This window comes from Brienomyrus brachyistius, chromosome 17, assembly GCF_023856365.1.
Source record: "Brienomyrus brachyistius isolate T26 chromosome 17, BBRACH_0.4, whole genome shotgun sequence".
Classification (NCBI taxonomy): Eukaryota; Metazoa; Chordata; class Actinopteri; order Osteoglossiformes; family Mormyridae; genus Brienomyrus; species Brienomyrus brachyistius.
In genome coordinates, this window is record NC_064549.1 from 8513409 (window position 1) to 8630669 (window position 117261).

The window sequence follows — 117261 nt, forward strand, 5'->3', positions numbered from 1 at the left end:
GGTGCTTTGGTTGTAGTTAGTCTATAAAGAAAACCTCTCTTTGATGGGAAGTAACATGCAGGGTGGTAGTGGGGGGTAGTGTCGGTTATACTGTGTGCCTTTTCTATGTGAGAGGCTCCCGTAAGTTAAAAGCTGAAAGAAGGAATTATGACTAAGAGACCGATTCTCTTTGTAAGGTTCTTGGTGCTAAAAGGTGGTACTTAAACACTTGAACAAGACAGGAAAGCACATAGAAAACATGGCACAGCAAGGGCCAGCATTAATGCTACCCTGTTATAAAAAAAAAGTACCAATTTGTATCCTTTAGGGTGCCGTTATTAGGGTGCAATTATGCAATTGTCACTGAGGCCGTACCCTCAAGGGTCTGCCAACAACACTAGCGGTAGGTACTTGTACCTTTTAGTCTACTTTAAGGCACAGAAATGGACTCTGAGGAACATCGTCAAGGTACAAACAACACTTATGCTTACACTTAACACTTATGCACTTATTCGCATTTTAAAAGGTTTATTTAACCTAGAGGGTACAGTCCCAGTGACAAGCAAAGGTACAAATTGGTACTCTTTATTCTGACAGTAGGTTTGTGGGCATCTATAAATCAATGTTTTTTTTTTTTTAAGATTTGACATACCATTATGGTTATCTTCTATGCTTATGTTTTTTTCCATTATAAAATATATGTACACTATTAATTTGCAGTTGGTCGCCTAGTTAGACCTAACAAACAAAATGTCACAGGTTTATGTTCTAACACTGTAAATAGTAGAAAATAGGGGAAAATTATAAAGGGTAAATCCAAACCAATGTAAGGAAGAGCTTATAAATAGCACAACAACAACAACAACAACATATACTATTACTATTACTACTAAGGAGCACCGTAAGTGGTGGTGGTGGTGGTGGTGGTGGTGGGGGGGGGGGGGTGTTGGACTCGGGGGCTCAATATGATATGCTTTCATGGGGCGCAAAATCTCTAGCAACGCCCCTATTACTACTACTTCTACTACTACTGCTGCTACTACTACTAATAATAATTATATAAATGTTGTATTGTGTGAAACACATAACACAAAGTGTTGGTCTGTAAAATTAGTTGCAGAACACGCAGCTTGAATATAACACGGGCATGGGCATCAAAGTGAATTCGCCACGCGGGTAAGCAGTCCGGTGAGTGAGAGCGAGCGCAGCCCTGAGTTCCCCTGATAACCGCCCTCCTTCCCTCGGCCACGCGCCTCACCCGAGTATAACGCGAGCGCGGCTGAGCGCGTGTGAACTGTTTGTGTTTGTGAGTGAGAGAGAGAGCGCGAGACAGCGCGTGAGAGTCAAGCCCGTACCCGGGGAGCGCCGAGAAATTATCGGAAACAATTTCAATGAATACCACAGCAATATGTTAATTGCGACCACTTCTGCAGTGAGCGACTCGACAAACTAGCAAATAAGGTAAGACAGCAAAAGTGTGACTGTTAGCGTTGATGCAGGAATAATATTAAAATAATAGGATGTGCGTGCTGGTTAATAAACTGGTTTGCCGATAATAACAAATAGTTGTAAGTAAACTACGCAGAATACCTAAATCCACTGCAATGTGAATCATCAGGCGTTTTATCGAGTACCACTGCTGTTATATTACTATACATCTATTTCTACGGAGCAGCATATGGAATAAACATTATTTAACGCTCATTTTCATCTACTCAAGAAATCGTTTAATTTATAATAAATTCCAAAGGAAAAGAGTAAGCGTCACAGTAATTTATCCGCTCGGTGTTAGAAATACACTGAACTGGGTTTTTATTATTTTTATGTTTTTAGTCTTAATGAATAATTCCTCTTATTGATGGTTGACACCGTGCACTTTCAGAACCAGCTGAAATGGTGGTGGAGAAGTTATCAGACAGCCGAATTACCAGACTGCAGTAATTCAAGTTTTCGAGTTTTCAGTGTTTAATGTGTAAAGCAGGGGCGTTTGGACGGGCAGGGGAGGAAAAAAGTATAGCCTTCTCTCCAGGTAGTGGATTTCAGTTTAATGCAAATGCTATTGTAGCTGATCTCAAAACAGATGTTTGAATCCTCTTTTGTGGCAGTGCGTGTAATGTGATCTATGCTTGTGATTATTATATGATTTAATTCTAAATTGCTTTACTTTAAAGCGTTTCAGTGGAATATATCATATCACTTTATTGACAGACTTGAAGATTTGATTCATATTTGATTTTGATGACTTACTATAGGTATTCGGTTTTTTTAAACGCATTGAAGGTTGCATCTTAAATAATATATTATCGCAGATATTAGCTATATATGTGTATTTTACTATGTAGCTGTGTCACTAACCTGACAGAAGGAAAGAGGCGCGTGCTCGGCAATTTACATAGTGGGACGTTGCCCTTCAAGCTGTAGTAAATCCAAAGGACAACAAAATATGGATAATTTAACAAATCCTGTGTGCTACAATAAAATATACTTCGCGTTTATGTGAACACAATGTTTAATTTCTCACCCCGACTTTTATAAGTTGACGATGATTGAGGGAAAAAATGCATATGGTGTTTGATAACTATTTGCCCGATGCAATGTGCGAATTTGTAGCGCTGCGCAAAATAGAAACGTGTATACCAGCTGTGATATGATGCACGTTTTCACGACGTAGTGATTGCGCCTTGCCTTTGTGTGGATTAGACGGGTTATGATTAAGGGGCTGCGGGAGGGGCTTCTCCGAGCGGAGCGGCAGCGAGCAGGGCTTTCCTCTTTGCGGGGAATGGGTATTTTCTGCAGTTGGGATTTCCCTGCACTTCTTCCCTGCCTATCAGCTAACAGAAGCAATTCTTCTTCTTTTTAGCACATGGTGTTGCGCTGCTGCTGCGGTTTTTGCTCTCGGCTGTAGTTACTACGGTCGGTGAAGCCTATTAACGGATAAGATGTTGAATTTACCCCACATTTCAGCCTAATGCTTTATAAATTGGCGCACGGACCCCGCCCCCACCCCTTCACAACCACACACATACCGTATTTGGTTTAGTTTTTCAATGTATGTATCTGTCATTTTTTAGTTACATTTTGTAGCAACCTGTACCAGATTTTATTACCACCTAGCTCTCTGCTCGGTTACTCTGAATATTAATTCTACAGTGTACTAGAAACCTACAATTATAGCCTCCCAGTGGTTATGACTTAATGCTGAGGTTAGCCCCCTTATTTAAAAACAGAACGGGTAAGCAATCAGTTTTAATCAACGGAGCCTTTTAAGTTTCATTTTAGAAATGGCTTGTGCTTCGGCGTGAGTATTTTAGACAAATTACTTTTCGTGCCTGTTAAAGTGAATATTTTAATGAATATTTCTGGAAATGAAATATGCTCAGCACATAAAGCATGTGTATAGGTATAATGAACACTGATAGAATTAGCACGGAAGTCTACCTTTTCTTCAGACCCGGTGAAAAATATATGCAAGGGGTGATGTCTCTCCAACGCAAGCATAGAGCCCTGACATAGCGCAGTCAGAGGGGGCTCGTCCTGCAGCTCACGCTTCCCCGCCCTAGTCGCCACACTCCTGCGTGGGTGTGCTTTCATCGTGGCGTGTCCGGGAGCCGGTATCGAGGGAGGCGTCTCTCTCTGAAAGCAATGCTGCGGATCGGTATTGAAAGGTTCTACCGCAACCCTATAGTTCTCATAAATTTCTTTTACAGTCTGGCTATAATCCATAGTCACTGACACTCATCTTAATGAATAACGATTCCTTCATTGTGTTACTTTACCTCCTTTACTGCTTTTTTCCCTCTATCTTGTTATTCATTATGTGTATGACTGTTCATTTCTTCTCATAGTTACTAAGCCCTTACTAATCATTCTAATCAGGGCCACAACTTCCCTTAAATAATGAATTAAGCACACATGCACAGAGCTGCTGTTTTTCCGAATTGAATATAAACATTGAGGTGGATTTCGATGCATGGATGTACATTAGGATTGCACTGGTTCGTAGGCTGAAAGGGTACAGACACTGCCAAACACAAAACGGTGGGGGATGGCATACCTGCTGTGACTTCATCAATAAGGCGGGGCGTGCATGCCCATTCCAGTGGGCCGGACTCCAGAATTGACGATACCAGTTGTCCCACTTTTGGCCAATTCATCTATCGTCATGGTGGGAAACTCCATCTGAAATTATTATAATAATACTGTAGATGTTACTGTCTCACATATACCACAGTCTCTTCTCTGTATTATTGGCTAGAGGCCATCATTCATCTCTTGATTAGAATGTCACAGACATAAGACTTGTGTTTTGCAAACGAAATCTAGGTATTTACTAATGAAATTCGAACAGGGTATTAGACAGATGATCCTGTGCTGAGAGGTGCTTGCCCATTGGCTGGCGTTATTCCATGAAGGTTTTTGATAGTGTGGCGTAAAATAATGTGCCGCAGATAAGACCTCACTCAATTATCTTGCATTAGGGTTAGTATGGCAGTGTGGCAGTGGTTAGTATGGCAGTGTGGCAGTGGTATCGAGTGAGTGTTATGTGTCTGCAGGGTCCTGGCTGTGGGTTGTTCCCACTCCATCTGAAACAGCGGTACGACGTCTTTACCCAGCGGTTATCGCTTTCCCCTGGTGCCTCTCTTTCGATGCCCATGGCTCACTGTGAGTCTCTTTGGCTCTGGTGCCCATGCTGTCAAGCTGCATCGCCGTGGTCCATCATGCCTTAGAAAACTGAGCTATCCGCCCCGTTGTCCTCCACTGTACGTTTCAAATACTCCTCAGCTGTTGGAAGTCGTAACATAAAAGTGTTGTGCTTCAAAGTAATATTTAATCACAGTCATTGAACTTTTAATGCGAAATGCAAAATTGAACAAATAATGTTACAGAGTGATTTTCCCCACAATGCTGAGAAGGATAAGCAACTATATGGATGGATGGATAGATGGATGGATGATGCACATTCAGTTACCATCAAATACCATGTACCTGTAGTGGTTCAATTACGTATGTCGAAAAGGTCTTGTGCATTCGCACGCATCCTATAATTGTAGTTACAAATCTAAAACCGCTTTCAGCCGGTGTGGTTAGTCAGTTAAAACCACAAGTCTGGCTGTGAGTGTCCTGTAATGGTATGAAAGGTAATGTTCTCTGTGGTGAAAGTGATGATCCATTTTGATTGCAGCAGGGTTAAATGTTAAATGCTAAAGAGTTCAGGTGTAGTGCTCTTACATTCGGCTGCTGGGTCAGGTTTACCGTCATCTTTTTTTTTCCCTGATGGTGTGTGTGTGTGTGCGTGCGCCTGTGTGTGTGTGTTTTGTTTGCCGTCCAGCTCATAGGTGTGTCAGCGTCTGTACCTGCTGCCTCTGCACTCTGCTTCTCCGTCTTGGCCAGCAGCAGTTAGCATTGCCAAAGGTAAACGAAGGGTCAGATTGTAATTTGCCAGCTTGCCTTTCTTGGCCCATTTGCTGGGCTGTTGTCACTGCTCATCAAGCGCAGCCTGCATTATGGTTTGTGGTGCGTGTAACTCGCGGCCCGCAGTGTCTTGAATACTGGATCCGTTCGCTTAACAATGGAGTCGATTAGGGGTTTGGATTGTCCAGCGGACACCTTGAAACAATAACCTAATCCAGTGGTCGCTTTGTAGTGTTGAGTTTCATATGGTACAACATGGCTGCTAGAGGACAGGGGCGCTGGGGGGAGAGGATGTAACATAGAGCTCTGCCTGTTGCCCAGATGCCTGTCATGATTATAAATGATGCAGAATAGGGTGTCAGGTCCAGGTGGCAGGAATGGGATGGGACTTGCAGCTGAATGTCGTACTGTACATGCATTTTTTAGGTCTCACAGACAACATTCGGCTTAAAAGCCCACAGACATCACAGATTTGTTCCATTTTAAACCAGACACTCGTGTTGGGAAGCTGGCGGCTGGGCTACTTCCAGCCTTCGGAAAATTTGGCACTTTAATCCCGATGCTCTGCAGCTTTTAGGTTCCGCCTGGACCGTGCGCCCACATGTCTGTTGCCTGGAGGAAAAACGCTAAAAGTACAGGTTCCCACTCAGAGCTGCAACAGCGCTCGTGCTCCAGCTGCTCAGTCGAAACTGGGGAAAAAAAATGGCGGAAGAAAAATCCGACACGCTGTCACTGGGCGCTGCAAGTGTTTTCCATTTAAATAGCCTAATTCTGTGGCTAGCATTAGCGGCGGAAGAGTGACGGACTCACTGCGTGTTCTTTTTTCACCAGCGGCTTTTGTGCATTTTCTGCTTTGTCATTGAATATTGCATAACGGTGCCCAGCTTCTGGCCACTGAGGTCGAGAAATGAGAGAGCATCTCCTTCTAGGATGACAAGGGCCAATGACAGTGAGGGAGGGAATCGGGGTAATGGAAAAACCGCAGGGCAGCTTTACATGTCATTTATTTGTCTGCGCATGTTCCCCTATCGGTTATCTTTTCTGTGCTCTTCCTCGTTTCTCCTCCCCATTCCTCTCTTGCACTCGCTCATCATGCCGTTGAGGAGATGAGTACGTTTCAGGAGAAAAATGGGCGGGACACGTATCCATCCATCCATTTTCCAAACCGCTTATCCTATTGGGCTGCGGGGGGTCCGGAGCCTATCCCGGAAGCAATGGGCACGAGGCTGGGAACAACCCAGGATGGGGGGCCAGCCCATCGCAGGGCACACTCACACACCAGTCACTCACACATGCATTCCTACGGGCAATTTAGCAAGTCCAATTAGCCTCAACACATTTTTGGACTGTGGGGGGAAACCGGAGTACCCGGAGGAAACCCCACGACGACATGGGGAGAACATGCAAACTCCACACACATGTGACCCAGGCGGAGATTCGAACCCGGGTCCCAGAGGTGTGAGGCAACAGTGCTAACCACTGCACCACCATGCCGCCCCTGGACATGTATCCACATGGCGATTATGGTAACTCTTGGAGTCGTTCCCCTCAAGGAATCGGAACAGAAAATTTCTTCAGCTACCAGCAGGCGTTTTGTTGGAAAGGGGCTTACGTGGCTACATTATATATCAATCACACATATTGCTGCTTCTTCCTCCAAGTAATATTCACTTTTCATCTTAACGGTTTGGCTGCTTCCTGTTTCCCCTGTAGCTCTTAATTGCATAATCAAGTCAATTAACTATAGGTTTTTTCAGTTATTTTATATTCACTCTTAAAAAACTGGAAATATGAAGTGGATGCAATGAGAAGTCTGGGTATTAAATTCCCTGATTTTAATCTATAATTCCTGCATCAGAAACTACTGTCCAACCCATGACAAGCATTCCTGTTTTATTTTCATAAAATGCCGTGTTAGTAATTGAAGGTCGTAGAAGGCAGCCCTCCTGCTTTAGTGTAGTTAGCAAAGTAAATCATTATATGGGCGGGAATTTTGACTTAGTGCTTCCCAGCAATTATGTTACGTGTGCTTTTTCACATTGGGTAACTAGCTTAGAAGTTGTTAGATATGCACATTTTGATAAAGAAAATGCATAAAATTACCCTTCATCTCCAGTCCAGCTATTACTGTCATACATACGACTATAGCATAGACTTTATTTCCTTTTTTTATAGAATCAGATTAATAAATGGAAAATATCGGCACATTTTAAGTATGTATTTGATCTTTTAAATTTCCTTTTAAATTAAAAATTTTCCTTGGAAATTAGACAGCATTTATTCCCAAAAACCCATTAAATATAATGTAAAATTCCACAAGGACTTAGTTAATGCAGAACGTAAACTTAAAAAGCTACATAAATATTAAACACTAATGCATTATTATATTTTGGTATGTTTTACCATGCATTTTAATACCAATGAAAATGAAGTCTTCATATAACGAGCCCCTTATGATGATGATCATGGCAATGATGACAATGCTAATGGTAATAATGACTGATGGCATGATGATGATGATGATGACTGACAACAATGATGATGATGCTATTCATGACTGACGACACTGATGCCGATGACGACAATGATGATGACGACCATGATGACGACGATGCTAATAATGACAATGATGACTGACTACTCTGATGATAATAATGACTGACGACACTGATGACGATGATGAAGACTGACGACACTGATGCCGATGATGCCAATGCTAATGATGACAATGATGACTGACGACTGATGATAATGATGACAATGATGACTGACGACCCTGGTGCTGATGATGCTAATGATGACAATGATGACTGACGACTCTGCTGATGATGATGACAATGATGACTGACAACACTCATGCTGATGATGACTGATGATGATAATGATGAAGATGATGATTTCTGTTTATCTCCTTGTAACATTTTGGTTTGGAAAATCACTTTCAAACTCACTGTAGAAATATATAATTATAGTATTTCTGCAAAATTAGGCGGCGCACTCTATATGATTCTAGCAAACAGCAATGTTCACCTATTTATAGTGTTTTCATTATACTGTGGTATGTCCATGTTTTTGCCTCACCTGGTATATCCATTTGTATCAACTGAGCCTCATGTGTCTGAATGTGTGTGATGGAAATATAGAGATCATTATATAGATAGAAGTACTACAGGTCAATTAGGTTACAAAATCAAAAGGTAGAAAAGTCAATGCAATGATTTTCCTTGCTGGGTTTCAATATCTATACTGGCCGGCCAGCCATCCTTCTTCTGTGCTTGCTGATCCAGTACACGGTTATGGCGAGTATAGCGATCCCGGACAGCACAGCGTGCTACAAGGGGAATACCATGGATGGCAAGGCATGTCCTCATCAATGCTGCAGTAATCCGTCAGTTTAAATGGATTCATTTGAATAGTTTGTATTATTTATTGATGTTGGAGAGGCGTTGCATGTAAAAGGCTATTTGGACGGGTACAGTCAAATACTAACAAGGTGAAGCACAAGTTTAAATCATGGTACTGTATAGCTGGCATATAACACAGGGGTGGCATTGAAAAAGAAGTGGTACAACCCATTTTATGTGCATTTTGGAAATTTCATAGAAAGTCACATAGCAAAATGAATATATAAATAGTTTGCATTATATATGACTGGAGGGGGAAAATTAAAATATATTTCTATTAAAACATTCACCCATTATCCATGGCTAATTATCACAGGGTCAGTCTGGAGGCTGGCCCTGGAACCAAAGGGCCCAGTACTGGATGCCAGTCACACTCACTCAGGGCTATTTAGAGTAACCAGTTCATATTTATATTCTGCCGTCTTATTTGGAGGAATCCCATCTAAATGATGCAAAAACATGGAAGCTTTACATGCACAGAGAGAAGGGTGTCAGTCCCACAGTCCTGGTAGAGTGAAATGATTTTGATTTAGCCTGTAAGCAGTGTGCCTGTCAGAATTTTAAACCTGAATGTAGCCTTCAAAAAGTGTCACAACTAAATTTACATTTATCAGAATGGTAACACTTAAGGCCATCCATCCATTTTCCAAACCGCTTATCCTACTGGGTCGCGGGGGGTCCGGAGCCTATCCCGGAAGCAATGGGCACGAGGCAGGGAACAACCCAGGATGGGGGGCCAGCCCATAGCAGGGCACACTCACACACCATTCACTCACACATGCACACCTATGGGCAATTTAGTAGCTCCAATTAGCTTCTGCATGTTTTTGGATTGTGGGGGGAAACCGGAGTACCCGGAGGAAACCCCACAACGATATGGGGAGAACATGCAAACTCCGCACACATGTGACCCAGGCAGAGACTTGAACCCGAGTCCCAGATGTGTGAGGCAACAGTGCTAACCACTGTACCACCATGCCGCCCCTCACTTAAGGCCATGTTTTAGTAATTTATAAACACTCCCATAATGCATTATGATCCATTAATATAGCATTTTAAACATGGCTAAAAACGTTTATAAAAAGGCATAATGCATAATACACATGTCTATAATGTGTTATGCCCTTTGATAAATATGTATTTATAATGCATATATTATGCACTATTATTTGTTAAGAATGTGTTGATAAATTACTAAAAACATGACTTTCAGTGTTGCCTCTAAAACTTTATATTATAGCCAATGCACTTTAACATTTATTATATTTGTTGAGTTTGTTTTCAGTTTTGTTATATTATGTTATATTTTCAGAACTGAATTATGTTATAATTTCAGAATTGAAATTGAAAATCCTGATATTTATTTTACGCATGTACATTTTTAGCTATTTTTACTTCACAGTTACTGGTCAGAAGGTTTTTAAATACGGCTTATTGAGAGAGCTAATTAATTGCTAATAAATTTTCTAAATGTATGAATAGATTCTTACAAGAAACCATATAACACATACAGTTCTCACAGAAAGTCTTGGTAGGCTGGCTTGATTAAATGATGCAGATTTATTGGCTTTTGTAAGAAGGAGTCCATTGCCAAGCAGTGTTTAACGTGTCTCCACATATTTTCCACATAGACATTTTCTTTTCGTTTGTCACAACGTTTTTGATTGACTCATTCCGATCTGTTGTTGCCATTTTGCTATTAAACGCAATTGTAGCAATTGGTTCCCAAAGATGTTGCTGATTAAAAAGCATCCAGTGAGGCAGCTTGTCAGTGAACTTTTTAACTCAGAACAGCTCTTTCAGAACTATAATTTGGGCTTCAGTTTGAAACTTGAAATGGATGTTTTACTTAGAGCTCCTTGTTTTTTTTGCAAACAAATGAATAAAGTTATGATTTTTGTTATAAAACCAATACATTTGCAATATCTTTACTAAATTACGCAAGCGTCCCAGGACGTTCTGTCATGAGTTTATGTATTAGGTCAGAATAAAATTAACAAAAACAATGCGAAATACTGAACAAACTGTACTAAATAAGTCCTGCTCGATTGTCAAGGGCTGCGATAGGTCAATGGCGTGATTAGCATAGACATGCAAGAGGAAAACCTTCCATAAAGGCCTTCACTCATGCACATAATAAACACCACCTTCTACCATTTGTTTTCATACAAAACCTTCCTAAGAATGATTTTTGAAAAGTTAAAAGGGATTAGGCTGGTTATGGTACCTGAATTTTTAATCCACTTTTGAATCTGATGACATTGTGAAAACACCTTGCTATATAAACTGTACACGACCAGTTTAAAGTACTTTGGAATGACCAGAATAAATATGTAAATTAAATTTTAAATTGGGCACAGAATATGCATAACATTAATCAAAATATGAAGTGAATCTTACAGCAGACCCATCTGTCCGCAAGCACTGTTCCAGGCTAGCCTACTTATTGGGAGTGGTTAGGGGGGCTTCTCTTCCCCATTGACTGCTCTCATCCATATGTTAGCATCCTATCTGCTGCCAGTACTGCTGTAGACAGCCGCTGGCTAATAACTACAATATCACCAGTTCTATAGCATTAATAACGGCGGCAAAACAAACGAACAAACAAAATGTGTTATTCGAAAGTGATTTATTGCTGAATATATACTAGAAAAAAAATAAGATAATGTGTGTTTGTTATTTTTCCTTTTTTTCTGTCAATGATGTGAATTAATATTATGACTCTTGCACAGTCCCTTTGGTTTGTTGTGCTCCAGTAAGTCACTGCGAACTGTTTGCATCTGAGTGGTGCAGCTATATATATAATATTTTTGGTCCAGTCACTTTTGCTGACTTTTGCTAAGGCCTTCAGTTATCTAATCCTGAATTATCTAAGAAGAGCCACCCATAATCTCTTAATAGCTCCGGGAATTTGTTAAAAAGGCCCAGCTACGAGTGGTTGACAAGGACTCGTCCCACAGACGCTATTTTCTTATTACCCTAATAAATAAATTAACTTATAGTAAGAGCAGAGTGTCCCTGATGTCCATCTTCTGCTTCTGCAAGAGATTCATAATACCTAGAAGTGAGAGCAGCCAGCAGTTGCAATAATAAAATGCAAATTAAATGTAATAATTTGGCCATCAATATATTACATAATTTCAAAATGAATGAACATTTTAACATGCAATTGGGAATGATAATGGATTAATATAAAGCAGTTTGTAGACCTCTACAATGAGCATTATCCTGCATTATTAATTCCTTGCAGATAATAATTATAGATAATTCTGCAGACCTAGATTATGTGTGTCCTGCTGCTGCCAGCAAGAGACAGTTGGCGGTGGAGGGGAGGGAACGTTTGGACGGGTGAAGCACCTTGCTGTGTTTAAAGGGATGACATCATCTGTAAACAGTTAAAATGAACTACTGGAGTCCCAGACAGTATAAAATAGGCTGCTCGGTAATTCTGTTAACAGACACGGGATTTTCCTGTTCCAGGAAAAACCTCATGCGTTTTCTGCCAGCTCTAGGTGTTTGCGCGTCTTCATATCCTGCGTATCGATAAAATAAAGAGTATTTGTAAACTGGTGGTAATTCTCATAAGTTGCGTTTTATTGTTCCAGCCAGGTGTCCCTATATATCTCCTGATTTTATTCTGCCTCTCCCATCCCCTGGTACACCCCTCCCCACTGTCTGCTGCCACTAGAGCCCGTCTTTGTTCCTTTGTATTACCTTACACAGACAGATGGGTTCACAGACAGCCGCTGTATGGCTTACTTACTAAAGACATCACCACTATATCAAGTTTTGTGGGCTAAGTTGCACTGAGGGCGAACGCGAACAAGGTCGTGGGTGCAAACACACACCCTCAGGTATGGAAGGCATCTGCCGGCGAATTCAGGTCTTAATCTGACAGAATCGCAAGTAGATTTTTTAGATGTTTAATCTCATGTCATAAGGGCAGTAACAACAAAATGAAGAATGAAATTAGGAATTTACGTTTGACACGGTACTACGAAGTGTCCCGTCTTACTCCCCACGCGACACCATTTTTGGGTCAGGGCACAGGGTCAGCCGTCCTGCAGCATTCCCGGAGCGGCTGGGGTTAAGGGCTTTGCGGTCCAATGGTAACATGATTGCTGTACTTGCTACTGACTTCAAACCCACAACCTACTGGGTACAAACATTGCTCTTTAACCTGCTGGGCTATGAAGACATGAACCCCAGCAAAAATATACTGAAACGTCATTGGACGTTTTTCTGCCGACTTTTTATTTATTTATTTTTTAATTCCTGTGCATTTCCGCTTTCTTCATTCATCCTTTTCTCACACTCATTCTATCATAATTATTTGTCTCACTCTATAACAGTTGGAATAAACAAGACTTACCATTTCATCTAATTCAGGAGTGTACCTAGGATTTCTGACCCCCCGCCCAATTTTATGTATCATTTTACATCTTCAAGGGCCCCTGTCAAGTGCTGGACCCCCTGAATCTGCCAGGGTACCCGTGCCCCAATTGTCACTCCTGAATATATTAATATATTGTACTCATTAATATACTTGGGGTATATTTTTGCCACATACCTGGAAATATACATTATTAGACCAATTCCACTAGAATTAATTTTTCAATTTTCAGCAGAATTCTTTGGATGGCTGGCTGTTACAGCTTCAGTTTCTCCATTTTCTTGTGTTGTCAAACATTTTGAAAAACCTGTCCGTCTGTGTAATTTAAACAACATTTTAAATTGTCATCCATCCATTCTCACCATTTCGGTTGTTGTGGGTTGCGGGTAGCAGCATTTCCATGACGAATGCTCAGTGGTTATAGGTAAACATGAGAACCAACCTGCTTAAGTACAATAAACATTCTTGGTGGGGAAGATATGTCTGGTTTAAGGATATGTAATACGCAATGCTGATATTATCTCATTCCCCCCACAGTCCAAAAACATGCTGAGGCTAATTGGAGTTGCTAAATTGCCCGTAGGTGTGCATGTGTGAGTGAATGGTGTGTGGGTGTGCCCTGCGATGGACTGGCCCCCCATCCTGGGTTGTTCCCTGCCTCGTGCCCATTCATTCCGGGATAGGCTCCGGACCCCCCGCGACCCAGTAGGATAAGCGGTTTGGAAAATGGATGGATGGATGGATATTATCTCATTTTTACTGCATTTTCCTTAATAGTAAATGTAATTGTTTAATAATCTTAACAATAATTGAAGTAGTAGATGTATCTCCCAAGAATTTAACAGAACAATCCAAGATTTAGAAGGATACAATGAAACTGCTGTTTTACACATCTGAGTAATACAGCCTTTACTTTTATATACAGTACAAAAGTCTTAGGCAGTCCAAAGAAATGTTTAAAGCTGTTTATCTGGGCAGCAAGTCTACTTTGGCTTAGAACAAAAAACACAATCTAACATTAGAACATGTGCAAATTAAGAGTAACACAATAAAAACTAGTAATAATTTCTTCTGTTTTCTAAAAAGTTACTGATATCTAGTTGGATGGCTAGATGAACACCGCTTCAGTTCCCAAACTTCTCCTCAGGGGCACCTCAGCCGTTCCATGATTTTGTTAAATTTAACCAACAGCTCAATTAAATAATTAAATATATTGGTTTAAATAGTCAGTGACAGATTGACTAGCTGTATGAGGTGTGTTAGTGGCCAAGTCAAAAAATACATGACTGCACTGGACGGTCGCCGCAAATACTAGGATGATTTTAGCAGAGGTTCTGAAATGGCTAAGCTGACACACTTTGACAGGCATAATATCATAGTTTTACACCAACACGAGAATAATCTAAACATCATTTTCTTTGCCTGCCTAAGACTTTTGCACAGTACTGTACATTTAATTCCAGGACCATTTTTTTGCCAGTAAAGTCTTTGTTCAAGTATAAAGCTGTTAAATTAAATGGAAGTGTCACATAATTATCTTATTGGTTCTTAGGTAGTCACATGCTCAAGTCCAGCTCTGTGAAACTTGACACACATCTCAGAGCTCTACCTTATCGACTACCGGAATTGATTTTGGGTCGGAAGAAATATTTTAAAACCACTGATTAATCTATCTGTCGATTAATTTATCTGTCACTGAGGAGAGAGCGGAGCATGACATGTCAATGTGATTAAACAGTCGAGGTATCTGGGCAGAAATGTCTAATCTACAAGAGCAGAGCCAGCTTCAAGGTCAACCATTTCACTATTAATTTGTAAGCCGCTTAAAGCAGCTGCCGCAGTATCTCTTGGAGCAGTAAAGTAATTGTGTCTAGGAGATATAATTAAATGCAATGGCTGCATTCCGGAGCGCGTCGGCGACGTTGTCGACAGGTGCCGGTTCATCGGCGAAATCCGGGGAGCCCAGCTCCCAGAGAACGAACACGAAGGCTTGTGCGCCCAATCCGAACCGACCGTCAAAGAAGTACTGAGAGAACATATGCTAGAAGCAGATGGACGTGGAAAGGCTGCTTCCTGGGCTTGCCCTCGCCATGTTGTGACCCGTTGGCATCGAGGGCAGGAGATTTCTAATGAGTTTGTGACTCACAATCCTACTGTCCTCCCTGTTGGACTTTCAGCTGTGTCCTTTTATATCAGATTTATTTTGTCATGGTTCTGCATGCAGGGGATGCCTGTTTTATTTGTCTTTTTTTCTCTTATAAAGGCCGTGTTTGTCTGTTATAATAATACAAGCTGTTAAGTAATGTAGACGTTAAGAATGAATTCCATGTCATCTTGAACATCCTATGCAAAATGGCACCTTACCTGAAATCAGTCACCTTTTTATCTTCTTTTGTCTTTGTACTTGTCCTCTTTATTTTATTTTTGGTATTTCAAGATCTGTTTTGTTGATTTAATCTAGCACTATGAGAGCCGTGCCTTGGCAGAGTAATTTCCCTTGGGGTAGATGCAGTTTTATCTAATATGATATAATCTAGATCTGTCAGATATGTCCTCAAACTTTCATTGTTATCACATATACAAGTAAGTGGTGAAAAATGTTTTTAAAAGTCTTTATTTTAAGCAGCCTTGAATGAGATTTCTCTATTTGATCCTTTTTATCCTTTTTACATGCTTTGAAACTGGAGGGAAAGATTTGCATTCGTGCCACATTCAATTTTCCCTGTTCCTTACCTAGCATTGATCCAATAGAAAGCAATCTCCTGCATTGATTGTCTTTCGGAGAGGAGGCTGAACGGCGTGGCACAAGGGCCTTCCTGTCCCTACAGCCCCTCCCCCTTCAAAGCCAGACAATAGAGGTGATTTCTGGGTTGAACCATGTCAACGCACAATGCTTTTCAATTTGGGGAAACCGCTGGTTGGATCGGTCTCACATGCAGTAATGTCACACTCATCATGTATGTTCTTATGGTAGATCACTTGACAGTTGCTTTAGTTTTTCATGCCACTTGAGTTGATCTTTTAGCCTGTAAGAAAGAACTTGACTGTGCGCTAAACTAGAACTCACTCACTATAGGCAGTCTGTCTGTGTAAGGTAATATAAAAGGTTTTTGGTTTATTTTAATAAAGAGTGTTTCCAATTCACAAATTGCAATAGGTAATTGTGGGAATGGTTCGTGCAACATGAATTTCTTATTGGCTTTTAGCTTTTTAGGTGATTTTGTCTTGCGTAGTAGAGTAACTTGAACATACCAGATAATAAAGGAACACACTTGATATTTTCACTCAGCTGACATTATTTGTTTGCAAAGTGCACATTTTTGGGGGTTGATCAAGAAACCTGATTTGAAAAGGAAATCTGGTTCAAGTACTGTACCAATGCCACAGCTGCATCTATTCAAAACCCGCAATCCAGCTGAAATTTAGAAGGAAATCAGCCAAACTCTGATAAGACATAACAAATATATACAGTACTCCAGTTGTTTCTCTGTTGCTACATATTACTGTATTTTTTCATCATCTTATTATCATCATTGCCTACCTAGCTTCAGGTGTTTGTTTGCTACACCAAAGAGATGCAGTGTATTGAAAACATTTTGCATATGTTTCCTTCAAAAGCAAGACACACCAGTACTGTATATGTTACAGTACATTGATCTAAATCATATCCAGTTAGAGATGAATACAATGATGAATACAATACAATTGTATTGAATCATATTGATATTGATTGATAGCTGATTTTTTTTTTTGCATTGTATCCTTCACCACATATTTAGATTCATACCCAAGAGAGACATACGCACATCTTATTCTTTTCATAAGATCTCCATTGCCATAAATATAAATGGAACAGGTTACTAGATGGTGTCTAAAAACTGCATTGGTGAAATTTCAGGTGTTGACGCAAAAGAAAACCTTTAAAATTCAAAGAAAAGTTTGAACATACATAGTGCTGCGAGTGTAATAGTCAGCGGTTTGGTTACATTTTAAGTGGTCTTTCCCAGCCCTATTTGTAACCAATCCTGTTATTTGTATCATGTGATTTTCCATAATGCATGGTTTTATGTGGACATGTCTGTCAAGTATTGGAAGAAATGCTTAGTTTGTGGAATGCAGCTGATTTTTTCAGACTTCACCTGCAGTGGTTTTATACATGGGACACGTATAATATGTGGGCAGATTGAATGTATCTCTCTCACAGGTAGGCTGCATATTTAATGGCGCGGTGAGAGGGCTCTTTACAGTGAATAAAGGCTGTGGACTCTGATGAAGGCTGGCATGCATCCTGTTTCTTTTATTGATCCATTGAAAGCAATCTCCTGAATTTGGATTCCGTCAGATCAAATGGGGACCATTTCACGCTCATTTGCATTTAGATGCGGCTGCCCAGTTTAACCAAATACGGAGCCTAAGCAGAGCGTTCAATAAAAGCAAGACACAATGCATAAAATCGCTCAGTTTTTCAGCAAAATCCATCACGTTAAATTTGATCAGGTTTGTCGGTTTATTCGTCTTCTTCGCTTATTCTGCTCTGGTTTGTCTCTGGAATTAGTCGAATTTTTACAGTGTGCTCTGTGCTGCTGGAGTGGGATGAGTGAAAGACAAAACCGTATGTACACACGCCCACACAAAGAGCTCATCCTTGCTGTCTCCTTCAGCATACATGGGTCATTCACCATTTGGAGTGGGCAAGCAAGTTCGCTGGTCTTAAAAGCAGACTCAGCGTGTACATTCACACACCTTACATATCATTAAATCAAAAATCCCGCTCTTGATTTGTTTGATTTTCCTACTTTTGTCATGTTTCATAGCTGCTCTACACCTGCAAAACAGCTTTTCACGCAATATTTGAGAAACCATTTGTAGTGTAAATTAATATTTTTTAAAGGTGCAACATGAAAACGAATAAAAGAATTCCATTTTACTACATACATAATCAACATTGTACTATATTGAAATATTATGTCGTTTATTTTAAAAAGTACATCCAGCACCGATTTTGGTGACTGTTGTTATTAGAACACATATTACATTAGTAGTCCTTGTTCTATTAAACTGCTTCCTTTTGTCAAGGACACATCACAAGGAATGAGAAGGTCAGTCTATACTTTCTCAAATGTATTGATAATTATGTGTCTTGAGAGCACATAACGTCCACACGTCACTGGTGTGTGTGCCCTGAGAGTGCTGGGCAATTTCATTTTTGTGAAGATAATCTCGTACATCGTTTATATTATTGATTTTAAATAGTTGCACAAGGTCATCTTACCCCCATGGGGCAACCGTTTAAAAAAAAAAATCTTCCATTTTAATTACAATGTCACTGGTGTGACAGTCAATAGTGTTAGACCATGTCTGTGACATTAACGACTAATGTGAATCTCATGAATGGTCAAAACAAAAGAAAAGCACTCATTTAAATGGAAATGAGGTCTTTGTTAATATTTTGTCTGTTAATTTTGCTGTTTTGCAAAAAATAAAAGCACAGAGTCCGTTGGTCTGTCACGGGTGTTTCGTGGTGTCACTGACATTCAGTGACAGTTCAGGTGTGACATGGTTTTCGTTCATTTAGATGAAATTAAGGCGGTTTTTGTTATTAGGGTGGTTTACTTTTGGAATTAAGGAAAAATTTACATACACTCCCACTCCAAATGGAGAATGACCCACATATGCGCACACACGTCTCAGACTGTTCCTGTGAAACAAAGCAACAGGCACGCAGTGAGTGAGCCGCGAACTTGCACCATATCGACGCCGCCAGGACGAAGCCCTGGTTTCCTTCCACTTCATCTCGCTGACGTGGAGCAGTCTGTACCTCTGCTCAGACAAGCGCTTTTTGGAGCTGCCACTACATAGCGTGCTTTCGAAGGAGCTCCACGTGTTTGCAGGCCTCGTGCAGCTCTGCTCCACTCTCTCCGTCCATGAACATTCTGCCTTAATATTAACACAGAAAAAAAAATAAAAACGGGAATCACTTAGTTTCCCCTAAATATTTCACAGCAAGCCTAGAGCTGGAAGCAGTTCTCATGACAACAGAGTGCATGCCCTGAGCACTGACTTGGCACCGGGTAGCTGTGTGCCACTGCAGCAAAGAGATGGTGGTTTGCTAAATGCATTAGCACTGGTTTTCAGCTCACTGCTGCCAGCGAATTGGCAGGGAACCTACATTTGTGTCTTGCCGACTAGGAAGCACAGACGCCTGATATTTTGTATATCTAATACTGACATGGGTTGCCGAGGTATGTCAGCCCTGTGTGCATACTTAGTACTGAGGTACATATATTTGTTTGACCTGTGTGCATACTTAGTACTGAGGTACATATATTTGTTTGACCTGCGTGCATACTTAGTACTGAGGTACATATATTTGTTTGACCTGTGTGCATACTTAGTACTGAGGTAAATATTTGTTAGCTGTACTGTATGTGCATATGTAGTACTGAGGTAAATGTATTTGTTAACGCTGTGTGCATACTTAGAACTAAGGTAATTGTACTTGCCCTGTTTACATACGTAGTACTGTGGTCGATATATTTGTTAGCCTTGTGTGCATACTAAGTACTGGGGTAAATGCATTTGCTAGCTCTGCATGCATATTTATTACTGAGGTAAATGCATTTTTTTGCCTAATGTGCATACTTAATACTGTAGTAAATATATTTTTTAGCCTTATGTGCAATGTTTAAAATGAAATATTTTATGTTTATAAAAGCCTTATGTTTAAAATTAAAATGTTTGTAAGTCTGCACTTTGATGCCATTTTGCACATTTAATATTTTGCGATCAAAAGTTGCTGAACGATCAGTTTATTTCCACAGAATTAAACACAAACACACAGGCCACCCCAGGACATTAACTGCGTAGGAATGGGCTATTTTCCACAAATCGAGACATATAGTTCCCTAAGATCACATAAGGTCTAGGTTCACAAATACAATAACCATGTCTAGAAATATAAATGCAAATGCTACAATGTTTGATCCTTCCGCAGTGTAGGACAAGAAACACCATTAACACCAGGGAACCGGAGAGTAACTTATGCAGAAAGTAGAGCACTCAAATTTCAGCATATGGCAGGTGAGAAGTGTCATAAAAAAATTATTAATTCAGCATGTAATTAGGCTCAATTGGGGCAGAGAGATCCATGAGACTGAGTAACTGTGTGTGTGTGTGTGTGTGTGCGTGAGAGAGAGAGAGAGAGAAAGAGAGAGAGAGAGAGAGAATTCCCGGACTACATTTTGCTTCCTGTTTGTCTGTGGTGTAACGTTTTGAATCACTTTGGCATTAGCATTCCGGAAGCAGCGCAGCGTTCATGGTGATAGGGGCCGACTGCTTTTAGGAGGACAGTATGCCTTTATCTCAGTATCAGCAACATGGAGATGTTCTGACAGGTTTATGCATGAGTTGGGATCCCCTTCATCTCCAATTGACAGTTTGACACAGCGGTTCCTTCAGCTGCACCAGCTAATTCGAATTACTCTGAAATTAGTGCCAGCCTGCTTCCCTTGTGTATGATTTTAATGTGGCACTTTCAGTAAGTACACCACTGTGGAAATGCATCTTAAGTTGTTTTGCACCTGCTAAGGAATCTGTGCATATTTACACAAGGTGAAAATTGACGCATTTGGTTTGCTGACAGATCAGGGTAAAATAAGCAATAGCACTTTGCATGATAAGGGGTACACACCCACACGAACACCCGCTAGAGCCGCCAGCACTTCAGCTGGTGATGGATGCATCTTCCTAAGCCTCCTGAACCCACGTTCAGCCATTACTGGGACTCGTATATCTCTCTCTGTCCCTCAGTGACCACCCCCCACATTTGTCAGTAAGCATACAGTGAGTGTAAATTTATTAGGTAATGGGCTGTTTTGATAGGTGAGGGGCGGCTTTCATCTCAAAAGGGAGAAGTGTGGGGGACACCGCGCCGTTAGCTAGGAAGCGGCTGACAGCAGCACAGCAGTGGCAACGATCTATGTGTGTGTGTGTGTGTGTGTGCATTAGGTTAATATTACACTGTGGGGACCAAATGTTCTCCACAATGTGATAAAAACCTGTTATTTTGACATTGTGGGCACCATTTTTCAGGTCCCCAGAATGATCTGTGAATGTAATCAAAAAACTAAAAATGCCAAAAGTCTCATATTTTGTTTGTTTACTTGTGGTTAAGGTTAGGGCTGGGTAGGGGTTAGGGTCGTTATGCTGGGATTAGAGTTTTCCCCATAGAAATGAATGGAGAGTCCCCACAAAGATATCCTTACAAGCCTGAGTGCGTTTGTGTTATCTGCCAATGATTTGCACTCTGTGTTCCTGTAGGCATGTGTCTGCAGGGATCTTAAAAGGGATCCTAAAACTCTGCACTGCCTAAATGTATCTTTAGTATGGGTCGCCATTTGCCTGGAGTGCGTGACTCTGCTAGGATAGATGCTGGTGGTGATAAATGTAGCCCCTCTACATCATCCAGTCACCCTGGTCACTGAGAAGATGCTTTATTCTCCAGAGTTAATCTATCGCTCCTTCCTTACTTCTTTGTCATGTTCCTTTCTCCGCGTTGTCCTGCTGCTCTTTTCCACCAGGTCTTCCTCTTTAATCTGTCATTCCTTTTTCTTTCTTGTTTCCGCACAGCCCTTTAGATCTTTTCTCCTTTCTCTCTTTTTTTTCTCCCTTCTTTAATCCGTCATCCTTCCGCTCTGGTAACATTAGGCTTTCCTGTGCCCTAGACGGATATGGATCTGAGGTGCGGGGATCTCCAGTGACGCAGAACGGCCGTATTAAAATTTGAGACACGGCCATGTTCATTTAGCTAGCTTTACTTTTCCCTTTATATAGCTATCTGCACCTGGCTTTTGATTGGCTGCGTTTCATTTCCTTTCAAGTTCCATTTCTGCACTTCCTGTTTCCATGCATTCCATCTGTGCTTTCACGTATCACCTCTCATCCCCCGTCTTTCTCGGTTTCCTTCGGCCTTTCGTTTTTTTGCTCCGAGTAAGACGGCTCGGCTCTGCTCACTCCCTGCTGGCTTTCAAGTGGTACGGTGCACCTGTCACCTGTTCCCTTAAGCTGCCGGGAGGGTATATTAAACTTCAAAAAGGTGTTAATTCCCATTTTGCTGTCATCACCAGCCCTGCAAGCTTATCTCCAGCAATCACTTACCTTAAGTGCACAATGAAAGACACAGGACTCTTAGTGTAATGAGAGAGATGTTGCCTGAAATAAAGGGCGAGTGCTTTCATCACCTGTCATACTGTGAGACGCTCGACTGATATGTGCAACCAAAAGGGTGATATTTGTAGGTCGTATTATAGATACACAAATACTCGTGTCAACCTCCATTAACCATCTGGTAGCTTTCAGAGCATTAAACCAGACAATATAAAACACATTCTAAAGTTATAATGTAATGTTTTTAATTGTATTATGAACAATGAGGCTGTTTCATTCTTCCATCCATCTTCTACAACTTCTCATCCTGTGTGGGATTATGGTGAACCTGGAGCATATCACATGAAGGCAAGGACACAATCCTGTTAGGTGGTCACCCCTGCTCAACCGAATAATTACGTAAAGGCTAACAGTATAATAGAAGGTTGCTGGTTCAAATCCCATGAATGCCCAGAGTGATTCTCCTCCACTGGGCGCTTGAGCAAGGCCTTTGACCTGCAATTGCTTCATCCTGGGTAAGACGTTAATCTACATACAGCCCTTTAAGGAGGTCCTCCAACTTACAGGGAATAATATGGGGGCTGTTGGCATGACTGGCACTCCAGCCACTGGAATAAAACCTCACACTGGTCCTGTCGCATGGCTGCACTCAGGTTCTCATCCCTGAGGTGGCTTGTCGTGTGGTGGGTGCAGCAATGCACCATAATCGGTGCATGCTCCTTATCTTTAACAATATAATATTGGTCAAATGGTTTAGTTAACAAAAATAAAGGGGGCTATAGTTAACATGGCTGTTTTTTATGCATATAGAATTGGAACGAAGCACAATAGCCAGCTCTTAATAATGTCTGTGCTCCGTGCTCTGGGCTGAAAAATGATGTCTGGACCATGACGGGTGATGAAGTTATTATCCCGGCGATGTTCACAAGCGGAGAGCATTAGCACCTAGATGAAGGAGCGCTGTGGGGAAACGGCAATCACACGACGGCCTCTGGCACCGGCACAGGACTGGCCCAATGGTGCATTCGAGTGCCGCGGCCCGATCTGCTGACTGCTGGGGGGAGGTGGCCAGGTGGCAGGATTGCATAACGGGCAGCGCCACCCTGTCCCTCTAAAATATGCTTTTGCCTCGACCGAATCGCCCTCGGTTTTCAGAATGGAATGTTTTTCTTGGGGAAAGAAGAATGTCAGGTCCCCAATACTGTAACTGTGCTAGAATTCACACTTCAATAGATATCACTAATGTTATTAATATCTTTTATTAATGTCTTCGCACTGACTGTTTAGCACCAAACGTGAACATAATAATTAACCTTAATCCCTTCTTATATCTATTGTTACTTGCAATGAAGTGTTTGCTGTTGGTGTCTCTTAAAATGACCTGCACACCCTACTTCGGCATTATGGTAATACGATATACCGTGGTATTTTGAAATCTTGGCTGTACAATTGGCTAATCCCCCCCCCCCCCCCCCCCCCCCGCTTAACCAATTTTGCCGCCAAGAATTCAAAGCAGCACAGAATACCAAAAATAACATGGTGTAGCATATCACCATAATACCAAAGCAGGGTGACTAAGTCATTTTGGAGGGCGGCTTATAAAAAACAAAAAGAAATACACACTATGCTGTGGTTATAATGTCTGAACAGTATGATGGTATGAAAAATTAGACACCACCCAATCCTATTTGGTAGTAAACGTAATATGTTCGATGAATTTCATGTATATGGTTAATAACTGAACCCCTCAACAAAGTTTTGAAGTGTGCTGGTGTTTAATGGATTTGGTCTAGACCAGCTTCTTGGCCTGTTCCCCGTGGCCCTGCTTTAGTGTTCTGCTGATGTGCCCTGCAGCCTGTCAGGCTTGAGAGTTTTTCTCTCAGTTTGCACTCAATGGCACGCTCTCATGCACCGCTAACCAGATGGTTTTCCACTGTCAGCAGCCTGGCTAGCTGGTTTTCAGAAGGCTGCGCGGTTGGTCGGCTTTCAGATGGACAGACGATGTACACCGAAGCGAGTTCAGAACTGTGGATTTCAACAGGTACCCACGATGTGGGAATTCTGCGTTTTGTCGGATATACTTGCATGCATGAATTGGTGTGGCCACCAGCTACACCTATACTCGGCATTGCAAAAATCACGCTACGTATAAATTACACATGTATAATGGGCCAATGAGGTATCCTTAACATCGTGGTAGGATTGTTTTTCAGCGCCTCAGAACAGGTCAGATTACTTGTGTATATGTGTTTGAAGGTATAGGTTCTGTTATCGTTGAAATTCAGAATCGCTTTTGGGATATTTGTGACCATTATGTAGTATGTATTTATCTGTGTGACACATCTTTCACATCTGGAACAGAATAATGTATTTTGCACACGATCCGTGCCCACATCACCATGCCCACCATGCTCACATCACATGACCACATCACCATGTCTACTGGGTCTTTGTTACAGGACCGCAGCGTGGAGTTCACAGACATGCCGTGAGCTTTGCTTCGTGTGTGCTGGCGCGTGGTCCATTTACAGTCTAGTGTGCCTGCCCCTCAGGTGGTTTCCTGCTAATGTCGGTACTCCCTAGGGGGGGTAAGACCGGAGCATGCCGTCTGAAACCTCGACACAATAACGGGCCTTTAACCTTGTGGGTTCTACTCCAAAGGCTCAGCCCTTTGTGCCAGTTGTGTCCTTTCTTTTACTGGGTCCCAACTGTTATTAATCGGAACTGGCTGAGAGTGGAATGCAGCGTTTTCCTTTGTAGCTATCTATACCACCATCCTATGAAGGACCTGTTTTTTTTCTGTAGAGAATGGCTGCCGGGGACAACCAAGAAGTGTGATCCGCCGGATCCGGGGAGAATAAAGACCGTTCTTACCCTCTCGAGAGGGGAAACGACAGCCATCGCATTAGCACTGACGTTAAAGTGAGCAGCTGACAGCAGCTGCTGTGTTGTAAAAGGCTGACGGGGCCACGACAGCCCACAGATACATCGAAGGCGACAGCCAATCACATGGCTCAACCCCGTACGAACTTTAGCAGTAAGACACAATTCATATGATTTGGATCGGGCATTTATGCTGATTCCAAGACACTGCCTTAAAAATATCCGTTTGAAAGGGTCGCCTAACTCCTTCCTGCAATTAAAAGAAACGTTATTCCCCATTGCCTCGCGGGTTATAATTTTCTGCAGCAGTCGTTGAATATGATAACGGGCTAATTAGCTAACAGCTGCTATACCCCTTAGACGTGACCTGAGTGAGGAATCTCAAAGGTAGTGTGCAGATTTGACTCAGCCATGGTAGTTTCATGGTCTCCTTCATGAGGATCAGTATTAGCCTGCCGTGACGTGTTTCCATGTTGTTGCCCGTTGGATTTTGTGCCTTCAGTTCAGTTTGACTGAATGCATCCCCCTGTGTTGACACAATGAATTGATTCCCATCACTCTAAAGAGAGGCAATTAAAAATAAACAAATATTGGGTTTCTAAGAAATAGGAATAGGAGAAAAGCCACGGGTTATAAGCACACAGACGGCAGCGTCATCCTGCACAGACAGACGGTTGTTAAATATACATGCAAGATGCGGGCGACGGAAACAGTCTAAGCTGTGGCTTCATGACGTCGCTCCTACTGCGGCGCAGGTAAAGCGGCGACCTACCGTTAAAGGGCCATGGCCTGCCGCACGCTGCCCGTTGATGATGAGGTTGGCGTCCCGGGCATGTGACACGAGACCCATGTCACCGGAGGGTTCCTGTGTTCCCAGTCGCATCGGTCCACCAGTTCATGCCACGTCATTGTTTTTTTTCTCAGCATGACGCAAAGGAAGTAGCGGAGAAATACAAAGAGGGAAACCCATGAATAATACAGAACTCTCCCCCCGTCGCGCGCCATTCTCTGCCCCCCCCCCCCCCCCCCCCCCACATGGGCCACACAATGCGGCATGGACCGTCCTGGCAGAGCGGATGCCCATTGACGGGGCTGAAGCCTTGATTAGTTATTAATCAGCTGAGCCCAATCATTGGCATGGCTGGGTATCAGGTGATCACCCGTCCAGGTCCCTGACCCGACTCTCTGCGGCCGAGAACCTGCACATTGGCCGAGCTCAGGTATCCCTGCTACTCGCCACCGGGAAGCAAAGTGAAGGAGGCTAAACGTTAAACTGCACTGGAACAGAACCTCGATGTGTCGTGTGATAAGGCAAGGGAACGTGGGCGGCTCTGCCTTCATCCACCTCCGACTTGGGGCGGGCTGGACCTGTCTGGGCTACCCACACTTCCGTCTAGAGTCTCTGCCAAGACCGGGGTGTGAACGGAGGGCAATCTGGGGCTCCGACCATAGTCAGCGCTGGGTCCTGGGTAACCATAGCAGGCCCTGGAAAGTGAAACGCAACGCCACTACTTTCACGGTGGCTATTTCAATCACAACCCCACAATGGGCCGCCGTGTCAGGGAGCACATTAATGATGTAGGTCTTCAGTGTCTGTTACGTGTTATGAGAAGGCCTGGAGGATCGGGACTGAGCCTCTCATCTGCACAAGCACGCCGTGTATCTGGGGTTAAAGGGCATTGAGTATCCACACCCCTCTCTGTATTCAGAGGTAAACAGACAAGCAAGCGGACCTTTCTATAGATATATGTAGACACTTATCAGTGAAGCGCTGCTTCTTCCCACTAGCATTGCTTTTGACTGTGCATACAGTGCATGCACGTTTAACAGACACGCATGCACACTTGCATTCATGTTACACAAGCTCACTACAATAGACAGACATACAGCACTGACAAACACAAATAACTCCTAAGGGTAAGAGCTAGTGGATAGGGGACCTGATCTTTTTCACACTGCCACCTTTTCCTGTTATTAATGATGCTGTTACTGATGTTATTAATCCCTGGCACTGGAGCCCCCCCCCCCCCCCCCCGCTCATGTCCTAATCTAAGGGCAGGGGCCATAAGGCGTCCATTTGTCGCTCTCGTCTTTCAAAAGGAAATCTATTTCTCATTATGGGCCTGTCCCAGTCTCCCGAGCCCACAAATCCCCTTACAGCCCGTCCTGCCGAAGGGAGCGACTTCGCCGCCCTGCACCACTGTCTGCCAGCGTTGTCCGCCATGCAGTCAGCTTCCTGTTTATGTGCTTCCTTTCGCAGAGAACAAATCAGAAAATGAGGAGAGAAGGAAGAGTGTAATTCAATGCGAATACTTCATTCACTGGGTGTAATCACAGCTGTGTTGATTCCAGTTTATGGAGGAGCTACTTTTGTATATCATCAATAATTTCAAATGAAATATTCAGTATATGTGCGTAATAAAATGATCAGTGACGGCTGTGAGAAAAAGTATATGTGCTTACCCACTGTATGGCAACAGTGAAAATGTATCCATGTGAAAGGAGTACTGGGTAGGATAGCGTAATGCACAGTGGGTAGAACATAGAACCAGTCTAGTAATTCTATATCTGTGGGGTCGAGTTACTCATGCAGACATTGCAGTGTTGATCTGGGAGGCTGTAACACATGTCAGACTAAGTGCATTGCATCTCATTACAGCAAGCCCACAATAATAACTCAGCTGCCAATAGGAGCAGGACAGTAGGTCTGTGTGCATGCATCTAGTCAAATGCATGATAAAATCTTTGCCATCGCTTAGTTTATCGATGCATTCTGGTGCTTTAATTTGGTGCATGTTTTCAGTCGCATTTATGGAATTACCCTGCATGGCCAGAAGTATATGGACACCAGCTTGCCCGCAATCTCATTCTGAAACCATGCACATTCACATGAAGCTCATTCACCTGTAGCTTTTATAATAGCCCGTACTCTTCGGGGAAGAGTTTCCATTAAATGTTAGATTGTGACTTGAGGTGGTTGGGTACCGATGTTGTGTGATCCGGTCCTGTTCTGTAAGTCTGCATAGCCTGCTGTTTTACAGCTGAACTGGCTCCCAAATGTTTCCATAATACTGCCTTTTGCAGTTGACCAGGGCGGCTTTAGCAAGGGGAGCAATATGGGGAGCCGGTTTGAAAGATGGCATCCTATGATGGGTTCAAGTTGAAAGTCATTAACATCATCTGCGTGGCCATCCGTCCTGCTGCCAGTGTTTGCTGTTGAAGGTTCCATGGGGTTAGTGCTTAATTATACACCTGGGTCAATAACGGGTGTGACTTAATTATCCAATTCCACTAATTAACAGGGGTGTCCGCATACATTTGGCCTTTGGATGTACCTCATAACTGTGTAAATTGGTTTTAATTGTAGGGTTTTTCTTTTAAATATATAAATACACACAGCCCTTTATTCAGGTTGCTCGTTCAACCGATTAAATGTGTCCGGGGCTGTTTATAAATTCATAAAATATCACCGTTCGGAAAGCACTGAAGTATTCTGTAAGCTACTGTGAAATGATTACAATCATCCTGAAACTGGTATCTTCTTCAGAAGGGGTGTCCTGCAAACCCTGTCCTTTGACGACCATGTTTCACGTCAGAATGACTTAGCACCTGTGCCCAGTGAAATCTAATGTACTGCTTTACCCCATTGCATGAATAAATGGTTGCATTGAACTTATACAGTCATTGTCAGCCTACATCCTTCATTTCAAAATCTTTTATCTGTCCCCTAAATTCACTTAATTCCCCTACAACGGGATGGAGAAACGGCTTGGTGCCTGGATTGTTTTGAGTTGGCAGTATCTTTCTGTTTGCATCAGTCTTAGATGTGGGGAAACGGATTACGTGGGATTAAGCTTGCGGGGATTCATAAGCGTGCTAGTTTTCTGCAATAAATCCCTTTTCAATTTAGCTATTTGTTCTTTCCCCAGCGTTTTGTTTTGCTTTAAGATGTAAGATCAACAATAGTGCTACAAAGTACCAGTAGTCTGATTTATCCCCTTGTTGGTATTTCTTGAGACACCTGATTGATTTCTTAGTGAGTTAGGGTTAGTTACTAAGTAAGTAAGTAAATAAGTAAGTAAAATTTATTTATAAAGTGCTTTTGACTGACAAAAGGTCACAGAGCAATGTACATCACTAAAACACTTAAAGTACCATCAATGTAAATCAAAAACAAGGAAAAGTTAAAAAAAGGGCACAAGCAAATGGCTACTCTACTCAAACACCTGCTTAAACAAAAAAAGGCTTAGTTGCTTTTTAAATGAGTCATCTGTAAGGAGTCCACTTGCAGAGTCTCCGCAGTTTCGGCAAAAGGGTGGTTTATTGACCAGTAAAAAATAATATAATGTGATACAGTGTAGACATACACCAGGTGCTGAAAGGCAGCTCAGATACAAAGTAAGGACAGTTCTTCACCCTCCTTTATACCCCAAAAGTCCCTCCCCAACTAGGTGCTGTGTGTAGGTGTTGTGGGTGCATTTACATATACTGTAAAGAGTGACCCCCCTGGACTGTGAGGAGCCTGAGGCAGGGATGGGGCAGGACAGGATGGAGACTTTCTGATCATTGTAATTCAATTATCTTCCTCATCACCCTAGTGGTGCTGACTGAAGCCTCCGTTCTATCCCTGACTTCCTTATGATCATCAATTGCTAACGCTGTCTGTATCCAAATGATCAACCAAGAACACTGGGACATCTTTAGTACTTTTCCTTACACAACTGACTCAATCGAATGCATGGCCGGAGACTGTTCCAAAGCCTTTGGTGCAACAGACTGAAAGGCACAATCCGCGCGAGCCTTTAGTCGGGTACGTGGCAGGACTGAGAGGCCTTATAGCCAAGATCTAAGTACCCGACAAGCCGAGTAGGGCTGCAAGAGGCCAGTAATATATTCAGGTTAGGTTTAGGGGTCTGGGTCTGTATCCAAGTGGTCATGGGTTGGAATCCTGTGGTGGACAGAGTAATTTCTTCACTGTTGGGCCATTGAGGACGTTCCTTTACCCCAACTGCTTTAGGGATGCTGGCTGACTGTAAGTTCTGACCTCAAAACAGTGTCTATACTAGTGTTTCTCAACCCAGTCCTTGAGGACCATCCAGACGGTCCACGATGTTGCTCCCTCCAGGCTCCGAGCAGGAAAGTAGACTGTCTGGCAGGAAGCTGGGAGGGAGCAAAAACGTGGACCTTCTAGGTGTCCCCAAGGACCTGGGTGAGAGACAGTGGTCTGTAAATGCAGGAATTTGTATAGAGTTCAACAGAAAACCCAGTACATGAAGATCGTCTCACAGCAGTTCAGCTTTACACAAAGGTGTAGGTATTTGTCACCAGAGTACATTAACGATTCAACAGTTAAACATTCAACAGTTAAACAATGATAATTAACCAGCTGTGTCTGAGGCAATAATATGAGTGAAGTTGAATTTAACAATTTCAGTACCCTTAATGAACAACCCATCCATCCATCCATCCATTTTCCAAACCGCTTATCCTACTGGGTCGCAGGGGGTCCGGAGCCTATCGCGGAAGCAATGGGCACAAGGCAGGGAACAACCCAAGATGGGGGGCCAGCCCATTGCAGGGCACACTCACACACCAGTCATTCACACACGCATTCCTATGGGCAATTTAGCAAGTCCAATTAGCCTCAGCATGTTTTTTGGACTGTGGGGGGAAACCGGAGTACCTGGAGGAAACCCCACGACGACATGGGGAGAACATGTAAACTCCACACACGTGACCCAGGCGGAGACTCAAACCCGGGTCCCAGAGGTGTGAGGCAACAGTGCTAACCACTGCACCACCATGCAGCTAATGAACAACTGAATTTACTAATTCCTTTGCATTGTAAGCTGATCTTCATTTTGCATGTTATTTGCCTGTTTCTCTTTCAGGATGAATAGCCTGGGTACAAAATATTAGGCTTTATATTAGTATGCTAGTAGCCATTAAATTCCTTTGTACAATAATGAGAATTCACATTTTGATTTAAAGGTTGTTGCTTCGCATTAAGCCGTATTACTGCCTTGCGCGTATTCAGCTTCCCTGCTTTCAAAGTGTTCTTGGGTATTGACTTCAGTATATTTATCAGTTTTTGATTGCTTTTGCAATTGTGTGCTTCAAGGTTGTGGGAAGCATAACATTAAAATGCATCTGCCCAAATATTATAATAAATGGTTCCATGATAAAACTTGTCTAAAACAATGGGAAAACAGGAGAGTACACGTATTATTATGTTTAAAAAGGTTGGTTTTTAGTGGTAAAAGCTCAGCTATTTAAGTCTTTAAGTATTTTGTTGGGAAGAATGATGTGGAAGTATATGTAAGTATGCAGTTTAATGCAGGCACTTTAATTTTAAGCATCTAGAAATCTGCATTGTATGTTATTCGGAATTTGTTTTTTTTTTGTATTTTCAATGGTTCTGACACATTTTAAACCAAATGATGGCAGCGTTTCAACCGCAAAACCCTCCATGACTCATAGAATCAGAGCATCGTGACAAAAAAAAGCTAGACTCCTTCCATTTCCCCAGGTTCCTGATAAGCTGTTTACTACCAGATGGTTCAAATGCATGGACCTGCTTACTATTTAAAAGCCCAACAGGCCATGGAAAGCCTTGAAGGCCATAGAATAGCTGAGTTTGAATTTTTATGCACTGTATGCATTTTTATGGACCAAGAATATGCGCAGTTTATGTGAAGGAACCAGTTTGTAATAGTGCAATCAAAGGCTGAATTAACTGCAAATCGGTATTTGGCCAGTTCTTATGATTGGTGTCCTGTGGTCTTTTATGATCTACCATAGTCTCTTTGATTCTGGAATGGATGCATTTTCAAGATTCCATAAAGGATCTCACACGTTCCTCTCTCTCCCAAGTATCACCTTGTCTTCAACACCTCCCTCCATGCGCCTCTCACTCATTATGCACACATATTTATTTTATCTTCACTGCAAGGTCTCAACCACTCAACTGAGTGTCTGGATCCAAAATAGTTTCATACTCTTGCCTCTTATTCCAGGTCCTTGGACAAACTATATTTATAAAGCATTCCATTATGTTTTAAATCAATGACAGGGGAAATGGAATTGAACCAAGGAAAGTGGGATGAGATATAAAGGAGAAAAGTCTCCTATTAGAAAACGTAATTGACTGTCGTCACAGTTTTCCAGTGGTAATATGGGCGGTCAGTTTGCTCCCACAGTATAAATAGATATCCAGCATACACTCTCTAATGACTTTCCAGCAACATCTATTCATCAATGCTTGGATAGGTAGCCGTGGGATGTTATTAATGAGCTGGCATGCCATCACTCAGCATGCAATGTGGCAAAGATTCAAGGACCTTTAGCCCCGAGTTGGAGGTGTCTGTGTTGACAACTGTTTCACTAATTGAAGAGGCTGAAAAAAATATAACTCAGAATTTCTGTTTGATGACATATAGCTTATCATTAGCTTAAAGGAAAACGAAATAGAGGGTGGCCATCCATGTTTTCTATGGGCGTGATCCCGGCCCAGAAGTCTAGTGGTTTGCTTGTCTATGGAAAATAGGTTTTATTTTCCTCTTTTGTTTTAGGTTAGCTTGCTTTGGCGGAAACCTCAACAACATGCCCATTGATTGCCTGGTATCACATCTGAAACCCAGTTGCAGTTGCAGTTTTACTAATTATCAGATTTCATTGTGATAAATGGATTTCTGTGCAGTGCTGTGTCTAAACTGCGTTTAGTATTTGATCCTACGTATGCCCAGTTATGGACTGGAATGGTATCATTAATGTCCCCCTGCCGGCATTTCTGCACGCCATTGAACAGGCTCCAGATTCACCCCGAATGTAAAGTTAAAAACATTCAATATTTGTAATAAATGCATTATTCAATATATTGAATCCCAGTCAGCAGCTTAGCCTGTTATACTTAAATGTATGTTGATTTTTTCCCCCCTACTTATAATATTGCAATAGCTTCTTATAAAAAAAAAATAAATAAAAAGTTTAGTAAATAATTTTGGTCATTATATATAGTTTCATAAAATACATTCATCCATTCACTGTGACTGCCTGTCTAGTACAGGGTTGCAGTGCTCGTTAAATACAGTTTTAAAATAATAAAAAAAATCACTAAATACGGTAATTGCCAGTCTCTGTGTCCATCCATCATTTTTAATAACCACTTACGGTCGCGGTGGACGGAAAGCCATCTAATGAAGCTTATGATGCAATGTAAGTTAGACCTTGAAGGGGAGACAGGTCCATCAAAGGGCACTTATACAGACACACATTCATTGACACAGATGTACACTTAGTGGCAATTTGCACTGACTGATTCACCTGAACAGCTTGTTATTTTACATTACAGGGTAAGCCTGCCGCCCTAGAGGCAGGAGGTGACAGCGCTACCATCTGAGTCACAGTATTATCCACTGCTTGCTATGTTCGCTAAAAATACTTCGTGGCTTGGGCCTATTCCCAGTTCCGTAGTGTTGCTGCTTATGCTATACCTGATAGCCTCGTGCAAAAATAAAATGCAGGCAGGTTTTACTTTGCTTGCAGAACTGATTCTGTCATCATAAAGTCATACTAGACAGTTCCACACTCTCAGTTTTGCAGACTGTCCGACAATATGGAAAAAGAGTGTGTGTGGTTTGAGCCCTGGGCTGAGAGCAGCTATTGGCAAAAACCCCTCTGATGACTCGGGCTGTACAGTTCAGCCTTTAAGGGGGAGTGCAAACTTAATTAGGCTGTCAACAGGAAATCATTATGGTTAATCATAAAGACTAATGGTACAGGAAGTCAGACGGACATCAACCTGAGCTTGTTGCATGAAAAAAAACTCATAGTTGAAATGACAAAGGCATTATTAAGAGCAATTTTTATTGTTTTACAGTTTTTCTTAATTTAACCATTGTTTTTACTGAATGTGACATTTGGATGTTTTGCAAGAGCATTGGAATTAAAGGACCTTTGGTAGATATCATCCTATAGAATTTAATCATATAAATCAATATTTACTTACTCTACACTTATTCATACTCAATATTTAGATAAATTGTGTTTGCGTGCTGCATTTTCACTTTACTTCAAATGTATCAGTGGCCTGATAATATAACATTAATTTTGACACATATTTATGAAATACAACAATTGCTTTGTTTTGTTTATGGTAGAATATTCTGAGTGGCTGACCTTTATGTAATATGCATTATAACAGCATCATATAACGTGCTCATTCTTGGTTTAAGTATAAATTCAGTTCTTCATTTATTACTAGAATGTGTGTCCATTTTATCAAATGATGTTTCGTAAACGTAAATGTTAATTCAAAATTAAGGGAAGCAGGGAAGCAAATGACTATCAAAATAATTTCGTATCTAAACAACTTTCTTGATATCAGTTGGAGCTCGGGTAACCACCTAATCCATGTAAAGGAGACCAGCTGTTTGACATTAACATTAGTGATACATACATGATTATAGGAGACTGACCAATCGGCATACAGCAAGAACTCAGTGCTTAAGTGAAATCCAGGCCCTTTTGATTTAAATGGTAATTTACAAACCCCGTCCTAGCCCAAGGGATCCTCCCCGGTATGGATTAAGTGGTGACCGTAGTTGGAGAGGGTTTCTGGTTTATTTGGCCTCCTTGCCATGATACGGGCAACTACCTTACAGATTAACTGATTTTTCTCGAAACGCGACACTGCATAACAAAAACACTTTGCTGGCCCTACTGGCACCAATTAATCTCCTGACCCTCAGATTACCCTTCGGTTACCATGGTGCCCCCGGACCAGACCTGTACTGGAAATGAGCCATTGATGAGTCAGCCGCACAGAGGACAGTCCATCACTGAGCTCTGCCTGAAGCTGTTGTAAGTGTGGATCAGCCAACAGCTCGTGTTACACAACGCTACAGTACGCCGATGAAAACAAGAGCGATGAACAATGTCCTTTCATTCAGGGAAATAATTTAAAAGTAAACATCTCATTATCAGCAAGGAGACAGTATTAGTTTGAAGAAGTGCTATTCAGGGATGCACGTAACTAGCGCGCAGGTATGCATTTTATATGAGACGATACGCGTGTCAATGTCTTATCGTAACAGCGCATATGCGTACTTATTTTATTTGTGCTGTCACGACAAGAAATGACGTTTTAGCTTTATACAGTGAATGCGTACTTGCGCACCAGTTACGTGCATCTCTGGCTATAGTGAGTCAGTAAGAGACGGTATCCTCAGCATTATCCATGGAATGGTGTAACCCTGCACCTCAGGGATCGCTGTGACCCTAACCAGGACAACCAGTAAGAAGCCGGATGGTTGGAATGTTAGTATGTTGGTCTTACTGACTGAACCAGTAGTTTCTTTGCTGTGAGAGAACAGTTTCGTCCCAGTTGTTCTTTGTGACATTTCCCCATACCGCGATAAAATCTATTCGTTACAGACGCAATGTTACCTCTGGATGAGATTGTTTCTTGTTGGTTTTTCGACATTTTTTTTCCCCGTGAAATTTGCAATGCTTCCCAAGTGCCAGTTGTCCAGCTGCACCATGTACCGAAATGTGTGAGTACGTCTGGGTGGCGAAAGTTATCTGTGGTTTGAGCTTCTCACTAAACTAGACAGCTGGGTGGCAGTGCCTGGAGCTAAGAGAAATGAGACAACACACCAGCTGGGCGAGAGAGTACAGGGAGAGTCCAGCACACCTGACTAAACTGCAGATATCACAATATCCGTGCTGTTCTGCTTGTAGGCTCTTCAAGTGTTTTACATTTTAATGATACTTTGATTTAGACCAGTTCATGTACAGCATCAGAAAAAGTTTGTACCTTTGAGGGTACAAATACTTGTCACTGGGGCTGTGCCTTCAAGGGTCTGCCAATTGTACCATATCCGCAGGTAAATATTTGTACCTTGTAGTCTAATTTAAGCAGCAGTGAGCACAATTAACCGAAAGGTTATCTTGGATAACCGCTAATCCCGCTAACTCCAAAGTTTAATTCTTTGACGCTTAAACCAATCAACCACGAAAAAGTAGCAGGCGCTAAGGGGCTAACTTTTATTATATGAATTTAATGATTTGATTTAGTTTTTAGCTCTGAAACCCTTAAACACATACTTGGTTTCAAAATTACAGGAAACGCTAATCCCCTATCGAAAAATTTTACAGATTAGCGGAACCCTGCCTACCACTTAAGGTACAGAAATGACTAACCTTTTTGTGTCATTGAGGGGGTTATTAATATCGCTTGCAACAAAAATTGTTTTCCTTTTTTTTTCTCAGTGTGAAGTACTGGTAAAGGTGCTATATAAATGAATTTTATTATTATTGTTATTATTTTATTATTACCCTATTTTCTGACAGTAAGTGACATATTCAAGGGCCCCTATCAAATGCTGGACCTCCTGAATTTGCCGGCATACCTTTGCCCCTCCGACACCCCTGTATAGTTCCTTTCCAAGTATTTATGATTCTGGTGAAGCTTTGCTGATGGCAAACGCTGAAAGCTTTTACAAAGCCATTTTCACCAATGAGTTGTGCACTTTTTAATATGATTTTTAAATTGGTTTCAAGTATGATGTTAATAGCTACCTGGCGCTGTGAACCACAGTTACAGTTTCATAATACTTGAATAAAATAAAATGATTTAATCACACCTGGTTTAACTGCAGGACAGAAGATCATGTATACATGTGCCTGAGTACCAGAGTATCAGCTGATTGTAAAACAATGACAATTTATTATTATATTATTCCATGTTCGCTCCCCCAAATATTCTGGGGTTTGAGTCCCTCAGAGGACACTGGATTGGTTCTCAGTGTGGCAGGGGTTCGTGTCCCCTTGCATGAGGACCAGAGAGAGAGGTCCCTTACGGAGACCACAGAGGGTGGCCCAAAGTGGGTGGTTAAAGTCATTGTTATTGGTGGTATTATTATTTGTCTGTTTGTTTGTTGAAAACAATTCTATTTGAAAAAAATTCTATGGTTATTGTTATGCTGTTTTTTTTTTTAATTCCTTTCTTTGAAATGTCTGCAAAGCACTTTGTAAACTCCCTGAGAGTCTAATTCCGCACCTGAGGATGTAGCGGTTCAGGTACCTGACTAAAAGCCCAGCTTCCTGTGTTGTCCTGTTACGCATTTGATGACCCTCGATACAGTCTCGAGCAGCAGTCACACACTCGTGTGACGTCACAGCGACAGTGCTATATTGTTCTGGCGTGCAGAAGATGTCCCACCCGTGCCAAGCTGGGAATGTGAACAACGCGCGACCTCCGCTCGGCCTGCCGTGACTTGGCTTAGTCCGTGAGGTAGCCTGGGTATTGGTCTACCACCATGCAGTTCTGCACCAAGCCCAATTGGACACGCTACACTGAATAGCAGTTAGAGACAAGCCAGCTCCTCCTAGGGCCATTAGAGATGGCCGTGAAATGGTTTTAGCAAATGATTTGACATCAAGTCCATTTCACCGCCTACTCAGAACTAGGGCTTGTGGCAGTGATAGAACTAAAGAAAATGGCGCACCCTTGAATGAATGAGTCAGAACTTTTGTATCTGCTGTGAATCCCGTTCTGCGATAGCAACTTTGGTCTGGTTTTAGGAAGCGTAATAAGGTAGATGGGAGCAGTTGAGACACAATAAAGGACAGAGAAGTTTGGGTGCAGGGGGACGGAGCAGTCAGATCAAGTAAGCTCCCGAGCTCATTAGGGTCAGCGGCCACAAGGGGATCTCATGGACTGTGATTTTGGGGCTTGCAAATGTGTTAAAGTCTGTATTTATTTAATTATAGACAAGTATACTAGCTATGCTTCGCTGATTACCTATTATAATCACCTGTTACCTATAACAGAGCGCTTTGTACTTCTCATTTATAATTTATCGACCTGTTTGTCTGGATTTATGCTTCATGTTTAGCTCACGCCTTCGAGTGCTACGTGCAGTCGAACTATTTCTCAGAATACAGTAATTTATTTCTTTTTTCTGAAGTCACGCTCCAGTTTATAGCATCCTTTCTGTTTTCTAGGGGGGTGGGGCATGTTTCATCCGTGAAGTGCATAGTTCTCCTCGTTGTATTTCATCACATCATCGATGCTGACATCATTGTCTCCACGCAAAGCCGATTAAGTGAAATGATCTACACTACAGACCTGGTACTGTTTTTCCTCCTCTTGCACATAAACATCTTAAAATTAAACTAATTGATTCCAGGCAGCAATAATGACCATCTACATTAGGTTCTAATGTATGGTCTGTTTTTTCCCCACTGTAACTGATACAGTAGCTAAGCTTAGCTTTACAAAATAACCTACAAGGAACAGTACTCGCCCCTTTTCTCTTCACCCTATACACTGCGGACTTCAATTACAACACGGACACTTGCCATCTACAGAAGTTTTCAGACGACACTGCCATTGTTGGTCGGGTGTCAGAGGGGAACGAGCTGGAATACAGGGGGGTCATCGATCGCTTTGTCAGCTGGTGTGAACTGAACCATCTTCATATTAATGCCAGCAAGACGAAGGAACTGGTGATTGACTTCAGCAAGAAGTCTTCTCCTACTACACCGGTGAACATCCAGGGTCTGGACATTGAAACGGTGAAGGAGTACAAATTCCTGGGTGTTCACCTAAACAACAAACTGGACTGGTCTACAAACACTGAGGCAGTTTACAAAAAGGGTCTAAGTCGTCTTCACCTGCTTAGGCGGCTAAGATCCTTTGGGGTGAACAGGACTCTCTTAAGGTCCTTCTATGACACTGTGGTAGCATCTGCTATCTTTTATGCTGTGGTCTGCTGGTGTGGTGGAATTGCAGAGAGGAACAGGGGGAAATTGGACAAACTGGTGAAGAGGGCCAGCTCTGTCCTGGGCTGCCCACTGAAATCCATCGAGCAGGTTGGGGATGAGAGGATGCGGTCTAAGCTAACATCCATTATGGACAACACCTCCCACCCCCTGCATGAGACTGTACGAGCTCTGAGCAGCTCATTCAGCAATAGACTTCTACACCCACAGTGTAGGAAGGAGCGCTACCGCAGGTCATTCTTACCAGCGGCTGTCAGACATTATAACAGTTTAGCGTGAGTATTTTTTACTCATATATGTTTAACTGACATATCACATGCTGTAACCAGGATCATTCACACCCCACCCCACCCCCGCACTTGTGTACATATCTCTGTACATTTTGTACATATCTCTGTACATCTTTATTTATTTCCAAAACTTTTGTACATTTGTATTTATATCTTTGTGTATCTACCTGCTCCTATTGTTCTATATTACGTTTTTGTGCAAGAGCTCTGTAACACCTAAATTTCTCATTCGTGGGATAATAAAGGTTTATTCTATTCTATTCTATTCTATTCTGCCTGGAACCCTGCTTTGCATGGGGGGGCTCCCCATGCTTCTGTCATCACTATTATCTCCTGCTATCACTCCCCCGGTGGCCAAGCATTAGATAAATGGACCTACACCCAGACGGTCCCTCACCTTCATCTCCTCAGCTCCTTTCTGCCTGGGCGAATCTAGCGCTTTTACCAACTGCATCTATTCAGGAGTGATTCCCTCCAGACATTCATGGGCCGTGAGAAAACCTCCGTGTGCGTCAGCTCCCTGCGGACTGGCTGCCAGCTACGTATCGCCTTATAAAGCAGGAAGAGAATGCTGAGCTACTCTTGCAAGCCCCTCACAGACATTCATTATATTTGCCGTCATAATCCTGTAAAGATTTAGCGCAAACTTTATCCTGCTGGCAGTTTTCTCTCCCCCCCCCCCCCCTTCATTCATGCAGTCATTTATTCATTTTCGTTCTTGCTTATCTGTTAAAAGGCTGCAATTTTCATAAGCAGCCCTTGGATCGAAAACCTATCAATACCGTTATAGCCACATTTTATTCTGAGCCTAGGCTAAGTGTCGTCTAAAGGAAATTTATGCATCTTCTAGGCTGACCAAAAGTGTCTCTGGGGTGATGTATTGATTCCTACCAGTGTATTTTATCCTGGGGGGGGGGGGGGGGAGAGATGCTCGGGACTTCCTACTCTTTCTATGTTGCTCATCATGGCTGCCTGCCAGGGAGGTGGGCGTGGGGGTTGCTGGGATGCCACCCGGACAGCATGGTGCTAACAGGAGGAGATGTGCCCATTGCCGCAGATTCGGCACTTTTTCCCTGGCATGCGAGGTGGGAGCCCACAGAGGGCTGTCGGCATGTACGCCGCCTCTGTGCTGACGCCTCACTCCCATCCGAGGTCATCTCCCCACCGAACATGGTGCAAAGATGGCAGCCAGAGCCTCCTCTTCCTTATTGTGAGGACCGTTTGGAGATGCTTGTAAACATCTTGATTGCTCCACAGCCTCTGGATAGCCGAGTCTAAGTGTTATTTCTCTGACTTCCAGTCTGCATGCTGCTGACACCTCCTGCTGTATTTTATCATACTTACACCAGCATCTGACATAAGCCCGTATCCCAGAAGACTAAAATTATGTTGCTGTTGTCTCCCATTGTACATCTTTTCATTATCGACATTGTTCAGTGATAGCGGGTAAAACAGCACAGTCATTCATCAGTTTATTAACATTTATAGTAAGTACCGATATATGTACAACACAAATATAACATTCCTGAATGCCTGCACCACAAAAATGTTGAATCTACAATTATTATTTTCCACAGTTATTATAAAATAGAGCTATGGCGAATTAATAGATCATTCAAAACTGAAGTATTTAAATTCTTCGGAAATAGCTGAACCGCTTATGGGGAAACTATACAATGTCTGCGACCATCTGCCCCTTTTTTACTTTTATATAATAAGAATTCAGTTCAAGTTTCCTCTAAGAATCCCTGATAAAGACTTAATCACATTTAATTATAAGATTAGGATAATATACTGAAATCCCTTATGAAATGAGGTTTCACAATATTATGGGGAACGTGATTATGAGCCGCTCAATAAGATTTAATTAATTTGCACAATTGAATTCCTAGAGAAGAAGTGTCCGGTGCAGATTTCAGCGTTCAGGTAGAAGCTAGGGAGGGACACAGATTTTGTGGGGGCGCACGGTACTGGAATGGAATTCTGGTCCAGGATGGCTTGGCAGTTTGTCAAGTGACATCCCTGAAGGACATTCTGAAAAGAAACTGTTCCAGATTGTCAAAGATTATTTTTTTCCCAAGCTTGAAATGTGAGGTTTTATGTGAAGGGGGGGCATCTAACACAGGCACAGATATAGATACACATAAAGGCACAACTAGATAGAAATGTCACTCATGCAGAGAAGGCAAGCCTTGCATTTCTTATGACCAAGTGATGCAGGAGTTTTGGGTCTGGAACTTAAGCAGTGCCGGTTAAGTGTTATGTGACTCTCTGGCTCCTCTGTAATATTTAATTCTGACAAAGCGCTTGGCTTATCTGGATTGTGTGGCCTCTTTGTATGCTAAGAACATGTGTAAGTTATGATAAAACCCACTAGTTTCTTATACTGGGTTAAGAAACTGCTTCTTGACATGAAGGAGCGAGTCTTTAAAATGATTCAATAAAAAATAATACAGTCGTTTCCTTTTGGGTGAATATCTTTCTACATTAAAACAATATAATTCTAGTGGCAAAATTAGCAGTTGGAAATCCATCCATCCATCCATCCATTTCCTGTAACCGCTTGTCCTATTCAGGGTCACAGGTGGTCCGGAGCCTATCCCAGAGGCCTCGGGTGCAAGCCAGGGAACAACCCAGGACGGGGCACCAACCCGTCACAGGACCCACTCACACATGAGTCACACACACATGCACACCTACCTTCAATTTGGTAACATAGCAGAAGTCATTTTATTCTAATCTTCTGTTGCTCTATAGTTCCTCATTTATACATTGAAAAATTTCTCAAATAAGCCTAGAATTTTGTTTACATTTTGAACATATGGTCATCCTACCTAGAAGATCTGGTTTCTAGCTGTGATATTGAGAAACAGCTAAGGAATAAGGGCCGCCTTGTACTACTGTGAAATATGCTTTCTGTCACAAATCTATAAGGCTACAGAAACACATGACTAATAATAGTTCATCATTCTAAAAGTGTTACTGAAGTCCAGCAGATGTCATGATTTTTTTCTTCCTTTCTGGGACCATTTTATGACAAATCAAACCTATAAAATACTTTATATCCATGTCCTCTAGCATATATTTTGTGTGGGGCAGGGGAGTTGTATGAGAGATGGGAGAGAATTATTGATGAGTGTCATTAGCCATTCATCCCCTGCCCGCAGGTCAGGATTGGTGGAATCTAAACAGCGTGTGATTGGCCAAAAGGGTGTCATCTTAGCCTCTGTCCGACATTTTAAGTTTATGGGTCCATTTCATATCTGGGTAGTTACTGTGCAGTTCTCTCACTTTTCTTTTTCCTTTTCACTCTCTTTCCTTCTTCCAGTGTGATAGATTGTCCTTTGAAACCCTTCATGAAGTCACCATGGTAACGTCCGGCCATGCAAGGAATATTTATGAGTGAATCCCCATGTAGGGCATCCCCGTCTCTTTTCTCTTTTTTATATCCATCCTTCCCAGTCTTTCCTGTTCTTGTACTATCTCTCTCTGCCTGTATTTTTCCAAATATCGCTCTTCCAAACGATATCCCAGATCTTTTTACTTGGGCTTGCCAGATCTTTTTCTAAACTCCTAAGTCTTTTTCTTGACAATATTTTAAGATACTGCAGAGCTCTAGCAAGACAAGTCGCTCTCTACACGTTCTGGCAAAGCACATGCTTTGTCAAATGCAGTTAATCTTACACTAACACGCTGAGTAAAAGGCAACCATATCTAGCACTGCTTCCACCTCCACGTCCTGTCCTCTCAACTGTTTGTTATTCAAGTCATTGCAAGCCTTAGAGGTGCAGCCCAGCAGAGCAGAATGGGGAAAAAGGACCCAATGTGCAATGCATCATGGGACATTAAATTAGCAAACAAACCAGTAGGGTAATCAGATGACAGGTTGACGTATGGCTCAAGCTTGGAAGACTATTCCGTTTTGCAAGGTTGACTTGGCAGTGCATAATTCTCAGAATGGAAAGGCACTTACGCAAGACAAAAATATGTATTTAGGTTATGTATTGCTGTTCATGCTGACACACTTAATCAATCCAAAGGGTGTATTATGGATTTTCACATTATATTATAATTGTTGATTGTAAGTATTGTTGAGTAATGTTTTTTTTTTTTACTGTGCATACACTGACAAAACACATGTTTTTCTTTTATTGATGAAACCACTTAAAAAGTGAAAGAACAGAACAATTTGTCACTAATATATTATCCTGGCCTGCATTGAAACACCCTTTTGTTCTGGTACAAGGTGCACAAGCGAAACATACACACATATATATCTACACAAACGTCAGTCTGTAATATATGCAAAATATGAGAAAGTCATGCAAATATTCTCCCTTTTATTCTCCTCTGCCTTCTCCTCCTTCCTCATAGGTGACCGGTACCACCCCTCCCAGTTCTGCTCCTCTCTTTTCCCTGCTCCTGCACCATGTTTGCCGTTTCAAGGAGAGCCATGGAGTCCCGCCTCGGACTGTCTCTCCCAGCCGTCCTGCTCCTTCTGTTTCTGCTGCCTCAGCCGTGCTCTCCCGAGTCTCAGCCAATAGAGGCGGAGCCCGTTTCCCCGTCCGTCACCACGGAGCTCTATGGCAATGACAGCGACGAAGCCAAGCCCCCCTGTAGCGACTTGACCATCTGTAGTCCAGGCATTCTGCTGCCTGTGTGGCTGCCTCATCAGCCCGGCTTGGGGGACCAGGTGGCTCGAGCCATCGTCTACTTTGTCTCACTCATGTATATGTTCCTGGGTGTATCCATCATCGCTGACCGCTTCATGGCCTCCATCGAGGTCATCACATCTCAGGTACGCTAGACTGCCCGTATGTTTGCTGGTGCAGATGTTCCCAAAACTCCCTTCTTTCTAGGCCCTCGTTATCTGCCTACCATCACAGGCCATTATCTAGACATGTATTAAGACAGAGTGAAAATAAGGACAGCGTACCACTTCATCAGGCTGAATTTCATGTCCTAGGAAGAACATGTTCTGAGAATGTTTGTATATAATGTCTTATCTCATCCTGATTATGATACTCATGAGGCATGAATGATATGATCTGCATGACAATGACAACAAATTTCTCATTTGAAATAGAATTTTATGCTATTATTTCAATTACCTGCTTAGCTAAGTGCGCTAAAGACATGAGAACTAATAAGCCAAAATAACTAAACCACGCTCTCAGTTTTATAATTGTCTTTATGAGTGCCTTGTTTTTACATTTAATGTATTTGTTTGCTGCTGAGCACGATACATCCTCCCTGTGTTTGTTTATATGAAGTGCTTGAATTGCCAGTTATCGTATTTATTATTATCTTACTCATAAGTGAGAAGTGACTAGTGAGCTCTCGGCAACGAACTGTAATTGCAATGGAGCATTCACAAGCAGCATGTAAGGATACATTAGCACCCTAACATACCATAGCAGCTTTAATATACATTAATAACAAACATCATATGATTACACAATTAGTTTTTTTTTATTGTCATGTAACGTTTGTTATTAATGTACAACAAAGCTGTCAAGGTATGTTAGGATGTTAAAGTATACTTAAATGCTTAACTTATGAATGTTCTATGAATGCATTATGAAGGTGCACTAAATGTTTTGCTAATGCATTATAAAGGCATTATAAATGTGCAGTTAATGAAACGCATTGCCCAACAGTTACGCATGAAATTTGCATAGCGCAGTCGTGCATCTGCTTCCTGACATACATGGCCCTTGCTTCAGGAGAAGGAGGTCACCATCACTATGCCCAATGGCGAGACGTCGGTGGCCACCGTGCGTATCTGGAATGAGACAGTGTCCAACCTAACGCTGATGGCTTTGGGCTCCTCAGCCCCTGAGATTCTGCTCTCTGTCATTGAGGTATGTGCTGTGAGAGGAGTCCGACCCAATTTCACTACCACAGATTTAGGTTATTCTAAGTGTTATGGGGGGGGGGGGGGGCAAATTAAAAGCAGGGGGCCAGGAAAGAGGACAAGTTAAAAGCAGGGGGGGGGGGAAGGAAAGAGGACAAGTTAAAAGCAGGGGGGGCAGGAAAGAGGACAAGTTGAATGATGGGGGGTTCAGGACAAGGGGCAAGTTAAGAGCAGGGGGGGTCTGGACAAGGGACAAGATAATAGCAGGGGGGCATGAAAGGAGACAAGTTGGGGGCGCACGACGGGGGACACGTTAAAAGCAGGGGGGGCATGAAAGGGGACGAGTTAAAAGCGGGGGGGGTCTGGGGGGGACAGGGGACAACACAACAGCCGCAGTGTCCTCATTACGTGGGACCAACATCCACACTCCTTCTATCAGCAGATGGACCTTTCAGCTCAGTTCTGCTGCATCTGGCTGATATTGAACAGGCCCTGCCTTTCACATGACATATGGCCATAATTCTCAGACTATATAAGATTTCCGGTGTTTTTTCAAAGAAAAAATGTTGAGAGAGATAAATGAGATAATTGGAGTTCAACAGAACTTAATCTTTCTTATCTCTCCTCCAGGTCCGTGGGTGTAAATCCAAACCCATCCGTGCTTATTTGTTCTCTTCTAGTTTTCACGGTTTTTATGAAGGTTTTAAAGGTCCAACGATATGCCGTACTGGGGATTTAATAGCACTTTATTGCGCATATTAGGTGAATGTATGAGTGTCTTTTAATGGATTAATACTCTATGCAGAGTTAGCCTGGAGTCTGGATTACTTGTCACCCCATGTGCTTTTTAGCAAGTGTTTACTGAAAATAGGTGCATGAGTTAATTTATATATGATTCACCACTGGGACTGATAAATGCAGGATGATGTTTTATGTTTTGGTAATGGCCACTCAATGCTTCCCACACGTTTGCTGGTAGGTGTGCGGGCACAAGTTTGAGGCAGGTGAGCTTGGCCCGGGTACCATCGTGGGAAGTGCTGCCTTCAACATGTTTGTCATCATCGGCTTGTGTGTGTGGGTCATCCCCGCTGGTGAATCCCGCAAGATCAAGCACCTGAGGGTCTTTTTCATCACCGCCTTTTGGAGCATCTTCGCTTACATATGGCTGTACCTCATCTTGGCCGTCATGTCGCCGGGCATCGTGGAGGTTAGCCGGTCTGCCTTTATGTAGTCGTCTTCTTAACCACCATATCCAACTAAGAGACAAATAACTGAAAGGATAAGTCTGTACCGTATGATGTGTGCGTATTTCTCCTAATGTTAACGGTACTCATGAAGCATGAGTGATTTGATCTGCATGATAGTGACAACAAATTTCGTATTTGAAATAGAATTTTATACTATTTCAGTTTTTTTTGCGAATTATTTAAATTTCAATTACCTGCTTAGCTAAGTGTGCTAGAGACATGAGAAGTAATAAGCTAAAAAACTAAACCACGCTCTCAGCTTTATAATTGTCTTTATAAGTGCCTTGTTTTTACATTAAATCTATTTGTTTGCTACTGAGAGCGATACATTCTCACTGTATTTGTTTATACAAAGTGCCTGAATTCATTGTAAGCTTATGACTATGTATCAGGGTTCCCTAATCTTGGTTCTGGATGGCTAGTTTGCAGAATTTTGCAGATTTCCCTGCTGAGACACACCTACAGATCTTGGTAATTAGCTGAGTTAGATGTGTTTGAGCAGGGAAATCTGTGGATTCCGGCCCCCCAGGACGGGAATTGGGGAACCCTACTCTATATAGTCAGTGTGCCTTTCTTCTGTGGTGGAGAAGCACTTAGACTTAGCTTGTGCCTATTTGTATCTGTCTGTTGCTGGACACCTGATCCATCTACCTGAGTGTTACATACAGACCCGGCTGCGAGCTGCTGTGCTGAAGTGCTGCGCCAAGGGGTGTGGGAACGAAACAATGACCTCTATGTTCTCAGGTGTGGGAGGCACTGGTCACGCTGCTCTTCTTCCCAGTATGTGTCATGCTGGCCTGGATTGCCGACCGACGACTTCTGTTCTACAAGTACATGCACAAGCGCTACCGGGCGGATAAGCGCCGGGGCATTGTGGTGGAGACGGAGGGCGAGATGACGCCCAAAGGTGATGAGATGATGATGGATGGCAAGTTCCCTGCCCGGGCAGGCATATTACCCACCGAAAACTGCCAGGATGGGAACAGTGTAGTGGGAGTCGGCCTTCCCAATTCCAGCAGCACCACTGTCGCTATGGATAACAGCAAGGATCTGGACGAAAGTCGCAAGGAGGTCAGTAGCCCGGAGGTAGAGGACAGGACAGGGAGGAAAGCAGGCTATAGAGAAGGAGGGGAGTGAGAGTTTGGGCCCGAAGGTTTAGTGAGACGACGGGGGAGGCTGCAGCAAGGGAGATTGAAAATCAGAAATGGGAGGCGGATGGAAGACCGGCCCCCAGTGTCGGCGCCAGAACATATCTGACGGCAGGGTGTAGTTGGAGATGAGATGAATGGATAGGGGGGAGAGTCTTTACTGGGGGGTGGGGGGGGGGAGCTGGGTGGGGAGGGTGTGGGTGGGGTGATGAACCATTGGGTGCACAGTTGATCTGTAGCCAAGCCTCTGGTGGGGGAGGACTAGGCTAGCAGGCTATTTTTTTTAGCATTTTAGCAATTGGTAATTATTTGTGGGTGGGGGGGTAAGGCACAGGTGGCCTTTTCGAGGGACAAGGCCCCCATGGTACCCATTTATGGTGCAGACACTGTTGGGCCAATTCAATTCAATTCAATTCAATTCGTATAGTGCATTTTCACAACATAACATTGTCTCAAAGTGCTATTGTCTTGCCTGTTGTCCAGCATGTGCTCATATGTGCGCAGACAAGATGTCGTTCCCCACTCAGTCTGACGCCATCTGTGCAGGTGATCCGTATCCTTAAGGAGCTGAAGCAGAAGTACCCAGACAAGGAGCTGGAGCAGCTGGTGGAGCTGGCCAACTACTATGCCCTGATGCACCAGCAGAAGAGTCGCGCCTTCTACCGCATCCAGGCCACTAGGATGATGATCGGGGCGGGAAACGTGCTGAAGAAGCACGCCGCCGACAATGCCCGGCGGGCAGCGGCTACTGAGGATCCCGCCGAGAAGGACGACCTAGAGACCTGCAGCCACATCTCCTTTGATAGTCCCCAGTGGCAGTGCATGGAGAACTGCGGCACGGTTGCCCTTGCTGTTGTCTGCCAAGGCGGCACTGGTGAGAGCACCTTCTATGTGGACTACCGCACGGAGGACGGCTCCGCCAATGCCGGCTCGGATTATGAATACAGCGAGGGCACCCTAGTCTTTAAGCCTGGGGAGACTAGAAAGGAGATCAAGGTGAGTGAGGAACACAGCGGGGAGAAAAGTATGGTTCAAAATGACCACCTCTATGTTCATTTACATTTTCAGATGTGGTTAGTTCAGGTCCAGAAAGTAAAAATCCTGACCAAAATTTTGTTTCAACCAACCAGTTAAACATGAAGAGTCACAGTAACAGTGTATTCAGCTGGTCGGCTGAAACTAAATTTGGTCTGGATTTGTACTTTCTGTACCTGAACTTCCCACCTCTGTATATTTCTTATACTAGCAGTAAAAAAAGTGTAGAATACTAATAGAAAAAAGTTTGTAAGGCCTCTTGTTTGTAGGAGGCAAAGTAATAAAGAGTTTAACTTGATTCATTTTCAAAAGATGCCCTGACTGTAGGCGGATAGTTTAATGGAACTATTTAAGATGAAAAATATGATGTCCCTGAATTTTGCTTTGGCTGTATATCAATAGGACGCTTACCCCCATTAAATTCCACAGTAATCAAACTGCATACAGCAAAATCTATTTTCAGTTTGTACTGAATCCTTTTGCAGATGTATTGCTGCTTCGAAGGTTCTCATTGTGGCAGTCATGTGCATTAGAAACATCTTGCGTGTCACAGGTAGGCATCATCGACGACGACATCTTTGAGGAGGACGAGCACTTCTTTGTGAGATTATTGAACTTGCGTGTGGGCGACGCAGAGGGCATGTTCGAGAGCGAGGGTGTGGGCATGGCGCCCAAGGGCCGGCTGGTGGAGCCGTTGGTGGCCACTGTCACCATCCTGGATGACGACCATGCTGGCATCTTCACCTTCAGTGAGCGTCTGGTGCGTGTGAGCGAGAGCGTGGGCACCATGGAGGTGACGGTGGTCCGTAACTCAGGTGCCCGTGGCACCGTCATCATCCCATACCATACGGAGCCGGGAAGCGCCCGCGGTGGTGGTGTGGACTACGAGGATGCACAGGGGGAACTGGAGTTCACCAACGATCTGACCACGTGAGTCTTCTGCACTGGCCTGGCACACACAAGAGCTCACAGTAGGATCACAGATAGGGGGGTGAGATTGGCTTTTCCTAGATTGCCTGCAAAGTGAGGGGTATGCTGTGGACAGAATGAGCAGGATAGTGTTTTGGGTTTGAATGAATTAATATAAGCACTCTCTTTCTCTTTGCAAGTGGTGGATAAATTAAGGAATTGCATCAGAAAAATAATCAGTAAAAGGTAACTCTTTACATTGACTGCACCTTCATAATGCCTTTATGAAGCATTCGTGGAACATTCAGTGCACCGGCCTTCATAATGCGATCATTATGCATTCATAGAACATTCATAAGCAGCATATAAGCATACCTTAATGTCCTAACATACCTTAACAGCTTTAATGTTTAACAAACATGATGTTATAATAACAAACATTATAAGTGTATAATTATGTAATGTTTGTTATTGAAAGAGATAAAAGCTGTTAATGTAGGCATGATGAAGGTGCACTGAATGTTCTGTGTAGTACCAGATAAAATGTATTGTGTTACAATTTGGTTATTCAGACAGCTGGTACAATGTAAGCCTCACTATTGATGCTGTCGATGTAGATTATGTCAAATTACAAGATAATCATGCGGAAATAACAGAAATTACAGAAATGTGAGGATGTTCTGTGAAGTCTAGTAGCTGTCAAACTGAGTCATTGCTGGCAGTGAGAATAAGAAAGAATAAAGAGAGAAATGTGAGACAGGCCATGTGTGCCGAGTCTCCACAGGGCATTGCAGCCCCCAGGGGCTCGGATGTTTGCTGCTCTGCCTTCCACTTTGCCTCTTTAGGGATATTAAGCAAGATATCCATTATTTATCGAGGCCAGATTTTTTTATTGAATTCACTGCCAGTAATGGAGGCCAAGAAGAGAATTGCAAGCTGAGTCACGTTGAACCAAATTATCCGTAAGCATGTCTATGCATATTCACGGGTGGCACTTCCTCTGCCTGGCTGCTGTGCACGAGCGTCTGGGCCATAATGTAATTCCGTGACCTCAGGAAGCAGATTAAGCCTAACGGCGGCGTCTGCTTTTCAGTGTAATTGATGATTTATTACGTGAAAGAAGCAATCGTGCCCCAGATTTCTCATGGCATCAGGTACATATCGTGCCTGAAAAGCTTCCATAATGTACCTGCTGCATTGTGGGATTATTACATCTTACCTGTGGTAACAAAACAGACCTCATGTCTCCTAAGCCAGTGTTTCTCAAATCGGTCCTGGGGGACCCCTTGGCAGTTCACGTTTTTGCTCCCCGGGATCCCCGAGAACTGGCTAGAGAAACACTGGTCCTAAGCAGTGAAAGTGGCTTTTTAAGACTTTCTGTTTATGAGACTGGCAGACAGCCAAACTGCAGCTGACTGTTGACATCCCAGTCCTGGGAGCCACTCTGTGCACCATAGGAAGCTAATCGTACACGCAGGCAAATCCACGCACCACTCCTCTGTGTCCCGATTGCTCGTGTAGAGTCTCTGTGTTGGGATTCACTTTACATCGCCCAAAAATATCCTTCATAGCAGCAGGACTCGTGAAGTGAGTGACATGTCATTAATCACTGAGGTTGTCAAGCAGCTGATGGTGCTGTCATGAGCAAAGCACTCGTTCAGGAATCACCAAGTGAGGAAGATCATTCTGTCTTTTCACACCTAATTATTCTTCATTGTTTGGAACATGAGAAACATCCCCTTGATAACTGGTGCACTTGGGCTGCGCTTGACAGTCTCCATTTTAGATACTTGATCCACTGCATCATTCCTTCATTTCACTGTGTCACTGTGGAGCTCTGCGATTAGCACTGTAGTGCCAACAGTGTTTCCCCAACCCACTCTTTGGAGACCCTCAGATAGTCCGCATTTTTGCTCCCTCCAGGCACCCAAGGCACCTGTATCAGGTATTCATTGTTTTTGATTGTCTAGGAGCAAAAACGTGGACTGTTTTGGGGTTCCTGAGGACTGGGTTGGGAAACATTGTTGTTATCTCACACCTCCAGGGCTGTGGGATCAGTTACCACCCCCCAGTACCTGTGTGTGCTCACCTCTCAGTTTTCTCAGGATGCTCCAGTGTATCCCCCACAGTCTGCAAAGATGCAGTTGTCTCTAAATTACCCAGAGTGTGTGATGGGCTGGAATCCCATTCCGGCCGTCCCCCTGCCTCATGCCAGTCCCCCCTGCCTCATGCCAGTCCCCCCTGCCTTATGCCAGTCCCCCTGCCTCATGCCAGTCCCTCTGCCTCATGCTAGTCCCCCTGCCTCATGCCAGTCCCCCCTGCCTCATGCCAGTCCCCCCTGCCTCATGCCAGTCCCCCCTGCCTCATGCCAGTCCCCCTGCCTCATGCTAGTCCCCCTGCCTTATGCCAGTCCCCCCTGCCTCATGCCAGTCCCCCCTGCCTCATGCCAGTCCCCCTGCTTCATGCCAGTCCCCCTGCCTTATGCCAGTCCCCCCTGCCTCATGCCAGTCCCTCTGCCTCATGCCAGTCCCTCTGCCTCATGCCAGTCCCCCCTGCTTCATGCCAGTCCCCCCTGCCTCATGCCAGTCCCCCTGCCTTATGCCAGTCCCTCTGCCTCATGCCAGTCCCCCCAGCCTCATGCCAGTCCCTCTGTCTCTTGCCAGTCTCCCCTGCCTCATGCCAGTCCCCCCTGCCTCATGCCAGACCCCCTGCCTCATGCTAGTCCCCCTGCCTCATGCCAGTCCCCCTGCCTCATGCCAGTCCCCCCTGCCTCATGCCAGTCCCCCTGCTTCATGCCAGTCCCCCTGCCTTATGCCAGTCCCCCCTGCCTCATGCCAGTCCCTCTGCCTCATGCCAGTCCCTCTGCCTCATGCCAGTCCCCCCTGCCTCATGCCAGTCCCTCTGCCTCATGCCAGTCCCTCTGCCTCATGCCAGTCCCCCCTGCTTCATGCCAGTCCCCCCTGCCTCATGCCAGTCCCCCCTGCCTCATGCCAGTCCCTCTGCCTCATGCCAGTCCCCCCAGCCTCATGCCAGTCCCTCTGTCTCTTGCCAGTCTCCCCTGCCTCATGCCAGTCCCCCCTGCCTCATGCCAGACCCCCTGCCTCATGCTAGTCCCCCTGCCTCATGCCAGTCCCCCTGCCTCATGCTAGTCCCCCTGCCTTATGCCAGTCCCCCCTGCCTCATGCCAGTCCCCCCTGCCTCATGCCAGTCCCCCTGCCTCATGCTAGTCCCCCTGCCTTATGCCAGTCCCCCCTGCCTTATGCCAGTCCCCCCTGCCTCATGCCAGTCCCCCCTGCCTTATGCCAGTCCCCCTGCCTCATGCCAGTCCCCCCTGCCTCATGCCAGTCCCCCTGCCTCATGCCAGTCCCCCCTGCCTCATGCCAGTCCCCCTGCCTCATGCCAGTCCCCCCTGCCTCATGCCAGTCTCCCTGCCTCATGCCAGTCCCCCCTGCCTTATGCCAGTCCCCCTGCCTCATGCCAGTCCCCCCTGCCTCATGCCAGTCCCCCTGCCTCATGCCAGTCCCCCCTGCCTCATGCCAGTCCCCCTGCCTCATGCCAGTCCCCCCTGCCTCATGCCAGTCCCCCTGCCTCATGCCAGTCCCCCTGCCTCATACCAGTCCCCCCTGCCTCATGCCAGTCCCCCTGCCTCATACCAGTCCCCCCTGCCTCATGCCAGTCCCCCTGGCTCCAGGTTGGCTGTGACTCTGCACTGAATAAGTAGCAACGGAAAATGGACGAATGGATGTTTATGTGCAGATGGCAGTGCATACATGCAAATGCAACCATGGGTGACTGACCATTCCTAACAATGCATGATCTGTTTGGTCAGTCATTCTTGTGTTTGGTCATGTTCCCGGTTTCTGGCAGCCCACTATGTATTCTAGTCCCTGGTTCGAACAGATCTTTAACCCTCAGTAGCCTCGATTATGCTCAGTGGTTTTTAGAGTATTCTAAACAGTCTGCACTCTTGAGAATCATTTGCTGAGGATTATTCTTGCCACTTGTGCGCCAGTCATTCTTGTATTTATTGGTGAAGTAGCTAAAGGCTTGATGCATTTCAGTGAATGTGGTTTTTGTGTTGTTTGTGTAATGAAAAGAAAAACATGCAGTAGGCACATGCACATAAGTCCAACTTTAATATGTTCTATATTATTTATTCTCAATTAGTCTTACATTAAAATAACAAGCATTAATCAATAAAAATCCATTAAAACACAGATATTCCTTTATCTTCACCATTTTCATAGCAACCGAAACAGACAACTGAAAAAGAGCCTTGATTTGAGCCATGTGACTAATTCAGCACAATAATGGATAATTGAACATTTTGCCAGTGTACACAGTGGTCCAGCAGGAGCAAGATTAGAAACTGCTTTAATGCTTGCTTTCTATAATTAATTATACATCTAGGTGCTCCTTAGGTATCTCATTATAGCGTATAAGATAAGAGACACAGTCGTAAGTTGGTTTAAATTGCACATTTAGCAGCAGACACAGTAATGGCGATACTAGTACACACAACAGCAACAATACTGTTTTTGTTTTGCACTACTCTGAATCAAGCAGCTCTCACAGAACAGTTCAGTACTGCAGTGCACAACAATGCCCTGTACAGTCAGTGCCCTACACAGCATTGCTGTGAAAGACAGAGAATTCCATCAGCATACAGCATCGAAATTGTAAGTGGACTGAAAAAAGATTTGTTTGTATAAATGTGCCAGAAAACAATATAGCTACAGCGAGCAACGTTACGACTTTTTTTTTTTACAGACAATTGTAACAGGCAATGCATTTGGGAATCCATTCACGATACACAACAATAGTGATTATATTAAAAGCCATTAACTCTTTCTTAATTTTTCGTGCTACATCTGCCTTTTATAGTTGTCCTTAATATCCAGCCATCCATCTTCCATGACTCCTTATCCAGGGCAAAGTGAGCCTGGGGACAGTTTTAGGCCACACTGAGTGCCAGGCAGGACACTGTAAACATTTTCCAGTCTATCCCAAGGTATGCACTGACACTCTGGGCAATTAAGAGGTACCAGTTCACCTAACCAAATGTTTTCCGAGGGTGGATAGAAACCTACATCGCCATGGGGTGAATATGTAAATTCCACATGCAATTATAACTTGGAAGTTAATTACTAATAATGAGCAGGTGTAGGAAATTTTCTTCATGATATGAATATCCAGTGTATACTAATATCTATACTAGGTCTGCCAGTCGATTAATTTTCTTAATCGCAATTAATCGCATAAACCTAGTCAATCATGTTAATTTGTTGAAAATACATTGCAATTATGTTCACCTATAGGAAAAAAAAAATATTGCTGTTCAGATACATTAATACTTCATCGAACAATTAAGGCAGCGGTTTGCTAAGTTTAAGGGACAGAAGAGGAAAAACACTGAGCAAGTTACAATACAAAGTAAAAAAAGTCAAATGACGGGGAAACAGAGGTTACATTACGCTGGTAGAGACAGTCACTTTTGCATTGCTTCATTACTTATACACCAAGACGTTGAACAACAAGTACAGTCAATTTTTAAATGCAGTCAGGCAGCACTACATTCTACAAGTTTGCATTCATAGATGAAACGCATGATCAGGATAATTGTTAATGAGACTTCATAATGTACTTATAGCATTTAGATAAAAGTTTCTGTGCAATTCGTACTTTAAGAAATGAATCAAAGAAGTTGCAGAAGAGACAGGGACGTTTCTAAGTGTGTCCGGTGTGGGTTTTACATGTGGCCCATCCCCAATGCATTGTCCAAATCAAGCTTCTGGTCAGATATGTGCGGAAGTGACTACAATAACCTCAAAAGCCCAAGGAACAAGACAGGGGTAGATGAACAGTATGTTACAGAAAACTCAATAAACACGTTGTTCTGACCCCAGATTATCGATTCATTAGTTGGTACCACTTTATAATAAAACTCCCTTATAAATGGTAGTAACTCATTAATAAGAAGAAATCTGTCTTATGACTGGTTTATAAATGTCCATTAATGATTTACGAAGTATTATGATCTAATTAATATCCTCACTATAAACCGTTCTTAAACCGTTCTTTATAAGGGGAGTCTTCTTGTAACATAATTAAATCGTTTGTATGTCACGTGTACAGTAAACGGTCAGTTCCACTACGCGACAAAAATCTTTCTCTGTATGTCCTTCCACTTAACACAAATAACATAAAACCAGGAGTACAAATGATTGTATACTTTCATTGATTAAAGCATTTATTTTTAGTTAGATCAATTCATTCCTCCATATAGCAGGGCCGGCATGAAACTTTTCCTGGGTAGACTAATGGTGGACCATGGATGACTGATGTCGATGTCCAGCAGACTCTGCAGTTGCAGTCAGAATGGTTATTTTTTGTGTGCCGGGAGAGAATCCTGGCTTTGAAGTCTGTCTTTTCATTCAGACTCTCTGCTCCAGTAGCTGCTTGCATTCATTCAGACTTTTCTTCATCTAGCCTAGTGTTGTTTTTGTAACATCTGCTGGCTTACTTCTCTGCCTCAGCATCTGAACGTGTGTACAAATTTAGCCATGACATTGCTGAAAGAAAATGGATGTCTGGAGGTCTGCAGCCCCACAGAAGGCGCCCCCCAAAACAACAGAGTGGGACCGGGGGGGCTGGGGTTCGGGTGCAGTGCTGGGGAGGGGTGGGGGGGGTCGGTATCTCACCTGCCTGGAAGAGAGAGCAGTCTGATGTGCATGTCTGTCACTGAATTATTCATCTTCGAAGACATTAAATATTGATGCAGCTTCAGCCTGTGAAGTGATTTAAGTGGAAGCTGCACGTGTTAATATTTCAGAGGTTGCAAAAGGAAGTAATTATTTCTCTCGCATTTTGTTTCTCTTGTTCATTCATCACTATTTGTAAGAATGATATCTGACCCAGCGGGTGGGCTTCCGATCAGGACCATTAAATAACCTTGACAGAAATGGGTTCTCCCCTGTATATAGATGTTACAGGAACGTTATTTAAATCAGCATGTATACAGAGGTAATATAACAATGCTGGCCCCTATATTTCCCCTCTGTATGTCTGTGTGTGATTCGCTCTTACTCGTCTGCATGCGTGTATACTTGCAGCCAAACTCTGAAGATACGGATTGTGGATGACGAGGAGTACGAGAAGCACGAGAATTTTTTCATTGTCCTGGAGGAGCCACGGTGGCTGAAGAGAGGGATCTCAGGTCAGCATGTGACACCACACGTAAAGCTATCCCTACATGGCATCCTCAGGACCATGCAGCTGTGGACCATATATCTGCCTGATCTGCAGGAGTGGGGATGCTGGTGATGATTGTGCACATGGAGAGAATACACATCAACACACAGACTGATTGGCTCTGCGCAAACGACTGCAAGGATTTCTTTCGTAAATGGGGCCAAAACTGTTGTTCGTCATCGTTCACCAAAGACATCTTAGTTTGTCAAACAAGATTATATATTTAATGAACAAGATGGCTCTGCCAGATGGAAAAATGACTAGCTGGTGGGAGATAAATGTTTGGCTCATATGAGGGACAAACAAGCACAGCGTCTTTGGTTCTCTTAGGGAAAAGAAGTATGTCGAAATTAAGCTAAATGGCAGCTAGAGATGGTGTAGACAAATAGCTCAGGGGACAAGAGCTAAGCCTCTCTGTTTCTATTTAGGAACGTATGAAGCATTTTTCATTGTAGACATTCCCTGCTAAACACCTGTTTACCACAGACAGATGGCATGACCGAAAAATCTCTAGTAACAGTGTGTAATGTCCAGGATTCTCATCTTGAAATGTTTGAAGTGGAATTAATGGCTACGTGATGTGCCTTGATACCAACTACTTGACAATTATACCATCACAAATAATTTATGAAGGGTAGTTGCATCTAAGGCAAACATTCTATCTATCTATCTATCTATCTATCTATCTATCTATCTATCTATCTATCTATCTATCTATCTATCTGTCTGTCTGTCTGTCTGTCTGTCTATCTGTCTATCTATCTATTTTGACGCCTAGCTAGCTAGACTGATTACCTCTTGATTCTACCAATCACATTTTGTAGTTTTGGGTTAGAATAAGCCTGGAGATCTTATAATATTACTTTATAACGAATACTCATTTCCATGACACAGTGCATGTAGCTAGAACTTTTATCTTGGAACAAGAACGCTAAGGCAGTTCTTCAGTTGTTGAGCCTTACGATAATTTACCACAAAGGTTTATGTTTCCATTACCATGTTTGGCATGTATCAGTCCATGAAGGCTCGGGCCTGCCCCACTCCAGGAACCACACAGGCCTGAGTACATCTGCAAATGCAAAGTGTTTCAGTTTTGCATGCACAGTCCGTAACATTCTAATATTCTACATATTCTGTAGTCGAGCCGTTAAATATTTTAATTCTGGGATTACAATTTCATGCTTTTCTATTGAAGTTAGCCCCAGTAACTGGACATTTCCTTTTAATTGAGCTAAATGTAGCATATTATAGGTTATTATGGTTTTTATCTGCCAATGTCTGAATGCTACCATGAAATTAGTGCTAAAATAATGATTTTAGTGCTAACCCTGTGAATTTGTTTACTACCTTACTATCAATGGCCCAGTCTGGGTTGCCAAGTGCAATGGGAAACAACACTGATCTGTCTTGGCTGTCCTACTCCGGCCTTGCTTTCCCTCGACACGCCAGGGGAAAATACCACAGGACTTTCCATTTAATTGCAGCTGCTTGAATGTAAACAATCAAGAGAGTGGGAAATTCACTATTGTTGATTAAGAATAACCACCCTCTTTATGTACAGCTCTGGAATAAAGGAGAAATGTCCACTTTTCTGTACTTTGTTGGAATAATCCGAGGGGACACCCCCCTCTTCCCAGGCTACAAATGGTACGGTCTCCCTGGATGTATTTACATCTAGTTCCTCTCCTGACACTTCTGTGCTCCCTGTGTTTCTATTTGTCACCTTGAGTCAGAGATAAAAAAAAAAAATCCCCTTCCTGAATTTGAATTTATAAAGGGCCCGAAACTTGAAGTGAGAGAAAGAATGTCCTGCATGCACATTCCACCGCATTAACATCAGTGTCTCCCTGCCATCCTGTCCTGACATCACAGCATGTGGCGTTCTTGCACATGAGTCTGTGCTGCTGACATCATGCATGAAATTTCATGTGTCAGACTGACCAGGGATGGTTCTGAAGCTGTATGTGACCTGATTTCATTATTATTATTAATATTCTTCTTATTATTATCATTAATTAACATATGCCAAAGTACTGATAAGATCCTTTTCTTATGAAAAGTTCATCTAGATACTTAGCTGTGAAACTGGTCATTTGTCATGCATCAGTTAATCCATTTATCTGAATGGGAAAACTTTGGATATTGGAATAACAGCACTGACTTTCTGGGCATGTGGACACTCATCTGTTTTTGTTTTTTGTTTTGTTTTTTTCTTTTTTGTGTCTTTTCTCATCACAGCTCTACTGCTAAACCAAGGTAAGGCTGAGCATGTTTACTAGAGAAGTACATCGCCCTTTATTTTCCGGCACTCAAGAGTGTCCGCAATATTATGAGATCTTTGGGCACCTCGCAGGGTTTTGTGGACTGGAGCTTAGTTTACGCTTCTGTGCCCGTGGAGGCTTACGGTGATTTAGAAAGGGTTTGAGACCTCTGATTTTGTTAAATCCAGTCTTCTATTCCGCGTCACAGATTGATTCTTCAGAATACTGTAACAACCTCTACACTCACACAAAATAAGAAAAAAATGCCCCTAGATAAAATAACGAAATAAAGAAATATATTTATGAATATTTTTTTGAAAAAGTGTCACCTTGTTTATTTGGAATAAAAGTGATGTTGCTGATAGATGGAGGGAGGAATCGTCTATCATGCATATTTCGGTGCTTAATTATTGAATTATTTATAGTTTGTTTAATCTGTGTCTTTAAACTATGAAACTGTGATTTGTTGCACATTATGTACTGCAGCATATTTTAAAGTGGCCGCAGCAGGCAAGCCATAGAGTGTCAGACACACGAACGCATCCGGGCCTGGCCCTTTTAAGATGAAACGAAACTTAACTCCACCAGCACCAAAGCTTAAAAGGAAATCCCATTTATCTCACATTTGTCCTGTTATTATGATGGTCGTCATATTCTAGCTGGCACGCTGGAATTCCTCCATCCCCCCCAATCCATCTCTGGATGTCCTTAACATAGATCTTAGTTTTAAGGGTCAAAACACTGACCAGAAACTTTAGATATGCTGTTACCATCGATTATGTAAATGTATGCATCCGAAGGTCTGGTTTGTGTTTGTGATTACAGAATAACTATCATTCTGGGTCAGGCGCTTCAGTTTGGATAGCATGTAACCTTATTCATTTAACAGCACCACATCCATGTGTTTATGAAGTCAGCTGGATGTTAGTTTACACCCCACACCTGCATACAAATAATATCCTAGGATGAAAAATTCTGGCAGGAGCAGGTCTTCATTACGTATCTGAGATGCAAAACTCGGGATGGGAGCTGTTGTGTTGTTCCATAATTGGAGACTACTTTGGTCAATCAAGCAGATACGAATCACCTTTCCATCCCCTCACAGATCAGCACAAGCAGGGGCTTGACTCTGAGGACCACTTCTTTCCCTGTTTATGGCAGCATTTGCTAATGAGTAACAAACAAATACACCAGAGAGCATCGTCACGTCATTAACACACTAATATATAGTTTGCATTGTGTTGGCTGTAGCTATTTTGATCAAGAAGACTTTTGAATAACAAGCCTCACACTTTGTGAAGCTGCCACTTCCTTCTGCTAATTGGATTCATTTTCAGCTTGAAAAGTTGAGACAGTTTCCAATTAAGGTACCGGCATCAATATTTAAAACTGTTATTCAGTGTCAGTAATCTTGAAGATGGTACAATATTTATCGATTGACTGAAGAGATATAAAGTTCTGTTTCGGGTTTTAGTCTTGATTGACTTTATCATCATTCCTTTCACTTGTCCATATCCAAACTCTGATTGTTTTCGTCCATTAATTTGTTCCCTTGATTCTTCATTTTCCCCTACTCCTCCTTCTCCCTGTGCCTGCGCTCCATCGCTCTGCTCCTCGCCCACCTCCCCTGCCAGTGGACCAGGAGGCGGAGCTGAGCACGGAGGAGATGGAGGCACGGCGCATCGCTGAGATGGGGAAGCCGGTTCTGGGCGAGCACGGCCGGCTCGAGGTGGTCATCGAGGAGTCTTACGAGTTTAAGGTAGCGAGCTACTGCTGCAATCCCTATTTAAGCCAATATGTCAGATGTAGGTATTAAATAATACAGGATGGGAAACCATTAAAATGTGACAGGAGTCATTCAGAAATGGGCGCCTCCTGTTACTGGCTCCAAAAGTGTGCTTGTATAACAACTGGGATTAAGGTTGCTTAGGGTCAGTTATACATGGACAGTAGTAAAGCATAGTATAGCATATGTCCCAGAAACCCAAAACAAGTGGTACTACAGAACGCTACACCTCAAAACTAACCTTCACTCAGCACACACACAGAAACAGTGAACCCCAGACATTTGAGGTGATGTATGATATATAATAAATACAGAAATAAGTTTCTTAAACTGTAACCTATTATATAATAAAATTAAATTAGTTATTACTATTTTCAAATTGCATGCATTATACTATTGGATTATAATTATGTATATTAAATTCTAATTTATTTCCACGAATGTATGAGAATGCGTATGTGAAAGCGGTAATGCAGAACTCAATATAATTTTAATTTTTTTTATACAAGATATACAGATAAAATGTCCTCTTTGTCATATTTTAATATATGGCCTCGTGAGAATGCTTCTCAGATAGACCACACAGTGACACCATGACAAAAATCTACTTATACTTAAACTGTCAGCCACACTAACACCTTCTCAACTGTCAGATCCGACAGGGAATGACACCCAATGGCATACTCAATCCGGTAGGTCAACCCCCCCCCCCACTGCATGAAACCCCCACTGTGACTAGACAGGGGGGTTGGGTGCTCTCTGCTTGATTCTGATTTCACTTACCAACGTGGATCCACTGCTCTCTGACTTGTCCATCAGCCAATCAGAGTGGTGCAGTGTAGTATTTTTATAATCAAGATGGTTCCTTTGTAAAAAAAAAAAGATGCACTGGAAATGAATAGATTTCTTTGCCTTATGTCTGATATGAGTCCTGGATACATATATAATTTGGTGTGGTGTGTGCATTTTCAGATATAAAGGAATTTGCGAAAATATGCCTTAGTCCTTTGTTTGTTGTTCTCTGTTTCCTGTGTGCTTGTGTGCAAAAAAACAAACAAATCGATTTTGATCCAGTTTGGAAAGTTCATTTTGTTTCCAGACCTGATTTTGTCGTTTTCGGTGAGGGTGGGTGATATGCTGTGCTGCCCATCATTCGGCCAGGCGACCACCTCCATCATTATCCTGTCAGTGTTTGTCTGCTCGTAATGTCCCCTTCTTGGGTTTGGCAGAGCACAGTGGACAAGCTTATTAAGAAGACCAATTTGGCCCTTGTGATTGGCACCCACTCCTGGCGGGAACAGTTCGTCGAAGCCGTGACTGTCAGTGCAGGTCAGTGGTTTATTTAAATGTCACCAAAAACAACGATGTCCATTGCCAGTAATGGCCCTATTACCACAGACTCACGTCCATTTAATGCACTGAACTGTGACTGTGCATGATAAAGAAAGTTTTTTGCAAGCAATTTCCTCTTGGTATTTTGAGTGAATAGTCATAGTTATAGCCCCTCCTGGTGGAGAGTTTGGTGAAATACAGATTAAATGCCTGTTTTTTTTATATCAAATGGTTATCGGTAGTCAAAAGAGGTAAAGTGGGCTATCCCACAAAAACAAAATTTTGCAAAAATGAGCTCCAAAGTTGAATTTTTTTTTCAAAAAAATCAGTGTGCCTATACCCTACAATTGATATATATCACATGTAGCAAAGAGGTATGACTTAGATAATAACAACTTATCCAACTGAAAATGTTAAAAAAAAGGGGGTAGGGGTCAAAAAATGTGGGATAGCCCACTTTACCTCTCAAGGGCACATTTAATGGTTAGGGAAGTGCACACGTGATTGAAAGATGGCAGGTTTGAATCCCTGACCAGCAAGGCACTACTGAGGTACCCTGAGCAAGGCACCACCCCCAAGCACTGCTCCCCGGGCGCTGAATTAGCTGCCCCCCTGCTATGTCACATTGTCACATATGGGTTAAATGCAGGTTAAATGCAGAGAACATATTTCGCTGTTCCAATGACAACTAATCACTAAATTCTATAGAGTGTTTATATGTTATATTTCTGACATAGCTAATGACGATAATTAGAGTTTAGAATTAGAATTAGAATTTTATTTTTTACTTTTTAAAATTCATGCAGATTAATACTCTCATACTGATAATCCAATTTTTAAATTGAATATTGATGACCCTGGTGATGATATGCAATCATCAAATTGCCTTTTCACCTATTTATGAAGGTGCATTTTCACTGAATGTGAGCAAATATGGGATTAAGATTAAACGCGTCCCTCTTCTAGGTGATGGAGAGGAGGATGAGGAAGGGCGAGAGGAGCGTCGACCCTCTTGCTTTGATTACATCATGCACTTCCTGACAGTTTTCTGGAAGGTTCTGTTTGCCTGCGTGCCACCCACTGAGTACTGGAACGGCTGGGCCTGCTTCATCGTGTCCATCTCCGTCATTGGTTTCCTCACTGCCATCATCGGTGACCTCGCGTCACATTTTGGCTGCACTATAGGCCTGCGTGACACTGTCACTGCTGTGGTCTTTGTGGCCCTGGGAACATCTATTCCTGGTGAGTTGCCCACATCTCTACTCTTACTGTAGTGATACTGGTGTAGATGCAACTATTGTACAGTAACCCCTTCACATTCACATGGGTTAAGGGCAGCAGATTCCCACCAACGTGACTTGAATTTACGAATAATATCTAGGCACCCCTAAATTCTAACCATAACATATTCTGCTAGCCTGAACGATGACATAAACAGTCTGTTTATTACCAATGTCTAAACAAACAGTACTGCACTGCACACACTGCATGTGAAATTACTTTGTCATTTCCTATCAAGGGCTTTCTATATAATATACAAACCATTTAAATTGTGCCCCTGTAAGAAAAAAGTTATTACTGTGCGCACTGGGAGTGCTACATTTTGGAAATTGAAATGCAATGTTAATGGCAGTGAAAAGTTTAAAAGTTACTGCGAGAAACGTGAGATTTCACAGTCACAAAGGCAGCTAACGTGTGTCAGGCTGGTCCTGGAGACAAAGCGGCAAGACTTCTTCATATTGAGATGTAGTATGTACTTACACAAACACGTATTACTAATAGTTATATATTATGTGATTTGATGTGGGGCCAGCATGGTGGTGCCGTGGTTAACACTGTTGGCTCACACCTCTGGGTCCCAGGTTCGAGTCTCTGTCTGGGTCACATGTGTGTGGAGTTTGGATGGTTGATGGAGTTTGGATGGAGTTCTCCCCATGCCGTCGTGGGGTTTCTTCCGGGTACCCGGTTGGATGGATTTTATGTGATCCAAATCATTTTCAGTACTGTTTTCGCCTTACATGTGATCTGCGAATTTCTGCAATTTTTCGACAAGCTCCAAAAGTGTTCCTGTTTAATCGTCCATGGCCAGCTCACTGATAACCGAAAACGCAAACGACAAATGCAGGAATGTGAAGGGATTACTGTATAATCATGGAGAACGTTGCCCACAGTTCTGGCCTAACAGCCAGCCGTACAGATCTAACAGCGTATTTTTTTCTCCCTCTTCCAGATACCTTTGCCAGCAAGGTGGCTGCCATACAGGACCAGTATGCAGATGCGTCTGTGGGTAACGTGACTGGGAGCAATGCGGTCAACGTCTTCCTGGGGATCGGGGTGGCGTGGTCGGTGGCGGCCGTGTACTGGCACGTGCAGGGGAAGGTTTTCCGCGTGGACCCCGGCTCCCTGGCCTTCTCCGTCACCCTCTTCACCATCTTCGCCTTCATCTCCTTCGGCGTGCTGCTCCTCCGTCGGCGGCCGTCCGTCGGCGGTGAACTTGGCGGACCTCGTCTCCCCCGCTTTTTCACCAGCCTGCTCTTCTTTGGCCTCTGGTTCCTCTACATCCTCTTCTCCAGCTTAGAAGCCTACTGCCACATTAAAGGCTTTTAAAAGCAAGGCACAGGGAAACAAAAAAAAACGAAACAGAAAACCATGCACACACTAAGTGGTACATGTTACCTTTACGGGAACAGAGCTAATCCCGGACTGTGCATGGCACCCAACATAATATTTTATTGCCCTTCCATTTCTAGGGGGAACTTTTAATGAAAAACACACACACACACACACATGTGCGCACACACGCACGCACATGCACGCACATTTACACGCACAACACCAGTACAGATTATGGTCCTGTCCATTGATAAGAATACTGTCATACTAATAATGAACTTGTGGTACACGTCGTAAATCACAGATGACATTTGTATGCTGCGTAACAGAGAAGGAGCAGCAGAAGTTATTAGAAGACATGATATCTTTAGAATAAAGGTTTTTAGAGGTTTTAAAATGTGGTGAAATCAGCTGAGAGAGAGAAAGTAACATGACAAGTAAAGATGGGTACCCAGTTTTGAAAGTAAGAGCTGGAATGAGAGAGAAATGACGAAGATTAGGTAAAAAATAGATGCGTCAGAGGGTTTGACACCTTGTACTGCTCAGGATTGAAATTACTGTGCAGTAGGAGTGTGTCTGGTTTAGGGCCACTGAGGTTTCTAGAATAAATCTGTAACCCTGTAGAGCTGACTTGACCTGTGGCTTTTATGGGGCACATGATATTACTAATCAAGGCTTTCTTGGAAAATGTCATCTTACTTCCAGATTCCTTTTTCTCAAAGCCACTGCGCACACAAAGGTTTCCTATCTACTCTAATTGTAGATGTTTTATTTAAAATACTTTGCAGACGAGGCCTTCTTATTTTGTATCTGATCCAAACATTCAGTGTCCATTTCGTAATCCAAATGGAGTTGTTTTCGCAAATATCAAAACTGAAGAGACTTGCTCCAGGAAGAATTTCATTCTCCTTCATTCGCAGTGTGAGAACCTGCCACGTTTAATATTGAATTGGCAGTTTCTATAGCAGCAAATAACTAAGGGATTGGATAACTGGAATAAATGAATAACTATTGTGATATGAAGCTCGTCATCTACTGCTACTGACCATTACATACATGGTAATGTTCAAAATGCACATGAAAAAGTTGTTTGGATTAACTGTTAGAAGTAAGATTTTTTTTACTATGTGAGACAATGGTGCATGTTTATTTTGAGGTGAAGTCTATGTCCCCTAAAAGCGAACTATTTATGATCTCAACCCATATCAAACGCATATCAAATGGTTATCGGTAGTCAAAAGGCGTGCTTTACTTAAAATGAAAATAGGGCATATTAGTAATATGATTTATGTTTTATGTATTCTTTTTTTTTTAATCTTAAACACCTATGCCCGAATTCTTTTTTCTTCTGCATTTCATATTCTTAAATAATTTATATTATGGAAAGTTTTAAATGCATCAAATGAAGCAAGTCCTGAATATTCGCTTGGTTGTGACAGCCGTTGCACTGGTTCACTGAATATTTATTGATATATTTCTACACATTCCTGGCTATCCTGGAGATTTTAAACTATCGAGAAATATATCGGGGGGCATGGTGGCTTGGTAGGTAGCAATTTTGCTGTAGAGTATCCATGCTCTCCCTGTATCGCACAGGTTTCCACTGGGGACTCCGGTTTCCTGCCTGTGTCCAAAGACAGACACTTATGGGAATAGGCATGTCCAAATTGCCCATATTGTGTGAGACTGTGTGTTTGTGTGCCCTGTGATGGACTGGCATCCTCTTCAGGGTGTTGTGCCCTGTGTTGCCTGGGATTGGCTAATGGTTCCTTGCAAACCTTTACTGGTTAAGTGGTTGAATATATGAATGAAACCTACTGAAATAATGTGTCACTCTAGCTAGCCGATAGCTTGCTATTTCAGGTTCTAATTAGCTTCGACAGCCTTTTCCAAGGTTGTTAGTAACATTTTCCCTGACATATCTATATTTGTTGCACCCCAACTGAGAAGGTCCAACCTAGCTCAGCTGGGTGCTGTGTACATAAATATTTTTCAGGCACCTGTAAATTATTAACTCTCAAAAACACCCAAGGGACAATTGCACCAAGTGTTCAAATATTTCAGCAAGTTATTTTTGTTAGAATTACAAACGAACCCAAATACAAACGAACCTCAAGTTCAGGCAGTTTTAAATGTCTTTCCTAGCCTAAGGTCTCAACCTTACAGTATCATATGATTTGTTAGGAATTGGTTAATTTTCGAGCCTTTGCTAAGCAAATAGAACAGCTAGTGACCCTACATGCTTTGTACTGAGAGGGACTGTGAATATATCCCACAATTCCACTCCTCTCGCATAAAATCATCTTATTTAGGCGCTAAGGCCATTAATTGTATGAGTTTATTCCATCACCTCTGATACTTCCTTATTCTGTCCTGCCTTCTTTATGACCCACAACCATCCAAAAAGTGAAATCATCATATGGAAATATAGCCCCGCCCCCAGGTTACGATGGGGTTACCTATCGTAAGGTGAAAACATCGTAAGGCGAAAATGCATTGTAATACAATACACCTCACCTAACAAACATCACAGCCTAGCCTAGCTTAACTTAAAAACATGCTTAGAACAGACATTAGCGTACAACAATTTGGCAAACACAACGTCATTAATACACAATGAATCATTAACACAACGACTATTTTATAATAAAATCATTTCCCCATCATAAAGTTGAAATATCGTAACACGGACTGTCGTAACTTGGGGAGCGTCTGTGTAATGATGACGCAGATCCATGCACTCCATCAGTTTTCATTCTGTGAGTGATCAGCAGCATCGAGTCAGTCCTCAGAAAGATACTGAAAAACAAAAGAACAAAACCATCCAACAAAGTGAACAATATCTGAAGCATTATGTCCTCTTTAATAATAAATATAACGAAATGCAATTATGTTACTTATTTTACTAATTGAAATATTAGCTGGGAGCAAAGGGTTTGGTCCAGTGGACAGAGGCCATGCTGACTTAAGAAGGGGATTTTGTATTCTAAAAGGTCACACTGCGGAGCTAAGGAAATGTGTAATAAATGTGTTAAATATTGTTCATTCAACTGAAATATGCCATTTTTGTGAAATTCTCTAGTTTGTATCGCTTAAGTAAGTACCATTCAGCTTACTCTTTATTGTGATAGCTAGTGATGCATGGCAGAGTTGTTGAACACAGTGGTTGCATGGTTCAAGTCAAAATATGCACAGGAAGAGCATTTGTTCCGTTTATGAAGGGTCTAAGAATGTCAGACACATGCATAGATTATATTGTGGCTTATGTCGATATGAAGCATGTCCACTCTCCATTGGTCCAGGCAGATGATGCACTTACTGATCCAAGAGCATCTAAAGCAACTGTAATTTGAAACCCTCCATTTGGTTGAATTTAGATACGTAACACGGATTCAAGTTCCATCCTTGGGGTCACCGTCTGTCCACAGTTATTCATTCAGTCCTTCGAGTTCTTCGTAACACCATAGTCTATGACTGTGATGGAGGTTTTGACTGCAACTGTTGAAACGGAACTCCTCCAACGGTTTCTTATAACTGTTACCTCATCTGTTTGTGCTTAAATGTTCCCCTTGTCGGCTTCTGTTTATGTTTATTGAATTGCTATGCTTTACTGAAGTAGCTATTACAATGTGAATATAATGTTAGCTGTAGCAACTTTGTGGAAAGATTGATGACTGGCAAAGACTAAGACTACTGCTAGGACCCTGCTAACATAATATTCTCATAAAAACATAAGGAGAGTATCATGTCATCTACCGCCAGGGTCTTGTACGTATTATTTGTATTTCCTGTTACTGTTATGTTTTCTGCAGGTACAGGAAACAAAGGAAAATGTGCAATAGGCTGCCAACTTGTATAGTGTGTTGTGAGATGGCATCTTATGCCTGAAACACAAGTTTAAAAGTGCAATAATTCAGCCAGTGGCAAAGGTTTCCAGTATAACAGAAACATTTGTTTGTATATCGCAACTTGGCCTATGAGACCGACGTGTTAAGGGAACAATAGCTTAATTTACTGTCCTTCATGCAAATTCTGATGTTTATAAGTTTTCTTAATTAAGCCTTTTAAAATTCAATAATTATGACTATACACAAAAATGTAAAATATAAGAAACGCTGAAAAATGTATTTCTGGCCTAAATGAAGAGTAGCTGTGTTCAGAATGTGTTGCTCACTCAGCAAAATCCAGAAATCAAGCTCTGAAATGTTTGGGCCAGGATCTCTCATATCAATAGACACGCAGAATGGTTTCTATGGCAACAGTTCTCTACACGTCCTTATTTGTGTCCTTCTTCTGACCTCTAGCAAAGACAGAGAAACATAAAGGTGTTCCTGGCTTCGGGTCTGTGTTATGCCCAACAAGAACTGGGAGTGAGAATGAAAGTTGTGTGATGTTTCTGTTTGTTTGTTTATTTATTTATTTATTTATTTTAGTAGAAATGTCGTATACTGAGAATCTGTTTACTAATCAGTGTTGACATTGCAAGAAATACAACTAATTTGAGCAATTTTGAAATTCAGTGTATCTCACGATCGCGGAATTGTCTGTCTGTCTGTCTAACTGTGACTTTGTAACTGGAATTTGGATCTTTAAAATTTAGATTTATAGCAATCCAACTCGCACATGAGTAATCAAAATGTTTGATACCATTTAAATAAGCAGGAAATAAATATATAGATATATGTACAGTATGTACTTTAACCTTTAAATGCACATATGTTTACATGGCTATATATGTATAGATATTTACTATCTGTATATGGATCAGTTTCTGTGTGTGAGACTGATGGGCTTCAATAATATTTAACCAATTCATTAGTGTTGTAGCTCATTATTGATATTCAGTTAGGATGTTTTTTATCAAAAGAAACAGGACTTCTGTATCACGGATGACTGCCTTTGGATAATGAATTTGCTCTGCTCTAAAAGACTTTGTACACTTTTACGCTACTCTCCCTCCAAAATTTAAGAGGGAACTTTTGTATTTCCACATGCAATGCAAGAGTATATAATTATACAGATTATTGTTATAATAATAAACATTTAGATATTTTTCTATTTTTTTTCTTGGGGAAAAAAAGGAAATCGATATGTTCTAGTTCATTTTATATTTGATTCTAACCATTGTATGATCATTTTCACAATAAGAAGGATGTTTGCTTGTTTGCGTTGAGTTAGTCATACTTTTAGGAATTACTTTTGCACATTTACCTTACACCTGCTGACTGTTATAACTTTTTAAATTCAGTTTGAGAGCATTTTGCCTTTTAAAACAGAGGAAGCTGTAGAACACAAACGTTTTGGGGTCTGTGACTGCAATCTATTACAGTTTTGATTATCTAATGGGAAAAAAAGAAACATTTTAACCTTCATAAATGTAAGTTTTTCCTAGCGCTCACCTGTTTGGTTCCCCAATGAAGCAGTGGCAGACTTATTTTATCCCCAGTGTGAAAACCATTGTTTCTCATACACAGTGTTGAAAGAAAAGCAAAATGAGATGCACGCATGATAAAGTTAAACTGGGACACTGTAACAGTATTTTTGTCTCGACTTGTTTAGAATAGTGGCATACGTTTGGGGAGATTTAACGGTAAGTAGGTTAGCTTAGTGACGTCTTTAAAACGACAGTCCTGTCTGTTTCAAAACGTGCCGAAAATGACTGCAGAACGTGCAGACTATGCCATCGGTGTAAAAGTGTGATTGCTTTCTATTGTCTACATTCTGTCGGTTGTGCTTCCGAAGTGTAAACGCATGAGTTTCTGGTACCATAGCATGATCCCTTATCGACATCCTTGATTCAACAATTTTGCGTCCGCTTAAGAGAAATGGCTTGCTGGTTTCTGTAGTAGAGGGCGTGGCTGAAGGTCATACGACCGGAACAGGGAATGACAGCTGGGAGAGAAGCAGGAGAGACGGTCTCCGCACTTGCCTGGGGGCGTTACTGTTGCCTGTCATCCAACACCTGATACTGACTGTGCTTAGTATGTAAACTGTATACCTTATACGCTTTTGAAGCTTTATTATTATCACTATTCTTTTTTACAAAATGAATATGAATTTCTTATTATCAATGTGAAAAGGCAGTTAACTGAATGGACCTCCTTGCTGTTGACTCCATGTCGGTTTGTTAAGACTTTGCTGGTATATGCTCTATGTACGTATCTGTTTGTCTTCCCTTCCCTTTGTTGGGGCACTTTACCCCTTGTCTTGCTCTCTTGTGTATTTTGCGTAAAATTATATGTGATCCTCACTCTTTGCTTGTTATTTGTAGGAATAATGACTGACTAAAGAGAATATGTATCCAGTACTGTATACTGTTTTTCAAAAAATATATAACAAAAATAGAAAATAAGGATGATTACTTGTTTTGGAGAACATGGCATGATGTGTAATGTGTACTGGAAAAAAATAACCACAGTTGATTTATTGAATACAGTTAATTTATTTTGAATGCTTTCTGTCTGTGTTTTCATTCATTCTTATTTAGAATAGAACAGATACACTTTATTATTCCCAGAGGCGGACACTTCAGGTCCAGAAAGTAAAAATCCAGACCAAGATTTCATTTCAACCACCCAGTTGAGTCCTCTGTGACTGTGACTCTTTATGCTCAACTGGTTGGTTGGAACAAAATCTTGGTCTGGATTTTTAATTTCTGGACCTGAAATGTCCACCTCTGTTTATCCCCCATGTGGAAATTCTCTTTATGTTTTGTCTTATCTTGCTCTCCATACAGGTGAGATCATGCTTGAGGGTCATCACAAAAAGGCAATCACCTTGCAGCCCCCAGGGAGCTGGGGGTTAAGGGCCATGCTGAAGGGCCCATGACCATGTGACTATTATTTTTTCGATAAAATAGAATCACTCATTTGATCTCTCACGTATATTGCGATCAGAGTGTATTTCACTTCAAGTTCAATCACAACATACATAACAAGAACCAAATGGAACAGCAAGGAAGTCAAACGAATGCGGGATACTCAAGGTACAACCTAGCTCAGCTACCCATTTAAAATACATCAAAGAAAGAGTGTGATTTTTCTCAGGAGTGCTTCAAACTGTACGAACATATTTTTCTTTCTGAAATTAAATGGCAAAAACTGCAATGAGGCTGACTTGCAGGAAAATTAAAGAACAATCTGGAGGCCACTATAGCAAGACATAGCAACGCAAAGCACTTCTGGATTAGCTGGACAGATGTGAGCAGGCATGTGCTGTGAGATGTACACAGTCAGGGAGAGGCAAGCTGATTGTCCACATTTCAGTGCCACTTGTACACTAAATTTGCCAAGCCTTTCATTAAGATGATATTATTAAAGTATGTAGGAACAGGCATTTCATTTGCCATCAACCCAGAGGTGATTCTGGGATCAAAAAACTCCATGGGGCCCCCAACTCCCCCTCTCCCTGCATGGGAAAATGTATTACCTTTATTTTACTGTGACATGTAAATCTACAATATAAGCAAGGAGAATTAAAGAAACACAGCCATAATTACTTTTTAATTACAGCCATATTCTCTCTTTCCATCTGATAAATTTTAGTTAATCCATCTTAGTTAGTTTCCTCTTTCTCCATGTCCACTATATCACATCAGTGTTAACCCACCATATGAAAAACATCCATTTGATGCATTACACAGACAGTGACTTGTTTATAAATTTTATCTTTAAGAAAGAAAGAATTTTTGTACCAGACACTTAGAATAAAAAGTGACTCACATAAGCATTTCTTACTCAGCGAAAGCGAAATTATAAGGCCTGGATGAGAAACTCTAACTGAAATCCTTTAAATTCCAATAAAACAGTGACACTTTATTCATGTCTATGAGGAAATTGTGTTTTCACCTACACAGGCACATAGCCTGTTTGTGGGTCAGAGCGCAGGTTCAGCCAGCATCTCACACACTAGGCCAATTGTGGCTGCGAACCTCGCTCAAAGGTGCAACAGTGACATCACTCGGCTGGCCAGAGGAGTTGAACTGTCAATTAAAGGTATTTATCTATGGGAAATTTTTGGATGATGTAACAAGTCTAACCACAGGAAAAAAAAATTCAACCCACTTATAGATGTAGAAATTTGAGCAATATGTACCTGCCCTTTGACACGTAACGACCAAGTTAATTTACTGCTATCACTAATAGCAAAGCACAGCAATATTACAGTAACTCGTTATTGCTAAATTCCATTAAAGTTCTGGAGGTCATATCCCTCTATGCAATGCTATAACACAACAATCACAACATTTTACATGCAAAGTAGATGGCTAATGCACTTTCAGGATGTCATGCCAAATATGCAAATCTATTTTATTAGTCCTGGGGGTAGCATCCCGTTAGCTCAGAGTGATTGCACTTTAAGTCTTAAATTAACACCAGATCCCTTCTTTTATTTACCTTTTGTTTTTATACTGCAATGTTGCTGACAGTTGGCCAAAAGCACTTAATGTACATTCTAGAAATACTGAAATATAAAACCTGTATGAAGACAAGTTATAAAAGTGATGTAGCAAGAACTCCCTGGTAGGTAATGGACAAAAAATAAAAAAAATCCCTTGCGGGCCAAATGCCAAACTTATCTAGGCATAATAATCTGACCCAAGAAAAATATGCACATTAGTGCTAAATGTTGCAAAATGATGTATAATAAACACATATTAAGGGAGGGTTAAAAAGCACCAATGATGACTTCACTTAAGGATAGAAGCCCCGTATTTGGTTAATATTTCAATTCTGGAGCAGACTTAATTAAAATACAGGGAGCAGAGTATTTCACAACTTACGGTGTTCTAGTAATAGTTTGTTTGATTGTGACAAAATACGTTTCAATCATTAGTTGTATTACATTTGATCGATTTCAAAGCATTTTATTCTGTCATCTTGTAAGTGATTGGCTTTTGGACAACGTTTAAATAGCGCACCGTGGCTTTGAGGCATTAAAAATGCGATTCTCAAAAAGCGGATGTGACCGTTTGCATCCTTGCGATGGTGGCGCGATGGAGTCTAAGCTAGAAGTGGAGACTGCCACCTAATGTGTCGGGGTGTCATCGTTAGGCGGCTACACGACGGATTTTCTTTGCAATGCCACATAAAGGCGTTACCGTTGGTCCGACTTTTCTCGGAATTGCGAGAAACCTTTCGACGGACCTGGGAAAACTTGGAAAATCGGCACAAATTATCAGCAGACAGAATCAAGCCCCTGTAGGGAAACCCCTCCTTTCTCCATAGAAGCAGAAGTTGCTATAAACTGCGCATGCGCGGTGCTCAGCCGGGTCGTTTTCGTTTCACCCGGAGTCACTGGAGTTTGAACAGAGGGGGTGAGGTGAGCAGATGGACCTTTGTAACGTCGTTTTTCACCCTTCGCCATATACAGCCAATGCGTATGCCCGCGGATAGTTCACCGTAGTGTATTTAGTTCTCTTTGTAAAAGCAGGCGCTCGACAAGATCATATCTCGTGGGCCGGAAGGGGATATACATTGATTCACGGAACAGCGCTGTACAGATCGGCGGCCATTGTTTATCGAGCCACACTGGTAATACGCCTCATTTCTGGCCAGCACACTCCTATCCGGTGTTCAGATACAAAGTGTGTCCGGGGACTCGTCACTCTCATAATCGGTGATAATACGATGATAGTTTTTGGTGAATGTGCGGTAGTCTGAGTGTAGTGGCTGTGAAACACGCCATGGGCCTAACCGGGCACTCGCGCCATTTGCCGTTTCGGACATAGCGCCACTATGTCAGTAATACTTAGCGTAACTGTTTCAAATCAATCAATAACACTAAGTACTTGACAGTTAATGACTAGAATTAGACATTGCTGTTGTTCGCTTCGATACTAGTATTGGTAATATAAGGAATGTATATCTGGCTTTATTCCTTTAGGCAAATTTCTATATTGTATAGTGTCGTTATTAATTGCGTTGCACTTGTATGTCGAAACCTCCCCGAGAATGCTGCACAGATTGCTTATTGGAAGGTAGCTAGCTTAATTGTTTGAACTTTGGTGAGGCACATTGCTCGTCTTATAACATGAGTATGTGTAGTGTATTGGGTGACTGCTGTAAAATTGTCCCAACATTAGTGCAGGTCACATGTGCTATACTGGATTCCTTTATATGAATTTTTATTTATTAATTAATCCTCTGTTATGCTTGTTTGCAGGAAATGTCGTACTACTCATCTTCCCGCAGCTCTTCTCGCAGCCTAGATTGCAAGGTCTACGTCGGCGACCTCGGCAATGGTGCGGCGAAGGGTGAGCTGGAGAGGGCGTTCAGCTACTACGGGCCTCTGCGGAGCGTCTGGGTGGCTCGAAATCCTCCCGGCTTCGCCTTTGTGGAGTATGAAGATTCCCGGGATGCAGAGGATGCGGTAAAAGGCATGGATGGCAAGTAAGTAACCCAGGTTGTATTGTTCTTGGCTTTTGCCCTACTTCTCGGTAGTGTCTTACAGGTGACCAGATTTGCCATATGACTTTGCTTCACCTGTGATGCGCCTGTCTTTTCTCCCTCTCTCTCATCAGAGTGCTTTGTGGGACCCGGATCCGTGTAGAGTTGTCCACTGGGTTGTCCCGGAAGACGCGGTATGGGCGGCCAAGCCGGCGCCATTTCGACCCGAATGACCGTTGCTACCAGTGTGGTGACCGGGGTCATTACGCTTATGATTGTTACCGCTTCAGCAAGAGGGGAGGAAGCCGTCGCAGTCGGTAGGGACCCTGAATCCTCTGAGGTGCTTGGCTACATTTCAGGAGTCTTTTTGACCTCTTGTGAAACTGACTTCTGTCTGTCTCTCTCCTTCCCAGGTCGCGTTCCCGCTCCCGATCTCGGTCCCGATCCAGGTCCCGGGGTCGGCGTTACCGTTCTCGTAGCCGCAGCCGTAGTCGTAGCCGAAGCAACGATCGGTAGGTTTTGCTGTCCTGCCTGGACGATGAGCCTTTCGTGCCTGTTCACGTCGGTTTCTGTCCTGATGTCTTTATTCCTCTCAGCAGGTGTCAGTCCCCATCTCACTCTAAGCGGAGGAGCAGGTAATATCCCGTAACTGTGTGTGTAATGGGTTGACAGGAAATGTATGGACTGTTTCTGATGGCTGGTTCATACTTCTCCACACAAGCACAGCACTTGCGTATCTACCCTGCGTATGCGCAGACGGAAACATTCATAGGTCTCCGGTCAGGCCACGTACTTTACACATGCGCATAACGTGTTGTATTTACTTTTTTGTTAATAAATTTATTATTCTGATATTCCCTGCACACATACCACAGCATCAAAGTTAGTGTCATTTCTCTGTTTTACAGATTCAGTCACCTCACAGGGTTGCCAGCTTAGGTCAGCTGGCTGGCGTGAAATTTTCAATTTGAGACAAGTCTGCACTCACATAAACATGCATTTGCATGTATGTAGCAGTTTTATTACTTTGTAAATGGTGCGTAGTGACCCCAACGCTCGTCAAAAGCACACATGTCAGTATTTAAAGTGATCGCTAGTGAATTGAGCATGCGCAGTGTGTCCAGAGCTGCGCATACACACCTGCACGGACACAGATTTTCAGTGCAGCGACCGTTCGTCCACAGAGGCGCGTAATGACGTCAAACACTATAAACATTCGAGCGGACCCGTTCGCTAGTATTTGTGCGAAGAAATATGAACCAGCCTTAAGCTGTTGAGCACTAATGTTATATTCTGACAGATAAGCTTCAGATCCATTTTTTGATTTGGATCGAATCCTGTAACTTTCATATATACATCTATTGCAGTGAATTGCATTAAGCTAAGTAGCCCTGTTTTACAGTAAGTAAATCAATTCAGATTTTGCTGAAGTCTTAACCTTTCAGTATAAGTGGGCTGATTCAGAGACCTAGTTCTTGTGGAAATGTTAGCTTGGTTTGATAGCTGAACATTTGCCCTCTGTTGTACTAAGTCTGCCTCCCATTTTTAGGTCTGGTTCCCAAACTCGATACAAGTCCAAAACTCCAGTGAGAAGGTAGGCTGCTGTTTTTCTTTTGTCCCTTTTACAGAGAGAGTACCTGTGTGGAGGGAGAACCCCCGATAACGGCGTACTTTCTTTCGAACACAACTTTATAACGCGACAGTTGTCAAGATATAAGGTATACAATTAGATTTGTAATTAGATACATTAGGGCTGCCTCTAACAACTATTTTCCCCGTAGATTTAATCTATCAATTGTTTGGTCAATTAATTTGAACAATTTTGTTCCGTTTTAAGTTAATTTTATTTTGACACCAAACAGTTATTGCAGGGCTTTATATGATGGACAGCAGCTTTTCAGCACTGTGCTGACGTTACTCCCACAATTCGATAAGCAGAATAGCAGTAAGCTTAAAATATTGATGAGTGACGTGTTGTGATGCCCAAAAGTTAGTGATCTGCATAAATATTGTGTATCCTTATACTTAATAAATTTGGTTGGCGAAGCACGCCGCATGCGACTGTTTTGTTATACCATGGAAGCGATGAGCCTTGAAGTCGCAGTGGGACAGCTCAGCAACCATGACATCTCTCTAAAAGAGGAGATGTTGTGGTTAAACAAGGTAAAAAGTCACTGGTGACGTAGCTGCACTTTTTGCAGTTTAAAGTCTGAAACATTTTTTGTAAATATGATTTTCATTTCTGTTCAGTTGTATTTGTTCACTTTTTGTGCCAATTTTTGTTTCCATTTTAATTTACAGTGATAACACTGGTTCTAACAGCCCCAACCACGCACCAGCACAGCTAATCAACATAGAATAAGCCCAGATTCTAGCCTAAACGTTTTCTCAAACAATTGTTCAATGGAAATTCTAAGGTAGCAGGCAGACAAGTCAAGAACAAAAGAAATTAAAAAGCTCTCCATGCTAATGGTGATTTAATAAACATGAGAACACAGAGGGTGGTTTTGCCTATTCTGGGGGTCTAGAATAGTGCCTGTGTGTGATCTCTTCAGGTGCTCATACATAATGTTAGGGCTGCTGCTGTGTACCATTGAAACCTTGCACGGTGTACATACTGCCTTTTTATTGTGATAATTTGAACTACTCCCATAATTACATGGTAATATTGAAAGAAATAGTTGGTTATTATAAATTAGAAATCAAAGGTAATTTCAAAATTGTGTTGATTTAGGATATTTATGAAGCATTTTGAGCATCAACTACGTCAATTAATGGCAGCCCTAAAATGCATATCAATAAAGCAAAATCCCTAATTATCAATTTTATTATAATTAACATCTTACCAGATGTTATCAAGTGAAATATAGTGGTAATAGAACTCTGTGGAGCTAAATGTGGGTTATAAACAGTAAAACATTGCCACCAAGCTAAATATACAATATTAATCTTATAAAACGTCTGAAGCAATGTTTCGAGCTGAGTACACGGTAATAATGAATTAAATATCACTATGTTGAATTTGCTTAATGGTCAAAATGTGGGTTATACTATCAAGCTAAATGTGAACGATTTTTTATAAGTTAATAAAAGCACCTTTTAAAGACATTTGTAAACATTTTATTGGTGTAAGTGCTTGCTACCATGCTAAGGGTGAACTTGGCGGGGGGGGAGGGGGGAATACTATAATATGCCGTAAGATCACCAGAATCTTAAATTGTGTGATACAATTTTTGGTCCAGTCCTGGGACTATGGGACGTGTAGGTTCTCATACGTGATGGTATTTAATTGGGCCTATAATGAGAATAGGTTGATGTCTTCCCCCTGCAGTCGTTCTCGCTCTTGGTCTCGATCACGCTCCCGGTCTCGCTCCCGGTCTGTTTCCCGGCCCAGAGGGCGCTCCAACTCTCGCTCCCGTTCTCGCTCCCGTTCTCGCTCCAGGTCCCGCTCGCCCAGCCCCAAAAGGGACAGGTAAGTTCACACAAGTCGATCACACCTCCCGCTCTCTCTCTGAATGACATTGTCAGAGGAGTAATGACAGGGACTACTTAATTTATGCAGCTCTATGATTCAGCGAAACTTATGGAAGTGCTGTTATGGATGCTTGATTATCTTTGCAGGAAGGTGTTTGATGTCAGTATGAGCAAGTTAAGAAGGCTCAGCCTACAGGATTGCTTAGCATCTTTGTTAGCCAGTGAGAAATAAACTTTGTGCTTAATTTCACCTCCCATTTTATGAATTTGGTAGCTGCCAGTCAGTTAGCTATATCTCCCAGAGCAATTAGTCATATCTTAATGCCCTGGGGAGACCAGCATCCACCTTAAGTCTGTAAAGTCCCTGAGTGTCCCGGGCTGTTAATGGGACTGCAGACTCAAAGGAGCTGGATGAACAAGCTGGTTCAGTGGATGAGGCATCCTATGTAGCCAGGGATGCTAGCTCAGGCACCAAGGGAACATTTTCCCTATCAGGTTTCCCCCTCCCCCCTTTTTTATTTTTTTTTGCTCCAAAGCACCTGATTTTGATGTTCTTTTCTCTTGGAGGTCACCCATCCAAGAATGAACTGGCCAGACCTTGCTTAGCTTCAGAGACACGTGCAGAGCTGATGTGATCAGACTCCAGGAGCCGATGTTTGTATGAAGGCTGTGGGGTCCCTTTTTTCTCCCCCCTCTTCGTCCCTCTGATCCAGCCTCATTTTGATTAGCTTCAGAGGAAAGACGAAAAGATCTTTGATGTGATCAGTCTCCAGTGATGAATGGCTGCAGGCTTTTGTAGATGGGGGAGTCGACTGGCAGAAGCGCTGACCAGGTTCATCATTGCTGTGTTTAACTTCCGAGAGGGGGATTAAAGCTGACCAGAGATCAGCCTCCGTGGCAAGGGTTAAAGAGGTCGTCCGGCGCACTTTCCAACGACACTTCCTACGCGTGCATACCACTGTTCGACATCCCCTACCTGACCATTGCATTCTCCACCTGAATGCTGCGCTGAGATCAGTCGTTAATACCCCAACCCCCTTCAAAGCTCCAGCCTCGCTTAGCTTCTGAGAGTGAGAGGTGAAGGAGAGCTGACGAGAGATCAGACTTCAAGACCTTCCAGTGTCTTCAAGTTCTCGCGTCCGTCACATCTCTGTTCATGTTGTTTCTGCCACTGTCTCCAAAGGTAACGAACAAACCAGAGTCGATGTCATTTGTTTTCAGAATCCAGCCCTGTACGCATTGTAATACTTCCAAACCTCTTCTATAACATCAGTATGCTTGCCTTCTTGGGATTTTCTTTACGTATGTGTAGGTGTGTTTGGAATGGATAAACGTGGGAGGGTTGGTCATTTTGTGTTTCATTTTATTTTGTTTTCCCCTTTGTGACTGTAATCCCTGGATTTGGTGTTTTTGGGAAACTTGGTCGCTAGGTCATATTCTCTGAGGCCGCCTTTTGAAATGGATTGCCCTTTTTGTATTCATCTATTGGGCTTCTTCCTCATAGCCCAAGTATGCATTGTTGTTCTCCAAATACCAGGTTGCCCGGGTGTATAGGAATGAAAGCTAGTTGGTGGCAGATTTTTGGCCTTTTAGGTACATTGGCAGGTGGGGGGTGGAGAGATGTTTTTTTTTTTTTCCCCCACTCAGCCCGAGCCTTTAATTTGTTTTTATATTAAGTACAGTTATTTTAGTCTTAATCCTTTCACAATGACATCAGTATCCCCTTGAGTTAGGATTCCATTCCATGCCTTACCTTGCATTTGTAGGATTCACGGTTTAATGCAAACCTTTGCTGTAAAATGATCAGAGTAGGGCATTTGGGTTCAACAGGAATTTGTGAAGCAATTATGATGCGATGCTTGCTGCATTGTTTGTGATAAATGTTGGTTATTGGTGCAATGCAATAATGTCCTGCTATGTGTTTCAGCCGCTCCAGGTCTCCCAGCCCGAAAAAGAGCCCTGTTCCTGATGCAGAATGACCAGAGATGAATCCTTGCAACTGCACACATGCCCATTTCCTCTTGTCCCCAAACCCCCAGCCTAAGGCGTTGAGGCAGTTTTTTTAATGGTGTTTTCCCCGCACTCAGTTGTCAAATCGGACCTTTTGTTTTTTTCTTTTTTTAAAAAAAGCATGACCCAATCTAGCTGTCGGATGTCCTGTGTAGTGGATTCCGACGTTGCTTGTTCTGAATGTCTAACTTCCTCTTTTTAGCTCTAAAGCATTTGGAAGACGCTCAAGAAGGAATAGTCAAAATTGATCTTAACTTAGAAAACTTCCAATTGCAGTGTGATACATGCAGTTTGGTTTTCCAGTGAACTTTGTGCTGCAAGTTAGTACTGCCTGGACACTTTTAACCAGGATGCCCACGTGCAATCACGACTTTGTGAAATGCAGGATTCTGTATTGATTTTTTCTCCCCCTCCCCAATATTTTTTTAAATAAAACATCTACACACACACGTATTCTTTTCTTCCTAGTTTGACTTTACCGTATTAAAGCGTACAAGAACTATTAATCTACGCATGAGGAAAGGTGGTAGAGCTTGTGTGACCGGTTTTACGTGTTTGAGGTAATTAGTCTGTTTTGTAAAAGAGGTGGTAATACTTTTCCAACGGTGTTTTTCCTGAGTGTCCTTTTATTTATTAATGACGCTGAACGGCATTCTCCTTGCCAACTCATTCGTGCGATTTTCAGGCTCCTGGGTGTGTGCCTTGGGTGGAGAACATGTATAATGGCAAGGAGTAGCACACTAAATCGAGTAACACCCTTTTATGCAAGAGGGATGGGTGCAGTTGGCGGATATTAGTTTAAGGAAAAGTATTTCTTTAGAAATGTCTTTTTTAGAGATGGTGGTACGTATTTTGAAATCCCAATTATTCATCCGGTGAGTTCCACCGTACAGCATATTTCCACTAATACTAAGGTACAGTTTTTAGGTACAATTTTCAGACGCAATTATAAGTGTCAAAATATTACATACACAAATTTGTCTGTTTAAACGTATACTACTCGTTCGTAATGATTTTAGTTAAAATTTTAGTCTGAGGATACTAAAGCCAAAAAATTAAAGTGTTTCACGGGACAGCGAGGTCATCAATCTATTACAATATTTCCTGGGTTTATTTTAAAATGCTGTAATTTACTCGACAGTTAATTCGATTATATATCTCTACGATCGAATCCTGACCGAGCGACGTCAATCTGTCGTTATTCATTGGTCTATATGTCGTTTTGCGTAAGATTGACAATTGGTTCCACCCAATAGGGTGCGGCAGTACTGTATTGTCGGGCGGGCATCTAGTCATTTCTTTTTCTTTCGCTTTCCGTCCATTTCATTTCACCGTCATCGCCACAGAGGCTTTTTAACTGGGACAACATGGCTGCGCAGGCGGGTCGTTACTATAACGAAGGCGGCAGGGCAACAAAAAGACAAAAAACGGAAAATAACGACGGCGGAATGGCTACGGTAATGGAGGTTTTGTTTACTAGTAAATGTGTTACGATTTACAGACCCATAATTAGGAAAAATACGGTCTGTAAGGATTCCTAAACATTGATGGGGGTTCTTTGTTAATGCCATTATATGGCTGCGCAGCTAGCTACTGCTATGACTATTCAGCCCTACACGGTTTCTTCCTTTTTTTTAGTGGTAATTTGTGAGCTTGGTGATAGACATCTTCGTTTGGGGAATATGGATGCGCGGTACACAGTTAAATTCAGTATGTTGTTTCGGGTTTTTTTCGGCGCATTTTTACTATTGAATGAATGACCGCGGCAGTAGGCCATAATGGTTGCTTTGTTGCTGCTCCCCCCTCCCGCCGTTAGCACGAATGCTAGCATGCACACGTTGCACAATGCAAAGAGGATTAGCCTCATACATATTAGTTATCTGTATCGAGTTAGATGTAACCGCACTAAGATGAATCCTCGATTACCTGTAAACTTCAATCGGCAGCAGCCACGTTACAATTGGTGAATCCTGTATAGAACAAATTATTTGTAATCTCAACGTGCAGCGTGGCCTAGCAACAAGCAGCTAACAGTTATAAATACGGAAAAGAGGAATTTACGTAGCTGCCTTGGTGACCACACACTATCATTTTCTTTCTTTTATACATTTGTATTTACGTGCATATGTGTGTATATATAATCCACTATTCACATTATTTCGTGATATACGTTGTCGAAGAAGTGTGGGTTGCCGTAATTTCGGGTGGGTGGTTACTATATTGCATATGGCAAACGCCCAGGCGCTTTTTAAGACTTTAATCTTTTACTTCACTTCCCATTATTTTTCTTCGTTATTGATCCTGCTCTTGTAGCGGTAGCAATTCTGCAAACTCGAATATCGGTACGGCCGAGCTGTAAGACTAGCCCTTTAGCACTATAAGCGTGGGAGGCGGTTTTCTAGGCATCCGGCGGCATTTTCAGCGTTATCGGCCACCATTTCAGAAGGAACTCGCGGTTACGTGGCGCTAAAATGTGAGTTAAAAGCGGGGCCCATACCCACTTGTTTGCTCGCGTGAGCGAGGCTGGAGTGAGAGATCTGGAATTACCGTAAGTCAAACACATGAATGATCTGTCTATATCAGGAGGGTTACGAAGACCCCCACAAGACACTTCCCTCTCCCGTTGTGCACGTGAGGGGATTGGTGGATGGAGTCATGGAAGCTGACCTGGTGGAAGCTTTGCAGGAGTTTGGGCCGATCAGGTATTGTAAAACCCTGTGCCTGTTCTGTTGGAGTCGTGTTAAGTTTGTTTATAGAAATATATATATATATGTGCGTGTTGTATTCTCTACACGTTGTCCGTTTTCATGCCTATGTGTATGAAAGCTAGTAATTCTGGGTGCTGCTCCATTTTGCAGCTATGTGGTTGTGATGCCAAAGAAACGTCAGGCCCTGGTGGAGTATGAGGACATGAACGGCTCCTGCAATGCAGTGAGCTACGCGGCGGACAACCAGATCTACATCGCTGGGCATCCCGCCTTTGTCAACTATTCCACCAGCCAGAAGATATCCAGACCTGGTGATCCAGACGACTCCCGCAGCGTCAACAATGTGCTGTTGCTCACCATCATGAACCCCATCTACCCTATTACCACGGTACTTTAGCAGTGCATTGTTTGCATGATGTAGTGGGATGGGTTATTAAATGTCTTGGGCAATCCCTGGATTTGTAGCACTGGTCCCTATAGTTATACTTATCCAAATTGTGTGTCTACCTTTTTTTTTTAATGCAGGATGTTCTTTACACCATCTGCAACAACTGTGGCCCGGTTCAAAGGATTGTCATCTTCAGGAAAAATGGCGTGCAGGCCATGGTGGAATATCCTTTACCGCAAAAAAATACTCCTTCCGTGTCACATTGCTAAATGCCAAAGTTGTTTCAAATACAGCATAATTGCCATAATCACAAGACGTTGCCATTCTCCTTAACTCCAAACACATTTGACTCCGTTCAGAGTGCCCAGAGGGCAAAGGCCTCTCTCAATGGGGCTGACATTTACTCGGGCTGCTGCACCTTGAAGATTGAGTATGCCAAGGTGAGATGTGCATGGTTTAAAAGGTACTGGCTTTGATTTTCTTGAACTGTGACAAAGCCAAAACTGATATGTGAAATTTGATGCATTTTCAGCCAACACGTCTGAATGTCTTCAAGAATGACCAGGACACCTGGGACTACACTAACCCCAACCTGAGTGGCCAAGGTAATGAAGGCAGTCTACCTGCTTCGCCTAACTCAGCACCCTTGCTGCCACTGTAGTTGGGGTGGGTGGGAGGGCGGGTGGGACGGGATGAAAAAGACCTTCTGGTGTAATGCCACTGATAGCAAGGGTGGTGGGGGTCTTGTTTGGGATCCCTCATCATTCTCAGCTCATGAGATAGTATAGGCTCCTTTCAATTACCCTTCCTCTTCAGATTGCTTCAGCCAGTCTGAGATTTAAATACCGACGAAGGGTTTGAGGAAGTGGTATGTGTGTAGCCTGAGAGCGATCGGTGGCATTATGTCGAAGTGTCAGGTGGTGTGTGGTCCTGTCCTGTCCTAACGCCACACTGCAGCTCTCTCCGTGCAGACACATGGCAGGGGTGCGAGGAGCAACCTCGGAGCGGCTGGCTTGGGGTCACTCATGCTGGCGCTCATTCATACAAGCAATGGTTCTCATGGGTTAGATGAACACTCTTCCTCACACTTGCACTAAAGGTCTCAGACAGGCACTTCTAGCGGCTCTGATTTTATGTGGTTATTGACGTTGAGTTCTTTGACACGTTCTTGTGGTGTTTGAACTGGTTGACGAGAACTAACTATAGCTACAAGAACTATATTCAATGTTGAATGTCAACTGTTCACAACACTTTTTTTGTCCATTTTTTTAAAAATCGCACATTGTCTTAGCGTGTTCAAACATCAACATTGAGATTTCGCTATGCAAAGATTAGACTGATGGGAAATGATCTAGATTGTCTGGCAGTTTATTACACTTTTGGATGTTTTATACTTGTTTTGACTAAGATTGGATTGCATTCATAATGTTACCTGACATCCAGTGGGCTCTGGCAGACAGTTCTGTTCATTGCTGGTTGAGAAATGAGTGGTCTTTTACCCTTGATGGAATAAGACTTGTCCGTATGCATCTTAGTCTTAGAGCTACAGTAAATGGTTGAATTGTGCAGTGTACATTTTGTCAATGTCCATCTCTTGCCAGTTTTGGGATTGGCAAAAAGGAATTGTGGAAAATGGAGCTGCACAATGTAGCCATAGATGGCTTTTTGTCCTATACGTATTGCATGGGCTATTACTATTGGAGTGAAGCTTTAGTTTAGTCCATTTAATGTGAAAGTACACACTTTTGAAAGGGGTATTCATCCAGAACTATGAGCAAAATTATAGCAGGGGCTGTTTGAGCTTTAAACGTATTGAACTGAACCAGGATGCCTGTACATTTTAGATTTTCTTTGTTTGCTTTTTCAAAAACCCATGACTGTTCGCTTGTGTGGGTGCTGTGAAATTGGTTCCTCGACATCTGCTCCATGGGGAGCAGGCGGGTGGGTGTGGATCATTTCCAGCCTTCTACCTCCATCCAAAAAAAACCCCCCCAAAAACCGATCGTCTACTGTACTGCTGGTGGCCAGTTGCTCCTCACATCCCTGCCACGCACATACAGGCTATCCACAGCACTGAACCTACTGCAGAACACCAGCAACTCCAACAGAACTCGTCGCTCTGTAACATCGGAACACTGGGGATAACAAACATTCCATATATGCATCGGAGGCACACTGCTGCTGTCAACACTACTCCAACACCACCGCCACCACTGACTGCTCCTACTTCTGCAAGGAGGATATTTTCACTTTCCTTGTATCAAACAGCAAAGGAAAATGGGCCCCTTCATCCTGAGAAAATGGGCAGGCATAGACACCGCAAGACCATGAGATCAAACATTTTCCAATATTACTACTGCAGACATGTGCTTACTGACATTCGTTCTACTTCTACTGCTACTGCAACAGCACAACAAAGCCATGAAGATGCCCTACTTGTTCTTCTTTGACACAACACATTTTGTTTGGGGGCAAGGGTTGAGGTACGTTGGCGATAAGCTATGCTTCTCCCTGCTCTTGACTTTTGTGACCCAAGCAGGACACGTGTCCCCACCTTGCCCCAAATGTCACGCCTCTGAATCGCCACCTCACAGCGTTCAGGATCTTTTGACACCCATCTTGAGAAGGGAGGGAAAGACCCGACACGCAAATGGGGGACACAGTGCGGCTCACACAGAGAGAGACAAGCCTACTCACATGAAACGAGTGAGATCTACACAAGGCACAGAGGCGCTCCAGGTCTCACACAGTCCCATTCTCTGCTTTTGTACCCCCTCGTCTTGGGTGTGTGGGTTTTTTGTTTTTGTTTTTGGTGGGTTTTTTCCCCCCCTCCTACCTGCATTATGCTCTGCTCCTCCTGCTGAACACAACAGCAAACATGGCACCACACCACCCAGAACCCTATCCAGATGCTTCACAGACGTTTTCCTTAGACAAGATGCTGCTCACCACAATGCCACAGGGGGGAACCATTGAGTAACAGGGGGGAAGAACCAACCAATCAGATGGGAAGGAGCACCACAGAAACCCAGGGGCCACTGAGCATGAAGACATGTGACCATACGCATAGACAGAGGCAGACACTCCATGCTTTTTTCCAAAGGGTCTGCATTACTTCATGGACACAGGTGTTTTTATTCCCACCCCCCTTACCCTTCACCTATTTTTTCAACATCCCTCCTCCCTGTGTTGACTCTCCCCCCTTGAACATTTCCAAAACCAGGTTTCTTTTCTGAATACAGCTCTTATGTACTTTTAAAGTCTTATCCCCTTTTGTAACGCCTCCTATGTGATGCAGGTTTGGCATTGTGTGTCTGTTGAGGACATCCGTCTTTCTGAAACGGTGCAAAATGTCTGCTTTGCGGTTGAGGCACGGTAAGCAGAAATTTATTATTTTTTTTCAAAAGCACCACGCACCGTCGACAGCAAACGCAAAGACAAAACAAAAAAACAAAACCAAACGAACCTGCGAGCTCCGATGGAAGAACCAAAACTATGCTTTGTTTGATAAGAGGAGGGAAGGATGGAAAGAATGAAATGAAAATGGAGTGGAAGAGAACGCAGACGGGGTGACGGTGCCAAAATGTGCATCCTTCATACCTGGGCCCCCCACCCCCCCCCCCCGGCAACATATGTTTACAGCTGCCCATTTTGCTTCCTTCCCCTTTAATTCTGTGCTGTAAGTAACTTCAAGCCTCTAAGATGTTCTTATCGTGTGGCTATTACTGTGAATGAACATGTGAAATGTTGCTTGGCTGTTGAGGGGAACTTTCTGATTTGGTTCCCTCATTGACTTTGTGACACCTCCCGACAGTTTGCATTAACATGGCTGCGAGTCAATTCCTCCTTTTTTAGAAGAATCAGAATAGTCCAGATGGAACAGGCCCAGACTTATTTCCCTCCCCCCATTTCTCCCATGTGCGTGCTGTATGGTAAGGCTTCATTTAGTCAGCCTGAAAGATTCCCTCATCCAGACAAGCTTTTTTTTTCTTCTGGACTGAAGCAAATAAAAGCTGTTACCTTTCCCAGCAGGGGGCGTCGGTTGTCTCTGATTTCACTCTTAGAGAGTTATGGTATCTGGGATCGAAGGCAGACCAAAATCACTAAAACCGCTACATACTTTTACATACATCTGTGTGTTGTAATTTGTAAAACAGATTTGCCACTGACTAAAATAATATAGACACATTGCCGGGTGTGAGGTGACAATCTGATAGGCTGTATATTATAATATCTATAACTAATAGCTTCTCATGAATATTTACATCATGTTACTTGTCCATCCATGTGCAATTCTTGTGTAACTTTCCCCCTCACACAACTGCACATTCATAATGAGGGTTCTTGGTATGTGAGTTACGGTGCTTTTGATGCTGCCAATTTGACGCGACAGATGTGAGCTGCTGTGTGCATTGCCTGGTTCCTGTTTAGTACAGTGTACTGTTTTCCTGGACATGTATCTACCCTTCATATGTGCATCTGTATAGATGGAGATGGCAAATGGAACGACGCACAAGGTGTGTTTGTAGTGGAGGGGGGGGGGGGTAAATGTATTCACCACAGCGCCCTTCCACTAGTTTTTTTTTCCCCAGCTTTTCTGTCATTTTGACCCCCCCTCCATTAGAGGAAACGTGGACAGAACCCATTGTGTTGTGTGTATTTTGGCTATCAGACTAGCTTGTCGCACGGTAACAATTTTAACAGATTGTTAGGCATTTTTTACTTGCACATCTTTAGTATCGGGATTGCGTTTTATGTGGCTGAGTAAACTTTGCTGCTTCCTACTGGTATGTGTGAGCGCATGGGTCCTGTACTGTTCTGCTCAGTGCCTGGATGAATTTAAACTGTGCAAAACTTTCTGTCACTGCTTTTGTGATTTTTATTCATTTTTATTTTTTTTACCTATCACACTCTCCTTCCTTCCTCTTCCTTCCCTCTTCTCGCTCTTCAGATATGAATGCCAACCCCAACAAGCGCCAGAGACAACCGGCTCTGCTGGGAGACCACCCTCCAGAGTATGGTAAGGCTCTCGGGGCCCATGTCCTTGAAGGGGGAGAGCACCCTCTTCTGGTGGCACCTCAGTTGCAGTGCAGCTGTTGCAGGTGTCGGGCGGGGTTGCTGAATGACACATGCTGGTGTGCAGTGGCAGCAAGGAGATGCTGTGAACCTGTCACTCAGTCTGTCTGCGGCTTGGTCATTGGCGCGCGGATTTCTTTCGGTGTACGGTTTTGGCTTCCTGCCGTGTGTCTGTTTTGCCATAAACTCATGTCTGCCTCTTGTTCCATTAGGGGGGCCACAGGGTGGTTACCACGGCCATTATCACGATGAGAGCTATGGGCCACCCCCTCCCCCTCACTATGAGGGCCGCCGTATGGGCCCTCCAATGGGGGGCCCTCGAAGAGGGGGACATAACCAGCGATATGGAGGGCCCCAGTATGGGCACCCGCCACCCCCACCTCCACCAGGGGAGTACAGCCCCCACGCCGATTCTCCTGTTGTCATGGTGTACGGCCTAGAGCCCTCCAAGATGAACGCTGACAGGGTCTTCAATGTATTCTGCCTCTATGGCAACGTGGAACGGGTAGGTTGGCTTGTTTTGTCTGCCTGCTTGAGTTGTCAAAGGGAGATCAGTTTGCCCGTCAGATCAGTAAAACCAAGCTAATCTAAATTTGTCACTTTTTTGTTTTGTTCAGGTAAAGTTCATGAAGAGCAAGCCTGGAGCGGCCATGGTGGAGATGGGGGACTGCTATGCCGTGGACCGTGCCATCACCCACCTTAATAACAACTTCCTGTTTGGACAGAAACTCAATCTTTGGTAAGTTCTTGCACTTGCACTATTATATCCCTGTGTTGGTATGGTTGATATGCAGTGATTTTTACGGGTATAAGCTTCTGACTATGACCTCATTTTTTGTGGGGGTGGGGGGAGCGATATCTGCCAAAGTGTACAAGGTTTCTGGTCGCAGCTAAGTTGGTTCAGTTCGTCATTGTTCTCTCTCTGACCAGTGTGTCTAAGCAGCAGGCTATTATGCCTGGACAATCCTACGAGCTGGAGGACGGTACCAGCAGCTTCAAAGACTTCCACGGCACCCGGAACAACCGCTTCACCTCTCCGGAACAGGCCGCCAAGAACCGAATTCAGCACCCCAGCAACGTCCTGCACTTCTTCAATGCTCAGCCTGATGTCACTGCTGAGATATTCACACAGGTATGTCCTGTGTGTGTTTTTTTTTTTTTTTTTTTTTTTTTCTTCCCAATTGTACTTGAAAATTTGTACCCCCCCCCCCCCCCCCCACCCTCAAGTGATTTTTTTTTTAAACATCTGCCCTGTTTCAGATTTGCGAGGAGCTTGGGGTGAAGAGTCCTTCCAACATTAAACTCTTCACAGGAAAGAGTAAGTATTTGGGTGAAGATGTTGAAATTGCACCCTGTCTTTCCTGTATCCGTAACCCCATTCAGTCTCTTACAATGAGCTGTAATAAAACTGAACAATGAGTTTTCAGTAACGTTGCGAAACAGGAATTGCGTAACACACTGCATCGTTTATCCTTAATGATAGGGTGATAATGAGCAGTTTCCAGTATTCAACATTTACTAGCTAGTTGTTGAATGGTAAATCCAGTAGTTGGTGAGTATTCATCTGGAGGAGTTTAAGGCAGTCCTTGTCGGTTGTCAAGCTGTGACATGGATGTTTTTAAAAGTCAAAATAAGCAGTAGGGAACCACGGCGTATCAATAAATTGGACTGTTTGTCTCTCGCCTTGGGTGGGGGTACAGGTGAGCGTAGTTCATCCGGGCTTTTGGAGTGGGAGTCCATCAACGATGCCATGGAGGCCCTCGCCATGATGAACCACTATCAAATGAAGAATCCCAGTGAGTTTCCGAGCATCCTCCCATTTCTGTGTGTGTGACATGCCCACGTGAATAACCAGTGCTGTCTGCCTTTTATTCCCCAGATGGTCCATACCCTTATACCCTGAAGTTGTGCTTCTCCACCGCGCAACATGCAAATTAATTGGCAGCCAGTTCTTCAGCGACTGCTAGATTAGCGCCACATCACACCTTTTTAGTTTCTATCCAGAATATCTTGTATTGTTCGTACAAGTTTGTGTGTGTGTGTGCGTGTATGTGTGTGTGTGTGTGTCCGTACAGTTTCGTTGTCTTTATTTACTGTGGAGCTGCAAAAGCCACACGTGACTGACACTGACGCACAGAAGGTTGTTTTTACTGAGAAGTTAAGAGAAACGCTTTTGTAATTTTTTTTTTTTTCCCCTGAATTTTTTTTTTTTTTTTTTTTTAAATCCATTTGACATTTTGCTGTCTACAGCAGTACACCTCCTGGGAAGTCAACTAAAAGGAAGAAAGTATTCCATCTTTTGTTTGTTCCAAAATAAAATATAAAAGTTCGATTCTGTGCACTGTGTCTGTGTCTACTTGGGTGGTTGTGCCTCTTGCTAGTATAACATGACAGATGGCAAGACAGACAATTTTGCTCTGTTCCTAGGGACACGTGACCAGAGGTGGAAAGTACTCAATTTTCATACCGCTGTACAAATCTCATCTTACAAAATCCACCATATCCTTTTAAATTCGCTTAAGACCGAGCAGCCCAAAAAGGAAGTCGTATTTTTTTTCCTTTTTAGAAAAAGCGGTGAAACTTCGAGTTTGTTGGCGCGGATTAGCGAAGTGATATGTGGAAAACGAAAAATTAGTCTACGGACCGCTTGTAATGGATTAAAAACATTTCGCAGCCAATACTTTTAGATGTCTTACAAGTGGTTACAGTGAGTCAATTAAATCCTAAATCCCCCACTACGGAAATATCATCCAATGCAATCATCACCATTATTTTAGTAGTAGCCCTAGTTAATATTTATGAAGTTTAAATATCTGACGGCAATTTAGGTATGCTTTAAGATACTTGAAAATAAAAGTTGCAGCAGCTTACACCCAAATATAAATGAAGTATTTGTACCATATCACTTGACGATAGAACTTGAAAACTATTGCTTTGTAACAGATTATTATTTCAGTTATCTGAGTCACGGATCAAAAGAATTGGTTAAACCAAGAATACATATTAATGTATGTTTGTGGGTAAAGCGCGTACAGCTCATGGAACAACGCCGACCTCGGAACAAGTTCAAGTATGTTCTTTTGAGCCTCTCCGGCCGCCGTACGCAGATTCATATAAAGTAACCGTGTGATCACAAGCAGCACTGGGGCATTATAGAAATAAACGAGCTGAAGTTGCCATCGTGCGAATGTTTAAGTTTAGCCATTTGGTACAACTGTTAATATAATTTTAGCGTTTTAAGCGCTACCTTTGGGTTGCATAACACAACATTTAAAGGACGTGCAAAGGTCAATGGCTTATCTCGTCTGCTCTGCGTTCATAAGAAGTAAGTGACACTGCATGTATCGAGCTATAGTAAGTATTTTTTATATTTTGAGACTCAATTTTAGCCCTTTTTTAACCAATCGTCATGAATCTGTGATCTGTTTACATTCGGGGCTGTATCTTTTTAAAACGCTATGAATTCGGATTTGTTGAGTTTGTAATCGAAATTGATAAGTGACAGAAGGGGAAGCAAGGTGTTTGCACTGGAAGCTATCGCTAACAATCTGTTATTTTTACTTTAAAAAAGTACAGTTATTGGCAAGGGATGTAAACTGCTTTAAATAAATCAATTCCTTCATTTGAGGCAGCATGACACGTTTTGTGCATGTTCCAGTTATTTGTAATGGAGAATTAAACTGTGTTTATGTAATTCGGTCTTTGGCGCACTAAGCTTTTATGTGTGTTTATTGAACAACGGTTGGAAGGTTACAGCTGTCTGGACGGTGACCCCATAAAATCATTTTCAGCGAGTTGTACTGAGCATAGATCAATATGAAACCTAACGTGCATATTATTATTATTATTATTATTATTATTATTATTATTATTATTATAACGACAATAGCAATAATAATAATACAGTGTGCATTATATGTTGAGTATTAAAGCCGCTCTAGCAGTTTTCAGAAGTAGACATGCGTCACCCCTATTTCTAGTAAAAGTTTTGATGATTTTTTTTTTTTTTAAAATCACAATACACTGGACCCTGCTGAACACGTCACCACTTTTGGAAGAACCATCCGAAAGACTTGCGCTTACTGTTGGCTTTCCATAATCGCCAGATTTTGCTGTTATTTATTAGACAGAGGACTGTGGCTGCCGGGGCTTAGAGTTGTTCGGGAGATGTCTGACCAGGGAGGCCCCACTCCGCCTTTCTCCACCTTGTCCGTCACCCGTCCAGCCAGCATGGTCACGCAGGTGGAGCTGCACCGACCGGAAAAGCGCAACGCCATGAACAAAGCTTTCTGGAGGTACGGCAGGGTCTGCGCCAGTCGGTGCATTCTTCACCTTTGCAAACTTAAGGAAAACCATTCCCGTCTATCTCATTTTTGTTGCAGCATGTGCAGAGTAACGTTTCAGCATGTATGGCGATTACCATTCAGGTTTTAAATACATAATATGCCGTATGAATTTGCAGTATCCTTCCAATGCATGCGCATATGCAAATGTTGCAGATGGGTAAAGCCAACTTTTTTATACTAATAAGCATTGAAAATACTATAGGTATGGCAAAATACCACATAATCTATAGTATTATTCCTCTGCTTTCAGCTGTTTTAAAGAGGAATTTTATACTTTATGTAGATTATCACCAGATAAAATTATGGGTTTCCAAAGAAACTCCACAAAGTATAACTTTGTAATGTTAGCCGGTATATTTTATGTTTATGAGATATATTTATGCATTTCTGACTTTTCTATTTTGATTGAACATGTGTGCTTTTCTGGTGGTCTATCTTTTGATATGTTCACATTTCACATTATTTATTCCAGTTTCTCATTAATGTCATTCCTAAAGAGCAGTGATTCTTAAAGTCGGTCCTCGGGCCCCACTGCCCTGCTTATTTTCCTGCTATCCCGGCCCCACACACAAGTCCCAGCTGTCTTTCAGCTTCTGATTACCTGGATCAAGTGTGTTCGGTCAATCAGCAGTGTGTAGGGCAGGGATAGCTGGAAAACAAGCAGGGCAGTGGGGCCTGAGGACCGAGTTTGAGAATCACTGCTAAAGAGTAACACAACAAGGCAGAATCGATTCCCAAGAACATGTGTAACAATACTGACCCTTTAATGTTTTTCTGCATTTTCAAGTGTTTTGCCTCTATAGTTTCAGAATATGTAGAATTTGACAGCCCTTTTAGAGTTGTACTTAATACACCCCCCCTCCCCCCATCTTTCCCAGTGAGATGGTGGACTGCTTTTCTCAGATTGCCGAGGACCCTGAATGTCGGGTTGTCGTGGTGACCGGAGCAGGCAGAGTCTTCACATCAGGTAGCTGGGTGGAATTTGTTGAGTCTTTGCTGGTGCCCACTGTGCTCAGTGTAACGTGAACATCCAGACTGTTCCCAGAACTACACAAAGTGTGGTGTCGTCCCGCTTAGGAATTGACCTAATGGACATGGCCGGCAGTATCCTTCAACCAGCAGGAGACGATGCTGCAAGAACTTCATGGAACTTGCGCCGCCTTGTCAAGAAATATCAGGAGACTTTTTCTGTTATAGAGAAGGTCGGTTTCTGGCTTCTGCTTTATATATAAACTCCTGTCAAGTTCAGCCTTGATTACTATCCTCAGGCTCCATGAGTATTGTGCAACTATACTGTACCTTATTATTAAACTTGGCAAAATAACTTGCCCTGAGTAGAAAAAGGTGGTATTCCTCAGTCAGCATTTATGTGTATAAGTACTTAGTATTAAAATGTGTGAAATGCATTGTGTTCTTTACACTGGTTGTGTGTGTGTGTGTGTGTGTGTGTGTGTGTGTGTGTGTGTGTGTGTGTGTGTGTGTGTGTGTGTGTGTGCTCTCTGTCACCCTACAGTGTCCAAAGCCTGTGGTTGTCGCAGTACACGGAGCTTGTGTGGGAGCAGGTGAGGAATATTGCGCAAAATAAGGCTGCATGCTCATACGCATGCAGGCACCCGTGTCTCACAACCAGTAACCAAACCACGTAATCAGTGTAAGTGTGACAGTCCTGTGATGGTATACAGGCAGTCCCCGGGTTAAGAACGTCCGACTTTCGGACAACTCGTACTTACGAAGGGACTACCATGAAGCCGATTTATATTAAAACTTTAGGTTAAATACAATAGATCATAATAATAAATGTGCAGGCTCTGTGATCTTCATGAAAACAATGTGGCGTTAGAAATTCATTTGCTTTAGGTACGTACAGTACCGTATGGACTGCATTATTATTGAATACTTATATACTGCATTATTATTTTTCCAACTTTACCCTCAAATTAGACTTAATGATAGACTTAGGGAATGGATCTCGTTTGTAACATGGACACTGCCTGTAGTCACGTTATTTCTCTTAATGATTCCTTGATGCAGGTGTGGACCTGATCACCGCCTGTGATATCCGCCTCTGTACACAGGATGCTTGGTTCCAGGTCAAGGTAAAGACTTCTTTTTGCATCATCCCAAAGTTCGTTTTCCCTTTTTAAAGAAGGTAGTTTTCCTTTTTATTCTCAATGAATTTATTTATTTAAAAAAAAAAAGAGAGAGAGAATGTATCAACCTCCCTGTCTCCCCCCCAAGGGAAACAAATAGACCATTGTACTTCGAAAAGTCTTGTTTGGATGATATGCTACATGCTTTGTGCTATAGACCAATCCAAGTTTAGAAATAAACTTGTCTGTCAGTCAAAGTCTGCGGTAATCAGCTCACATACCAAACGAAACAGTAGGTAATTGTTATCATGAGGGAGGAAGAGATAAACCTGAGACATGATTTCATGTGAGGGCTTGTTAAGGCTCCGTGTAATTTATAGCTCCATAGATGCTGTAGCATGTGAAACGCTCATCATAGAAGGCTTTAACATCCCTTCTGGAAGCTATATTCTTGTAATACCGACTCCTTTGTGACTATATAGTATTAAATGGGTAGTAAGTATTAAAAAGAAGTTTTAGAATTTCCCTCTGGGATAATTAAAGTTATCTATCTATCGATCGATTTGATAGATATACTTTTATAGTAAAAGGAGTTAGTTTTAAATATATTTAAAATGTATTCTGTTAGTTGTCCATCCCTCCATGTTCTCTAGCTATCATTTGAATAAATGAAAACCTTCATTTATTCAAATTTTTTCCCCCTCATTTGTTCGTTGGGACGGGTTTGCGTTCGGCAAATTTTTGTAAAGGTAGTTCAGTACAGTGATCCCCTGCTTATAGGGGAAGTGACATTCTAGACCCATCAGCGATAGGTGAAAATCCACGATATAGATTGCCCATAAAAATAAACATTTTTTTATATAGTTTATGCCTTAAATCATAGGACTTAAAACGAAAAGTTCACAAAGTTTGCTAACAACAATCAGACCACAAGCGAGGTATGCGATACGCAGAGACCTGTGATGCGTCAGGGACAAATCCGCGATATAGCCGGGGCGCGATATAGCGGGGGGTCACTGTGTTGCACAACTTGACATCATGGTCTGATGGCCTTAGGAAGTGGACATTGGCTTGGCAGCAGATGTTGGCACTCTACAACGTCTTCCCAAAGTCATCGGGAGCCAAAGGTGAGGCGGAACGTGTCCTGGAGCGGTGCGTCCCAGCTGAGGCATCAGCGACCCCTTGACAGGGCACATTTTTGCTCAGAACTCTGAATACCTGGCATGGGTGTGTAGGGAGCGAGGAGAGAACAAAAGTATGGACTGTCTGGGAGTCCTGAAGACTGGATTGGGAAACGCTGCCCTAGAACATTGTTTGTTTCCTTAAACGAATATTGTTCGGTTCCACTCCATTGTTTTCCAGTTAATTTTCTCGGATGCTTCGGTGTTGTGTCATATCTTCATTGCAGCCTCGTCAACGAGCTGGCTCTCACATCCAGGAAGATGTACTCTGATGAAGCGAAGAGCAGTGGATTGGTCAGGTACCAATTTTTTATTTTTTTTTGTTCGTCTGCGCTGCCTACCTCCGCAAGACAGTTTGCGGAATCTCTTGGAACTCTATAAAAAAACTGGAAGCGATCTACAAGCCTGCAAGCAGCCATTAATTATTTCAGAGTCTTCTATCATTTATCATATTCACAGTATGACAAAGTATGTATGTGTATCTGTACACGGAAGGCATGCAGTGAGGCACATGGACAAAGATGCTTAAATTACGGTATAAATAAGGAATATAGGGGTAATGAATAAAGAGATAAAATGTATAAATATTGCAGAAGATAACATTGTGCTGAAAGGCTTAGAATAAGGCAGGCTTTGAATGTAGAGTATCTTTATTTATTGCCGACCGAAAGGGACAGTGCTAACTACCTCTCATCTCCCCTCTGCAGTCGCGTGTTTCCAGACAAGGAAACGATGATGTCTGGGGCCATGGAGTTGGCAGGAGAGATTGCATCCCGCAGCCCAGTCGCCGTACAGGGAACCAAGATCAACCTCATCTACTCCAGAGACCACAGTGTAGCGGAGGGGCTTGAGTATGTGGTAAGATGCTTTTACTCGAACAGACGGCGAACATTCCGAGATCGTCTGGCTTGGTTTGATCTCCCCAAAGGCTGTTAGTGCTCAAATACTCAGCAGGCCTGAAACCAAGTACTCGTATGCCCGTCGCTGTGAGGGTGTTTGTGCAGCAGTCCTGGCTAAGTGAAACCCATACCCACAGTGGGAGTGGTGTAAATTAATATTAGTCACAATGATGGATGGCATCAGCGAAGATTAAACTGCCTGTACGAGGTTCTTTTTCCATTCTTGTAATTCCTGTCCTCCACATTCTCTGAGATCTCTCTGCAGGCTTACATATGCATGTGTGTATATCATATATAAGGAAGGAAGTTGTGTCTTGATAAGCGTTCAGTCCCTGCATACACGAATGCCAACACTTGCTGCAATGGTTGTATTTTAACCTATGGTGAAAAATAGCCACTGGCAAGTAGGCCTGTTGTGTTAATTACATTACGATAGTTAAGGACATAAGTGACCTCAATATTAGCAAACAGTGCTAAGAATAAATGCCCCCAACGCCACTTCCGCCCTGTCGTCTGTTCTGCGTTATCGGCGTGGCTCAGCGCCGATTCATACTTCACGGGAAAGTGCGCGTGCGCCGACGCGCGTGACGCAGTGCCAGACAGCCCGTGGTCCTGAATGTTGACACTTTTTACACACCAGGCAAAACTGCTCTTAAAAGTTACATTTATGAAGTGTAGGATGGATGTTATAAGAATTAGTAAGAATTTTACTAACCCTAATTTTGCACTATGTACTTGCCGTACGCAAGGCAGGGTTATGATCACCGTAGCAACTAAGATAAAAGCGAACGTCAAATACTTCCTATTACTGTCATTAAATTCTGTTTCGCTAAAGTAATGATTTATCTTTGGGACTCTTGTGCAATGAACTTACCACCTGCCCCACGTCACAACATTTTGTGGCAGCCAGCAAAGTCCAAAACAAATGACTTTCTGTACTCTTGTGCCGAATGTTTTAATATATAATGCAATTCTTAAGAGCCCGAGAGTCCATTTTATCTGTTTTTTACATTGTGTTTTACTTTCCAATTGCAGTGTCTGAATATTCCGTGGAATTAAAAGCTCATTGCTCTTTGAAAGGGTATACTTGACTTACCGTGCTGATAAATTAGCATTATGTCAGTGGCATAAAACGATCTTAAAATGACAGTAATGTCGTGTATCGTAAAGTTGTGTCTGGGACAGTATCGTCTGGCCGAAGTAGTTGTGGCGAAAACAACTGTAATTTTACAGGCCTGCTTGCTGAACTAGTGCAGAAGAGATGAGAGCCAGACACGTATCTAACACTGCTGTTCATAGCTTCACTGTAAAATGGAAACGAAGCACAGAGCATGAGACAGATGGAGGACTTCTGTGTGAGGCAGATAAGTGGCTTATCTTTGATGGGCCGAAATATACAAAGCAGCATCTTCGAAAACATTATTGTTTAGAATAAGCCCTTATGCTTGTGATTCACTGCTGTCCGTCACAGGCCTGAAACAGATGGCTTTAAGAGGAAGCTTCTGCCAATGGACTCGGGTTTACAGATTATTCAAATGACTGGCTTCAGCTCTCTGAATGCCTTGGTAGGATTGGCCTACATATTGCCAGTAGGACGACTGCAAGTGTCTGATGGAGCAGAATTGAACAACGGAACATATGAACTCACCGGTCGGTTTGGTCCTTGTGATGTATGCAACGTATAAACCGTTCGTTGTAAAAACTCTTTGTGGGTACAGTGGTATCAAGAAAGCCTGACAGACCGTGTTTTTTGCTCTGTCTTGATTGGATGATGGGCGTGAGACACTGTTCAAACACTTTGGTTTGTATAATCAGAAACTAAATAGTTGCAGTAAACTAACTGCTAGCTTTCATAAGTTTTTATCAGTCACTTGTATTTAAATGTCAGTTGTCACACACAAATCTATTTTAAGAATTCATCCGTGAACCATATTAAAAGATTCTCTCCTCCCTCAGTTTACTCCTAATCAACACATTGATTGGGCTTTTTTGTGTGTAAGCTGCTGATGGGGACCCACCTGGCGTTAAGGCTCGACCCACACATTCCCTCTATTTCTGGGAAGGGAGGACAATGTGCCGCTTGAGCACTTTATTTATCTTACCGCCCAGCCGCGAATGGGACTCTGTCTTCCCTGTCATGCTGACTCTCTCCGTTTCAGGCCACGTGGAACATGAGCATGCTGCAGACACAGGATGTGGTTAAATCCGCCCAGGCTAGCATGGAGAAGAAGAGTCCCAAAGAAGTGCCTTTTTCCAAACTCTGAGGGGGCGGGGCCAAGCCAAGGTGGAGCTCCGGGACATCTTAATCCAACTAACTTGTTTTCCCTTTGGAAAAATGTAATTGTGTGTGTGTGTGGGAGTGGGAGTGAGTGTGTGTGAGAGAGAGAATCCCTGTTCAGGCTGATACTATGATGAGCTGCAGATGAGACTGAGGGGATTAATCACGCTGATCAGCTGAGAATTTCTCTTTTTAACATGTAATTCTGTCAGTTAATGGCTTTGTAGCACCTGTGAAATCTTAATGTCTCAGTATTCAGGATTCTCTTTTTTTTTTTTTTTCTTTTTACTTTGACATCCAATGAAATGAAGTATATTATGACACTATACTGGATAAGCAGTTGGAAAATGGATGGATCAGTCAACTTGTGAAGTGTTTGCTAACAACTTTTATAAATAAAACACCCTTTTTGTGAGCTTGCAGTGTGCTTGCTATTTTGTTTGTAGTTTCTTACAGTGGGGAAGTAGTTTATGAAAGGTTTAGTGTTTATTATTTATTAAGTGTTTGCAATGACTAGCTGTGAGTATTTGAAATCCGCACGACGGTTCATTGGTTATAGCACTTTTGCCTCACACCTCCAGGGTTATCGGTTGAATTCTGCCACTGCTCTGTGTAAGCAGTTTGCTTCTCTGTAAGTTGCCCGTGGTGCCCGAAGATGATCTGGCAGCCTGACCAGACTAACTGGTTATACAGTGGTGATCAAAATTAGAGAACCAGGGACGTTTTTGATAAATGCAAAGTCACAGCTTATCCAGAGCTTATGAGAAAGGCACTACAGTTACAAACTATAAGAAAATGGAAGACGAGGGGAACAGAATCAAGTCAGAGTCGTGTGAGACGCTGGATGTGTGCAGTGCAGCGCTGGATGTGTGCAGTGCAGCGCTGGATGTGTGCAGTGCGCACTGACGTTCCAGTCACTGAAAGCAAGGGCCCTTATGCTTCCTAATAATTTTTGAAAGTTAAAGAATCAAACATTTTCTCCTACAGAAAAAAAAGGCTTCTTCAAAAAAAACATAACTTCTCTAATTTTGGTCACATGCTTTCTTGAAATTTCTTGCTAATTTTACAGTGTGGCATAGCTGTTACTGATGAAATATGATTGAATTACATCTATTCACATTAGAATTTCTTTGAATTTGGATAAGCCTTACACTTTTCCCTAATTTGCTACTGTATCATTAGAAGTTGGGTGGATTCTTGAAATCTGTAATAAATGTTACATGGCAGTTATCAATGTACATCATATGCTTGAAGGTTCCATTCTGCTGTTTACTTGTAAGGTTGGAAGAAATGTTTATCGAACATATAAGACTTTGACGGATCTTTTTATGCTGAGGTCAGTAGGATGAGGTACCCTGCAGGAGTGCACACCTTGCACCTTTTAGCTTCGTAACATGGGCCACTTTTGCTTTCTTTGGTCAAATATAAAATTACAGATGCTTAAGCTGAGCAAATGTAACTTAAACTTGGCGCAAGCATCAGCTTGTACTGTACAGTTCATCCAGTACAGTCCTACTGCAGAATCTGTGCAGCAGTGCCGTTTCCCCAAAGTCAGAACGCAGACCGGCTACCGGATCATTTAGACAGATTATCAGGTTGTGTTGAATTTTATTTCCAGAAACCTATTAACTTGTACAGGTTTATCAACATGCGCTCTACTCCGCTTTGGTGTGCGTGTCTAATGCTGATCTTTGACTGTGCTTATTCAGGTGAGTTAATGCTTCAACCGGCTTTGAAAACTGCAGTCCATCAGACAATCTAACAATTGAATACTGTCGACCTCTTGAATTTCAGTCCATGCATTTTTTTCTGGGTTTTATTATCCTGAATTTTTATTTTCAGTGATAAAAGGTTGCAAGTAAAATGGGTAACACTTTACTTAAAGCAGTTATATAACTGCAAACCGGTTACCTTTATAACACATTATAATGCATTAATAACGTATTATAAACACAACTATGAATACCTTTAAAATGCATTATAATGGTCAGTATAATGCGTTACGATGGATTCATATTCTTTTTTATTGCGCTGTTTCATGAAGGTCGTAATGTCTAATGAAGCCAATGGATAAAGAGTAACTGTAAATCTTTTGTAAAATGTGATCTCGCAGAGTTAACCTAATAAATCAGCAGAAATGCTTTACAAGTCTGCTCATGTTTAAATAAAATATTAATTATTAAAATAGAAAGCTTTTGGGGAAAAGTACTGTACTAGAGTTACAGCTACAATTTTATATTCTGGTTGGTTACAGATTAATTCATAATTTCATGATCTGCAGGCTTCAGTCCCTGTGGCAAGTAAATGATGTTTGTTTTTTTCTTACTTTTCCAGCATTTACATTTATTCGGCACCTTTTGTCCGCAGCCGGGTACAAAAGAAGCAGATAATACCAGCACTGCAAGCAGCAATCTGCCACCTTTTCAATAATTCATCCCAAAGAATAGCTGAAATATTAGCTGCTCTCCGTCCATGTGTTTCATTTTTGTCATCGTCCTCCAGTTAAAAATATCGCCTCCTGCAGGACAGGTTCTGAGGAAGATAAAAGAGAACGTGTTCCGGGCACAGAACCAAAAGGCGAAGCAGCACCTGCTGCAGCTTTCGGTCACCAGGCACCAGCCCACGTACCGGGTCAAAGAAGGACGCATCCACCAGCCGCTCGACCACTTTGACGGCCAGAGCACACAGACCATTCCTCAGGTGTAAAGATGCATGTTTCAGGAGAATGCAAGCCCATTCCCTCACATGTGAACAGGGCTTAAGCTTATATTATGCACGCATGCGCAAGGCCAACAGAACTCCTTACTTGGTACTTTTACAGTGCATTCATAAGCCAGTTCATGTTCTGCAAAGAAAACATCGGTTAGCACTCTGTAGCCACACATACCCAGGGTTGAAGGATCAGGATTCTTCCCCCTGACTCTGTGTATTCAGATAGGGTTTAATTGGTGTCTCTAAATGACCCTTTATGTTTGAGTGTGCCCTGTTATAAACTGGCATCGTTTTTAGCTAGTGGGAGTTTTACTTATGAAAAATATTCTGAGGGCAGAAAGAAAAAATAATTGAGAAATAACCAATCAGATTGCAGAGCAGGTGGATCGAAGAAACTTGAGGAGGCCGGACCAAGACATCTGATTGGTTAGCCCCACCTTCGCTAGTTGCTTGGACACACCTCCTCAACAATCTGATTGGTTAGCTCTCTGAACCAATCATTTTTCATTCTGCCTTCAGAACATTAGTGAGTAAAACTCCCATGAGCTCCTGTTCAGGATATACTCCAGGCTCAATGCCACACTGTACTGGACATGCAGTTCAGGATGAATGTCCCTTCAGGCTTATCACATAGTCAGTGGCCTTGCTCATCCTTTGCCATTTGCAAAGTTCTTTGCTCTCTTTATAAATTCACGTGCTCAAGTTGGTGCAGTACTGAGAAATGTCATCGTAATTCTCGACTAACCTGCATTACTTGATGTCTTCTCTCACAGAGGTTTTTTGTCAATGAGGAATACTGGGGTCGTCCCAATGGTCCGGTATTCCTCTACATTGGTGGAGAAGGTGCTATCTCAGAGTTGTCCGTGCTCTATGGTGCGTCTGACGTCAGCAGATATCTGAATCAAGTAGAATCACACTATGCACACAAATCAAAATGCCATTCACATATGTATCTCATATGTAGCAGAGCGACAGAAGCAAACAATTATTGTTTCAGTTTTGTGATCTAGCCCTTCCTCCAAACATAGGCCATCATGTGCAGATGGCAGAGGAGAATGGAGCCCTGCTGGTGGCGCTAGAGCACAGATTCTACGGGCATAGCATCAACCCCGACGGCCTGGACGTCGTGAACCTGAGGCACCTCTCCAGCCGTCAGGCGTGAGTGTCACCGTTAGGGCTGCCTTTTGAATGGCAGGTGGGAAGCACGTTGGACGTTGGCGAACCAGAGAACACCGCCTGCAGGGGAGGAGTAGCATTTTGCAGTCCGTAATTCTTCTGTCCTCCTTTCCACTTGAGTTTGGTGGACCTGGCGGCCTTCCACAGATACATCAGCGAACGCTATGACCTGTCATCACAGAACACCTGGATCAGTTTTGGAGGCTCCTACGCTGGAGCTCTGTCTGCCTGGCTTTGTGGCAAGGTAAGGCCCGCCCCTCCCCCCTGAATAAAATAAAACACAGTGTGATTGGCATGATTGCTGCCAACCAGACCTCTAAATCATGCACGCTGACCTTCCCATTCACGTATTTTTGTAGGTCATGGTGAAAGGTTGGTGCTGTGGCTCTTTGACATAATGTCATGTGTCATCCTTCCCCCTCAGTTTCCTCACCTGGTCTATGGTGCTGTGGCCTCCTCTGCCCCCGTCAAAGCCACGCTAGACTTCTCCAGCTACAACCAGGTACTACTGTTACCACGTATTCAACATTAACGTTCATTAGGTGGACAAAAATCCCAATTAAGTACCATGTTTTTTTCAGACATACTTTAATTAATGTTGAAATGATAGCAGATAGAACATGCGGTAATGAACATTTGCTATTGTTGATTTAAAATGGCATCTATTGACATGACATGGTTTGTAACAGCAGAATTTGCACATTTCAGGTAGTGGGTGAAAGTCTTACTAACGAAGCTGTTGGGGGCTCAGATAAGGTGCTGATTTCTATACTTTAAAAAATATTTTTGTAAAACAAATGCATGCATTGCGCCTTGGACAATGGTTGTCTTTTGTAAATGACGTCGTAGCAACTCATTATGTAGTAGCACTACAGTATGTAATGACATTGCAATACGTTGTCACGCACCATGTAACAATGCATTATGTAATGACAATTTGTTGCATTCTGTAGAATTATTACATCATGTGGTGTCATTACGTAATGCGTTGTGACACTGCAATATGTAATAATTTATTACAGATTTTATTTGTAAGTATTAAAGTAGAGAGAAAATACAAAGATGACTATGGGGAAACTCGACACTCAGGTTACAGGCCCTCATGGAATACAGCTCAAGTTTGCTATAGTTTGAGGATTTTTGCTAGTTCTTTTAGTCTTAAAGTAGGATAAATGAGTTGACCTTTAATTGTTCAAAGTTTGCTTTATGTGCAACAACACATTATGTAATGACACAGCATTATCTAATGAAAATTTGTTATCTTTTGTTATTATATAATGCAGTGTTATTACAGATGTATTTGCGTAAATTCAGCATTCCTCCCCTTTTTATCGCCGTGCGCATCTCTATGTATCGATCTGCTTACTGTGTTGTGCCTTTTGTCTGTGGCTGACCTTACCATTAGTGCCTAGACACAGTATGGGAGGCGTTTGCGGCTTTGGGAACAGCTCTCTTGGAGGGAAACGTGACAAAGGTGGGCAAAGACTTCAGCTGCTGTGAGCCGCCGGTGGAGCCGGAGGACCAGTCTGAGCTGGTTCAGAGCCTGGCCGACATCTTCATGGGAACTGTGCAGTACAATGAAGAGGGAGGGCCGCTGACCATCGCCCAGATATGTGACGTCCTGACCAATAACAATGAAGAGACTCGGCAGGGGGAGGGGCCCTACAGCAGGCTGGTCAACCTGGCAATGGTACGTTCTATTATAGTGTTTCCCAGTCCGATCCTTCGGCACCTCTGGTTAGTCCACATTTTTTGCTAACACTGTTGAAAGAATGAATGAATTCATATGCTGCTTTACAGAACCATTAGGGAACCACTTGAACCACCAGCACTGTGTGCAACCCACCTGGATGATGCGACGGCAGCCATTCTGCCCCAGTACACGCACCACACAGTAGCTAAGGTGGTTAAGGGGCAGGACAGAATTCATCAGTTAGATATAGGGGGTGGTTAGGAGGTTCTGAGAGGGTCACAGTGGGCAATGTTAGCCAGGATATTGGGGTACCGCCCGTATTCTTTCAGAAGATCCCCATGGATCTTTTATGACCTCAGAGAGTCAGTACCTCTGTTGTACCTCTCAGCTAAAGGATGACACCGTTTGTATGGCAGTGTCATCATAACTACACTGTGTGTCCTCATAACTACACTGTGTGTCCTCATAACTACACTGTGGCATTGGGATTCACACAGACCACAGGACAGGCTAATCTGTTGGCCATACTAACAGCTCTTCAAGTGGAAACCCAGCTTTCCTAGTTAGTCTCCCAGGCAAGTACTGGCCAGGCCCAAACCTGCTCAGCTTCAGATGGCTTACTTAGTGTGACCGGCAGGTGGGACAGCCGCTGACAATAATGTCATGTTCTGTTATGCACTATCCTTCATTCTCACACAAGTTTATTAATTCATTGATAAACTTTCACAAAATCATACAACATTGAATAGAAAACACTTTTTTGTCATAATATCTCAGTTATGAACTGCAGAGCAAAATCTGTTTCCGCCTCACTTATGTGATTCATAATCCAACTTTTAATCCAATACCCTCGCCGTCTGTAGCATAGTTTTGACAGGTAAACCTCTCCCTTTTCTCATCAGAATATGTCTTTCCTGGGACAAAAATCTTTTCGGTTATATTTTCCTTGGGTCTAAGAATGGAACTAAATAAATTAACTAATAAATTATCTATGAATTATATACCATACTTAAGAATATATATATATGTGTGTGTGTGTAATTTGATATATATTTCTAGAGTCAGCACCGCGCTAGTTTTAAGTGGTACCTCAGCATTGAATGATACCCGATTGCAACATCCTGCACTCAAAACTCTACAGAGGAAATCAGTCTTCAGTATTTTCGCATTACCCATAACTACAAGGAAATAGATTTATTCATTTGTTTGTTTCTTTTAATTACATTTTTTTATTTCCCCCCCCCCCCAGGTGCTGTTTGGTTCATTTTCATGTTATTCTGTTAAGAAAACCTTGTTCTACATGTCAGATCTATCGCGCAGCAGTGGAGGAGCCCTGTTTGTTCATCTCCCACAAGCAGACTGTTCTGGAGCTCCAGAACACCGACCTGAGGTCTTCCGGCTTCGGCTACCGCCAGTGGTACTACCAGACCTGCACAGAGTTCGGCTTCTGTGAGTGGTTACCCGCACACCACGGCTTACCTCCAGAGCAGTGTTTACTGGCAGCTTTAATAGCAGATCATTCGCTTGTGCACCTGTAGCCTCTGATATGTGCTCTGGGAGAATCCATGAAAGGTCTTTTGAGTGGAGTTTGCAAAGCATATGACTTACAGATCACTGGAATATACACCAGTTCAGAAGTTCGATGATCTGCTCAGAGGGTATTTTTAACTTAAATGCTTGTGGTGCTATGATGCCCCCTGGTGGTCCAGGAGAAAATGACGTCACTTCAAACCCTATGCCAGTTTACTAGGTGTCCACTGTGATGCTGTCCATCTGCCATTCCCGTGTTTATTGGTAAGCCCTCTCTGTGTGTGCAGTCGAGACCTGCGAGGATGCCAGCTGTCCTTTTGCACGCATGGTGACTCTGCAGTCCCAGATGGAACTCTGCCCCCTGGTGTTCGGGATACCTCAGGGCAGCCTACAGTCCCGGATTGCTTTCACCAACCAATTCTATGGCGGCGATCACCCCCAGACGCAGAGGGTGCTGTACGTCAATGGTAGGGTAACCACCAGGATGACTGAGAAATGAGGACATCTGTGTCCACAAGGGAGGACTAAATATTAAAAAGGAGGACACCTGTGTCCAAGAGGACTGAGGCTTTAAAGGGGGGGGGTCCATACTGTACACTCCTTCACATATTATGAAAACTGAGAATCTTGTTATCTTGAGAGAACAGCATACAAAACTAACTAAATACAAGGCTGTTCTCAACATTGCATAGTATGCGTGTGCGGCTGACCTATGATTTTTGTGCAGTTGGGATTGGAGAGAGTAGCACTAGCTTGTGACTGGGAGGCGGATAGGAGTGAAAAAGGAGGACAAGGGGGTTGAAAGGAGGAGACCCACCAGCAGTCTGGACAGAGGGCTGAAAAACCGCACCGTCTGCACGAAATCCGGACAAGCGGTGACCCTAATCAATGGTGCAGTGCAGTCCAGGCCAATTTAGTGTTGCCGCTAGAAGAAACTTTACTTGGAAGTGCACAGTGAAAGACGAACGCAGTTGCATATTGGGTGTCTTACGCCGTGAGGGTTTTCTGTGCTGCAGGTTCTACGTCTGCATGATAGCCTGTGCTCTCTCCCAGGTGACATCGACCCATGGCATAAGCTCAGCGTGGTGCGCAACGGGACCAAGGAGGACAAAGACAGAGCCGTCCTCATCGCGGGCGCTGCACACTGCGCTGACATGAACTGCGCTGGGTCCCAGGACTCACCTGCCCTCAGAAAGGCCCGGCAGGTGAGCGGAATGGGCATGGAAGGGGGAATGAAACAGGCACAGCAGTGGGAAAGGGAGAGATAGAGGGGAGATGTGAGAGAGGACGATACAGGGCATGGTAGACAAGCACCTCAGTCTTATATCTGCACTGTAAGACATGCACTGGAGAAATCCACTGGTGCTACATTTGGAAGTGATGAAACACTAATCAGGGCCAGACCAAACGTTTTCTGGGTCCAGAACAAAATATAATTAACCTAGTTGTCATTTGTCATCTTCCTTCACATTGTGACGGGCTGATCAGATAGGGGGCCCCCTAGTGGCTGCTGGGACCTAAGCAGCTGCTTAGTTTGCTTATGCCTTTTGCTGGTCCTGCTGGTAATCAGAAGTTTTATAATCAATTATAGTTTTTTAAAAAAATGGTGTAGGTGGTGCAGCAGAACAGAAATGAGGTTTGGCTGAGAGGGTGAGAATCACTTTGTCACGAACGCGGAATAAGTCCAAAATGTATTTCTGTTCTGTTTCTTCATAAATGCCTTGGCACTGAAACAGCAGCAGAGCACTGAGAAAGCCATTTGTGGCGCTGAAGCGATGAATTGAGCTGACCTCTGTGCCATTAGAGGCTGGCCACAGCGAGTTTCCTTTATGATGTGTGCAGGAGATAAAGAGGCACGTGACCCAGTGGCTGAAGAGCGCTGCAGCTCGGAGCGTGTGACACCGTGAAACTCCAGCATACGCCGAGCCAGACAGCAAGCCTCTGCTCTCCACTCTCCTCGGATCCTCAATCCCAGCTTCTGCCTCGAGGTTTCCTGTGTGTAGGAGTCACACAGAGCCACTGCTTTTGAAAATGCAACACTAATCCTCCCACAAAACAGTATGTGAATATGTGTGTGTAGTTGAGGGGGGGGGGTGGGTTGTATATATTACATTGTTAGGACCAAATATCTTCACGGTGTGATGAAAACCTGTTATTTTGACATTGTGGGGACCGTTTTTTTTATAAAAATCTGTGACTGTAATCACCAAAAATGCCAAAAGTCTTGTATTTAGTTTGGTTAGTTATGGTTAAGGTTAGGGCTGGGTAGGGGTTAAGGGTTTTACCCATAGAGATTAATGGACGGTGCCCACAAAGATACAGATGCTTAATCTGTTTGTGTGTGGGTGACTATTTGGACATTTTGCGCAGTCCATAAAATTAAACTGCTAACAGAAGGTTTTCTCAGTGCCGGCAGCAGGTGACTTCCCAGCACAATTAAGAATCTCCTGAAGGATAAGCTGTTGGTCCTTGCAAACCCTGTTTTCACCCATATTACATCATTTCCTGTATAGTAACTATGACAAACTGAAGGCTGTATTCCATCTGTGTTGCAAAGGATGCTTGTGACTGCGTTCATACGCTTCTTAAATATTACAGTAGCATGTAATAATGTGAAAAGAGAGGGACTGTGGTCCACAACACCAAACCCTAACACACCCCCCCCCCCAAAAAAAAAAAAAAAAGAAAACATACAGATTTACTTCGGTAGTCTTTAACTTGCTGACTCTAGAAAACTAGGGCAACAGTTGTGTGGAATATTAGAGACAGAAGTCAGTGCTTGTGCGGCTTGTAAAGGTAAAATGATTGTTCTCAGCAGACAGATGCACACTGGGCTTCTTAATTAGACACATGGAAACTAAAATAATTCAATAAATAACTTTTTAAGATCCAGTTTCGTTGCAGTGCAGTTACTTCCTTTTCCAGAGGGTAGTGCTGTTGTTCAGGAGATGAAAATTAAGATATAGCATTTAATGAGTACCATACTTACTTTTAAAAGTATGTTGTGTTACTGTTGGCTAATTGTCTTAAATTAAGTGCTTTACCAAAACCTTGAATAAAATTCACAAAGAGATACCTTTGTACTCCCTCTAACCCTAACCCTACACCGAACAGAAGCCCATGAAATTGCGGGGTTGCATTTAAAAGAGGAGTCCAAAAAAAGAAAAATGCACAGCAACGATTTGATCAGTAGTACAATCAAAATGTACCAACATTTAAAGTTAGTAGGCCAGTGATATAGTACCTTTGTGGTAATGAAATTTAATATGGAACATCGTAAAGTGCCAAGACAGTGCCCTAGCACTAAATTAGTCTAAAACAACAATAATTTGCACAATAGGCATGTTTGTCCAATTACACACATGAGCATTGAAGGTACGGTCATGTGATCCAAATTTGTGACCTTTCAGTCCTCGTGGTCCCTGTGCAGCACACCACTGGCAGTTTCCCTCACTATCCAGTGATTATGTGGGGAAAAGGGGCTGTAAATACTGAAAATTCCTGGGCCCTAATCTCTCTTCCTCATGAGGCACAGATAAGATAAATACTCGTCAGAATTTTATTTGACAGCGAGCCATATTGAGTATGGCTTCTGCAGCATTAAAGGCTACTGCGAAGTAAAAAGAAAATAAATAAAGAATAATCTAAGCAGACATCCTTCATTTTTATAAACTGTGTAAAGAACTGAAGTAATGACATCATTGAGAATATACAGATCACTTAGTTATGGGCTGCATGTAGACAATGTTAACAGGCAAAGTTGGAAACAATGAATGGAACTCGACAGATTTTACACATTCTTTAAGCATAGCCAATTTTTTAAATCCCTGGTTTACATCTGAGCTATTATTTGTAATCTCAAAATTTAGAACATTAAATATGTATTCCATGTCTAAGAGGTACACGGGATTTAGCATATAGAAGTTGCATATACTGGATGTTGTGCATCATTAAAAAAATCTATATAAACTCCATTTGAAAAACACATCATTTTAGAAAAAAAAAATTCTACAGTCTAAAAAGCAAATTAAAAATCCTAAATATAGATATTTTCACTTAAAGTCTAAGAGGGAAAAACACATCAATCTAACTGGTCTTGCTATTGCTTAGCCGCATGCTTAATAAATGTGGTGATTAGTTTGCAAAAGTGGACATGAATATAAACGGAAGCATTTATTAAAGCAAATGTATTGTCATTACTTCTTGAGGAAGGACCTGGGAAAATGAGACTGTTCATCTGTTGATCAATGGTACAGATATGTGGTACATTAACTAAATGTCCTGTTAAAAAGGCAGAGGTAAATAGCTTGTAAATGTAATCCTTATTTATAGAAAAGTGAATAAACACAAATACAAATGATTGCGTAGTGCTAATGAAATCAGTACAGAACTAAATCGACTGTATACGCACACGTTATGACTAACATAGCAGGAATGAATTGCATCTAGAAAGCAGAAGTGTGCTTCGATGCCTTATAATACGTATTGAAAGCGGACAAGGGAGCATTAAAGAGGGCGCAGAGTTGGGGGAAGCTTTGATCGCATTACGAGGCATTGGCCAATTGGTCATTTACCTGCGATGGGCAACTTAACACCATCTGACTCAGAAACAAGCGCTCTTCAATCTTAGTGAAGGGACACACTTGTTCCCTGGACAGCGGTCAAGACATGTCATCATGCTGTCCATGACATCCAGACATGAACAAAATGCAGAAGAAATTAAATACGTTAAATAATAGCAGAGGCTAACAACCTTTGGCGTATAAATCTGTAAATTTTTTATCAGTGTACATTATAACATCAGATAGTTTAAAATATTCTATCAAACATTTTTTTTACAGCAGAGACACTGAGTTAACATTGACATTAGTCGAAACTTTCATGGCCAAATGTGGGTTTTTAAATCAAGCATCCATGACAAATTCCTGGCCCTGCATCCTTGCATTTCCTCAGCCGGGTTATAAATCAAGTCTTGGAGTCTTTGAATCAATGCGATTTTGTCAATACATATAAATGCTATTGAGAGAAGCCCTTATGGTTGCCAAGAATCAATCTGAGCTGGAGGCCACATGGCGGGGCGGGGGGGGGGGGGGGGGGGGGGGGGATGGGGGGTGCTGCTAAAAATAGCTAAATCATCATAAATCATGACAAGGGAATTTCATAAGATGCAAAAACACCTTCCGTTATTTATGCAGACTTAAAAGATGCACCATTTAAAAAATGGTGAATGTGAGCAAACCGATAACTTGAACGGTGAATACTGTATCCAGTCCTGATGTCTTTGGCTATGCCAGTTACTTTGGATGGTTTTTTTTCAGGATTATATTTGACTGAGTTTTGTACCAGGATTGGGGTAAAACTGCGTTTGTGAATCATCAGGAAAGGACTTGCTGTTGTAATACTGGAAAGCCAACGCATTCCCACTAACCTTAATCATTACAGAGATATCTAGATGTTTAAATGGATGAAATAAAAAATATGCAACACTTTTCATAAAGTGTCTATTAAATTATTTAGTCCTCACATCTGCAATACTCAGTTTTTTCCCCCAGAAAAATGGAATTTCAGGCCACAGTCCCACCCCTTGATTATATATTGATGTGTAAGACATAAATCAGGCTGATTTTAATTTGATCAAACCATAGAGTCAGGAATGAAAAGTCAGTGGTCACACCCCAAGCTGATGGAGGAGAAAATACCGCCATGTGGGTACCTACCACCAGCAGTGTAGTTGCGTCCTTAAGGAGCTGATAGGAGATGTGAACAAGATGTTCTCGCATCTTCAAAGGAAGGATGAACATGGTCAGAAAGTATCAGGCCTTATGTCCCACCTCTCTGCTCCTTTAAGGAAGTAGATTAATATTTCATCACCATTACGCTTCCCCTACCAGACTCCACATTTGAACCCTAACAATTATTCTCTCTCTAGACAAAAAAATGAATAACAACTATCTTTATGTCTAAGCCTAATTGAACACTTGTCCACAATATCACCTTTTGTAAAAAAAAAAAAAAAAAAAAAAAAAATTTTACCCAAAATTATGACATTTTTACACCACATTTGCTATTTTATGCTAAGATCTTGTAGTACGTGTAAATAAAATTCTAAACAGAGACGTCATATATAGCTGTGTCTCAGTTATAAATTTATGTTTAGTTTCATTTGTAAATTTACTAAAATTGTGACATTGCGCATTTGTAAGTCACCCAGACACTCTCCTATTTTGTAAAACGCTTTAACCAGCATAATGCAGCACAGTGATTGGAGGAAAGCAGCCTGTATGGAAGCCAACTGGCTGAAATGCACAGGTGATAAATCGTCTGTCCAATGATATTGTTGCGGTGTTTTTTTTTTTATAATAGTTTTTTTCTCTCTTTTTTAATCATTGCAGTCTTTTGCCCCGGTCCTCTTCCGAACAGCTTAATACTTGTTCTATAAATTTTTTTAAATATATCATTCACTTTCACTTTATTTAAATTATATTACATGCATTTCTCATTTTGGAGGTGTTACACCTGACAATGTCTTATTTTTCCAGGTTACTTGTGTTTGTATAATTTTTCAGGAAATGTGCCCTAACAGCGAATAAATCCTAAATGTCTCCTCATTTTGATACGGCACGACAAAATGGAAATGTAACTCGAAAACGTGAAAATGTTAATAACTGTGTCATACATTTAAGACAAGCACATTAATGTAGCATGGTTTGAAAAGATGATTTTGTGCGAAAGCAAAGGTTTTATAGACAATTTATTTTTAATTAATAAAAGATACTTCAAAAATGTGTGCACTGTGTGAGAGGTTGTGCGTGTATTAGGTTTATATTACATTGTGGGGACCATTAACCCCCACAATGTAATAAAAACCTGCGCTTTTACATTGTGGGGACCATTTTTCAGGTCCCCACAAAGATCTGTGAATGCAATAAAAAACTAAAAATGCCAAAAGTCTCATTTTTTGGTTGGTTAATTATGGTTAAGGTTAGGGCGGGGTAGGGGTCAAGGTTGCCATGAAGTTTTCCCTATAGAAAGTAATGTAGAGTCCCCACAAAGATATTACAAACCTGTGTGTGTGTGTGTGTGTGTGTGGTGGGGAGGGTGCAAGTGATGTCCCCCAAATCCCATCTGTTTCCCAGTGGAATTGGAGGGGTTATTTTGGGAGGGGTGCGTGTCGTACCCCTGCTGCTCAGTACTGCCCCTTACTGATTGATGATCTCCACACCCCCAGGGCCACTCAGGTCATGACCTTCCACAACTGACCCCCCTACGGAGAGTCCTCAATCACACTGCCGACCAGCCCACTCTCCATACATACTCAGAGAGGAACGCGCACACACATTCACACTACATCGCACACGGGCATATCCATATGCACTTACACACGTCGGCCCCATTTTCCCTCTTGAAAAACAATAAAGGGACATTTCCGGAAAAAAAAAGAACCCTCGTGCGCATCATTGACGATATATCTGAGACCCAGAAAGCTGTGCACACAGACATCGACACGCACTCACACACGACTGTGCGGCTTTTCAAACAGAAAAGATCATTTTAGCCACATACAGGCACAAATGTCCACACACACAAAACTAAGTCTATTATCAAGCAGAATCAGAATCTATCCTGAAGGAGCCTGCACATGTGCACCGAGGCATACTGCTTTGTTAAAACTAACGGCTTACTTTAATATTTACACAATTCAGGGATGTACTCTGGTTCTTATATTTTATCGACAGTGTTTGTCTAAAAGAAGCAAGATATAGACCTTAATCCCAGAAATTCATCACACAGAGACGAAGACAAAAATAAGCTCAGAAGAAAGAATTTGAGGACTTTGTTATCCTTTGAAATTTCACTTTAGCATCACTGTCACACTGTTGTCTATTCAGACAAAAAGTAGTACAACAACCTAAATGTATTGAAATTATACATATTTAACGTATGCATGCATCTTGATTAATCTCTCGCTGCGCCCCCTCACCCCAAGAAGGATTGCGACTATCATTCTGCTACTTTCGCCTTCCCCTCCCTCATTTTCCATCAACTTTTCTGCCTGTTTTCTTGATCAATGGGAAACTTCTGGAGCTACGGCCATCAATCAGGGACCCATAGCCTATCTGTCTCAGGCAACAGCCAATCATGGCCACTCGACAGCTGGTCCATGACAAATGGAGCAGGGAGGTAAGAGAAGCTGGCCCTCCTTATCTGATCTTAACCAGGTCACGGTACTGCTGTGATTCTGATTAAAACACACAGGTTCAGGCGAGTGCCCACGCACACACACTTTGCCAAATCCCCAGTGATACGGGATAAACCTCCCTCGGCGGGTCGACTCCCGAGTCGCTCTCCGGCAGCCTGATGGCTCGGCGTGTGGTTTGGGGCGCTGCACTGAGACAAGTGCTCATCACAGGATGAATCATGAACCCATATTCTTGGTCACGTCTAATCAGTGTGACTGATCAGAGCTATTAATTTATCATTTGACTTTCTGGGCCATTGATCATCAAATATTAACCCATCCTCCAAATCCAATTTGTATCATCTTAAAGAAACGGGGGAAAAAAAACTACAACTTTAAAAAAAAAAAAAAAGTATTTACACCCTGAGTATTTGTTAACCTCCTTAAACGCAAAGCAGACCCCGGCGAGATTAGATTGATTTTCTGTGTTCTTTCTTTTTTTTCTACTGTCTCTGCATCCCCCTCTCTACACCTTTCCATACATCATTCCTGTGGTCAGCGAAGAAGTATTAATCCCTCCAGCTCATCACTCACTCCGTGGGACGGATGGGGGAGGTTTCAGGGCGGAGAGGTGGTTGGATAAAAGACGGCCTGGAATTGCTTTCTTACATGGTATCTGTAAGACGGTAATGCATCCCCGGGGCCACAGCACTGGGGTTTGTGCTCCCTGGAAAGCGGTGCTGTGACTAAGCTGGAAAATGCACATGGACAATGCGGCCATATTCCACCAGGTCTGTGTTCATGGAAATATAAGACAGTTAATTCATTAATAACCACTCGATTTACTGTGTTCTGCTAATTCACACCTTTTTTTGGATGGAGATGTGAAAACACACCCATACAGCAATCTAGCATTGTTCATTCAAAAAATTCCATCCAGAAATTTCTGTCCATGAATTTTGAGGAGTCTATGACTTATAGTAAAGTAGCACTGGCTATAAATGTTCTTAAAGGTATCTAATCTAAGTTTTCTGTTAGTGACAGGAAACTTTGACATCAACAACGGTGAGTAATTACGTAATTCTGCGCACTGGTAAATCATGTTCTTGTCGGTGGCGAAACACCTGAATCGTCATTATTTTTCTTCTTAAACGGGTAAACGGCAAACGAACAGGCACTGACAATACGCGTGCCACAAACAGATCTCTGGAAGCAAAAACTATACGTCCCCCACATACGCTGTGTGTACGGTCCTTTGGGTAACATTACGGGGACCCGCGATGTAAATATGCTCATCATTTCAATGAACACGTTAAGTGGAGAGCCTGAGATCGGACACAGAGCCCCTTTAAGCCGCGAGCCCAGACCTGAGCAGCCCTCAGCTCTCTCTCCCCATCTCCCCGATAGTGACAGTTAGATTAAGGGGTTTGATAGATGCCCCCTCTCTCTCCTTCTCTCCACCCTCGCTCCCTCTTTCTCTCCCTCTATCTATCACTGGACCCTCTGTAATTGCGAGGCGTCTGCCTGGCATAGTGAGCCTTCATCCATCTACTTAATAACAAACAGTCAGGGAAACTAATGGTGCCTCAGCTAAAAGTTAATCTCCATCAGTAAGGAGATGGAGAGTGGGAAACCTGGGGAAAACAGGAAGGCAGAGGAGAATAGAGGTGCGAGAGCCGGCGGCAATAACGAGAGAGAGATAGGCGGTCTGCAAAAGTAAAGAGCAAAAAGTGGACAGGGGAAACAACAGGGCTGGGGAAGGAAAGTGTTTTTTTTTTTGGGGGGGGGGTAAACAGAAGGGAGGGGATTTTGAGAGACAAAAGACATATGGACAGAAGATACGTTACAAACCAGGCAAGAATTTGGTGATCAATTGGTAGTGCAGCAGCCAGAGAAATATGGACAGAGATGAGAGGGAGTGTGGCACAGGGAGATTTACGAGAGGCCAGCCAGACGACCCAGAAAGTGGAGAGGCACACGCTCATAAAAAAGCAGCCCCCCCCAGTCCTTTTTGGCTTGGCTGTTCTTTGAATTGACCCACCACCCTGCTCTCCCTGCCGGACTGGCAGCTCCGGGTCACAGGCAGCTTGCTCATTTTACTGGAGTCAACCAGCACAGCGGCCCACGGTGCCGAGGGCGGATAGCCACCGCAGCTTTTCCCACAATCCCCTGGGTGTTCGCTCCCCAGCCAGGTCATGCATCTCTAGAAATGACAATTACAAGGAAGAAAGCTCTGTCACAGAAGTATCCCTGCCCTGTTACTCAAACGGGATCGTGCCAGGATGCTGAGACACTAATCCATGCTAATCTGGTATAAGTGCACAGGAGAAGCTGGCTATGAACTGTTTAGGTGAAGGGAAATCACCTGTACACCGTCATG

At 42.6% G+C, this 117261-nt stretch overlaps 5 protein-coding genes across 12 annotated transcripts; all 5 read left to right on the plus strand.

Annotated features, from left to right (window-relative positions):
• The first annotated feature begins 1224 nt into the window (after nucleotides 1-1224).
• On the plus strand, nucleotides 1225-71207 carry LOC125711959 (sodium/calcium exchanger 2-like). 4 transcript variants are annotated; one of them, XM_048981459.1, is made up of 14 exons: nucleotides 1225-1440; nucleotides 34986-35097; nucleotides 43689-44112; nucleotides 45041-45178; nucleotides 46151-46378; nucleotides 47163-47489; nucleotides 48113-48562; nucleotides 49155-49531; nucleotides 56623-56726; nucleotides 59000-59017; nucleotides 60657-60781; nucleotides 62038-62137; nucleotides 63107-63382; nucleotides 64371-71207. In XM_048981459.1, exons 3-14 carry the CDS (start codon nucleotides 43744-43746, stop codon nucleotides 64745-64747), a joined length of 2889 nt encoding a protein of 962 aa, XP_048837416.1. In that variant the 5' UTR covers nucleotides 1225-1440; nucleotides 34986-35097; nucleotides 43689-43743; the 3' UTR covers nucleotides 64748-71207. The 4 variants fall into 4 exon arrangements, with proteins under 4 accessions (XP_048837416.1, XP_048837415.1, XP_048837419.1 ...); XM_048981458.1 differs by lacking the exon at nucleotides 34986-35097 and having other exon boundaries at nucleotides 1226-1440; XM_048981460.1 differs by lacking the exons at nucleotides 1225-1440; nucleotides 34986-35097 and adding an exon at nucleotides 24281-24394.
• A 2550-nt stretch (nucleotides 71208-73757) lies between these two features.
• srsf7a (serine and arginine rich splicing factor 7a) lies at nucleotides 73758-81072 on the plus strand. 4 transcript variants are annotated; one of them, XM_048981999.1, is made up of 8 exons: nucleotides 73758-74074; nucleotides 74918-75144; nucleotides 75276-75458; nucleotides 75555-75653; nucleotides 75738-75776; nucleotides 76691-76735; nucleotides 78473-78613; nucleotides 79183-81072. In XM_048981999.1, exons 1-8 carry the CDS (start codon nucleotides 74006-74008, stop codon nucleotides 79199-79201), a joined length of 822 nt encoding a protein of 273 aa, XP_048837956.1. In that variant the 5' UTR covers nucleotides 73758-74005; the 3' UTR covers nucleotides 79202-81072. The 4 variants fall into 4 exon arrangements, with proteins under 4 accessions (XP_048837956.1, XP_048837954.1, XP_048837955.1 ...); XM_048981997.1 differs by having other exon boundaries at nucleotides 73765-74074; nucleotides 80543-81072; XM_048981998.1 differs by having other exon boundaries at nucleotides 73768-74074; nucleotides 75741-75776; nucleotides 80543-81072.
• Nucleotides 81073-81922: 850 nt separating this feature from the next.
• Nucleotides 81923-91136, plus strand: LOC125712208 (heterogeneous nuclear ribonucleoprotein L-like). The gene is made up of 13 exons (XM_048981994.1): nucleotides 81923-82082; nucleotides 83209-83327; nucleotides 83484-83721; nucleotides 83859-83944; nucleotides 84065-84161; nucleotides 84254-84326; nucleotides 88673-88741; nucleotides 89010-89302; nucleotides 89415-89536; nucleotides 89728-89929; nucleotides 90058-90115; nucleotides 90498-90593; nucleotides 90677-91136. The coding sequence occupies exons 1-13, from the start codon at nucleotides 81993-81995 to the stop codon at nucleotides 90733-90735; spliced, it is 1602 nt and encodes a 533-aa protein (XP_048837951.1). The 5' UTR covers nucleotides 81923-81992; the 3' UTR covers nucleotides 90736-91136.
• Nucleotides 91137-91888: 752 nt separating this feature from the next.
• Nucleotides 91889-100006, plus strand: ech1 (enoyl CoA hydratase 1, peroxisomal). Of its 2 annotated transcripts, none has more exons than XM_048981996.1 (10): nucleotides 91889-92151; nucleotides 92924-93092; nucleotides 94022-94110; nucleotides 94221-94345; nucleotides 94657-94705; nucleotides 95175-95239; nucleotides 96290-96360; nucleotides 96642-96713; nucleotides 97122-97272; nucleotides 99473-100006. In XM_048981996.1, exons 2-10 carry the CDS (start codon nucleotides 92965-92967, stop codon nucleotides 99575-99577), a joined length of 855 nt encoding a protein of 284 aa, XP_048837953.1. In that variant the 5' UTR covers nucleotides 91889-92151; nucleotides 92924-92964; the 3' UTR covers nucleotides 99578-100006. The 2 variants fall into 2 exon arrangements, with proteins under 2 accessions (XP_048837953.1, XP_048837952.1); XM_048981995.1 differs by having other exon boundaries at nucleotides 91889-92122.
• A 1889-nt stretch (nucleotides 100007-101895) lies between these two features.
• Nucleotides 101896-109359, plus strand: LOC125712211 (thymus-specific serine protease). The gene is made up of 11 exons (XM_048982001.1): nucleotides 101896-102291; nucleotides 103077-103176; nucleotides 103332-103461; nucleotides 103600-103723; nucleotides 103904-103981; nucleotides 104188-104235; nucleotides 104885-105169; nucleotides 106480-106621; nucleotides 106990-107169; nucleotides 107756-107907; nucleotides 108545-109359. Exons 1-11 carry the CDS (start codon nucleotides 102064-102066, stop codon nucleotides 108599-108601), a joined length of 1524 nt encoding a protein of 507 aa, XP_048837958.1. The 5' UTR covers nucleotides 101896-102063; the 3' UTR covers nucleotides 108602-109359.
• The last annotated feature ends 7902 nt before the right edge of the window (nucleotides 109360-117261 follow it).

Bases quoted from the DNA above. Each gene is read 5' to 3' on its own strand.
- srsf7a (XM_048981997.1), top strand. From the start codon at position 74,006: ATGCGCGGTGCTCAGCCGGGTCGTTTTCGTTTCACCCGGAGTCACTGG. The intron at 75,145-75,275 runs GTAAGTAACCCA...CTCTCTCATCAG, and splicing joins GTAAAAGGCATGGATGGCAA to AGTGCTTTGTGGGACCCGGA. The intron at 75,777-76,690 runs GTAATATCCCGT...TCCCATTTTTAG, and splicing joins CACTCTAAGCGGAGGAGCAG to GTCTGGTTCCCAAACTCGAT.
- LOC125712208 (XM_048981994.1), top strand. From the start codon at position 81,993: ATGGCTGCGCAGGCGGGTCGTTACTATAACGAAGGCGGCAGGGCAACA. The intron at 88,742-89,009 runs GTAAGGCTCTCG...TTGTTCCATTAG, and splicing joins AGACCACCCTCCAGAGTATG to GGGGGCCACAGGGTGGTTAC. The intron at 90,594-90,676 runs GTGAGTTTCCGA...TTTATTCCCCAG, and splicing joins CTATCAAATGAAGAATCCCA to ATGGTCCATACCCTTATACC.
- LOC125712211 (XM_048982001.1), top strand. From the start codon at position 102,064: ATGTGTTTCATTTTTGTCATCGTCCTCCAGTTAAAAATATCGCCTCCT. The intron at 103,177-103,331 runs GTGCGTCTGACG...CTCCAAACATAG, and splicing joins AGAGTTGTCCGTGCTCTATG to GCCATCATGTGCAGATGGCA. The intron at 106,622-106,989 runs GTGAGTGGTTAC...CTGTGTGTGCAG, and splicing joins CTGCACAGAGTTCGGCTTCT to TCGAGACCTGCGAGGATGCC.
- LOC125711959 (XM_048981459.1), top strand. From the start codon at position 43,744: ATGTTTGCCGTTTCAAGGAGAGCCATGGAGTCCCGCCTCGGACTGTCT. The intron at 46,379-47,162 runs GTTAGCCGGTCT...CTATGTTCTCAG, and splicing joins TGTCGCCGGGCATCGTGGAG to GTGTGGGAGGCACTGGTCAC. The intron at 48,563-49,154 runs GTGAGTGAGGAA...TGCGTGTCACAG, and splicing joins AGACTAGAAAGGAGATCAAG to GTAGGCATCATCGACGACGA.
- ech1 (XM_048981995.1), top strand. From the start codon at position 92,089: ATGGCTTATCTCGTCTGCTCTGCGTTCATAAGAA. The intron at 94,111-94,220 runs GTAGCTGGGTGG...CGTCCCGCTTAG, and splicing joins AGGCAGAGTCTTCACATCAG to GAATTGACCTAATGGACATG. The intron at 96,714-97,121 runs GTACCAATTTTT...TCCCCTCTGCAG, and splicing joins AAGAGCAGTGGATTGGTCAG to TCGCGTGTTTCCAGACAAGG.